At 38.1% G+C, this 122500-nt stretch overlaps 5 protein-coding genes across 5 annotated transcripts; 2 read left to right on the forward strand and 3 right to left on the reverse strand.

Annotated features, from left to right (window-relative positions):
- Nucleotides 1–12073: 12073 nt before the first annotated feature.
- faah (fatty acid amide hydrolase) lies at nucleotides 12074–38506 on the reverse strand. Its single transcript, XM_079841128.1, has 15 exons — nucleotides 37394–38506; nucleotides 36367–36480; nucleotides 33286–33426; nucleotides 33063–33196; nucleotides 24741–24947; nucleotides 23267–23307; nucleotides 23058–23182; nucleotides 22842–22967; nucleotides 20837–20934; nucleotides 20596–20695; nucleotides 20448–20491; nucleotides 19991–20030; nucleotides 17636–17744; nucleotides 15697–15842; nucleotides 12074–13589 (listed from the first exon to the last, which is right to left on the reverse strand). Exons 1-15 carry the CDS (start codon nucleotides 37604–37606, stop codon nucleotides 13464–13466), a joined length of 1764 nt encoding a protein of 587 aa, XP_079697254.1. The 5' UTR covers nucleotides 37607–38506; the 3' UTR covers nucleotides 12074–13463.
- Nucleotides 38507–41320: 2814 nt separating this feature from the next.
- On the forward strand, nucleotides 41321–47432 carry uqcrh (ubiquinol-cytochrome c reductase hinge protein). Its single transcript, XM_079840078.1, has 4 exons — nucleotides 41321–41446; nucleotides 41739–41774; nucleotides 42518–42679; nucleotides 46735–47432. The coding sequence occupies exons 1-4, from the start codon at nucleotides 41402–41404 to the stop codon at nucleotides 46765–46767; spliced, it is 276 nt and encodes a 91-aa protein (XP_079696204.1). The 5' UTR covers nucleotides 41321–41401; the 3' UTR covers nucleotides 46768–47432.
- A 1257-nt stretch (nucleotides 47433–48689) lies between these two features.
- lrrc41 (leucine rich repeat containing 41) lies at nucleotides 48690–60968 on the forward strand. Its single transcript, XM_079841130.1, has 10 exons — nucleotides 48690–49328; nucleotides 49450–49536; nucleotides 50093–50163; nucleotides 50643–51345; nucleotides 51918–52145; nucleotides 56552–56698; nucleotides 59188–59286; nucleotides 59369–59497; nucleotides 59886–59958; nucleotides 60035–60968. The coding sequence occupies exons 1-10, from the start codon at nucleotides 49241–49243 to the stop codon at nucleotides 60252–60254; spliced, it is 1845 nt and encodes a 614-aa protein (XP_079697256.1). The 5' UTR covers nucleotides 48690–49240; the 3' UTR covers nucleotides 60255–60968.
- On the reverse strand, nucleotides 59557–77173 carry rad54l (RAD54 like). Its single transcript, XM_079841129.1, has 18 exons — nucleotides 76858–77173; nucleotides 76620–76703; nucleotides 75810–75914; nucleotides 73356–73416; nucleotides 73117–73252; nucleotides 72958–73027; nucleotides 72524–72812; nucleotides 68881–69005; nucleotides 67982–68132; nucleotides 67743–67869; nucleotides 67584–67658; nucleotides 67288–67418; nucleotides 67053–67163; nucleotides 65719–65842; nucleotides 65455–65533; nucleotides 64308–64487; nucleotides 64029–64192; nucleotides 59557–60787 (listed from the first exon to the last, which is right to left on the reverse strand). Exons 1-18 carry the CDS (start codon nucleotides 76858–76860, stop codon nucleotides 60586–60588), a joined length of 2217 nt encoding a protein of 738 aa, XP_079697255.1. The 5' UTR covers nucleotides 76861–77173; the 3' UTR covers nucleotides 59557–60585.
- A 5352-nt stretch (nucleotides 77174–82525) lies between these two features.
- On the reverse strand, nucleotides 82526–105033 carry artn (artemin). The gene is made up of 4 exons (XM_079840019.1): nucleotides 104929–105033; nucleotides 91392–91462; nucleotides 90613–90790; nucleotides 82526–82994 (listed from the first exon to the last, which is right to left on the reverse strand). Exons 1-4 carry the CDS (start codon nucleotides 104957–104959, stop codon nucleotides 82570–82572), a joined length of 705 nt encoding a protein of 234 aa, XP_079696145.1. The 5' UTR covers nucleotides 104960–105033; the 3' UTR covers nucleotides 82526–82569.
- Nucleotides 105034–122500: the final 17467 nt, after the last annotated feature.

The raw sequence follows: 122500 nt of genomic DNA on the forward strand, positions 1-122500 counted from the left end.
CAGGGCCTAAGTCACATTAGTGTGCTGAAATCACTAGACAGCTGGCTGAGCTGGAGCTGTTTCATTATCATATAGCATGGCGGAATAGAGAAGTTTGGCCGACATTGAAATGTTTAGGTCTGGCTGCATGGCAGAGGTTTTAAACTTTTCCAAACACCCCTTGCTTTGCACTTTGAAATGCAAAAAAATTAAGCACATCGATTCATTTGTCTCTGTAAATAAGCTTATTCAGGTCCACAGCCTTAGTAGAAGGTTAGTGAAGCCTCCCGTTTGTATATTTGAAGAGATGTTTAAATGTCTTCACTGTCTGTGGATGTTATAAAGGGACATAAACGTATGGATGGAGCTTCTGCAAACATCAGAAAGACTTCAGCATCACCTGGACTGATGTTTCTGATGTCACGCCATGTGATTTGTCATTTTAGAGTCTATTGGATATCTCTGAATTGTTTAAATAAATGTGAATAATTTATCAGTGAAATGAAAGGGAATAAACCACATATATGAACTGAATCTGTAACAGATGTTTGTTGAGTCTATATTTCAGATTTTTACGTTTTTTCTTTTCTGTTCCACCTTTATTTGACGATATTTAATGCACACACCTTCTCTGCCACTGAGTCACATTCATTTCCTCCTGCTATTTTAAAAGTTATTGTAATAATCATGCATTTCTTAAAGTTCAATAATCTAAAGAATATTCTTTAAATATCTGTAATTGCAACAGAAGGTAAATTGATAATGAATTAGTAAAAAAAAAAAAAGGTAACTAACATAAGCTATAAGGTCTAAAACTGCAAAAATTATAATTAGAGTTTTATATATATATAAAAAGAAAAATTAAATCAATGAGCTAAAATTAATTTAAAAAAAAATTTTTGTTCATGTTTATTCTCTAAAATTATCTTTTTTATAATCCATATGCACATTACCTGTACACCATTAGTAAATTATTGGCAAACCTAACCTGGTTAACACACATGAAATGTTTTCAACATGCGTGCCCTTTCTCTGTCTGTTTTTACCCCCTCTTTCGCATACATGTTCATCTTGATAACAGATCCAGTGAAAAGCTTAAAACACAGAGGCAGAAAATGAGTCCATCAGCCACATCACCCTGGCGAGACCGTCGCCACCCACCTGTCAGAGGTTTGGCAGCTCTGGAGCAGAACTCTCTGCAGTAAGGAGATTAGCACGGGTCAGGATACCAGTGGATTAAGTTGAGGAAGAACATAGGAATGGAGTGAGAAGACACATCGTGTTCAGACACCTGTTAACAGCCCATACTTTATATGCTGGCACTCCAGTGAATTTTAGATGGATTTCATTCTCATTCCGGGCAGAAAGGGGGGAGAGAAAAGACAAGATCTTTAACAAAAGCAAAATAATGGTTAACATCTCTAATGCATTGGTTCTCAAGTGGTGTGTCACAGACAGCATTGAAAAAAAAAAAGATAAATACAAACAATAAAATGTAATTAACTATATAATCATAAATAGGACAAAATTAGTATAGGCTTATTAACTTTGGAGTTCCTGCAACCCCTTCAGCCGTGACTTATTCACGATATAGCACTAGCCTTGCTACCTTATTGCTTTTATAAAACGGTTACCATGCAATACAAATATTAAAGGGTTAGTTCACCCAAAAATGAAAATTCTGTCATTAATTACTTACCCTCATGTCGTTCGACACCCGTCAGACCTCCGTTCATCTTCGGAACACAAATGAAAATATATTTTAGTTGAAATCTGATGGCTCTGAAAGGCCTCCATTGGCTCAATGCACGGTTCACTCTCAAGACCCTTAAAAGGTACTAAAGACGTCAATACAATAATAAAGTCCATCTCACTACAGTGGTTCTAAAATAACTTTATGAATCGGCGACAATAGTTTTTGTGCGCAAAAAAACCCCTAAATAACGACTTGTATAGTGATGACGATTTCAAAACACGGCCTCATGAAGCTTCGAAGCGTTATGAATCATTGAGTCGAATGATGATTTGGATCGCGTGTCAAACCGCCAAACTGCTGAAATTTGGCGAATCAAACCGCTGATTCGACTCACTGATTCATAACGCTTAGAAGCTTCATGAGGCCGTGTTTTGAAATCGTCATCACTATGTAAGTCGTTATTTAGGGGTTTTTTTGCGCACAAAAACTATTGTCGCCGATTCATAAAGTTATTTTACAACCACTGTAGTGAGATGGACTTTGTAACAACATCTTTAGTACCTTTTAAGGGTCTTGAGAGTGTAACGTGCCATTGAGCCAATGGAGGCCTTTGAGAGCCATCAGATTTCAACTAAAATATCTTCATTTCTGTTCCGAAGATGAACGGAGGTCTGACGGGTGTCGAACGACATGAGGGTAAGTAATTAATGACAGAATTTTCATTTTTGGGTGAACTAACCCTTTAAAGCCAAAAAATATGTATCAATGCAACTTTCATGAAGTAAAATCACTAAAAGCCTAAAAATTGACCCGGACCATGAACAGCAACATAAATTTGACACATTGTCAATGTCAGGGCACGGAAAACCGCTTTAATGTTAAAAAGACAAGATATCACAGCGGACATTCACATTTTTTATTGAATGGACTAACCTGAAGGAAAATGCTATATCTAAATGCAGGTAATACTCGCTCACTTGATCTCTCTCTCTCTCTCTCTCTCTCTCTCTCTCTCTCTCTCTCTCTCTCTCTCTCAATGAACAATATCAACTGCAAACAAACCTGTTTACAATGCTAAGAGTGGTTGCTAATGGTGTTTTGTGTAGTGATACACAGAACTGTAGGGGTGAAGCAGTCATAAAGCTTTATCTTGAAAAAACAGCTATTGACCAGTCAGAATCAAGGACTGGAGCAAAACATTTTTTAACGTAAAAGGTACACCATGTAACTTTTTCGTTCATAATTAACAAAATTTTAATAATGAGTCAATACCATAGACTGTTAAAAAAATATGGACGTAGTGTCTGTGACGTCACCCATAGGGTTCTGAAGAGCAGTTTTGAAGCCTCAAAGTTGGCTGTTGCCATCTTGTCAGCGCGTCGTCGTGTGTCACTCCCAGATAACAGAAAATGGGCAAAGAGGCGGAACGTAGCTGGAGTTGAGGTGACATGATGACTAAGGTCGCGTGTCCACCAAATGCGCTCTGCTGAAAACGTCTTGCTGTGAGTGTTTGAGAGCATTTTGGCAGTGCAGCGTTTTTTTCAGTTGAGACTCTTTGCTTGTTATGATACGGAAGATCCACGGAAGTGTTACTAGTATCTTATTTCACAGATAGTTTGTTTCTGTATTGATTCTATATAAAAATGCTGATACAATGTAAAGTATTTGCTCTGTCTCGTTTTAAATTATTTTGTGCTCGCTGTTTTCATCTGTTGTACATGGAAAATGTGGTGGTTGGTCTGTGTTGTATTTGTCCCGCCCCTCCTCCACTCTGATTGGATGGCTTGGTGAAAAGTGACAGTGATGAGCGCTGCGTTTTACTCAAAGTTGAACATTCTTCAACTCTTGGCGACCAGTAAAAAACGCTGAGCGCTCAGCGCTTGAGTGTGAAATACTCGCTCAGCGCCTCGTTACGCTCATGACGTTCTAAAACGCGGTGCTCCCATTGAAAACAATTGAATACGCCAGCACGTGGAAAAACGCTTTGGTGGACACACGGCCTAACAGACAGCAGACAAACGGCAATAGACCTGTCACTCAAAGTGGCCACGCCCTTAATTATGCAGAACTTATATAATGTAAACGAATGAGTTATAAAAAAATTCTCCCCCCTCACAGTTTTCATGAAGGGCAAAATTAGCCGTATAAACCAAAACCACAATTTGTACCAGGCTGTAAACACGTTTTTTTCTGCTGTAAAGTTGGGCATTTTAACATGGGGCTCAATGACATTCTGCTCCCTTCTGGAGCCTGTCTCTAGCGGCCAGTCGATGAATTGCAGTTTTAAAGGGATAGTTCACCCAAAAATGAAAATTAGCCCATAATTTACTCATCCTCAAGTCATCCTAGGTGTATGCCTTAAGTGTAAAGTAAACTTTCGGTCGACCGCCTTCCCTGTTCAATATATGGAAAAATTGTTGAAAGTTCCCCTGCCGATCGAAAGACTAACGCGACCAGGTACGCTCGTCATGACGTCACGTACACATCTGGAGTTTCACTTTCAACATTCAACACTTTTCCACAGAAGGCGGAATTCTGTGGAAAAGTGTTGAATGTACTTGATAAAGTTTCAAATATGGATATTTTTCTTACACAGACGCGTCGATTCGCTTCAGAAGGCCTTTATTAACACCCCAGAGCCGCGTGGAGCAGTTATTTGACGGACAGATGCACTTTTTATGGACTTCAAAAACAGAGCAAATATAAATCAAATTCTAATGCTTGGATTAGCCTGGACTTTTGTAATATAACTCAGATTTTATTCGTCTGAAAGAAGAATGTCATACACACTTATGACTTGAGGGTTGAGAGTAAATTATGGGCTAATTTTCATTTTTGGGTGAACTATCTCTTTAAGTCACTTCCGTATTGGCTTCAAGAGAAACTGGGGGAGGCTGCTGCTTGGTCAATAAATCAGCAATCATTCCAAAATGTGTTTTTGTCTAAGGCCTATCACTATGGCAAGTAATAGGCAAATTATAAGTGTTTATATTTTTGACTTGTCGGGATGGTTTTCGCGTTAAATTGTGTACATGCATCACTCGCCCGCGCCTGTCTCGTCATATCCGTAAATAGAGAAAAGTTACTCCGGTTAATTTGAAATTGTCACAGTTTTTTACAGTCTATGGTCACAACGGGCAAGAAAGGTTGAAATGGAGCGCCATCTCAGAGGAATCACATGTTTTAAACAAACGTCGAACAGAGAGGAGTCTGCTGGCAAAAAAAAATTGTGATAGAGCTGGTAATAAAACAAGAATCATTACTCAACAGGTGAGTAAGGTATTTTATTGAAAAGATTAATTGCTATATGTAGCTAAACAGAGTTCGATGTAAAGCTTAATCTATTGCTAAGGCTCGTTTAATTTAGGTTGTTGTAGTGCTGTGCTGGATGTTTTTTTAAGGAAGTGTCTATTAATAGGTAAAACAACAGTAACATCTTCAGCTAGTCAGCTTGAGATCCTTTCTAAACTGGTTGTTTCTCTTAGGCCTAGTAGTGAAAGTTTTATGAGCAGTATCTCAATCTCTCTCTCTCTCTCTCTCTCTCTCTCTCTCTGAACCATATTCATACACACAGTCACACAGAACCGAAATACAACCAAAACAAAGTTATTCCGCAAAATACATGTTTTGTATTTTAACCGCTAGACGGACAAAAGATACATTTAAACGGATATTTTTAGCTAGTTGCCAAGGCAACACTTCTCATTTTCACTCTATTTAATAAAATACCAAAAATAAAAATGAATAAAAACTACGTAGACGTATTTAAAAAAAAATTATAATAATATTAAAACTAAAAACTAAAATAAAACCGGAAAAATAAAAACGAATTAAAAATATTAATAAAAACTAGTACCTCAGTGATAATAAATACTTCCTAAACTTTTTGTTGTTAAAGGCCATGAACAAAACAAAAAGGAAAATACTTTTCAAACTACATGAATTAAGGCTTCACTATTTTTTTTTCACAATAAAGATAAACAGGGTTTGAATGATTGGCTAAAATCATTTAAAAAATGCATATCTATAATTATATTTATAATGTACATTTTCTTATTCAGTCTATGCCATGTTAATCATTTCACATTTATGGGTTCTATGCAGGTCAGGATTAATAAACGGCAACATTCAAATTGATTTAGTTACTAAATCTCTGAGATACAATCTGAGTCCTGAAGCAAAACCAGTTGAGAACTTTAGTGATGATCATTAATGTAATTAATAACAAAGAAATTAATTTCATGCCAAGTACAAAATGTCAAATGTCTTCTTACACAGTTGCAACTTTAGTGCATGCTGGTAAGTGTAAAAATGTGTGAGTGCAGTTTTTGGTTTTTTTTTTTTTTTGTCTCTCTCAGTGTGTGTGTGTGTGTGTGTGTGTGTGTGTGTGTGTGTGTTAAGCTGTTGAGGTCCTCTTGAGCTCTTTGATGTGTATCAGGGTTGTGCTCTGTTATAGGGATTTTCTGAGTTGACAGCTGCTTGAATATGTGGTGGTACTGCGATGGCAGTGGGTTAAAGAATGCTGGGAACAGGATTAGGATCATATTCTGGCAGTGGCTGTCAGTTCATCAATGGGCTCAGGTTCCCCAGTGACAGCTCTCCTTTGCTGCACGGCTAAGACCTTTAGAGGAACCATAAAGGAGTGTGAAAAAGGGCTGTTTCAATGGCATGGTATGAGTTTTGTTCTAACCTTGCTGGCTGTGCATAAAGTAGAGGAGTCAGGAAATATCAGTGGGGTGCGTCTGAATTTAACACTCAGGACAGGAGGGTTAGAGACTTTGCAAGAACAAGCATTTATTTTGAAGTATTTATAAAGTTTAAAAGAAGGATCTGCAGAGCGGAAGGTGCTACAGTCTTTAAGAAAAAAAGGATCAGTGGGATTTGTTGTATATATAACCCTAGGGATCTTGACTCAATTTTACATTTACATTTATGCATTTGGCAGACGCTTTTATCCAAAGCGACTTACATTGCATTCAAGGTACACATTTTACATTTTTGTCAGTTCTTGCTTACCCTGGGAATCGAACCCATGACCTTGGCGTTGCTATAGCGGCACGCTCTACAGTTTTTTTTATAAAATGTTTAATTTTAAAAGGTGGGGTACGTGGCATTTCATAAATGCTCTAGAAAAGTGTCTCGGGCCGAGTACCAAAACAGACTTGTAGCCAATCAGCAGTAAGGGCCGTGTCTACTAATGACGCATAGAAGAGAGCGCTCAGTGCACGCCATTATTCAAAAAACACGACACAGGACGGACATTAGGCGAGCAGTGACAGAAAGAGAGATGGCAGATAAAAAGCAAATGTGGAAGATGTCTGTGGAACAAAAGAAGGCTTACGATCAGGCAAGAAGTATCAGCTTTCCAGCGCTGGAGAGAACTGAAGGAGCGAAGGCGATGTTGCTTTATTTCTTCTCGATAGGCGAGTAACATTGATTTTGTTTTGTTTCACAGAACTAATATATGCTGGCTTTTGCTTGAATGTGCTCGTGTGTCATGTTCGCTTGTTTGTCCATTTGCGATCGTATTGTCGTTCACTTCAGCGATGATAAAGACCCATTCATTTCCACATCCTTTAAAGGAACACTCCACTTTTTTGGAAAATAGGCTCATTTTACAAGTCCCCTAGAGTTAAATAGTTGAGTTATACCGTTTTTGAATCCATTCAGCCGATCTTCGTGTCTGGCGGTAGCACTTTTAGCATAGCTTAGCATACATCATTGATTCTGATCAGTAAATTAGCATCTCATTAAAAAAATGACCAAAGACACTTTCAATATTTTTCCTATTTAAAACTTGACTCTTCTACAGTTACATCGTGTGCTAAGACCAACTGAAAATGAAAAGTTGCGATTTTCTACACCTATATGGCTAGGAACTACTTTCTCATTCCTGCGTAATAGTCGCGGATCTTCGCGGCCGTATGGCTGCAGCGGCGCAACGATTCGTTGGTATTCTGTGAAACATGGTGGTAGTATACACCTTCGACTTACTATCACAGCCCTTTACAACACACAGAACCATGGCTAATCACACAGGTAAATCCACAACACAATTTGTCGGCTGCAAGCCTGAAACTTTCTCTGCAACTACACGAACTTAGTGTCGGTCACATTGAAAGTTACCTAGCTGGGGGCTACTTTCAGGCGCTGCGTAATATCATTGCGCTGCTGCAGCCATGGTACGGCCGCGAAGATTCGCGACTATTACGCAGGAATGAGAAAGTAGTTCCTAGCCATATAGGTGTAGAAAATCGCAACTTTTCATTTTCCTTTAATGTTAAACCACTGTCTGTTTCAAGCGTCAGCTCGCAAAGTGTGTGCGAAAAGTACAACACGATCTCATGACAATGCGTATCAATAGTACGAGTGTGCAATCTCGTGGAATGTCTACGCCAAAATGAGTTTTGGCGTGCATATGCTACGCAGTTTTTCGCGTGCATATGATACGCACTTTATGGTGTGTATATGAAACGCTTTTGGGTAGGATGGGGGTGGGGGTTCGTACGTATAATACGCCATAAAATGCGTATCATATTCACGCGAAAAACGGTGTACCAGATGCACGCCAAAACTCATTTTGACGTATACACTCCACAAGATTGCACACTCATATTATTTATACGCATTTTCGTGAGATCGGGCTCGAAAAGTTAGACAATAAACTCCTAAGTTTCCTTTGGTTCCTCTTTTAGTTGTAAAAATGTCTCACTTCAGGTCATGGTACACCTCTTTTTGCTGTGAAATATTTACAGATTTTTATGAAGTAAACCTTAAAATAAATTTTAGATTAGCATTTCAAAATTAACACTTACAGGACTGAAGCAGCTTAGGTGTTCTTGGTTATCCATACATTTTTTTTTTATATTCAAATGTTTGAATCAAATATGATACAACATGCTTTAGAGGAACTTTTATTTGTTCATCTCTCAATCATCATTGTATTGCATTGCAGTATATGTTTTGAGGCAACCCGTTCCATGTAAATAAACCATTTATTAGACTCCCGATATGACAGAATGCACCTTTAAATTCAGCCAAAAAAACAGTGTACTTGACTAAGAAAGTACTGGGTAATATAAGGTAACTACATGGGTAGGTTCAGGGTTATTAGTTATTACCCAGTTATTGCAATTACAATAACAAGTACATAGTATGTACATGGGGAACAGGACTGTAAAATAAAGTGCTACCGAAAATAGTTGAACTGAATTCAGTGACTCTTTAGTCACTTTAGCAACGTGAAGCATCAAACTCCTTCACGCTCTCGGAGTTAAGACAACAGAAGAAGCCGCTCAGCAGAAATTCATTCCTCACTTCAGAAGGTTTAAAGCAGATTTCCCATAATTCCACTCGACATGATTCTCACTTGAAAACTCTGCAGTCTTACCCCTTCCATCTGACCCGCCCGACGACTCACTCTGCCAGCCCTGCAAAACAATACTTTCACAATACCGCCGGACTTTTATTCTTGCCATGGCGTTATATAATTCCAGGAATTACTGACAGGCAAGGATATGCTAAATCCTCTTCTGCTCTTCCTGAAAGTGGATGAGACCGACTCGGCGAGCAGCGGCTCTCTTTTCCGCCTCCTGACTTGGTCGGTAATCCCGATACGCACTGTCTGCATTTTTACTGTATGTGTTTAAGCGCATTTGCAGAGCATTTATCTCCCCAATGTAAACCAATTTGGCTATAAGGGCTTCGGGGCGAGCTCACCGCGGAAGGAAAGAAAGGAAAACTCAAACGTAGCAGAAGCACTGTGGGGGGTGGTGTGACGTAGAGCAAGAAAAAGGAGACGGCGAAAGAAAAGAAGAAAAGAAGCAGAACGGCGCAGGAGAAAAGAGAATCTTGTCCAGAGGCAATGCTTCCCATTTGTGCAATAAGAACCCCAAAGCCGCCAAAACCTGAATCACTGGACTGTTGAATCTCAGAAATCTTTACAATCATCGTTATCCTCTAATCCAGCGGTGCGTCCCTGGCCAGACGTACTTTTCAAGTTTCAGTGAGGTGTCTGTACTGTACATGCCGGAAACATCTGCACATACAGTTCATTTCTCCACTGCTTGTAATCTAAAAACGTCATGTTCTCTTCAGAAACCCTCGCCATCATGATGCAATTAAATTACAATCTATTAAGCTAGTATAGGATATTCTAAGATATTTGGATTTTGGACAAGTATTTAGAGTGGTGAAATTATAATAATCGGTTTCGATAACTACAATTAGTATTCATTCTATATCAATATTCTTCATCTTTGCCCACAACTTAAAGGGTTAGTTCTCCCAAAAATTATCCCATAATTTACTCACCCTCAAGCTATCCTAGGTGTATATGACTTTCTTCTTTCAGCAAAACACTATCAGAGATATATATATATATAAAAAAAATTACTCTTCCGAGCTTTACAATGGGAGTGAATGGTCCCTTAGATTTTGAAGCCCAAAACAGTGCATCTATCCATCATAAAAGTAATCCATTCGGCTCCAGGGTGTTAATGAAGGCCTTCTGAAGCGAAGCCATGGATTTTTGTAAGAAAAATATCCATATTTATAACTTTATAAACTATAATCACTGGCTTCCAGTAACGGCTGTACACAAGTCTAGCTCCGGCGGAAGAGTGACCGTCTGACCCGACGCATGATTTAGGAGTAGCGTAAGCTTAGGTGAGAGTAGACGCCTCTCGCGGTTCAAACAAATAGAGCTGGCCAACAAACTCAAGCTCCTCCCACAATCCTCGTTTTAGACTTCTGCGTTCGTCAATACATCATGCGTCGGGTCAGAGGTCACTCTTCCGCCGGAACTAGACTCGTGTACGGCCGTTACTGGAAGCCAGTGATTATGGTTTATTAAGTAATAAATATGGACATTTTCTTACAAAAACGCATGGCTTCGCTTCAGAAGGCCTTTATGAACCCCCTGGAGCAGTATGGATTACTTTTATGATGGATGGATGCCCATTTTTGTGTTTCAAAATCTAAAGTACCATACACTCCCATTATAAAGCTCGGAAGAGCCAGGATATTTATATTTTTACCATAACTCTGATTGTGTTTGGTTGATCGGACTTGTAACGTTATGGGCCAGGCGTGAGTGTGTGTGTCTCTGTGCGAGTGAGTGTGTGTGTGTCTCCGAGTGAGTGAGTGAGTGAGTGAGTGAGTGTGTGTCCGCGCGAGTGAGTGAGTGAGAGTGTGTGTGTGTGTGTCTCCGCGCGAGCGTGCGTGCGTGTCCGCGCGAGTGAGTGAGTCCGCACGAGTGAGCGTGTCCGCGCGAGTGAGTGAGCGTGTGTGTCCGCCTGCGCAAGTGAGTGTGTGTGTGTCTCCGCGTGAGTGAGTGTGTGTGTGTGTGTGTGTGTGTGTCCGCGGGAGTGATTGAGTGAGTGTGTGTGTGTGTGTGTGTGTGTGTGTGTGTGTGTGTGTCCGCGCGAGTGATTGAGTGAGTGTGTGTGTGTGTGTCTACGCGAGTGAGTGAGTGTGTGTGTGTGTGTGTGTGTGTGTGTGTGTGTCCGCGCGAGTGATTGTGTGAGTGTGTGTGTGTGTCTACGCGAGGAGTGAGTGTGTGTGTGTGTGTGTGTGTTTGTGTGATAATCATTGTGTTTGTTTGATATTTTGCGAGTCCTCTGAGTATTTCCCCCAGACAATTCCTGGGACAGACGGTAGCTGAAGCTAGTTAAATATGCAAATCTTAACCAATCCTAGCTGTGGGCGTTTACTTCTAAGTGTTCAGTGCGGCACACCCATCGAAACCGAGTGTTTTTCAGAGAGCCTCAAAACCAAGGCAGAAAATAGCCTATCACTTATTCATTATGATGTTTTTGAATGTAAAAACCACACAAACTTCATAAGTTGACCTCAGACAACAGTATACATTTTTTTTAAAAAACAGTTCATGACCCCTTTAAGAAATTGAGAAAGTTGGAAATAATTAACAATTTCAAACAAAGAGGGAAATCTGATTTTCCCACCAAACTGAGTAATGTTTTTTACTTTCAGAGTGCTAAAGGCCGTGAGTGGCTTGTTCAGAGGTGTTTGATTAGAGTTGGAGCTAAACTCTATAGTTCAGAAATCCTGTGCTACAGTGTTATGGGTTACTGCAAAGGTGGTCACCCACAAAAGAGGACATTTTAAATATGTTCTAGTCCTTTGTAATTACAATCAATGTGGTCTGAAGCTTTCAATGTTGAAATTGAAAGATTAAAACTACAAAATCATCTTAAAATAGTCAATATGACTTGTTTCTCTCTTTCTATGAACGGATCATTCTTTGGTTTTGAAATGCTGATTTAGTCAGACTGGGTTAATTGTTATGCTGTAGGTGTCTGATTACTCTCCCAACTGCTGAGAGCTTTGAAAACTAAAAAAGCAAGGGCAGGTTTTCAGAAAAAAGAAGTCTCTTATGCTCACCAAGGCTGCATTTAATGATCAAAAATAAATGAAACAAAAGATACAGTTTAAAATACCCGTTTTGTATTATAATATATTGTAAAATGTAATTTATTCCTGTGATTAAAGCTGAATTTTCAGCATCATTACTCCAGTCTTCAGTGTCACATGACCTTCAGAAATCCTTCTCATATGATGATTTGATACACAGTTATTATTAATGTTGGAAACAGCTGTGCTGCTTCATTTTTTGCCAAAACCGGGATACATTTTTTCTTAATGAATAGAAAGTTCAAAAGAACAGCATTTATTTGAAATCTTTTGTAACATTATAAATATGTCTTTACTGACACTTTTCATCAATTTAAAGCACCCTTGTTGAATAAAAAATATTTTTTTAAATCGTACTGATCCCAAACTTTTGAACATAGTGTATGTGTCCATGTTACATTATTAAATCAGTGTTTTTTTTAAATACATTACATTATTCAGGCCAGAATTAGAGTTAGGATCCATTTCAGCAGTGGAACCGGAAAGAGAACAATAAAATGAGAAGAAATCAAAATGTCCCTAATGAGTTTCCATCCTTGATGACTCATGCAAATGAAGAATGTAAAATGTGCGCAAAACCCAGAACAGACAAATATTTACATTACATTGGAGCTGATGGCGTCATGTGTCATTAAGTCCAGTTAAAGCCTTTCCAACCAAAGTCATCATTCAGGGCACAGAAAACGAGCACCGCTCATCTCATAACGACAGCCAAGCAAGGAAGACGGTTTCCCAGTGAACCTTTGATGTACTGATTCATTTTAGTTTAATGAATTTGTCAGGCATTAAATTATACAAAATGATACAGATATGAAGAGATGCATTCAAATCCTCATTCAGGCTTGATGAAGTTGCATTGCTTCTTGTGCAAATATTCATGCTTCATTAAAACATAGTGAAGAATGATTGAAAGTTATTTGCTACTTATTAAAGGCCAAGTGTGTAATTTCAGCGCCACAATCTTCATCAAAAGTTATTGCACAAAAATCAAGCCCTATTTCAAATAGTTCTCACTGTGTGCCACTGGTTGGACTAACAGATCATTCAGTGGATCTTTTTACACATTAATCTGATATAGGAGTATTTAAACATCCAAAAATACACATTAACTCAACACACAATCAGATTTAGTAATTAATGAAAAGTCATATGGTAAAAAATAAATTATTCAAGTTAGTTTTGTTATTAGTAGAAAGCATCATCATATCAGCTAAAACATCTGATGAGCAATAGGTTTAAATTCTATGGATGTTTCTGTGGTTACAGATTCTGTGTAGGCCTGTACATAACTCACCTACGACTGAACTGTTAGCAGCCCAAAAACATACGCAGCAGAATTTCAGTTATTATGTTTCTAGGTGAGTTTGCTTTTGGCTGTGAGCTGTTCCACCTCTCTCATAAGGCGCAGACACATCTCATCCTGCCACGGCAGAGAAACACACTGTACTGACACAGGGAGACCTACGCCACCCTTCACTGCCTGAAAACACACAGACACACACACACACACATACATTGGGTTTTCATGTTTGATGGAGACATTACATAGACATAATGATTTTAATACTATACAAACTATTCTATCCCCTAACCCGACCCCTACCCCTAAACCTAGCCAAACTTTCTGTATTTTTACATTTTCAAAAGTTCTATATGATTTAGAAGTAGTTTTCCTCATAGGGAACAAACAAATGTCCCCACAAGGACAAGGATTTCTGATACTGAACATTTTGCCCCCATAACGTAGGGTTTACCAGGACCACGCAAATACACACACAGAGGCACACCCAAAAAAATATAATCATATAACACACATTTTCTAAAAAATTCTTTGTGGCACAAAATACAAAATTGTTGACATTTTTTTTGCTAAGGTTGTTTCTACATTGACCATTCAACCTCCATACGTTTTAAATTAATTATTAATGTTTTCCATGTTATTATGTGTGATTTATTTCAAGGCATACCAAGACTAATGTAAATCTACCAGAGTTGTCTCGTTTATTTATTCAAATGTATTAAAATTAAATGAATCCGAAAACATACTGTGACCAGGTTGAATTAATGGAGTGTATTAGAGTTATAGAGTTAGTAAGAAAACAGTCACCACATATTTGGGATACTGGGGGTAATAGTTTAAAATAGGCTTATTTTTGTAATAAAATAAAAATACAAGTTAAAAAAAACTTACAGTCTAAATAGTCTCATTTATGGCTTTACTGTTCTTTACTGGAGTTAGGTAGAGCCCAAGACAGGCCTGTTTAACAAAAGTACATCCCAGTCTGTCACTTGCTGGGATTCTTTCTTCGTAATCGTGACTATGCTGCCTCCTTGTGGTTGTCAGGCTTACAACTCACGATCAAAACATTTTAAGGTTGACAATAACATCCTATGGATTTAATGCCACTTAAAGAGCACCTATTATGGCATTTAAAATGTTCCAAATATGGTTTTAGAAGTCCCCAACAACAGTTTTGTATGCATGCAATGACAAAAAAGACTTAAGTTTTCTTATAATATGCATTTATTTTTACCTGTTTTGACAGCAATTCTCAAATGATTCCTTTAGTGATTCACTTTTCAAAACCCTGCCTTTACGTGACGCTAATCTGCGGTGATTGGTCCGATGACCCAGTCAGTTGTGATTGGTATAGTCTGTGCAGATATTTTCGGAAACGGAACGCCCATAAAAGTCTTATAGTGACAGTAATTTGTTAATGTGTCAGGAGTTATGAATATGAAAACCGCGTCGGTACCGTTTGAATGTAATATGAGCCTCAGCTGATCTCATTCATAAAAAAACTCCTCTATTCTCCTCACGAAGACTCGCGACATATCAACATCCCTCAGGGCTTTTAGTTCAAAAGTGTGCAGATGAGGAGACATATTGATAGATTCTCATATGTCTGTGTCAAATTTCTAAACAGAGGAGTATTTTTTATTCAATACTTCCTCAAAATGCGCAGATATAGCCTAATCATGAGCGATTGAGTCTCTTATGTGCTGTTTTCAATTCATACTGGCAGCCGGAGGGCTGTGCACATGTAGTCCATATATGGTACAGACAGACGAAGAAGAGACCATGTGCCATAATAGAAGTCCATAATAAAAGCTTCCTGAGATCGCGAAACATGCAAATAGAGACATTTGAAGTCTGATAAACACACAATCGCGACGATGTATGGTTTGTCTTCAAGCCACTTAGCCTTCAAATGCTCATCCTTGGGCAGATGAAAAAAGTTTGCTTTTGAGTCGCACTTCAGGACACAGCGTCTCGTCGCCATGATGTTTTCTAGTTTTCACTGGCGTCTTGGAGCGCAATAAGTGGGCGTATCGTATTCAAATAACTTGACAAGTTGACGTCATCTAGTCAGAGAAAAAGCTTCGGTCTTCTAACGATTCTTAAAAATGACTCAGAGTCGACTCTTACTTTTGAAAGAAAATAACTATATATACGGTCATATTTCAAACTTTGCAGGATGTTTTTGTTCACTTAGATCTATGTTACACACTACATGAAAGGTAAATTTCAAAATTCCATGACAGGTGCTCTTTAACTTCAGTGGTCTTGCACTGTGTAAACTTACCTTAACGAAGAGTTTGTCCCACGGGTCACCATGGGCACCCTTATACTGACTGAGCTGTTCCTCGTCCTCTTCCGTCACTGTAGACACGGTGACAGACCCGGCAGGAAAGTTCAGCAGGTTGTACAGGCTGGTGTAAGTGAGAGCACCTTCAGGGAAGAAGTGGAGAAAATTGACTGCATCTAGGTGTCTATTGCTGGCCTTATGTAATGCTGCTATCATTACTGTCGAGTAAATAAGGAACATTAACCTACTGCATGATTTCAAACAGACATTGGATCACAATCTACATCAGGGAATACCGCAGTATTTATTATAAATGATTTTCATTATTGTTTTAAATTCATGTGCCTCGTAATCTTGAATCAGAATAACTTCCCCTCCTCTTGCAGTGACATCTCTCCTCTTCTTTGTTGACAAGGGCGGGGCAACCTGTCACTCACATGAGATCCACCAATAGCAAACCTCAGCCATCCAATCAATTCCCCACGGACAAAATCAAGGCCCGCCCTACATTCGCTCAGATATATGTCACAATAGGGAAGAAAGGTCTATCAAAACTTCTGACTTGCTGACTTTAAAGGGATCGTTTACCCAAAACTGAAAATTAGCCCATGATTTACTCACCCTCAAGTCATCCTAGGTGTATATGACATTCTTTCAGACATACAATCAAAGCTATATTAAAAAAATGTCCTTTATAATAGCAGTGAATGGCTGTTTCTGTTTTTAAGTCCATAAAAGTGCATCTATCCATCATAAAAGATATCCAAACGGCTCCGGGGGGTTAATAAAGGCCTTCTGAAGTTTGTGTAAGAAAAATATCCATATTTAAAACCTTACAAACTGTAATCTCTAACTTCCGCTAACTGTCGTAAGCACATTCCTGAGAGACGTTTATTAACCGGAGCCGTGTGGAGCACATTTATGATGGATAGATGCACTTTTATGGACTTCAAAACAGAAACATTTGTTAATATAAACATATATATATGAACATTTGTTAATATAATTCCGGTTGTATTTGTCTGAAAGAAGAATGTCATATACACCTAGGATGATTAGAGGGTGAGTAAATCATGGGCTAATTTCAATTTTGGGTAAACTATCCCTTTAAAGCTGCAGTCCGTAACTTTTTGCGCTTTAGCGGTTAATAAACAGAACTGCATGTGTCTTGCGGAAGAACATTGCAGCCGGAGCTACTTCTCTCTGTTTATGTCTATGGCCTCCACAGCGGTTCTTACCAGACCGGGCTGAAAAAGTCCCAATATAAACACTTATTATATAAGCATACCATAATGATTCAGGGTAAGACAAAAACACGGTTTGGAAAATGGATTCATGTTGTACATTCTCATTATATCATCTTTGTAAATCTTACGGACAGCAGCTTTAAGTAAATCATGAAACAGGATGTATAAGGTTGGCACATTTTTGCTACAATTAAACTATAACGTTGTCTGGCTTTCACCAGACCAAGCTCAATCTTTTAAGTCTGGGGAGTCTGCTCTGTATTTTCTACTGCACAAGAGGTGTGATCAACGGGCATAGTTTAAATGACTCTGTATGCAATTGGATAGTCCTTCAACCAATCAGACCAACGATCCATCGCTTCTCTATCCGTCATTGTGTTAAACCCGCCATTAGTGCGCCAGGTGGATAAGCTGGTTTGAGATTGGTCCCTGCAAATTTGTAACTGAAGCAGGATAGAAAAATGTACAGGTTTCCAGCCTGAGCTGCAGGGCGAAATCAAATCGGGCTGGCTTTACCCAGTCTAACTATAACTAGTAATGAGGGAATCAAAAGCAATGAGACATGGGATGTGGTGCAGTGATTAACAAAACGATTTGAAAGAAATTCCACTTCATGACAAAAAGGTTGCTGACCCCAGATCTACAGGCAGAAAGATAATGTAATAGTAATGTAAATTTGAGGTAAGTACTGTTAAGACGGCCGCAGTAATAGAAATTGTAGGCTGGTCCAAGCATAGGGCATAACAACACGTCCACATTCAGTCTCCTCCACTCTGCTATCACCTCATCGATGTATTCCTATAGATGAGAAAACCAAAAACCTTTTACACATTCTCAAAATACATACAATCGTGTCAGAATAAGAATCGCTTTTATATACAGAATGTGCCAGGAAAGTCATTTGCTCAGCTGCAGGGAGGCACTGTCACAATCAGTGTTGGGGGTAATGCATTACAAGTAACGCGAGTTACATAATCAGATTACTTTTTTCAAGTAACAAGTAGCGCATTACTTTAATTTTACAACAAAATATCTGTTACTTTTTCAAATAAGTAAAGCAAGTTACTTTGTTTTCCCATGTATTGACTGACAGCTCTCCTGTCCCCATGTTGAGGGAAATCGTGAGTAAGTGCAGAGGTGTTGTGTGCGCTGTGAACATGATGCTTATTGTAGACTGAATGTGAACATGCATGCAGATTCAGTATTCATCGAAATGCAAACTCAGAATATTACGCAAATATGCAATAATTAAATGTTAAATTACACAAATATACTTTATGTATTTAAAGGGTTAGTTCACCCAAAAATGAAAATTCTGTCATTAATTACTTACCCTCATGTCGTTCGACACTCGTAAGACCTCCGTTGATCTTCGGAACACAAATTAAGATATTTTAGTTGAAATCTGATGGCTCTGAAAGGCCTCCATTGGCACAATGCACGGTTCACTCTCAAGACCCTTAAAAGGTACTAAAGACGTCGTTACAAAGTCCATCTCACTACAGTGGTTGTAAAATAACTTTATGAATCGGCGAGAATAATTTTTGTGCGCAAAAAAACCCTAAATAACGACTTATATAGTGATGACGATTTCAAAACACGGCCTCATGAAGCTTCGAAGCGTTATGAATCAGTGAGTCGAATCAGCAGTTCGGATCACTAAATTTCAGCAGTTTGGTGGTTTGACACGCGATCCGAACTGCTGATTCAACTCACTGATTCATAACGCTTCGAAGCTTCATGAGGCCGTGTTTTGAAATCGTCATCACTATATAAGTCGTTATTTAGGGTTTTTTGCGCACAAAAACTATTCTCGCCGATTCATAAAGTTATTTTAGAACCACTGAAGTGAGATGGACTTTGTAACAACCTCTTTAGTACCTTTTATGGGTCTTGAGAGTGTAAAGTGCATTGTGCCAATGGAGGCCTTTCAGAGCCATCAGATTTCAACTAAAATATCTTCATTTGTGTTCCGAAGATCAACGGAGGTCTTACGGGTGTCGAACGACATGAGGGTAAGTAATTAATGACAGAATTTTCATTTTTGGGTGAACTAACCCTTTAATCTCACTTTATTAACCAATGTCTTTGCAGCTGACCTTCGATGATCTAATTCAGCCATACTAATAAGAAAAAATGAATGACTTTAGAGAAACATATTTGCGTTTTTTTTGTTTTTGTTTTCTGATGAGGCTGCATCGGAAAACACATACTTGTAGTATGTCCTAATTCACAGAACTTATAAAAGAGTTGGCAATAATTACCCGGATTACCTACTTCTTCCGGCAGAATATTGGTAGGTTACATAATAACAACATGGTGGATGTAGTATGTCCAGATTACATTTATACTATACACACTCATACTATATTAGAGAACATGCTTTTTTAGTGGTCGTGAAGTAATTACTTATTAAAAAACAAGTACCTACTCAAGAGAGCATGCGATTTTGGACGCAGCCAGAGTGTTGAACTTTCATCTTCAGTGAATGGCAGCACAGCTTAAAGGTTTGTTTGAGTTGCCACATCTACTTTACAGGTGTGAATTTGCATTTCCTTCAGCCTGAGGCTTATTCATTTCACTTTTGGTGTGACAGGTTCTTTATAAAAAAACAAACACGCAAACCCAGCCCAATTGAGAAACCGCGAAACACATTGCTGTCTTTAAAATCTAACTTTTTAGGGAGTAACGCAATGTTGTATCACATTACTTTTAAAAGTAACTTTCCCCAACACTGGTCACAATAATACACATAACCATTTTTGTCAGGATGGCATTTAAGTGTTTCCTAGCAGGGATTAGAAAGTGTTCCAGTAATGAAAATTGTGCATGATGCAACGCTTCACATGGTTTAATGTGCTACAGCAATGACCAGTGAGAACCAAAGGCCTCTATTACACTGTCCAGTTTCATCAACATTTTAGTGCATTTGTGCCTTCAGCACTTCATAAAGTTGATAATCATTTCTACAATCTCAGTGGTGTTAATGAAAGTTGTAGAAGACCACTTAATATTAATAATAAATCAATATAATAAAATACTACCTCAATCTTTGCATGTAGTCTCCATAATTCTGCTATAGACCTTTCAAAAGAAAAAGAAAAATGCTATTAAAGGAATAGTCTAATTTCAATACTGTTCAGTTATATTATGAAATGATTACAGTTTAAAATAACTTTTCTATTTGAATACATTATCAATGTTGAAAACAGTTGCATAGAAAGTTCAAAAGTTTGTAATAATGTAGAGGTCTTCACTGCCACTTTATCGATTTCATTCATCCTTTCTGAATAAAAGTATTCATTTAGTTCAAATAAATCTTCCTGGCAACCATTTTGAATGGTAACATATATTTGTTTTTTAATTCTAAAAAACTTTAACTAATAAAACTTGTTGTAACCAACTTCAATTACACTCTAGAAAATAAGATTTATCAGCATAATTATATTCAAAATGCAAATGAAAACAAACAAAAAAAAACTAAAAATATGTATAGCTTACCCAACTCCAACAATTGTATGCATGCTTGCAGATAACCGTGGATACTGGAGAAAGTAATCCAAACATACATCAGTTTAAAAACATAAACATATCAGCTTGAATATAACATATTGCTTAATTAGATGCAAATGAGAAGCAGGAAACTCACAAAAGGCTTTAGAACAACACAAATTAACTTCTTTACGAAGCCTGGAACGCTCAACCACTTTGCCTGTTCCCAAAGACACGGGTCAACGGGGCCTACATTCCTGAAATCACACACATAAGAATGTAATGTGTGTTTACTATGAATCAGAGTTGACTGCAGCATCTTTAATGGGGCCAGAAACATGGGAATCGTTCTAATGGATATCAATCATGAAATGTGAATGTGCTGATACCAGACGTACAGATTACTGAAGAGGGTACCACCTCCATCAGCGAAGACCCCTCTAACAGCAAGGTCAAGGAAGGCGTCGTAGAGCCGCAGAGGTTGGAAAGGAACAAGCTGAAATGTGAACAACACACCAGAACATCAGACCAGCTTTTCAAGTTTGCAGATCTCAACTGATCACACCAGTTCTGTATAATGCGTCGACACAGCGTTTAAACCTCAGATGTGTTGGGTCCACTGGGGCAGCAACTAATGAGTCATTTGATCAATCAATTAATCTGATGATTATTTCTTTGATTAATCGGATGAAAAATCCAAAATAAAAATGTATTTATTAAAATTTATTAACATTTGTTATTTACTAAAAAAAAAATATTTAAATGTTTTTTATTCCACATCATGCCCAATGTTGACTTAAAGGGATAGTTCACGCAAAAATGAAGATTTGATGTTTATCTGCTTACCACCAGGGCATCCAATATATAAGTGACTGTTTCTTCAGTAGAACACAAATGAAGATTTTTAACTCCAACCGTTGCAGTCTGTCAGTCGTCTAATGCATGTGAACGGTAACATGCATCTATGAGTGTAAAAACACATGGACAGACAAATCCAAATTAAACCCTGCGGCTCGTGACGACACATTGATGTCGTAAGACATGAAACGATCGGTTTGTGCGAGAAACCGAACAGTATCTATATCCTTTTTTACCTCAAATACACCACTATGTCCAACAGCCTTCAGCGCACGATCACTTCCCGGTAAGTGAGGTCAATGTACACGATATGGAGTAGAGATACACGCGAGAGATCCCTTCCGGCGCTCGCATAAACTACGCCATATAACGTGTACAGACCTCACTTCCCGTATTATAAATACTGTTTGGTTTCTCGCACAAGCCGATCGTTTTGTGTCTTAAGACATCAATGTGTCGCCACAAGCCGCAGGGTTTAATTTGCATTTGTCTGTGCATGTTTTTTTACTCTCATAGATTTTGTTACCGTTCACATGCATTATACGACTGACAGACTACAACGGTTGGAGTTAAAAATATGAATTCATGTTCTACTGAAGAAACAAAGTCACCTACATCTTGGATGCCCTGGGGGTAAGCAGATAAACATCACATTTTCATTTTGGGGTGAACTATCCCTTTAAAAACCCATTTAAGCAGAAGTTAAATTACTAAATTAAAAATGATAAAAGAAAAAAAGCTAACTTGTACAAGGTATGAGGAATTTAGAAAAAATTGTGTTAAATGTTTAAAATTTATTTTTCTAAAAAGTTATTTCACATCCTGCCCAATGTTGACGTCCAAACAATGAGCGGTTTAAAGGATATGAAAACAAATACAGTGAATTTATGTAGGCTGTGCTATACATTATGTGCAAATGGTTCATAAATAAAATTACAATTAAAGCCAAAAAACAATTGATTGCTTACCATTTTAAAGCAGTAGATAAAATCACTGAATTCATTATGATAAACAAAAGCACAAAATGTACGAGGTATGAGGACAACACATTTTCTCATCTTTAATATTCATATTTATATATGACACTAGACACACTAGAATATCACACTTTAATATTCATCTTTAATATTAATATATACATCTTTAACATTCTATTCATTTTTCTGTCTGTCTAATTTATTTATATATAAAAAAAAAAAAAAAAAAAATCCTGTGTGTTCTGTGTTAGATTAACTGAGACTTGTTACAGCACTTGCATACTGTAGCCTCTGACTGTTGTAGTTGCTTCTATTGCTCTCATTTGTAAGTCGCTTTGGATAAAAGCGTCTGCTAAATGACTAAATGTAAATGTAAATGTAATATCTAACATGATTTATTTATTCAAGATCTCAAAAAGCCTTTCAGACTGTGTTGTTACATAATGGGTGATCTGTATTTCACAAATACATAACCATTTATTAATGGTTTGAAAAGGGCATGTCCTTTGCTTACCTATAAACTACCACTGGCTTACTTAACAACTATCAATGTAGTATAGCTGTGTACCGTGTGGCCTGCTCTCTCCAGCAGGTCCTTAGTCTCCCTGAAGGCCCTGGCCATGCTTGGAGACGGCTGCAGGTAACCGTCATTCTCATAATAACCAATCCTCATTGGCTCTGAGCTCTCATACACCTGTTTAATAAGAGGAAAGTATCATAGATTCTGCTTTCACCTATAACTGACCAATAAACAAGCATTTGATGTGTAACATTTATACAGGACCTTTTGGTTGAATGGTATGGGAGGAACAGTGGGATCCAATGTGAACATATCCTGGCAGAGCAGTGCCCGCATACACAGAGCCAAGCTCTCGACGTCCCTTGCCATAGGGCCCAGAGAGGACAACACTGCAAACCAGCACATACATGACGTCTTCTATTTCAGTTTGTTTACAGCTCAAAACTAAACCAGCATGATAAACCTGATCTTACCTGACTTCTGGCCTTTAACACAAGAGCTGATTCCTTGAAGACTAAACAAGAATGAATAAAAAATAAAGCAAATAAAAGAACAAGAAAAAACAAATAGATTAAATATACAAATAGAAAGAGCTACAGGTGCATCTAACAAAATTACATGTTTCACTCCATAATCAAAAGAATGAAGAAGTTATATTATGATTAAAGAAACGTTTGTGCATTATGCGCTAATTTTAATTATGAAAAAACATATGCAAGCAAAATGCTAGTCTTTTTTCTCTCTTTTTGTGTTCTTTTAGATATTAATTGATATAATGCATTATTCAAAATACTTTCCTATGTTATGCATCCACCCTGTTACCATCAAAACTATCCCTTAAAGCTACACTATGTAACTTTTCCGTCCACTAGAGGTCGCCTGTTCAAAACAAAGGCGTAGTTTGATGACGCCACATTTGAGCGCAGAATCTCGGGACATGTGGTCTTCACCTCACAGCCGGTGGAAAACAGTCAGGAAAGGACTCGGGCAGAAATCATGTTTTTGGATGCGATTATTAACATTACTGTAGTGAAGCAGAGCAGGAGCGAGTGTTGTGGAGCTGAGCAAGGCCGCAGGAGCGATTGAAGAGCGGGACTGTTATTATGGCATAGTCGCTGGCGGGACTTTTATTATGACACGGTTGCCGGCGGCACTTCCTCTTCTCCAGTGCTGAGTGTGAGGTAACGCAACTCTGTTTATCGTATTAGATATATCTGAGTGTGTTGAAAAGGAAGTTATGACGTTCACTCGGCGGCTGCTATGACACTTGTTCACAATGCAGTGAGAGTAAAGTGTTTCACTGAATAAAACCGGAGACCGAGGGTGACGCAGATATGACGCAATCGACAGGCGACTCCCTCACACGCATAGCTCACACGTCCCGGCTCCTTGGTTAAAATAGCAATTTTCTCACGATTTACAAATAGTTGAAAACATTTGGGATATTCTAAGTACTCAACTGAACAAAATATATAACACTGGCCTAGTGGTTTCTGGATGTTTTACTGCAAAAATCCTACATAGTTCACCTTTAATAACCACAATCAAGCATAATCTACACACACAAACATATTACATCAGCAGCAGCATGAAGTGACCTCTGCAAGCTGTAAATGTGTTAACATGTTATTTTATATTTTGTTAGATTTGTCGGCTTTGTCCTTTATAAACTGTTACCTTGATTTTCATCTGACTATTGAAAAACTATTGTGCTCATTACCTTGAGCATAATGCTAGACATCTTTAGGCTAAAAATCATGAATCATCAACCCGGTTACTGTTTAAACATATTTACCCTGAGATGGCACAATGCATTTTATAAACCACTTCAAGGTGTTATTTGTCTGACAGAATCTTTCAAATCTTTGTTGTCACTTACTGTAGTAGGAACTACTGTGAACCGTTTACTTTGGAATATGAAACTTTTCCTCAAAGACGCATACGAACCTTAGCCTCCTCGATGTGGGCTTAAATCCACAAATTCCACAGAAGGATGCTGGGATACGAATGCTCCCTCCAATGTCAGTGCCTAGGCCCAGGATGGAGCCGCCTCCTCCGATCAGAGCCCCCTCCCCTCCAGACGAACCACCAGGGGTCTTCTGGAGGTTGCAGGGGTTCAATGTTTGCCCATAAATGGGGTTACTGCAGTCATAACTACAGTAGATACAAATACAGAGGGTTTGAGTTGGTTACAATTGAACTAATTGAAGTCGCTTTCCAGAATCTTCACTCTCTCAGTTCCTCTGTGGTAGAACGAGCTGTCAACCTTCAAGAAACGTCTGAAGACACACCTTTATCGCATTATCACTTCTGCTATAGCTTCTGTACTACTCTAGCTGACCCTTGAAACTTGGCATGTGTGATCAAGATTATTGAAATCAACTTTCAACTCTCATAAAATGTTTAATTATTGTGGAGCTGCAGGTGTTTATGACTGAAGTTCAACCACTCTTAAATTTGTTTTTCAGTACAGGGGTTTTATCTTGAAAATCATAATTCAGCATAAGTTACAAGTTAAAGGGGTCATGAACTGGCTTCAAAAAAAAAAAGTATCCTGTTGTCTGAGGTCAACTTATGACGTGCGCATGGTTATTACATTGGAAAAGCATCATAATGAATGGGCTATTTTCTACCCTGGTTTTGAGCCTAGCTCTTGAAACGCTCGGTTTTGGAAGTAAACGCCCTCTGCTAGGATTGGATAACAGTTTTGCATATTATAATGAGCTTCGGCTCCTATGTCAGTACACGCGGTGAATTGTTTTGAAAACGTGGAAAAACGGACAGTGGAATGATTCGCCCACAGGGCTCACAATATGTCTTAATCAAACAAACACAATGATTTATCTCTCATCCACCCGCAATTAATTGGAATGTTATTTTTTTTATTACTTGGCCGGCCTGATCGGTGGATATAACCGTGAACCGTGTATCACTAACACACACACACACACACACAAGCATCTGCAAAACTTCACTGCAGACAAATCAGCATGTTCAAAACTTCTGCGATTGTATTTTTCCTTCAAATATCAAGTCGAGAGTGAACAACGCACATCAAGTTATGTTCAGTTAGACACGTACACATAATCGGTAGATATCAAATGATCTGTAACAATGCAATACTATCACATATAAAAAAAACTTTTTTACTCACATATGTGTGTTGCACCATTCCTGTCAGATCCTATATAGAAGGCACGGCATCGTTTTTTAATCTCATTCTGTCTGCAAAGCCAGTATCTTGTTTACAAATGAATCCAGTGAAATGAAGCGAACAAACGCGCAATTTGTTACCCATGTGAGCTGAATCGTCATTAAAAATAAAGTTCAACCGCATTCCTAATATTGGAATCTGAATGAAGCTTATGCGACATGTTTATTGCTTGGAAGTTTGATCTGGTTTAGCTCCACGTGGGCCTATGTTATTTATCTATAACATGTCATGCGCAAGTCGGTGGCCGGTGGGTGGGACTACTGAATTAGGCGTTCGTCTTCTTCTGTTAAGGCGGCGTTTCACTGCACTCTAACGTCACACGGAAGCACTGTGTGTGAATAAAATCTTTTCTTTGACTAACAAGGAAGTTTTCAGCTCCGAAACAGGATATTCTTATATTACGATGACCTTTTATATATCAAAAGCTCAAGGGAAAGTTGATTTTTCAATTCATGACCTCTTTTTATACAATATATTTATTAAATTTTCAGTTCACATATTACATCCGATTACACAATGAATAACAATCATGTAAGACACAGCGAACATTTTCACCCTGTTCTCCCTCCCATCACCCCATCCCAGACGAAAAAAAAAAAAAAAAAAAAAAAAAAAAAAAAAAAACAAACAAGAAAAAAAAAAAAAAAAAGAAAAAGAAAAAAAAAAAAAGAAAGAAAAAAAAAGAAAAGGGGGGTGGATTTTAAAGATGATTAAATCAGATAGAGATTGTTTCATAGGTCTATGTGAGGATCATTATTCCCTCAAAGCTTCTTCTTGTAACAAGTTGCCAACATTAACATTGTGCCTTAGGAAGTTAGTAAAGGGTCTCCAGACATCTTCAAAAGCTTTTTGTTTATTTCTGACAATGTATGTTATTTTTTCTATTGACATATTTGATGACATTTCTTTGATCCACATTCCAATTCTTGGCTCGTTGATGTTTTTCCAATTAAGAGCAATTATACGTTTAGCTTGTAAGATACACATATCTATAAATCGGACCTCTTTGATCTGTAGGTGGGGGCTGATAGGATATATACCCAGGATAAAAATCTTAGGATCCAGTGGAAGTTTCTTTAATAGAATTTGGTCAATCATATCAATAATACCCTGCCAAAAGTGTTTCACTTTCACACATTCCCATATACAGTGGTACAATGTACCTCTTGCCTCACTGCACTTTATGCAAGTATCAGGGATGTTATCATTGAACTTGTGCAACTTAACAGGAGTTATGTATGTACGCATCAGCCATTTGAACTGTATGAGTTTCAAGCTACTGTTGACTGTTTGCATCTGAGCCTTCTTACATGCCTCATTCCAATCTTCGCGAGATATTTCCTCATCTATATCTTCTTTCCATAATCTTAGTTTTGATTCTGAGGATTCATCAGACCCAGACACAAACAAGTCATTCAAAGATGAAATCAAACCTTTATCATAGCAGTGTCCTATAATTACTGCCTCTAATGGGGAAATGTCAGGAATATCTAATGAATGATTCTGAGATGAATATATAAAGCTTCTAAGCTGAAGATATTTGAAAAAGTGGGTCTTTGGTATGTCATATTTGGTTGATATTAATGCAAAGGACATAAATACTTCGTCTTTATCATACATATCTTGCACTTTCCTTAATCCCTTTTCAGCCCACATCCGAAATCCGGCATCACATTTCCCTGGTTTAAAATTAACATTACCCCAAATAGGACTAAAACGTGACCAGGAGGGGTTTAATTTCAAATATTTACATGAATCAAACCAAATATTGATCATATTCAATACAATAGGGTTATCTGTGTTTTTTTTCAGGTATTTGAGGTCTGCTGAATAAAGGTATAAGTGCAATGGTAATCTTGGTGTAATAGAACAAGATTCCAAATCCATCCAAGCAGGGATACTTTCAGATGAAAAATAAAACATGATTGTACGCAGCTGAGCTGCCCAATAATACCACTGGATGTTTGGACATCCAAGGCCTCCCCGGTCAAATGGTAGGTATAATAAAGATAGACGTAATCTGGGACGTTTATTTTGCCAAATAAAGTTGGTAAACAATTTCTTAATTCTTGTGAACAAGTATGAGGGAGGGGGTAGGGGTATATTCTGGAACAAGTAGAGAAATTTAGGGAGAATATTCATTTTTAGAATATTTATTCTGCCGATCATTGAGATGGGTAAAGATGTCCAACGTTCTACTAATGAAGTAGTAGTTTCCAGAATTGGGTCATAATTTATCTGAGCAATCTTATCAACCTCAGGGACAATTTTTATACCCAGATATGTAAAATTATCTGTTGGGTTGAAGGTAGAAGCATAACCCTGACTATTTTTCCTTTCTGATTCGTTAAGTAACATTATAGATGATTTTGAGTGGTTAACTTTATATCCAGAAATTTTTCCAAAAGTTTCGATGAGATCTAGAAGTGCTGGGATAGAAATACTCAATTTTTTCAGGAGCAAAATTACGTCATCTGCAAATAGTGCTATTTTATGTTCCAGGTGACCTTCTTGGATTCCATAAATGTTACTATGCATCCTCACCGCTATGGCGAAAGGTTCTATTGCAAGGATAAATAATAAAGGTGATAGAGGACTTCCTTGCGGGCAACTCCTAGAGATGTTAAAAGGTTTGGAGACCACGTTATTGGTCAAAACTTCTGCAGTGAGCCCAGTACAGAGCAATCTAACCCATTTACAAAATTTATCCCCAAAGCCAAAGCGTGTGAGCACCTCAAATAGGTAGCACCATTCGACACGGTCAAAGGCCTTCTCTGCATCAAGAGAGAGTAAAGCCGTGTCTTCCGCATCTCTCTGGCTATGTAAAATATTGAGCACTCTTCTGACATTATGAAAGCCCTGTCTACCTTTAATAAATCCATTTTGGTCCTCTCCCACCACCTGAGGAAGCAGGCCTTCCAATCTTCTTGAAAGAACTTTGCATAGTATTTTGGTATCTGAGTTTAAAAGGCTGATTGGACGCATGTTTTCACATTTCGTATTTGGTTTCCCCGGTTTTGGGAGTAAAGTTATTAGGGCATTCCTCATGGATGGGGGGAGAAGACCATTCCTGAAAGACTCCCGGAACATCTCCAAAAGGGGCGAGATCAATTTAGACTGAAATTTTTTATAAATATCTATAGGTATACCATCTGGACCGGATGCTTTTCCAGCCTGCATACAGCTAATTGCTTCTGCGATTTCTACTTTTGTTAATTCTCCATCTAAAGCTCTACTTTCATTTTCTGAAATTCTAGGAATATGAAGGTCATTTAGGAATGGTGTCTGCTTATCGTGACTGGTAGTACCCTCAGAACTATACAGTTTCTCATAAAATACCCTAAAGGCCTCATTAATTTCTGTAGGGTCTACTATAGTTCTACCATTTGGATCTTCAATACAGTTAATAGCTCTTTCTGCTTGTTGTTGTTTAATGCGCCATGCTAAAAGTTTCCCAGGTTTTTCTCCCTGGTCATAGTAGGATTGTTTTAGTCTCATTAAATGAATAGCTGCTTTGTTAGCTGACAATTCATTGTACTGTGATCTAAGTAGGAGTAATTGTGCATGTGCATCTATTGAATTAGGTTTGTTATTGTAGAGATCTATTTCAAGTTTTTTTATTTTCTTATCTAGTGTTTTTATTTCCAATTGTGTACTCTTTTTTTTTGAGCTGGTAAAGCTAATTATTTGACCCCTAATAAATGCCTTAAATGCTTCCCATCTTATGCTAGCAGATGTTTGAGAAGTATTACATACAAAATACATGTCAATTTGTTTATCTAAGAAATCTATAAATGTGGGGTCTGTAAGCCATCCTGGTTGAAGGCGCCATTTCTGGGGATCACTCACTAATTTAGTATCTGTATAAATAAGTGATATAGCTGCATGGTCTGATATTACTATACTACTATACTGACATTCATCCATTTTTGGAACAAGTTGAGCTGAAACTAAAAAATAGTCTATACGTGAGTGAGTTTTATAAGTGCTGGAGTAACAGGAGTATTCTACTACATTGGGTTTACCCTGTCTCCATATATCCAACAGATTTAATTCTTTTATAAAATAGTTTATTGTCTTCCTCGATCTAGTGTGAGTATTATCGCAACCTGATGATCTATCTTTTACTGGATCTAACGTACAATTAAAGTCGCCAGCTATTATGTATTGGCCAGGGAGATTGGAGACAGTCAGAAACAGATTATTATAGAATTTGGGGTCATCTTCATTTGGGCCATACACATTAATCAGATTTATATTTTCAAATAATAGCATACCCTGAATTATGATGTATCTACCAGCAGGGTCCTTAATTATATTTTTGATTTGTAGTGGAACAGATTTATGAATTAATATCATTACCCCTCTAGCATGGGTGGTATAGGGAGCAGACAACACCTGACCCTGCCATCTTTTTCTTATTTTAGAAATATCCCCACTCATTAGATGTGTTTCTTGTAAGAAAACTATTTTTGATTGCAAGAATTTTATCCTGTTCATCACTTGTTTAACCTTTGTGATTTTGTTTAAACCCCTACAATTCCAAGAAGTAAATTTCTCCTTCAAATTACTAGACATTAGTTATATAATATAACCTTAAGATTCGTTTTGATAAAGAACATTGATGGAAACACCCCTGTGTATGAAAAAAAAAAAACAACAACAACAAAAAACAAACAAACAAACAAACAAACAAAAAAAAAAAAAAAAAAAAAAAAAAAACCCGCACACCTTATACCAACCGCTTATTTCCGAGATGTGTATACGCAATGCAAAGAGCCGTCTGCCTCTCGTTTTTAGCTATTCCTTTCTCTTTAGCCCTCTGTTATTACCGAATACTAACCAACCAATAATCTTTAATTGTTATAATGAACTATGCAACATTTGTAACCATAACCATTAAAGAGTTATTTGAATTTAAACGTTTGAGCACATAACAACCCATGTCTGAAGGGTGGACAAAACATATATAAAAAATAAAATAGTATAACTATTAGTCATCATGTGCGTAATGGGTCGAACGTCCATTGTGAGTGTCATTTAAATTGTCCAGAATAAAAACAAAAATATGAATCATGGCCATGTATTTCCCTTCCTCCCAAGTCCGTATTTAAGTGTTTGTAATAAAAATAAAAATAAATAAAACATAGTACAGCCATGTATCATAGAAAACGAGACATGAATCTAGCTGAAAATGGTAACGTTAAGCAAAAAGACTTGTCACATTCTCTTGTGTGAAAATTGTATAAAAATAATTAACCAATATTGCCGTTACATCTTCCTGATGAGGTAGCCTCTTCCATCTATAGGTTCCCTTTGATCATTCAAAGAGACTGGACAAATTTGTCTACTTCAGCAGGAGTTTGGAAAGTGTAAGATCTCTCCCCATGTGTCAGCAGGAGTCGTGCTGGAAAGATGATTCTGTGCTTATGAATCCCCTTGTCTCGCAGCTTCCTTCGCACGTCATCGTAATCGCGCTGCAACTTGTGTATCCCAGCTGAGAGGTCTGGATGGAAGCGGACTTGTTCATTGTTGTAGAGAACATTCCCTTTAATTCTGGCTGCCTTTAATACTCGCTCCTTGTCTTTGAAGTTTAAGAACTTCATAATCAGCGTCCTCGGGCGTGCCATGCGCGAGTCATTATTCGTAAGTGTGCCGATTCGGTGAGCCCGCTCAATTACCAATGTTTCCCGCGATTCCATTTCTAAAGCCTCTGGTATCCATTTCTCCAGAAAAGTAACCGTGTCCAGGCCTTCTGCTTCCTCCGGTAGTCCCACCAATCTCACGTTGTTCCGCCGGCTTCTGCATTCCAGATCTTCCACTTTGTTTGAAAGAGATTTAACGGTGCTTTCCAATGTGTTCACTTTGGATATCAGCCCATTCACGTTGTCTTCAGCATCAGAGATCCGTTGTTCTGCGTGCGCTATGCGCCCCGTGCATTCCTGTATTTCCTTTCTAACCTCCGTAATTGCTGTTTGCACACCATCAATTTTCTTATAAAGGCCACTTTTCAAGGACATTATGGCTTTCATGATATCCTGATTGTTGTTTTCGCCCGAAGTTACCACTTCTTCACCATCTCCTTCGTCAATGACGTCTTCCACAGATGCCATGGCGTCGCTAATTTCTTCACCCTCGGAGTGTTCGTCTTCGTTTCGGGCTTTCTTCTTGTCTTTTTTTCCACCTTTACGTGACATTTTAACTCACTGTGCTCTTATATACGTGTTGCTTGACTTTGAATAAAATTCTGGCTGGTATTGTAGGATTAATTACGTTCTAGCAGTAGAGCTAAAAAGTTGCGACCTCTTAGCACCTCGGCATAACCGGAAGTTTCATGACCTCTTTAACTAACGCATAATAGCAGCCCATAATGTCCTAATACCATAATTTTAACAGATGCAAATAATACCTGTGAATTGAAGAGCCTTTTTGTGAGTTCTGCAGGAGAGAATTTAAAGGGATAGTTCACCCAAAAATGAAAGTTCTGTCTTCATTTACTCACCCTCAAGTTGTTCCAAACCTGTATGAGTTTCTTTGTTCTGCTGAACACAAAAGAAGATATTTTGAAGAATGTTTGTAATAGAGCAGATAGAGCAACCATTGACTACCATAGTATTTTTTGTTTTGCAATGCTTTGCTTTGTTACAAACATTCTTCAAAATATCATCTTTTGTGTTCAGCAGAACAAAGAAACAATTACAGGTTTGGAACAGTGTGAGGGTGAGTAAATGATGACATTTTTGGGTGAACTATCCCTTTAAGTACTAATATATTAGACTAGTACTTTTAGAAACAGCATACTAGCTTCATGAATGTTTGCCCTTGGCTTATGTCTCTGTTGTATAGAAAATAGTACCAAACAAATTGCTTTGCGAGGTGAAAAGACTTAAAATTAACATTAATGGCTAAGCTCCTGTAAATGAGCTGCTAACTGCACAGTCTCTGCACACTTTCTCATTGGCTTAAGATTCATTTCCATAGTTCGTCTTGGCCTGCAAAATGTGCAAATATATTTCCAGGTTTTCCCATTTTCATGATTTGCAATGTTTACTCACTTGAGAAGGCCTTGTGGTATGTTGGTCTTGACGAACGGGATCGCGCCCTGTTTCTTTAGCACTGCAACCAGCACACTGTCCATGACCGCAGGCTGATCCAACTTACCCACCACACCACATGAAGAATCATGACCCTGCACACACCAACAGGAAGTTATGTATACACCACAAACAGGAAGCCACCTCTCTTCGGCTGTGTAATCGTCTGTTCTCTTATACATACCTTATATGCAACGTTGTCTTTGATGCTGATTGGCACTCCATACAGAAGACCTTTCTTTTGAGTGTGGATATCTTTCAGTTGCGCCACAGAATCCATTAAGATCTCAGTGTTGCAGTTCAGATTCATGTTCACCTCCAGAGCCTTTGAAGTATGACATTTCACATCTCAGTTTGTGAAAGTGGTTTCACTCAAACAGACCTCAACAATACAGTTTGCTTATTTTTTCTTCTTCTGTATTTATATGGTTGGGAGGGAGCATGAAGAATCCTTTGTACACATGAATTGTCACCTCAATTGGTCCAGACCTTTTGATTCCCCTCTTGATGGAAATATCACAACATTTATTTCCATCAAGAGCTGCATCAGTTTTTGGTCAAGATCTTGTATTGACAATGCAAGAGTCCAGCACTCTGTAAAGTCTCCTCCAGCACATCCCAAAGACTTTTTAAATGATTTTAAGGTCTGGACTCAGAGGTGAAAATTATTCTTCATGCTCCCTCACAACCATTCTTTCACAGTTTGAGCCTGATGAATCTCGACATTGTCATTAGGGATGCACTGAATTTTCGGCAACTGAGATTATTCGGCCGAAAATAGCAAAAATTGCACTTTCGATGTTCAGCCGAATAAGTGAAAAGGCAGAATAAATGTAACCAAACAATGACGTTTTTGATGAGTCGATCAAAGAGCAACCAGCGCGTGTGAGAGAGAGGCGTGCACTTCTAAATGCAGCAAACATGTCGAAAGTGTGGAAGCATTAGTGTCCGAGATAGACGCAAAAATGGCCGTTTGCAGACTCTGTCTTAAGCACCCTCAAATGCAAGTAACAGCACTCTCAGCTGATACTTTAATAATATATTGGCAAATGCTCCAGTGCATATTTGTGTATGTAGAACGTCAAATGTATCCATTTACAACGTGTTTCTGCAGCGGTGACAGGCTCGCAAAGCCTCTCATGAACAAACAAACAGTGTAGACACGAATTGACTAAGTAAGATATTTAATGTGCATTGTTAGCAGCTTCCTTGAACTTTGTGAGATCGAGATGAACTGAGATTTCGACAGAGTTTAGTGATCGTAAAAGGAGCGGTCTTGGCTCGCTTTTGAGTCTGCAGTCTATATAATCCATTGAATAAAACTATTGTTTTTCATGTTGCAAAAAGGATGGCCCATTGCACGCTGCAAAGTTTCGGAAGTGACATAGTGAAATAGTAACGCATTAAAGCAATGTAAAGGCAGACTAATAGATTAATAGAAAAATATTCGTTGCAAAATATTTTTGAAATTCAAAATAATCTTAAATGTCTCACTGTACACTCACTGCTGTGGTGGATCCGTTGCTTTGCCTACATCTGCACTTTAATAGCACAACCTCAGTGATTTGATTATGATACCTGTAGGCATAATAGGCCTAAGATAAGATAAGATCAGTGTTGGTTGTAACTAGTTACTAAGTAATTAGTTACTGTAATTGCATTACTTTCCCCTTGAAAATGTAAAGTAAGGGATTACTTTCTGTAATTTAATTACAGTTACTTCTGATGTAATTGAACTAAATACTGTGTATAGACTGTTGAACAATTATATATATATATAATACAATACTGGAATTAACATCACAATTTAAAGTCTAACTTTAAAAAACATGTTTTTAAGTATCCTTCTCACATTTGTAATACTTTGGTCAGTTAATAAGAATAATGTATGTAGTTTTATATTATTTATTTGAATGAGTTAAAAGAGCCGTTTCATGTCTATCCTTGAGTCGATTAACTAGTCGAGGTTGATATAGGATTTAGAAAGTAATTAGTAATAAGTTATTAAATACTTTTAGGAGAGAGTAATTTACCCAACACTGGATAAGATGGCCAAATAAAAATATATATTTTTTTAAAACATTTATTTTAATTTATATTGTGCTTTGTTTGATTAATGTCTGCTGGAATGCTAAAAAATGTTCAGTGTTAAATAAATATTTTTTAATTGTAGTTTTGTAAATTATTTTTCTTTAAAAAAAACCAATACAAAATAGTAAAAAGCTAATTTTTACTATTTTTTTATGCAATGGTGAAAAAATTGGCAAAATAAATGATTTTTTTTTTTTTAAACCACGTTCGGTATTCGGCCAAGTGTTTTATTATTATTTGGCTTCGGCCAAGAATTTTCATTTCGGTGCATCCCTAATTGTCATCCTGGAATATGGCCATGATGTGTCTTCCTACATGGTTGTTTAAGAAATGAATCACTCCATCAGTCAGGGTAAGAAGAACTGTTTCCAAACATATAACATGACAGAAACAATAATCACTGCAATAATGATCAAATCATAGACTCTTAAGCATTTGCATATTTAAATCCAAAAAGCAACTTGTTTTTTCGATAGGACAGTTTACATACAGGAAACTTCTATGGAAGCTTGTTTCTGCCACAGAATAAAACATTTTAAAAGATAATTGTGCAATTCTGACTTCTTTTCTCAGAATTGTGAGATATAAACTCGCAATTGGGAATTATAAAGTCCCATTCTGAGGAAAAAAAGACAAAATTGCGTTTATATCTTGCAATTCTGTCTGTATAGCACGCAATTGCAACTTTATAACACACAATTCTGACTTAATAACACGCAATTAAGAGTTTATATCACGCAATTCTGAGATACTGTAAAAATGATTGTGAGAAGTAAACACAACTGCGAGGAAAAAAAAGTCAGAATTGTAAAATAAAAAGTCGCAATTACCGTTTGAATTTTTTATTCTGTGGCGGAAACAAGCTTCCATAGATTTCCCACATTATGTCCAAATCAATTCAAATACATTAACTGCCAAATACTATAAATGCTTTGTTATAGTCTTTTTAGAAATTAGAACATAATTCTCTTTATTGAAGAAGAGATATTTATTTACTTATTTAATGTCATTTATAATACGAGTACAAATTTAAACTATTAGTAAATGGTGTTTAGAAAAGACAGCAAAAGATGGCTCAATATCTCAAAAGATTTACTCTAAAACCGTTCACTGTAAACCTCTGAAGCTGGCAATAAACTCATAAATCTCAAAGATTTATCGACAGGTAAACTACCTTTTCCATAAAAGCATGAAGAACAGCATCTGGCTGAAGGGAGCCTTCCTCGAGTTTCCCAGTGAGCTCAGACAAAGACAGAGACACTATTGAACTGCCCTCAAAGTCTGGGTTCTGGAAAGATGCAAGAAAGAAACATCAGATATTTATACATTCACATAGGGGAGACTGGGGCTAGTTGTCACAATTGCTTGATCTCAGTAACTATAATTGCACAAATGCTTATTTTCTCTAGCAGTGGTTTTCTATGTTGGTTTCCAAGCATAGTTTTGTACTATAATATCTGTTGAGATCATAGACCGTAAAAATATCATGACGTCACACCCCTCGTTTTTATAGCATCAAATAACTCACTAAAACTAAACTTATTTAAAAAAACGAACACTTGAAATAAAATTATTGTAATAAAAACTGCCTAAAATGACAGAAACCATCTTTAGGAAACAATTATTTGAAGTGTAATTAAATTGTTTAGTGTGTCTCGCGCCCATTCTAATACATGGAGAGGCGGGGTTTAGGAGCTATACTGGGACCGGCCACCGGGGGGCGATCGAGGCGCGAAAGCTTCAATTTCTGACTGAAGCACTACAGGCTTGGTTGAGATGAACACAATAACACCACACACACATAAAGGTCAAAAGTCAACAATATAGTGAAGATAAACCGAGGGTTGTTCACCATAAAAGTCAGATTGGGGCAAGTTGACACATTTTGTTGGAGCAATTTGTCCTTATGGATTGATTAATGTAATAATTATTTTAAATGTATTCATTTGACATGTAATTTGTTTTAAATGTATTCATTATCATATTTTTTAGCCACAATAATAGAAAAAACGATGGATTTTTGTTACCGCTTCCACTTTTACAGTTTCATAAATTCAGTGTGACAACATGATAATTTCAGGTTTTCTTGCACTATGACTTCCCTTGATCTAAATACATGACATGCGTATTCATAAACACTTATACACTATGGATATTCCGTGCATATTGCATTAATAATTGATGCATGTTAGATTGTATACCTGTATTTTAAATTGTTGCACCGCTTGTTCAGCCTGCTGGAGTGATTTTTCACGTCTTTTCTGTGCGTTTAGTATTTTCTTCTGAATCTTCAGGTTTTTTCTCCATTTCCAGAAGAGAAATAAGGCACCTGTACCGCAAACTGTTGCTGCAAACATCGGCGTCCAGTTGATATTCATATCTGAAGCAAGTTGTTGCAAATTAAAACTATCCATAGCTGTTGCTCAATGTGTTGCGATAGAGGGTAGCCCGGACACTTATGTCAACGCGTGAGCTGCCACTGGGTAAGTTCCTCCAGAAGTCCTCCTTCACATTGGTATCGGAAATTTCCAACTTCCCACTTCTGAAGTTGTGATTACGAGTTCATCGTATTCAAATTTTGACTTGAGGGGGCGTTCATGTACGATTTTGAGAAGGAACTAGTATTTACGAAAATCCTAGGCGGTAGCCCGTGAAGGCAGCAGACAACACAATTCCATTTCCTGTGCGAATGGATTTCAGAGCCCCTCGTCTTAAGACTTATAGTTGCCAGGGTCACGGTTTTCCCGCACAATTGGGCTATTTTAAAATTGGGCTATTTCGCTGGAAAAATTACGGAGCCGCGGGTTGCGGGCCGCAACAAAAATTTGGCAAATCAGGTAAAGAAATAGGCTATGAAAATGGAACCGTTTATTAGTTTGTATTGAGCCCCCGGGAAGCGATATTTTTTTCCCCAGGATGGTAGGGGAAGGTACTGCCTTTTTCGTCTATTCTCCAATAATAACCAACTGCAGAACAGCAGAACCCATATACGTCACTCACAACAGGCTCTCCTCCGATTGGTTATATATCTCACGTTCATGGCAGGCTGTCAGCTAGTCTGTTTTGATCGTCGTTAAACGAAGTCAATCCAACATAGCCTACTAAGAAAAGCGCTATATGTGCGTGTCTTCAGATTTATATTTCAAGTTCACAATTTCATAGCCTGTTTAGATTAGTGTTAGCTGTTTCCTAACCCTAACTCTCAATACCTGCGCCAAAACCATTTATTACTGGAGCTGTTCTCCCTGTCCGTTGAATTATACCTAATCCTAACCTCAAGATGATCCGGTATGATGTTCTCCAAGTTCTGGGACAAGACCCACCCACTTTTTACGATCAATGATATTGGACCCACTCTCTTTTATCGTCTCTAACATTCAGCACATGTCTGTTTACCTACCCCTAATCGATAAACACTTATTATTAAACACATATTAGACGCTTTATTTCCACTTTTCTAATATTTTCTTAATTTGTATTGAAAACAAATGCCTTTCCGATTTGATATGTGATGGGAAAACGGAGAAGATTGATTTCGGCGAAAGCCGGACTCGAACCGCGGGTCGATTTGTGTCAAAACTAGATGCCGTACGTCTTACCCCTACACTACTGTCACTCTCAATGATATGAAGATTTACGTAATTTTGTCTTTCCGACCTATACGTTTACCTAGTAAAGCAGTATAGCATCTACTCCAGTAAAAAAATTCTGAGGACCCACCCACATTTTTTTTGCTTCCGACGCCCATACACACACACACACACACACACACACACACACACACACACACACACACACACACACACACACACACACACACTAATTACTAGTAATGTTTAACATACAGTTAATGTTGATGCACTAATATTGTGTAATCCTTACCTTGAAATGGCTAACAAATGTTATTTGTTTTGGAAAGAGATTGTTTCTATAGAAGATGGGACGAATCAGTACATTAGCATGACACAGTGGCCCTTAACCACCACATTTCTGTGTGGCTTTAAAGTTACTGTACAGTCAATTTACCCATAGTGTTTGCCTCAACTAGATACACCATGTGAACTTGGAATATTAATCTTATGGCACGCACACGACAGCCTGGCCTGCCATGAACGTGAGATGACGTTTCACGGCCAAATCAAATAACCAATCGGAGGAGAGCCCTTCTAGCCAATCATTGACGAAAAAGGCGGTACCTTCCCCTACCATCCTGGGAAAAAAAATATCGCCCCCGGCGGGAATGAATACTTGGCAACAAACGCTGCTGCACGTGTGCATTTGACGTAACATCACATGAGTTATGGTTGTAGTAGAAGATGAACAAGCAGCATTATAACATCAGGTAAATGGAGAAAAACCTTCACTGCAAATGCTTTATCTCTTAAAGAATGCAGTAAAGAGAGAGTCTCTTTACTGCTGAAATCTATTCAGAAAGGGGGGGAAGAGAGCACAAATGACTAAAAGAAAACAGCCCTAAGATTGTATATAGTTCTTCTGTTTTATATATATATATATATATATATATATATATATATATATATATATATATATATATATATATATATATATATATATATATATATATATATACAGGGAGTGCAGAATTATTAGGCACATTGATTTTCTTATCATATTTTTTTTCCAGGCACATTTGACCAATTCCAAACCACAGTAATCCTAATAACTACTATTGATTTAGTATTTAATAATGTATAAGTGATATATAATTGTTCATGAAGGCTGGAAATGAAAATCACCTTATATTCAGGTGTGCAGAATTATTAGGCATGTTTTCTTTTACAGATAAATTGAGCCAAAAAAGAGTTTTAACTCAGACTGAAAAGTCAAAAAGTATTAAATGCCCATGAGAAGGATGCAATACTAATGCAATACTAGACATTGCAGTTAAGGCATGACCATTGGACAGTGAAATGCTCGTTGGGTCAGCAGGATCTGACAAAAACAGGTGGTGAAGAAAAGACACCTGTTAACTGCAAAAGAATTAAGAATTAAGGTGAAGAATTAAGGGTGAAACCATCAGGAACCCTTTAGTCTCCAGCGCCACCATTTTCCAAAGCTGCAACCTACCTGGAGTCTCCAGAAGTGCAAGGTGTCAGGATCTCAGAGACTTCAGTTAGGTAAAGAATCCTAAAAAATGACCCCCACTAGATAAGAATCACAAGCTGAAGTGTTGTAAAATACATGAAGAAGGTTTTTTTATAGGCTTTATAGGTTTTATAGGTTGAGAGTGACTCTTGAAGGACCAGCACCACATCCTCTAGTACCACTGTTTGAAGAATTCATCTTCCAGAATCTGGCAGTACGTTTTGGGAGTTCATTTTTAGTCCATCTCTGCAAAAACGGACTTCAGGATGGACTAAAATGAACTCCCAAAACGTACTGCCAGATTCTGGAAGATGAATTCTTCAAACAGTGGTACTTCGTCCAACAGTTAGACCTTCGTCCTTCTTTTGATGAAGAGCTCTCTGCCCCCTCCATAGAACAAAATTGTTGAATAAAGTCGCTATTTTTGTTTGTTTTTGCTCACAAAAAGTATGCTCATCGCTTCATAAAATTAAGGTTGAACCACTGTAGTCACATGGACTATTTTAACGATGTCTTTACTACATTTCTGGACCTTGAAAGTGTTAATTAAACAGCTGTCTATGGACAGAATGCTCTCAGATTTCATAAAAAATATCTTAATTTGTGTTCCGAAGATGAACAAAGGTATCACGGGTTTGGCACGACATGAGTGATTATTGACAGAATTGTAATGTTGGGTGAACTAACCCTTTGGGTTAAATTTGGGTGAACTAACCCTTGTTTTTATTTATTTGTTTCAACTGACGTTCATTCTCCAAGCCAATAGATGGCAGCAAAGCATTTAAAATGTAACGCATATCAACGCTAGCAGTATTTAAATGTGGAAATATATCATATATTACTTACTACTCTCGCCAAAACTACTCTATATTCAATAATAGTGTAGAATACACAATTATACAGAAATATTGGTGGCTGCGGGACAATAATGGCGCTTATTTACAGCGGATAAACACGGTGAACCGGAAGTTGTCAGAGGTGGACGTCTCTCTTTGGCCAAACGTCTTTAAGCACTTACAACTTCCGGAAAGTGTCACGCTGTCCTCCATCGGCGCTTATCCCAGTCTGCCGAGGGTCACTTCAGGGAAAACTTAGCTCAAAACATGGTTTTCGAAGACAAAATGATCATGAACGGAGAGCCAGAGGAGGTATATTAGCATTTAGTGTTTTGCTGAGCATTTTAAATGTCATTTAGGAGGGTAAAGAAGCCGCTTTATGTCGAAATGGTCTGGTTTATGTGACCGAGCCTGATTCGGATGTAACGTTACATATATTATTATTATTGTATACTTCTGCTGTCTAAACTGTTATGTGAGATTTTACTTTGGTTTTGTATGTGTAAACACTCATCCTGGGTTTCATATGTATTGTTTTTGTTTTCATATTATTCGTGCATATATGCACGTATATGTAACCATTACTATACTTTGTTGTGTTCAGGAGGAGGAAGAAGAAGAGGAGGAGGAGGACATGGTGGTATGTCTCTTGTGTATTGTCATAATTTTATGAGCAATCTTGCATTCATCATTATGTCCAACTCAATCCAAATGAATTAAAAATGATTTACCAATCGCTGTATAGTATATGAAGTGGTTAATGGATACAATTCCATAAACTTTCACTATTGTGCCCTTGATCAAGACCTCGGGTTATCTCAGTAATCAGTGTACTGTGAGCCACTTTTGAGAAATACATTGAATTATTACTGTAATTTAACTAGTCATTTAAAAATGAGAAATTATTATTTGCATGATATAAAAATGACTATTTAGGTGAATCTCATGAAAACTGTCCACGTTTCACGTTATTTCACCCCCAAATCAAAAGAAAATGCAGTTGTACACAGAAGTTATGAGTGTCCATAGTGTGTGAAGAACATGGCTAAAATATTCACATTTGAAAAAGTAGATGCTGTGGATCCTTTCGATTTTGTGTGAACTTTGATCACAGCTGTGCAGTTTTTAAGGATGTTGAGGTTATAGCGCCCTCTATCATAACTTGGAGAAATCTGACATGTCGCCTTACATTTTTCTTGTGTCCTTGTGTACCAAATCTGATTCACTTTAGATATTGCAGTCCCAAGACACAGAATCTTATATCAGTTAACCCTTTGGCTTGTGTCTTGATGATATGCACAATTTGGTGTGCATCTTCATAATGTCTGGAAGTCTATGCATACCAAGTTAGAATAAGAATATTGTTTTGTATTTGCTCTGCAGGATCCCCTAGAGACCATTAGGGAGAAGTGTGAGCAGACGGAGCATTGCGTTCACACACGCGAGCGGCTGGAGTCGTGTGAGTCCCGGGTGGGCTCCCGCTCAGAGACGACAGAAGACTGCACGGAGGAGCTCTTCGACTTCCTCCATGCTCGTGACCACTGTGTAAGAGTGCTTGTGTCTGTTAGATGCCATTAGCTATGTTTTCATCCACCTATTTTTATGCGCTTTTTGAGTTATTGCATAAAAAAATGCTGATTGGAACCACCAAGATGAGCATAAATTCTAAAAACGCTCATAAAAAGATGTGCTCAATTGAGGTGCATATAAACTACAATGGAAACACATTTGCCAAATAAATAACTCTTTGCCCCAGCAAAGAATGTAATTGGATAACTGGACTAACTAGCGGACCAATCGCATCACAGCATCTCAAATGTTGGTTTGGTGGTTCTGAAACGCCTGCGCCAAAGTCTAACATCAGAATGATTTGGTTTAATTCCCTTCCTGAAGCGTCTCACATAATTGTGTTCCCAAACACCAGCATCCGAATGCAAGAGAGCATGACAGCGTTTATTGCGTTTCGTCTGCCGCTCTGAGACGTAACTCATTTATGATGGAGGAAAAAATATATTTTGCGCCAATTTCCCAGGAAGCGACAATTTTGTTCTTTTGAATGCATAGGATGGAAATGCGGATTTATTCGTAAAAGTTTTGTGCGCTATTTAATTATTTAAAATTGACTCTCCCTCAAGCCATTCTAGGTGTATAAGACTTTCTTTCTTCATTCAAACATAATCAGAGTTATATTAAAAATATCCTGAGCCTTTGAAGCTTTGTAAGGGGAGTGAATAGCATCCAATCATCATAAAAGTAATCCATACAGGTCCAGGGGGTTAAGAAAAGCATTCTGAAGCAAAGCGATGCTTTTTTGTTGGAAAATATCCATATTTATAACTTTATAAACTATAATCACTGGCTTCCGGTAATGGCCTCTGACCTGACGCATGACGTATTGATGAACGCAGAAGTGCAGAGGATAAAGCAAAGCAAAACAAAGGTCATGAGTTAGAGTCTGAAACAAGAATTTTTAAAGAGAAATGTGGGAGGAGCTTGAGTTTGTTGGCCAGCTCTATTTGTTTGAACCGCGAGAGGCGTCTACTGTCACCTCAGCTTACGCTACTCCTACATCATACGTCATGCGTCGGGTCAGAGGTCACTCATCTGCCGGAACTCAAGTTGTGGACGGCCGTTACTGGAAGCCAGTGATTATAGTTTAAGTTATAAATATAGATATTTTTCTAACAAAAATGGATGGCTTTTAGGGCTGGGCGATATATCGCATGACATTGTTAGGCGCATCTCGTCAGTAAAGCCGGTTCCTTGATTAGTAGTAAATCGCCATCACCTGCTTTCAGATAGAGCGGCATTTACTACACAGCCGTAGTTCACTGACAAGCTGAGCCATATCGCATTAATTATCGCAGGCGATACACCCGTGATAATTAATGCGATATGGCTCAGCTTGTCAGTGAACTACTGCTCTGTGTAGTAAATGCCGCTCTATCTGAAAGCAGGTGATGGCGATTTACTACTAATCAAGGAACCGGCTTTACTGACGAGATGCGCCTAACAATGTCATGCGATATATCGCCCAGCCCTAATGGCTTTACTAACCCGTATGGATTACTTTTATGATGGCTGGATGCACTTTTTTGGCTTTCAAAATCTAAGGGACCATTCACTCCCATTATAAAGCTCGGAAGAGCCAGGATATTTTTTTAATATAACTCTGATTGTGTTTGGCTGAAAGAAGAAAGTAATATACCCCTAGGATGGCTTGAGGATGAGTAAATTATGGGGTCATTTTTGGAAGAACTAACCCTTTTAAATCCGCAACTTTGTGTGGAAACCGCTAATGATTGGGAGAGAGGTTTATAGGGGTGTAACGAGACACTTGTCATGATTCGATATAAATCGTGATCCTGAACTCACGATAGCCAAAATAGTGTTTTTTTTTTATTATTATTAAAATATTATCAGGGCCCTCAAATATTCCCCCATTGCATTATTATACATTATATTCAACATTATACACTCACCTAAAGGATTATTAGGAACACCATACTAATACTGTGTTTGACCCCCTTTCGCCTTCAGAACTGCCTTAATTCTACGTGGCATTGATTCAACAAGGTGCTGAAAGCATTCTTTAGAAATGTTGGCCCATATTGATAGGAGAGCATCTTGCAGTTGATGGAGATTTGTGGGATGCACATCCAGGGCACGAAGCTCCCGTTCCACCACATCCCAAAGATGCTCTATTGGGTTGAGATCTGGTGACTGTGGGGGCCATTTTAGTACAGGGAACTCATTGTCATGTTCAAGAAACCAATTTGAAATGATTTGAGCTTTGTGACATGGTGCATTATCCTGCTGGAAGTAGCCATCAGAGGATGGGTACATGGTGGTCATAAAGGGATGGACATGGTCAGAAACAATGCTCAGGTAGGCCGTGGCATTTAAACGATGCCCAATTGGCACTAAGGGGCCTAAAGTGTGCCAAGAAAACATCCCCCACACCATTACACCACCATCACCAGCCTGCACAGTGGTAACAAGGCATGATGGATCTATGTTCTCATTCTGTTTACGCCAAATTCTGACTCGTCTCAACAGAAATCGACTCATCAGACCAGGCAACATTTTTCCAGTCTTCAACTGTCCAATTTTTGGTGAGCTTGTGCAAATTGTAGCCTCTTTTTCCTATTCGTAGTGGAGATGAGTGGTACCCGGAGGGGTCTTCTGCTGTTGTAGCCCATCCGCCTCAAGGTTGTGCGTGTTGTGGCTTCACAAATGCTTTGCTGCAAACCTCGGTTGTAACGAGTGGTTATTTCAGTCAAAGTTGCTCTTCTATCAGCTTGAATCAGTCGGCCCATTCTCCTCTGACCTCTAGCATCAACAAGGCATTTTCACCCACAGGACTGCCGCATACTGAATGTTTTTCCCTTTTCACACCATTCTTTGTAAACCCTAAAAATGGTTGTGCGTGAAAATCCCAGTAACTGAACAGATTGTGAAATACTCAGACCGGCCCGTCTAGCACCAACACCCATGCCATGCTCAAAATTGCTTAAATCACCTTTCTTTCCCATTCTGACATTCAGTTTGGAGTTCAGGAGATTGTCTTGACCAGGACCACACCCCTAAATGCATTGAAGCAACTGCCATGTGATTGGTTGATTAGATAATTGCATTATGAGAAATTGAACAGTGTTCCTAATAATCCTTTAGGTGAGTGTATATAGTCGTTTAATGTAATGATGTCACTGAGACTCCGTAAACGTAAAACATTTTTTCCCTTACGCTTTACTCACGCTTTCAATTCAGGCAGCATTCCCTCTCTCACGGTGCTCGCTATGTCCCGCCTCGGCCGCTATAAATGCACTATACATATAAGAATAAACCATCTAAAATGCTTTGAATAATCATACTACTAAAACTAAATGTGATCTGGTGATTTAAATGATGTTTGCGCTTTTCATTTGAGAAGTGTGTGCGCTTCAGATGATCAGTGCAATCAATCACAGTTCTAATCGCAAGGAAGTGTGTCAAAATGACCACTCAAACTGTAAATGTTTTGCTCGTCCAAGAATTTTCATTCTGCATTTACTTACTCTCATGTTGTTTTCCGCGCGTCATGCAATCATTTGAACATCTGTGTTTAGTACAGTACGTGCGTCGTTGTAACAGAAGACTTGGATTTGGATTTTGAGAGAAATGGACTTAAAATGGAGGGGCAGAAATCGATCAGGTTTCATAAAGAATATCTTAATTTTTGTTTGGAAGTTATACGACATGAGGGTCAGTATATGATGACAGAATTAAAATTTTTGGGTGAATTACACCTATAAATACAGCAAGTTGAGCCTTGAATAAAACAACTCCATATCACAAATCACATCGGCGCATTTTTATATTGCGATATATCGTTTAACGGTTTAGATGATGCATTAAGCATTTCAGGAAGAATCTTTGACTTTGCCAAGCTGCTGGGGAAAGCAAATTAGAGTCTTACACCTACATTCAAGGAGTAGTTTTACCAAATATGCTCAATCCATCATTACTTACTCTCAGAAGTTTTGTTCTTGAATGAACCGTTTCATATAATTTGTGAACATCATTTGTTATATTAGTTGTTCTGTTTTTGTTTTCTACAGGTGGCCCACAAGGTCTTCCAGTCAGTCAAATAAATGGAGCCGTTTACAGATGGATGTCTGCTTCTAGAAATACAGTGCTCGGTTATTTATACAAGATGTGATTTTCGTCCCAGATTCAACAATTCCCTGTAACAATAGGTTCTTCAAATGGTCCATTTAGCCGAATTGTGACTGTGTTAATAACTGTGCTCTGTTTTCATTACTCGTATGAAATAATGTGTCCATTGTTGTTAAGATCAGTAAAGAGGTGATGTTGACACAGAATTTGGGTTTGTTGCTAATGTCAAATAACAGAAAACAATAAAGAACAAAAGACAACTGCTGTATGCAATACTTTGTTCACTTAACTTGGTTGTTGGTCATTTGTTTCAGTGTAAGAAGCATCAACACACAATAGATCTGATAAAAATGAAAACCGTAAAGCATTAGGGAACATAATAAATGAATTGGTGTATTCATAGATTGTTCATACTGTGCTGGTGCTTAAATGGAGAGGGAACATTCAGCATTGTATAATCTTGCAGTATGTTTAATTTAGACCATTTTTTATAATGGTGCACCACAAGCTCTGCTTTCCCCTTTTAAAAATCTTTGCATTCTTGCTTGTGCTTTTGAAGAATCGTACTATTTTATTTTGCAAAACAAATAGTGCTGTCAAATTCATTAATTGCGTCTAATATAAAGGTTTGTGTTTATGCAATATATGTGTGTGTCCATGTATACACTGATCAGACATAACATTATGACCACTGACGGGTGAAGTGAATAACACTTATCTATTCATCACTGCACCTGTTAGTGGATGGGATATATTAGGCAGCAAGTGAACATTTTGTCCTCAAAGTTGATGTGTTAGAAGCAGGAAAAATGGGCAAGCGTAAGGATTTGAGTTTGACAAGGGCCAAAGCATTTCCAAAACGGCAGCTCTTGTGGGGTGTTCCTGGTCTGCAGTGGTCAGTATCTATCAAAAGTGGTCCAAGGAAGGAACAGTTGTGAACCAATGGCAGGGTCATGGGGGTGGCCAAGGCTCATTGATGCACGTGGGGAGTGAAGGCTGGCCCGTGTGGTCCGATCAAACAGACGAGCTACTGTAGCTCCAATTGCTCAAGAAGTTAATGCTGGTTCTGATAGAAAGGTGTCAGAATACACAGAGCATCACAGTTTGTTGTGTATGGGGCTGCATAGCCGCAGACCAGTCAGGGTGCTCATGCTGACCCCTGTCCACCACCGAAAGCACCAACCTCCGCCGGAGGCAGTGTCATACTTTGGGCAATGTTCTGCTGGGAAACCTTGGGTCCTGCCATCCATGTGGATGTTACTTTGACACGTACCAACTACCTAAGCATTGTTGCAGACCATGTACACCCTTTCATGGAAACGGTATTCTCTGGTTGCTGTGGCTCTTTCAGCAGATAATGCGCCGCCACAAAGCAAAAACTGTTCAGGAATGGTTTGAGGAGCACAACAACAAGTTTGAGGCGTTGACTTGGCCTCCAGATTCCCCAGATCTCAATCCAATTGAGCATCTGTGGGATGGCTTGAACAAACAACTCCGATCCAGGAGGCCCCACCTCGCAACTTACCGGACTTAAAAGATCTGCTGCTAACATCTTGGTGCCAGATACCACAGCACACCTTCAGTGTGTATCACATATATAAATATATGTGCATGTATATAGTGGATCGTTTACAATCAAATGCAACTCTTCAAAAAGGAATAAAATAATAGAGAAGTCTGCTATGTTTACATAGATATTTGTTTCTCGTTAATTCAAATAAATATTTTTGTTTTGTTTTATGTAATTAATCAGTGATTTTTGAAGAACATTGCAGGAATTCTTCATCACTCCACCACAACTGTCATGAGCTGATGCGCTATACTAGACCTGTGGGCAGGACCTGTACCACGTGTTTCATATGGCGTGTTTCATTGGCTACACAAGCACCCGGAAGTTGAGAGTCGATGACGTTGAGCCAACTGGTGCGGACTTTGCATAGAATTTGAGAAGCTAGAATGGAATTTAACATTAAATAAAGTCGTTTTAACTGGCGGGACTTTACTGAGAGTTTTTAGTTTGATGGATATAAAGTTAATATTCATATATAGTTGGAAATGTAAATGATAAAAAGAAATGTTGTCACGTGGTTACGGTTTCTTTTCTCTGCGCTAGGCAAAACAAAAAAAAAATGGTTAAATTACATACATATATAGAGCTTTATGTCAGCGACTTTACATTTGCATATCAGCTATTAAATATTTCGATTTATAAATGTAAAAGATTATACTTTGTATAATATTACAAATAAGCGGGGGAAAGGACACGATTAAATGCAGTTCAATGGAAAATTCTTCTGTCTGGGCCGCCGAGCGCCCCCTGAAGGAATCACTACTTTCAGTCCGATATTTCCTTCCATTTTTTATTTCTGAAACACATGATGACGGAAGCACAACAGTTGAAATGTATCGAGCACGCGCTCCGTTGTGAGAAAACACTCTTGTGCAAAAATGGGACTTTCAGATGGAAGCTCGTTGGTGCAAATGTGCATCGTCAAAGTTGCTCAAAACATTGATCTGTTAGAAAGAAAAGTTTTGAGTGAGTTTTACTTGTAGCAAACGTTATTTTCTTGTCAATCCATAATCAAGACTTAATATATAATTTAAAGGACGTGAACAGTTTGACATTTACAATGTTCTTTCTATTTTTCTTGGGCTAGACCTGCCTGTCTCTCTCCTGAAAGACTTACTGCCACATCTAAACATTTACTATCTGGACAGGATTGAAACTGCTGCTGCCACTAAAGGTACAAATTGTGTTCATTCATTCATACATATGATTATAGAGAGAGAGAGTGTGTGTGTGTGTGTGTGTGTGTGTGTGTGTGTGTGTGTGTGTGTGTGTGTGTGTGTGTGTGTGTGTGTGTGTGTGTGTGTGTGTGTGTGTACCTGTTTTATCTATCACGTTGGGGACTTCAACCTGAATGCACTGACTCATGGGGACTTGTGTCACCGTGGGGACCTAAATTGAGTAAACAAGCTTATAAATCATACATAATTGGGGTTTTTTAAATATAAAAATGCAGAAAGTGTTGTGTGATGGGTAGGTTTAGGGGTAGGGTGAGTGTAAGGGGAGAGAATATACAGTTTGTTCAGAAAAAGTCTATAGAGAGTCCATAAAAAAGATAGTGAACCAGACGTCCGTGTGTGTGTGTGTGTGTGTGTGTGTGTGTGTGTGTGTGTGTGTGTGTGTGTGTGTGTGTGTGTGTGTGTGTGTGTATATATATATATATAATGTAGAAAATGGAGGTTAATGATATAATAAAGTTTGAGTGTTGGGTTTAATCCTGAGGCTCATTTCAGGAATCTCCACCTCTGTAATTTGGGCAACAATATGGAGAGATCTGGATCAGACGTGGCGCTGGAGAGTGAAGGTTTGTTCTTCAAATGATCATAACATTATGTGTGATGTCAAATTCCTTATACGTATAACTTGCATGACCATTAAACCTTTATTATTAGTTTTTCTGAGTTTTTTTTGCAAACTACCAAGTCAAATTCCTTATGTAGACCTTTTTTATTTTATTTATTGTGTATTATTTGTATTATTATTTTTTCTGAGTTTTTAGAGAAACTACCAAGTCAAATACATTATAAGTGCAACTTACGTGGCCAATAAACCTTTTGTTTTATTTAATTTCATTACTTGTTTGTGTGTATTTTATTTTTATTTAATTTTAATATTTTTTTGTGTATTTCATTTGAATTTTATTCTGGATTTTTAGAGCAAACTAGAGTCAAATTCCTTATATAGACCTTTTTATTTAATTTTGTTCAAACCTTGGTCCCCATGAGACCCATGTTGTGAGCAAGTGCACTAAACCTGAAATCTGATTCACTGTTTTTTTTTCAGTCAGCACCGCCCAATCAGGACTGGAAGCAGCGATGTTTGGAAAGGCTCTTTCACCTGGTCATGTTCACCCAGGTCAGACGAGGAGGATCGTACCTTTCCAACCTCAGCGATTCTTCCATTCTCTCCATGACCGTAAAGCACGTCAGAGTCCTCTCTCTCCACAGGTCAACCAAAAACATCTGCAGGCTCGCATCCGGAGACCTGCGGCCCATCCTGAGCACCCTAGAAAAGGGAGTGACGTCCCTCAGATTACTGGATGCGAATGCTCTATTCAAACACGGACGGAAATATGTCTTGTTCATTCTCCACCGGCTCCTGGACCACGGGTCTGTCAGAGAAGTGGTTCTGAGAAGAAATCCAGATTCATCTTTTCTGAGCTGGCTCATGTCCAGGCGCAGGGGTCCTCAGGGTGGGTTATCAGTGTCCACCGCACCAGAGACATCCCGCGCTGATGGCCATTGTTCAGTAGTAGATGATGGAGAGCTGGAGGAACCCGCAGCCAAACGTCTCGCTTTAGACGTGGAGGACAATCCAGAGGTTTTGTGCAGCGAGTTTTCGTCCTTTAGCAGCCCTGCTGACCACTGCCCTGAAGGTCAGATCCACTCGCTTGATTTTGAAGTGTCCAAATGTGAAATCCTGACCACGGTGTCACATATCCTGCCTACGTGGCTGTGTCTACGCACACTACATCTTCATAGTGACTGTAAGTACATGCTGACAGCTAAATATGATCTCTAGTTTTTCCTAAAATGACTATATGTGCTATAGTGTCAGTTGGAAATATTTGCAGATATATATACACATTTCTGTAAGGTTTTTTCTTTATGAAAATAATATTTTATTCAGAAAGGATGCATTAACTTTATCAAAAGTTACAGTAAAGACAAAATATTTCAAATTCAAATAAATGCTGTTTTTACTTTCTTTTCATCAAAGAATCTTGGGGGGGGGGGATGTGCAAAAAATATATATTTTCAATATTGGTAGAGATAATAAATGTTTCTTGAGCAGCAAATCAGCATATTAGAATGATTTCTGAAGGATTGTGTGACACTGAAGACTGGAGTAATAATGCTGACAATTCAGATTTGATTACAGGAATAAATTACATTTTAAAATATATTGCAACAGAACTGGTACTGTGTACACACACACAAAGACACGCACAGACAGTTTTTTTTTTTGGCACTTAAGCCCTAGTCCAGCCCTAATACGGACACCTCTGAATGCAGGATGGTGTGAAGTAAAGCAGTGGATGTGTGTTTGTGTGTGCAGGGCTCATTCATGAGGAGGAGATGTCCGTGTTGGTGGAGTCTCTCAGACGGTTGTTTCTGACCCCCGGCTGCTCTCTCACAGATCTCAGTCTAAGTCACATTTGCGGTCACACACACTTGATCAGCGTGCTGAGAGCATGTCCGACCCTACTGAGCCTTTCTCTGGAGATCTGCCCACCCGCCGACAGAAACACACAGAGGCAGCAACCGCACTCCACTCAAAACAAAGGTGATGATTTCCTGACTCAAACAAAGCCACTTCTGCAGATGGATGAGATGTTGATATGCTCCAGTGTTCATGCATAGATAGATAGATTGAACATCACTTGCTGATGCTAAGTCTCAGTCAACAACCTAGAGGTGGAGTAAATTATATAAAATCAATGGCATCAAAATATTGGACAGCTGAAGGAAGAAATTGGACATCCAAAACAACATCAACAAAAAACTCAGATTTGGCCACATTTGTATGCTTTTCAAAATTGCAATCCTGCTGGGGAGATCTTTTTTTTATTTACATTTTTTTTAATCTATTCAAAGCCATATATATATACAGTGAGGAAAATAAGTATTTGAACACCCTGCTATTTTGCAAGTTCTCCCACTTAGAAATCATGGAGGGGTCTGAAATTGTCATCGTAGGTGCATGTCCACTGTGAGAGACATAATCTAAAAAAAAAATCCAGAAATCACAATGTATGATTTTTTTACTATGTTATTTTAACTATTTATTTGTATGATACAGCTGCAAATAAGTATTTGAACACCTGTCTATCAGCAAGAATTCTGACCCTCAAAGACCTGTTAGTCTGCCTTTAAAATGTCCACCTCCACTCCATTTATTATCCTAAAGTAGATGCACCTGTTTGAGGTCGTTAGCTGCATAAAGACACCTGTCCACCCCATACAATCAGTAAGAATCCAACTACTAACATGGCCAAGACCAAAGAGCTGTCCAAAGACACTAGAGACAAAATTGTACACCTCCACAAGGCTGGAAAGGGCTACGGGGAAATTGTCAAGCAGCTTGGTGAAAAAAGGTCCACTGTTGGAGCAATCATTAGAAAATGGAAGAAGCTAAACATGACTGTCAATCTCCCTCGGACTGGGGCTCCATGCAAGATCTCACCTCGTGGGGTCTCAATGATCCTAAGAAAGGTGAGAAATCAGCCCAGAATTACACGAGAGGAGCTGGTCAATGACCTGAAAAGAGCTGGGACCACCGTTTCCAAGGTTACTGTTGGTAATACACTAAGACGTCATGGTTTGAAATCATGCATGGCACGGAAGGTTCCCCTGCTTAAACCAGCACATGTCCAGGCCCGTCTTAAGTTTGCCAATGACCATTTGGATGATCCAGAGGAGTCATGGGAGAAAGTCATGTGGTCAGATGAGACCAAAATATAACTTTTTGGTCATAATTCCACTAAACGTGTTTGGAGGAAGAAGAATGATGAGTACCATCCCAAGAACACCATCCCTACTGTGAAGCATGGGGGTGGTAGCATCATGCTTTGGGGGTGTTTTTCTGCACATGTGACAGGGCGACTGCACTGTATTAAGGAGAGGATGACCGGGGCCATGTTTTGCAAGATTTTGGGGAACAACCTCCTTCCCTCAGTTAGAGCATTGAAGATGGGTCGAGGCTGGGTCTGCCAACATGACAATGACCCGAATCAAATAGCCAGGATAACCAAGGAGTGGCTCTGTAAGAAGCAAATCAAGGTTCTGCCGTGGCCTAGCCAGTCTCCAGACCTAAACCCAATAGAGAATCTTTGGAGGGAGCTCAAACTCCGTGTTTCTCAGCGACAGGCCAGAAACCTGACTGATCTAGAGAAGATCTGTGTGGAGGAGCCAAAATCCCTCCTGCAGTGTGTGCAAACCTGCTGAAAAACTACAGGAAACGTTTGACCTCTGTAATTGCAAACAAAGGCTACTGTACCAAATATTAACATTGATTTTCTCAGGTGTTCAAATACTTATTTGCAACTGTATCATACAAATAAATAGTTAAAAAATCATACATTGTGATTTCTGGATTTTTTTTTTAGATTATGTCTCTCACAGTGGACATGCACCTACGATGACAATTTCAGACCCCTCCGTGATTTCTAAGTGGGAGAACTTGCAAAATAGCAGGGTGTTCAAATACTTCATTTATATATATATATTATATTATTATATTATATATATTATATATTTTATTTATATATATATATATATATACACTAAACAAAATTATAAACGCAACACTTGTTTTTGCCCCCATTTTGTTTGTTTTTTAACTCAAAGACCTAAGACTTTTTCTATGTACACAAAAGGCCTATTTCTCTCAATTATTGTTCGCAAACCTGTCTAAATCTGTGTTAGTGAGCACTTCTCCTTTGCCGACATAATCCATTCACCTCACAGGTGTGGCATATCAAGATGCTGATTAGACAGCATGATTATTGCACAGGTCGTGTGCCTTAGGCTGGCCACAATAAAAGGCCACTCTAAAATGTGAAGTTTTACTGTACTGGGGGGGGGGTCAAAAAAAAAGTGTGTTGCACTGCGTGAGCCAAATGGTGGTCGCACCAGGGGCCTCATTTATAAAACTTTGCGTAGAATTTGCGTCAGAAGTGGCGTACGGATGAAACATAGGACATGCGTACGCACAGAAATATACGGATTTATAAAACCGTGCGCACGCACATCCTACGCAGTTTTCCCTTAATAAATCACAATCAATTCTAAATGTAGCGCAGCTTTTGCGGCTTCATGTCACGCCCATAGTTGCCCATAAATAGTCCACAAGTTAATATTTATCGATTGCGAAATCATGGCAAATACAGAGAGGAAATAAAAAAAAAACGTAACTTCATTCAATGTGAAGTAGAAATTATTGTTGGCGAGGTGGAAAAGAGGAGAAAAATATTTTTTGGAGGGCACAGTGTGGGCATTACTAATGCCAAAAAGGCACTTGAGTGGCAAAAGGTTGCAGACGCCGTAAATGCTGTAGCATCACAACCTCGGACCGCGGCCGAAAAAAAAGAAGAAATGATCGGACATCAAAGTCGAGGCAAAAAAGCGTCTAGCGCTCCATCGCCAGAGTGTGTCTGCCACGGGTGGGGGAAAGGGGACACCGGAGCTGACCCCTCTTGATGAGAGACTGGCGGCAATTATTGGGGAATCCCTATTAATCCCTATCCCTATTATCTACGTGGAAATGGGAAATAGTTCAGTGCAAATGTAATTTCTTGCAGCTTTCTGAATGGTTGAGACATACTTCATATGTTATTTTATCGAAAATAAAACAAATAAAGGCATTTGCATGAATACCATGATTCCGTAGCTGATGAAGACATTTTTACTATGAAAACAACTTTCCCCAGTGGACAATTAATACATCTATCTATCTATTTATCTATATATCTCCCTAATTATCTATCTATCTATCTGTCTATCTAATTGCATCTATATCTGCTCCGCCAGACGGACACATTGACGAGAATATCAGTTTTGTACATTATTTCGTTCTGTTTACCATATTATTTATGAGGATGAATTGCATAACATGCCAATATTGTTGCAGAACATATTTCACTTTTTTTTTTTTGCATTTCTGTTGTAATTTTCGTTTGATTTTGTTTGTTTTACACTGCAGATCGATCAAACGGGTGTTTGTGTTGGCTGTTAATTGTAATACTTGCTTTGTGAAGTCATCAAGTTATTTATGAGAGGCAGTATTGCCATTTCTTTTACACAACGGTCTGCAGTTTCACACACTTTCACGTGTTTCTTCCATCTGCCGACAGTGTCGCCATTTCTCATTTCACCCGTTTTTGTGCGTACGCCTGGGTCAGAGCTTGCGTGAAGGACCGCACATTTTCCCCTCAAGTTTGCTTTTTATAAATACCAATTATTGCGTAGAGAGTGGCGTACGCCTTCTTTTGTGCGTACGCAACGTTTATAAATGAGGCCCCAGATATTGACTTTTTATTGGACCCCCCGGGACCCTCCCAATACAGTAAAACTGCACATTTTAGAGTGGCCTTTTACTGTGGCCATCTAAGGCACACCTGTGCAATAATCATGCTGTCTAATCAGCATCTCGATATTCCACACCTGTGTGGTGGATGGATTATCTCGACTATGGATTAGGAGAAGTGCTCACTAACACAGATTTAGACAGATTTGTGAACAATATTTGTTATAAAGGATCTCAGATAGTTTTTTTTACTGAGCATGTGCTGGATCAGTGCAGGGTTATTATACAGTTTTGTTACTTAAAATAAACACTAACTGAAATAAAATTAAATAGAACCTTTAACTTATTTTATTTCAATTAGTTGTCAAGGCACCATTTTCATTTTTTTTTTGTTTAACTTGTACTGAAATAATTAAAACTGAAAAAACCAAACAAACTAACAACTATACAGACATTTTAAAAATGACAAAAAACAACAAAACGACTAAAACTTAAAATATATATAAAATAAAAACTGATTCAAAATATTAATAAATCTATATAAATATCTAAATTATACTAAAATAACACTGACAGCGTCATCACTCTTAACTGATTGTAATCATTCATTAATAATTCTATAGGTTTTGGATTGATAATATTATTTTTGCCTCTGTTATTGACAGTGCTCTGCCTGGAAAAGCTGTCAATCAAATCCACTGGTCCAATGACAGTCAAGTGTTTCCTGCCGGCGCTGACGTGGGCTCCCAAACTCAGCAGCCTTCATATGACAGGAATCCATCTGTCACCACAGTTTTTTCACACATTAACAGGTACTTCTGCTTTAGCCAGACATTTACACAAGACCGCAATGTCCTTTTTTCACTCTTGTGAACTTACTTTAAAAAAGACTACCCCATTACAGAAACAACATGTTAAAAGAATATACTTAATTGTGAACTGACTGTAAATGATCAAACACTAATGCATGTTAACTGCAATGAAATGCAAATGTGTTATAGTTTAAATAACACTTTACAAATAGGTATTATTAGTTAACAGTAGATAATGCATTAACTAACCATGAGCAATACATTTGTTACAGTATTTATTCATCTTTGTGAACATTCGTTAATAACAATCGTTCATTGTTAGTTCATGTCAGCACAGGTCCATTAAATAATATTAAGATACAACTTTTGATTTAAAATTGTTAAGATTAATCTGACTTTAGAAGTATTTTCACTGTTAGTTCATGCTAACTAATGTAGTTAACTCATAACCTTACTGTAAAGTGTTACAGTTTAAATTCATATTAAATGCAATCAGTTGGTCAAAAAAAAAACACTCATAAGATCAACTAAAGTAGGATTTAAGTAACATTTTTTTAGTTTTTTCCTAATTATTTGTTGTTTTTGAAATATGGTACTGCATGTAAGCATTTATGGTAAACTAAAATATACTTTAATATCATTTCTATTGAAACTTGTATGTTATATCGTATAACACTATTTAAAATTATAATCAAGTACTTTTCATGTGCTTTAGTATGTTACAGGGTTCCTACTCTTTCATGAACACCAGATTCAGGGACTTTTTAAAGCACCTTTTTATTTCATATCAAGCACCTATCAAATTCACATCCCAGCATATGGAGTCATGAAAGACCTCTTGCAGTACATTTTAACCCTCTTATTGCATTTGCATCCATTTTAACCCGGAAGAGGTACAGAATCATTTGCACATAAATACATAGTTTACAAAAATGAAATTTTGGAAACGTATTAAAAGCGAAACCGCAGTCGACTTCTCCCAATTCTGACTATTTTCACAGAATTGTAAGATATAAAGTGTTTTTTTTTCCTTCTTCTTGCAATTGTTTGTTCTTTATGCAATTCTGACTTTTGTCGTGTTTTTTTTTTTCTTCGATATTGAGTTTATATGAGAAAAGTAGTCCGAATCGTGAGAAATAAACTGGCAATTGCATGATATAAAGTCTGAGGAAATTGAGTTCTCACAATTCTGACTTTATAAATTATAATTGTGGCTTATAAAGTCAGAATATATATAATATACATATAAACTCGCCCTTGCTCGTGTCTCAAAAGAGGACTTACAAAGATACATAACAGCTACAAGTGTATGCACTATTTGCTTTATGCAAGCACTATATAGGATAAATCACAATACTGGATTTACCCTATTATACTTCATCGACACACAAATTGATAATTCAGATGAATTATATTTTTGCAATTTTACACATAATAATCCACGATGATCACATTACACAAAACTAAATTGCACTTCAAAATAACACATTGTCAATATTTTTTGAGACCCCCCCCCCCCCCCCCTCAATTTTTTTTTCACAAATCACATTAAAGACCATGTCTTATTAAAGGGATAGTTCACCAGGGATAGGCGGTCGGTCGAAAGTTTACTTGATAAAGTTATAAAAATGAATATTTTTCTTACACAAACGCGTCAATTTGCTTCAGAAGGCCTTTATTAACACCCCAGAGCCGCGTGGAGCACGTTATTTGACGGACAGATGCACTTTTTATGGACTTCAAAAACAGAGCAACTATGAATCAAATTCTAATGCTTGGATTAGCCTGGACTTTTGTAATATAACTCAGATTTTATTCGTCTGAAAGAAGAATGTCATATACACCTAGGATGACTTGGGGGTGAGTAAATGATGGGCTAATTTACATTTTTGGGTTAACTATCCCTTTAAGGAGAGCCGAGCTCCCCCTAGCTCACACCCTGCAGTGTTCTGTGAGTGTAACTCTACCTCTGTTAACGTGATGTGAATGCATGTCACTCTGTACTACTCAGTATGTTGAGACCGAGGTGCCAGGACTGCAACTGACAGAGAGCACTATACAACATTTCTTCAAAAGCAGATCATGGAGACCTTTAATCGTCCTCGATCAAAATCGCACCCCCTATAAGTGTTCATTTCGGACAAAGCAAGTGTCATCCTTTCAAATAAAGCAAGGGGAAGTACAGCAATGGAAAACTCTCAGACACTGATTGTAAAATAATGTTATAATTTTCGCTAAACAAATGGCCAAACAAATGTAGTTGTGAGGTAATGAAGAGAATGTCATAGCGGTTCGATAAAGGAGAAATGCTTCCCTTACCTGATACAATCCACTTCTTTTGTTTGGATGTAATGTTTGAATATGAATTATTTCAGTTGTATTACAAAATGTTTTTCCCCTAAATGCTATTAAGCTACAAACTAGTCTTTGTTTTTACACAGTTGATTCATATGTTAGCATGATACATGTCTCCCCCCCCCCCCCCATAGGATCTAATCCATTACTCAAGGTATTAAAGCTGGAAGACATAACCCTAGCTGACTATCACCAGGAGATTCTTCATTTTCTGGAAAACTCTGTGTTAGAAGGTACAGCGTAATACGTGTAAAAAAAAAAAGCTAACCTAGTCCTGAAATGAATGACTGATGTTTGTACTGTTGTTCATCTCAGAGCTGTCCTTGAAAGACTGTAGGCTGCTGGATAAGTGTACAGTAAAGGAAGACTTCCTGGTGCCATTTGTAGAAGCACTGAAAGGGATCTCAGCCCTCCAGAGCCTGATGCTGGCCCAGAATCGACTGGGTAAGACTGAACTCGCTCCGTACAATAACTCTTGTTTGGGGTCAGTCATATAATTTTTTAATGAATACTTTTATTCAACAAGGATGCATTGAGTTGGTCAAAAGTGACAGTTCAAATAAATGCTGTTCCTTTGAACTTTATATTCATCAGAATCCTGAAAAAAAGTATCACGGTTTCCACAAAAATATGAAGCAGCACAACTGATTTCAACATTGATGATAAATGATGATAAATGTTTCTTGAGCAGATAATCAGCATTTTAGAATGATTGCAGCTTTGTGTGAGCAGTAGACTGAAATATGTTGATTGTCTAAGAAAAGTTAATAATTTTGTGTTCTGTGAAATAATGGGGGACAAAATATGACCAAACTTGTTTTTCTTCTTCCAGCAACGGGTGCCATAGAGATCGCCAAATTATTCTCAGGATGCAGTCCCAGCAAAATCACAAAGTTAGACCTTAGGTAATACTGGTTTTGTTGCATGCATCTTTCATACGTGTTTGTTTACACAATAAACGTAATGTCTCCTTTCATACAGCTCAAATTTCATTCTTCCTGCTGAACTTCTGGAGTTTGCGCAGCTGCTGGAAACATACAGGCCAGTTCAGCGACTAACCCTGGACCTGCGCTTTAATCCACTGGATCGTGACCCTGAGGTCAAAGGTCAAGCTCTGCGAAAGCTCATCCCGTACTGTAACATAATAACGGATGACTGGGACTCCAGGTCCACTATGGCAGATCACATCAGTGTGATGTGAAACTCTTTAGCCAGACATTTGCATTTCCGTGTGGGGAAAAAGACCATGCAGCTGTGACCGTAAGAAACGACTGGCATAAACACCTCGGATATAGTTCACATTTAATGACGCTGATAGGGATAACCATTGAATATATGAATTTGTTTATAAATGCACAGAATAAATAAAACAAAAGTAACAGTAAAATAATTCAATTACAGTGTATTAACGAATGAACAGTGGAAAGTTTCTCTTCATGCTATTCAAGTTCCAGAAGCTCTCCTACTGTTCCCAGATCAGCTCTGATATCAGTTCATCAGCCTTTATGATCTGGTGCGTTCATTCATGATGCTCAGACGACTCCTCTCTGGTCCTCATGCGAGCACTGGTGAAAGACGAAAGAGACGGCAGCGTCCCAGGACGCCTGCAGCACCGGGTCCCTCAGGCCTCTTTTATCTGCACAGTGCTGCCAGTTGGACAGATCGCTGGTGCAGTCTGAATCCTCTGGAGGAGGACGCACCTGCCGATTGTTTATGCAGCGCCTACAGCGAAACCTGAAACAAAAAAAGGGACTTGTATACAAATGCCTCTTTTGATAATCTTTGTACATGAAATGCATTTTGAAATGTCCTCATCCATGAATGAAATTAGTCAAAAAACAATGCGTGAAGCTTGTCTTAACAGGTACATGCTGGCCAATTTCAATAAAAGGTCCACTATATTAGGAATACTCTTAGCTGTGTTGCTGTGTCATGAGTAAGCAATTGAGTAGACTAACATTGTCTAGAGTGATGTAATAAACCCATCCAGCATATCTGCACCGGGCGCATTTGACACGTGTCAACTGTTTGAGGCTGATTACACGGGACATATTAATGTGAACAGGGACATTTTTCTTTCTGAACAGGTGCATTATGCTGTATGGCAGTGGTTCCCAAACTTTTTAGAGTGCCGTACCCCCTGAGGCATTAAACATCCTTCTACATTAATCCGGATAGATTTGAAAACGGAGTATTTGTTTCAAAACGCTCTTCAGGCATACACACTAACGTTTTCCAAAATGTTCTCATTCACACTGAAACGTCAGTAAACGCCAAATTCAACTTACTGCACATGCGTAAAACCTCATATAAGCTCAGAGATGATACAGACATTATAAAGTTCACACAATTCTTCTGGCTGGATCATTTTATTTAGCAAAATATCTCACCATTCACTGATGCGTCGCGTCCAGGTCGCACTTGGTCAACCATTATTATGGTTGGTCTAAAACGCAACTGTTCTCCCAATGCGAGTGTTTTCTGTCATCCTTGCAGGACTGTGATATGAAGTGTGCAAAGTAACTTATTTTAGCAACTGTGTGAAAGTGAATAGCACATAACTGGCACAATAGCGGTATAAACATATCTATTGGTACAATATGCGTCACATGACTAAACATGCATCATCGTTTTCTAATACCAGTCTTCACAGTCTACACTACAACGCGAAAATGGCGGTTTCGTTGACTTAAAGGGTTAGTTCACCCAAAAATGAAAATTAGCCCATAATTTACACACCGTCAAGTCATCCTAGGTGTATATGACATTCTTCTTTCAGACGAATAAAATCGGAGTTACATTACAAAAGTCCAGGCTAATCCAAGCATTAAAATACCAGTAATAGTTGCTCTGTTTTTGAAGTCCATAAAAAAATCCACCTGTCCGTCGAATAACGTGCTCCACGCGGCTCTGGGGTGTTAATAAAGGCCTTCTGAAGCGAATCGACGCATTTGTGTAAGAAAAATATCCATATTTAAAACTTTATCAAGTAAAGTTCCAGCCGATCACCTTCCGTGGAAAAGTGTTGAAAGCGAAACTCAAGATGTGTACGTGACATCATGACGAGCGGACCTGGTCACGTTAGTCTTTCGATCGGCAGGGGAACTTTCAACAATTTTTCCATAAATTGAACAGGGAAGGCGGTCGGTCGAAACTTTACTTTATAAAGTTTTAAATATGGATATTTTTCTTACACAAACGCATCGATTTGCTTCAGAAGGCCTTTATTAACACCCCACAGCTGCGTGGAGCAGTTATTTGACGGACAGACTTCAAAAACAGAGCAACTTTTACTGCCATTATAAAGCTTGGATTAGCCTGGACTTCTGTAATATAACTCTGATTGTGTTTGTCTGAAAGAAGAATGTCATATACACATAGGATGACTTGAGGGTAAGTAACTCATGGGCTTTTTTGGGTGAACTATCCCTTTAAAACGACGTCTCAGTGTGGACGGAAGGCCAAAGCGGAGAGAAAAAGATGCGTTTTCAAATGAAAACATAGTGTGGACATGGCCTTAGACTGCAGTCACACCTTTTCCATTAAGGGACAATATTTGCCCCCTTAAATTAATTATTTGGACCTTTATGAAATAAAAAATGTTTTAAGAAATGCTCAATAGAGATATATGCAAATTATGATACTTTTAAATATTGGGTGGCAGTAAGTCAGTCATGTAGTCATTCATTCATTCAGTAATGAAGCAGGTAGCTGTATTTATAAATGGGTCATTGAATCGATCCGTTTAAAAGTGGCAGATTTGTTACGAAACACCGCTGTATTACAGTTCTGATGTGGCTTTCGTTGGAACTATTATTTTGTCGCAAAATAGAACAAACAATACTGAGTTTAAAATGTACATCGCCTAATATTTTGTTTGTTGAACTATTGTATAACATCAATGTCATATTTATTTACACAAATATTTGCATATCAACATTAAAAACAACAACTCGCACAGGGAATGTTTTTGTATCGAAGAGAGTTTGAGTCTAGAATCGATCTCTATGCACAGTCTGTGTCTGTTTGTTCTTAATGAGTGCTAAAACCCCACTTTTACAAAGGTAACGTTACATTGTCGAGAACGGCAGTAATGTAGCGCCATTTGCTAAGGCAGAATACTGTGCATGCCACTGGTAATGAAGTCATTTGATTGGATGTCATGTATTTGATCTTTTACAGCATTGTGCCAGTTAGAAATACATGCTCGGTTTTAATGCTATTTTAAGGTGGGGTATAATTAAATGAACAGCAAAACTCAGCATTTTGTTCACATACCCCCTCTATCACCTCATGTGAGAACCACAGCTGTATGATATTGATACGTTCATTGCAGTGCGTAGCACCACAATGGCCTGTTCACTTTGACGTGATCATGATCTGTTTAATCTTTGAAGGTCTAAATGCAGCAAATTTTGTCCTGCACTTCAGTAACCGAAGCTGAATGTTACTCGTCAGTCATGGTCCCACATCGGTTAAACTACAGAAGCCATGCCCCAAACTCACTATAGGTTGAGCTAGAGAGTGATTGACAGATCGGAGCAGACCGCTCTCAGGCCCAATCCCAATTCTATTCCCAGTTTTTATACCCCTTCACCATCACTACACGCATTCTAGTAGTACGGTAATCAGTGTATGCAGGGAAATTCCTCATACCCCTTAGTTCGAAGTGTGGTCCCGAAAAATCTTTGTTCGAAGGGTTATCTGGCCCTTGCCCTTACCCCTCCCACTCCAGCCAAAAGAGAATCAAGACACCCCTACCCCTTCACGTGAACGCACAAAACGAAGGGGTAGGGGAAAGGGAGAGGTTAAGGGGTAGAAATGGGATTGGGCCCCTGTTTTGATGGTGCTCAATATTTACACGTTTGGGGGAGATAAAGCCATGAATGGCATGCTAATGAACAATTAACTGGCTTAAGACAATCTATTTTATCATAAAAAAAAAAATCTTAAGTCACCTTTAAAGCATTTTTACCTGTCATGTGTGTCGCTGACTGTTTTCTCGTTGAGTGAGAAGAGTTCTCGTAGCTCTCCAAGAGAGAAATGTCTTTCCACATCCTGTTCCTCATCCACTACACAGCTACTCAAAGCTTTCTTATGAGCCTGTCTCTGCAAGATCTTTTCCTCTATCGTTCCCGTCTAACAGAGAGGGGAAAAGAAACGAGCTGACTCATGATCCACTTTTAAATGAGCATCTTGTACAATAAGAGACATCTTTAGACATTTCATTTGGAAAATCTCTCTCCCAACACACCGACAGCAGTCTGTAGATGTAGCAGGTCTTCTTCTGTCCATCTCGCCACACTCTGGCCATCGCCTGCTCGTCATTGGCTGGATTCCAGTCAGGGTCGAACATCACCAGGCGATTTGCACCAATCAGATTTAGCCCACAGCCTCCAGCTTTACTGCTCAGCATGAAGATGAACTCTGGATTCTGAAAGAGAGGAATTAAAGTGCTAAATTTGAAATAAGTTTGCTTTTCACCTAATATTTATAGTTTATTTCAGCTAGCTCACAAAGAAACATTTCTATTTTAAGCAGAAGGACTAAAATGTATACCTGAAATTTTAAATTGACCTAAAATCTAAAACTTAAGCTGAAATAAAAAAAGAAACCTAAAAAAGATAAAAGCAAATAAAATGAAAACTGAATATATAAAAAGAAGAGGGAATTCCAAAATTTAAAACCTATAATAATATACAAACAGTACTAAAATAACACTAATAAGATTTCATATGACAGATTGAACACAGAGGGCCCCTATCCAAGCGCATGGTCTAAAGAGCGGGTGTAGGTGCACTTAGAATCCACTTTTGGTAGTTTAAATGACGGGAAAAATGGTCGGCGCGCCAGGTGCATGGTCCAAAAGGGTTGTACCTATTCTCTTAAGTCCTGGGTGTGTTTTTGACGTAACGTGCAATAAACCAATCTATTTACACAGTGGAATTTGTAAGCGGACAGACTGAACGCTTCTCCAAAGAGGAATCCTTTTATTTTTAATATTTAAAAATGTTTGTGTGCTGCTGTGTGTGTGTGTGTAGTAAGCAGAGTATATGTGCGTTGTGAACCCACCTATAGGCGCATATTACTAACGTGCTCTTTAAATAACACAAAAATACTGACTTTAGAACAGGTTTTTGTTGGTCAATGGCACAGTCCTTTTCAGTTGCCTCAAAATAGCAGCGCACCAACAATGTGCCTGAACAGATCTCGTTTTCAGACCAGCACGCCCATGGGTGCAAATTAATTTGCCATTTAAACAACGTGGCGCAGGACGTGAAAATGATAACTGCGTAGGGCTGAAACTAGCAACAACAAAAAAAAAAAACTTGCGTCGCGCCTGCCGCCGAATTGCTTCAGGTGTATGATAGGGCCCAGAGTATGAAAGGAAACAGACTTACAGATGGGCTGTTGAATCTCTCCACAACCTTTGCTCTCTTCTTGATGGACATTGTCCCGTCCAGTCTGACGTAAAGGTATCTATTCATGAAGAAAAAATTATTAAACCATCATAAGGCTGAATGGTAATACTTTGTTTCATGGCTAAATATCGTATATAACATTTTGTGAACCTCATATAGGGAGGTAGATGGGATAAATACTTCCAGATCAAGGCCACTTGCGCTCTACACTGATGTTAGATTTATATTATCTTAATCCCTCACCTTCGGGTTCGACACAGCTTTTCAAAAAGGTCCAAAGTCTGTGTGTAGTTAGAGACCAGAACCACTTTGTCACTCGTTGTTGTTCTGGTCATCGCCAGGATATAGTCCAGTACCAGCATCTTCCCTGAAAACAAGGCAGTTATATAGACATTAATGAAACTGGGCTTAAATGCCACACATTATGGGTTTTGGCCAATTAAAAATGTAAGGCTTGTACCATGTTTTATCATTTCTTATTTGATGTTGATGTAATCATATAGGTCCAGATTTCTAGCCTAGAAATCTAGACGCACCCTAGCGGCAGAACATTTATTTTGCCGCGAGTGTTAGTCTAGCTCTCGGTAGACCTGAGAGCCGGAAAAACCAAACTCTGGTCAGGCCAATCACAGCGTGTGTAGAGTCGGTGGGCTGTCTTAACATAATGACAGCACGTCACGGCAGAGTTGCGGAGGTTCTGCGTGCTACTCGTAAACAAAGCTGACGAACAGCGGTCTTTTGAATCGGCTTTGGCCGCGACTCTGGAAGACTTGGAGTTCAGCTTTTCTTTGAGAAAAGCACAAAGAACGGCACTGAAGTCATTCTTAAGAAAAGAAAATATGTTCGAAGTTTTATCTACCGGATACGGCGAAAGTCTATCAACTAACGTTAGCTCGGCTTCGCCTCCTTCTTCGCTCTGGTTGGTTGTGGTGCTCATGGCGCTGTCCAATTGCGTGCAGAGGGAATTTGAAGGACAACTGTTTATCCCGCCCCTCGGATTGAGCCCTGTCAATGGTGAGTTTCCAGACCCAACATTTTGATGTGGGTCTGGCTTGTCAGGCTACCAGATTTCTTCAAAAATAGATTAAATTGAAGTGTTACACATAAAATGGATTTGATTTTTTGTGGTTCAGGAAAATGCAGTCATGAAAGTAAAAAAATGCCACTGAAAATTAGTTGCTGAGCACAAATACTGTCAACTAATTTCAAAAATGCATTCCTGACAACGTTTATGGTCGGTAACATTGTTTGAAGTCTCTTCTGCTAACCAATGTTGCATTTATTTGATCAAAAACACAGTAACAACAGTAAAAATCCATTTGAATATATTGTAAAATTTAATTTATTTCAGCACCAGTCTTCAGTGTCACAAGATCCTTCAGAAATCATTCTAATATGATGATTTGCTGCTCAAGAAACATTTATCATCATTATTATTATCAATGTTGTAAACAGTTGTGCTGCTTCATATTTTTGTTGAAACTTTTTTCAGGATTCTTAAAAAAAAAAAAAAAAAAAAAAAAAAAAAAAAAACAGCATTAATTTGAATTATACCTTTTTAGTTTGTCAGAACTGACCTGAGAGCTGAGGTTCCACTGCTTTAGTTGAATAATTATGTGGGAAGATGTCCATTGCTCCATCAAAGCCCTCTTCTCCTGCCAGACACTTCTCATAAATCAAGGCAGGATCTAACACAGAGAGAGAAACATTTTTTTGTTTTGTTGCAGTTTTCATGTAACAATAACTTTAGCAGAAAAAAAAATGGTTGATTATGTTGATGAAGAGGTCAAAGGTAAAGAGGTCCACACTCACGGTTGCAGAGCTTCTTAAGCGAGGTGATGGACGACAGAGAAGACACTGTGATCTTGCCAGTCTGCAGACTCTCTACAGGTTTGGACTGCTTCAGGAATAACTTGTACAGCTCTTTCTGGAGAGGAGTCAGACTGACAAAAACACACATATTGTTCATTAATGCTTCCTTTAAGGCCAAATGATAAGTCACATTCAAATAAAGCCATTTCATCTAATTTACTGCTCAAGTGATAATGAAGGCACACATACATGAGGTTATTGAAAGTAGGGAATATGAACATCAACTGATCTCTTACTTGCAGCAGACAACTTGTTCAATCTTCACAGGCAGATACTTGGAAAGAATATCTGAGGTTCTTCGAATCAAACACCTTAGCAAAACAAACACAGTGTTTAATTGAAATGATTTGAATAGTGAGATTTTCAAAAAGTGACAATTGTTCTCTCATGCTCACCTGTTTACAATGCTGATGAGTTCCTTGAGTTTCTCCTCTCCGGCAGTCCTGTCTTTATCACTGGCGTCAGCGTCACGACCCTTTAGGATTGGAATCTCAAATCGTTTCTTAAACTCCTGAGCTGTGCCTAAGAGAAGAGACAGATGGACGAATGATTACCAAATCAACATTCATAGCGTGCGCTTCAGTGAAGTTCTCCACAGGGTCATGTACAACTGGAATGATCAAAAGTCTCTTACCAAGGATACCAGCGTTTACAAAGTGCACCAAACTGAAATATTCCAGCAAGTCGTTCTGAATGGGTGTTCCAGATATCAGCACTCTCCTCTGGGCGTTCATAGAGTTCAGCGCCTGGTACGTCTGATTGTCCGAGTTTTTCAGCCTGTGACCCTAAACAAACAACAGATACGGACATACGGAATGGAAACCCAAGATACACTACCGTTCCAAAAGTTTGGGGTCAGCAAGACTTTTTTATTTTAAAAAAAAAGTCTCAAAGACTGTTTAACTAAGATTTATAACTTTAAAGACAATTATTTTAGCATCCACACTGGTGCTTTCTGTTAATTAGAAGTGCTGCAATTTTATTGCCAGCCACTTTAAATGCTCGAGTTTGTTACAGCAGGGTGCATTCTGATTGGCTGCCAATGTTTCTATGGTTCATCAGTAAAATATTGTTCTGAAAGCGATCCCAATGACATTGTTACTCTGTGCCATTATAGTTATAGTTGTGGTATGGATATCTTTAAACTTATATTTATTGCCCTTGGTGTGAACAGGCTTTATTCTCAAAGCTGCATTTATCTGAACAAAAATACAGTAAAACAGTAATACAATAAAATAAATGCTTTCTGTGAATCTCTCCACAACCTTTTTTTCAAGATTCTACAGCATTTATTTGAAAATTTAAATAGAACCTTTTGTAACTAACATTATAAATGTCTTTACTTGCACTTTTGCTCAATTTAGTGCATCTTTGCTGAATCAATGTATTATGTTTTAAAATGGTATTCACTTGAGAAATTTCCAATGTTATACATTTCTCTTACTTTTCCAGGTCTGAAAATAACTATTTTAAAGTTGCAGGCTTTCTATGAATCGTTTTATTATTATTATGTACTTATTATTGTTCACTTACCTCATCACAGATAACCAGTCCAACTCTGCCTTTGTGCAGGACGTCAGTGTGGAGGCGGAATGTTTCATAGGATATTATCAAAATTGGAGTTGGCACTCTCATGCCATGCTGCGAGATGAAGTTCTCTGAAAGAACACATGACCTGAACATGTAGTGAAGCTGAATGACAAAATTCAAAACAGAAGATGAAGTATAGTGACCAGACAATTACTAAAATTAAACATTTATTTAACACACATACATATTATTTAAAATATATTATATACATATAATTTAATATACATTATAAATATAAACACACACACACACACACACACACACACACACACACACACACACACACACACACACACACACACACACACACACACACACACACACACACACACACACACACACACACACACACACACACACACACACACACACACACACACACACACACACACACCTTTACTGGCAAATATATGTTTTTTCTTGTTTTAAGTGCAAATTTAACATTTTAGTGAGGCTTATGCATAAAATAATAAAACAACGGGGTAAAGCCTGGGACACATCAAGCCAACATCAAAAAACTAGCTGCAACAAAAGCTGACTGTGATGTCGCCTCTCGTCAGCTGCGTCTCAGCCAAAAACCTGCGCTTGAACACACCAAAAGCACTAGAGGTCGACCGATTCATCGGTTTTTTAATCGGCACCGATAGCTGATTGGTGAAACAATCGGTTATCGGCAAAAATCCACACCGATAGTTTTTCCGGTTGCGTCCGTTGCTGAAGCGGCTGAGATGGATGCGCTGTCATTACACAGTGCAAGAGCTTTGAGAAGGGTCTGTTAGCCATTTATATAGCACGAGAGCGGCCGCTAGACGCGAAATAAAAACTATCACTGACGCCTTGTGTTTACATTCACACGTGAGGCTTCATGCTCGCTGCACGGAGAGCGCTGGCACATCATATGCACATTTAAAACACGACAGCGAAACGGTAAACTACAGTACTTGTTGCCAAATCATTATAAAGTAATACATTTTTTGACAAGATGCTGCATTTAACAAGTAAATAACAGCAGTGTGTATGTTTGTCAACGAGGCTGAGAGGACGCTAATAGCAGTACCTCAAGCAGTTAAATCAATGTGATAACACACACAAGTCCGACCTAAATGTTGCATATATAAAATTTGTGATGTGAGAAAGCAAACTGTATCGTCATACTGCCGACAGAAATATAAACAAAGCAGAAACGCATTCACTTTTTTATTATTAGATAATCTCCTTCTAAAAAAGCTGATTGTTTGGATATGAAATGGTAACATTAAATAAATGCTGTGGAAGTATTGTTCATCGTTAGTATGTTAATTTCAAACTAAATTGAGTTTGAATTTTTATTTGTATCTGTTTACCTTGGTTAATGCACTATGAACTAACATGAATGATCAAGGTACAATTGTATTGCTCATATTAATACATACAATATTCAATGTATATTGCATAATGCATATAGTTCATGTGAGCTAATACATCCTTGCTTGCTTAGCGTTACCTATGAAATGTACATGCATGTTTCTAGGTTATAGGTAAAGAAACAAATTTGACCGGTAATATTTTAATGTTTAAATTATTTTCTGAAGAATTTGTTCTGTTAGAACTTCTCATTTTAATATTCATATTTAGGTTTTTAATTTAGCACATTTTCATGGATCAGTACAGTTTTTTTTTATTTATTTTTATAAAGTTCAGCACTGTTTTACTTATGTTTTTTTGTCAAGTATCCATTTTAAAAACTATTGGTCGATTAATCGGTTATCGGCAAGTGTGGTCCAACCTAGTTATCGGTATCGGTAAAATCCACTATCGGTCGACCTCTAAAAAGGACTAAAGGTGAATGTCAACTAGCATGTGCCTTCTATGCCTGCATGTAAGTAAATATCTGTCTGTATCAGCAGGTATTAATAGTAGGGTTGTAACGATACATTGTATATAGAGATATCGCGATATAAAAATGTGACAATATATATCGTTTATTTAAACGATATGACTCGCGATTCAGAGTTAGTTTTATCCAAGACTCAGCTTGATGTATTTATAAAGTATAAATCACCAAAACATTTAAATTCTGTCATCTACTCACTCACCCTCATGTTGTTTCAAACCTATGAGATTTTCATTGACCTTTCAAATACAAATTAAGATATTTTTTATGAGAGATTTCGGTCCCTCCAATTAAAGTCAATTCCCCTAAAACTTAAAAGATCTAAAAAAAATGTCATAAGGCATGGTAAAAATAATCAATCGAGCGGCCTAATCCAAGTCTTCTGAAGAGACATGATGGTTTTATATGATGAACAGATTTACAACGACGCACATACTGTAGTAAACACGGACATTTAAACGATTGTGTGACATGCGAAAACAACATGAGACGGAGTAAATGAAGAGAGAATTTAAATTTTTGCATGAACTAACCATTTACAGTTTGAGAATGGGAATAGTCATTTTGACACGCTTTCTTGTGATTAGAACTGTCATTTGCACAGCGCATATGCACTGAAGTAGCTCTCCTCAAAGTGAAAGCGCTAAAATAATTTAAAGCGGCACTCCTCGAAGTGAAGGCAGAATTATTGCGTTTTTAGTTTTGGTAGAATGATGATTAAAAGCATTTTAGATGTTTATTCTTATGTACGTGCATTAATCTGCGCAGGTGGCTTGTCTGTGTAAAAGAGATTCAACGAATGCTTGCAGTGAAAGCGCGAGTGTACTGCATTAGAAAAAAAAGTTTACAGAGTTTCAGTAAAAGTACTAGATTAAACGTCTATTTAAATGTTAAATATAATGTATAATAATGCAGTGGGCCAAATGTCTGATTTTACCAGTCAAATTCTAAAATTTTGTTTAAAATATCGTGATGCGTATCGGACCTAAATCTATTGTTTAATTAACACTTGTGCCACTTTTTTCCTCAAGTCTTCATTTGTCTTTTTTTAAATAAATATTGCACCGTGGACTTTATACCGAGTTCTTATCGTACTGTGAGATTTTGATATTGTTACATCCCTAATCAATAGTCTATTTTTGTCATTCAAAAAGGGAAACTGAAACTAGGACTGCAGATACACAAACCGTAAACAAAGCAGCGCTTGCTAACATTTTGAATATCAATCACGCTGGTCACTTCCTTCATTCCACTCAGCTCATGTTATGAAAATATTTGTGCATTCGAATGCTCAGGTAAGATTATTTAAAATGATAACATGCCATCTTGACTTCTTTGCTCGCTTTCATCACTTTTGCTTTTATTCTTCTATAGACTCGTTTGCTAAGCTGAACATCCAATCAGAGTTCTCTCTCTCACAGACGGCCCAACGCCAATTCAACATGCTGAATCGGCCCAAAAAACCCTGATAGTGTCCGACTAGAGCCGGTGAGGAACACACCAGAAAAACTAAGCTGACCAACACAAAAAAAAACGGCCCGACATTGCCCATTGGCCAACAGTTGGCTTGGTGTGTCCCAGTTTTAAGAGAAACAATAAAATCAAGATATATTCTCTGGAAAGTCTTCTTTATCAGTTTTGCATCCCCAAGTGAAATTATCTTGAAGCCTATAAATAACTCCTGTTGTAACAAAAGAACAAGAAGAAGAATACCAAGTTTGCGATCTATCTCTTCTTTGGAGCCGCCATCAATAGCGACAGGCTGCAAGCGTCCACCGAGCCATTTGCCCACTTCATTGTACCAGTTTCGCACGAGGCTGGAAGGGGACACCACAATGGCCTTGTCGATCTCAGGTTTGAAATCAGGACTCTGTTTCAGTAAAGTCCACATGAGAGTGATGCACTGCAGCGTCTTGCCCAGCCCCATCTCATCCGCCATAATACAGCCGTACGAGTTTTCAATCCGCCTTCCTGTCACACAGTCCCACAGGAACTTTACACCCTACGGAAGAAAATTGTGTAGATTACCTGAAAGGTCTTTCCCAAAAAAGGGTTATAATTATAGTGAAAATATCCATCATTTCGGACGTTATTGTGGGATAATCCACTCTCTACACCCCTGATTCCTCTATATGGCAAGATCATACCTCTCGTTGATGGGGCCGAAGCACTTTAGTGAGCACTGGATCTACAACCACATGCACTGGTAACTTCTCCCTGCAAAAGAATAAATCACAAAGTCAATTGTGTCATTGGTGAGGAGCTGCAATATAAGACCCATCGGATAATCAACAGATATGACTGACTTTTCTGCTTTGATGAGCTCATGAGCGCTGATGGCAGGCGGCTCATACAGAACCAGAGCTCCATCTTCATCCGGGTCATGCAGGGCCTTCCTCACACCGGCCCGCTTCAGTCCCAGAGCCCGCAGACCCAACGAGCCTGATCGGAGCAACACAAGACCCTCTGAACCTCTACAACTCCTTCATTATCACACTAATTACTTCATAAAAAATATGTAAATGAGCTCTGAGTACAGACTGACCTGTATAATTTTGAATGGGAACTTTAAACGGCTTAGATAAGATCTTGCGAATGAAGACTTCCTGTGAAAAAAGAAGAAAATAATCAGTTAATTAAAGTAATAGCTCATATCTAAATGTTACCTCCCTTGTGTATGTTCAAGAATTTACCAACAGCCTTGTAAATGAATAATGCACATTTATAAAATATAAATTATCCTTTTTGACCGCACTGACACTATTGAATGAGAACAAAACTTGAGCTGGACGATGACATCGTTTTCTGCAGCGCTGCTCTAAAACTGAGCGTCAAAATTCGCAAAATCCTGCCAACAACTCTGTAGAAAGATTTGTGGACGCTCTGACGTAGATTGAATGCTTTGTCTTGTAAACTTTATTTAGAAGGGACACAAAGCAAACAAGCATGTTCATCGGTATTTGTGCAGACTGACCACAAGTAGGGTATAGGTTAACCTCATGAAATCTTTTCGATGGTTCGATGGGAAGAACTTAATAATAGTTACATGTTTGCTAACAAAATAAACCAATTAAAAGCCATCTGTGTGGTGTGGCTTTTGTGTTCATGGTTAAGTGCTAGTCTAATTTCAACATGCAGTTTATAGGAGACGTTTGCTAGCCTTGGTCTTTAACATTAAAGGGGGGGTGAAATGCTGTTTCATGCATACTGATCTTTTTGCACTGTTAAAGACTTGGATTCCCATGCTAAACATGGACACAGTTTCAAAAGCTAAGGTGGACGTTTGATGGGAGTATTTCTTTGCCAAAATTAGTACTTCCTGTTAGTCATAAGTTTCGGAAAGTTTTTTTCGATCATGGGTCCGCTTGACGTCAACAGGGCGGAATTTCCTTGTATGGGCCGTACGGACAATTCTACCGGAAGAGCGTGCGCGCGAGAGAGAGAGAGAGAGCGCGTGAAAGCAATAGGCTACGCCCATCAAAGCGCTGGCTCGTAGCCAAATAACCCCACGTTAAGGCAAAAGTGGATGGAATTTGCTTTTCCGGATTTTCAAATCGCCTAATACTGAAGGATGGAGCGGTCCCAACGATAAAGGTCCCAACGTTGGAACCGCAGGCAGTGAGTAAGACTGCTTCGAATGTCTGTTTTTGCCTATGCCCATCAAGTAACAGTTAGCCCAAACATGACCACGTATTGATCAATGGAGCATGCGATGTATAGTGTGTACATTTGTTTAGCTGGCCACTATATGTGTATGTTTGTGTATTGTAAAAGCACTCCAAACAACAATACACAAAGAGTGGGGAAATATGTTGAACTAAATAAGCGCGGTTCTTCATTCAAATGCGCTACTATTCCATTTCTTTCTATGTAAACACTAGCCTGACGCGCAAAACCAGTCCGCTTACTACAAATCATGTCTACACAAACCACGCGTAAACACACACACACACACACACACACACACACACGATATAATTAAAGTATAAATGTGTAAATAACACAAGCCGCTAAGCATATTATATAGTTAGTGTAACTTATACCACATAGAGATGTCCTGCTCTAGTCGTTTTTGCTGCTGCTCCTGTTCAACTTCAGCCTCTGGGTCTGATTCCGGATCATAGATGTATGGCTGTATCTGATTAAAAGCCAATTTTATGTTGAATAAAGTTTTCCCGCTTTTAGGGATGACGCAGCTTTCAGACTCACTCAACACAGTAACAGCGGCGCGCGCTCGACATTCTTTAGCTCCGCCCACACGATACGCCCCCAGCCGCACGGCTTTTTCCGGAAAGACTCGGAAGAGCGCATCTTCCTTTTATAATTATAATAAAAATAAAGACTTTTCGGAGATATGCAGGATGCAATGCTACTCTATAGGTACTCAAGATTGACATGAGACTGACTGAAACTGAGTGTTTCCCCCCCCCTTTAACATTAATTTGTGTGTAGCCAACATTACAATAACTGTCCTGTTAGGCTACAAGTAACGTAAAGACTTTTCAATTGTAAGCGCAGGTTAATTCTGAAAAGCCACAAACACGCCATCAGTGTCTGTCAGTCGTGATGGTGAAGAAGTAAGGTGCGTGGCACTAAGTTTTGACGCAATTTGACCTGAGGTTTGAATCCGCCTTTTGCCGAACTCGTTGTACTTCCATTTCCCATCACATATCAGATCGGAAAGGCGTTTATTTTCAATTAAAAATTAAGAAAATATTCGAAAAGTGGAAATAAAGTGTCTAAAGTTTGTTGTAACCGCTGCTTGTGTTTTGAATGTGGACAGGTTGTAGCTACAGTTTTGGTTTATTTTGACCCCTCCGCCAGAAAATGCTCGCTCACTTTTGCCCAGGCCCGACCAAAAATAAAATTCTGCCTACGCCACTGCACTACTGACAAACATTTATGTTCAAACACCATGTAAAAGTGATTTTTGCATATTAGGTCCCCTTTAAATGAATGTACCTCTCTGGATTTTATTAAAAAAATGTAAACAACTCACATGCTCATTGCCATCGGTGCAGACGGGCCTGTTGGTGAGCGGCGTCAGGGCTTTCCTGAAGGGAGAGATGTAGTTTTCTCGACAGTCTCTCTTACTCTGTGATGCCTGTAGGAGTGACAACAGTCAATTCAATTAAAAGGGTGCTTATAGGCATGACAATTGTTACAATGTATTGCCAAAGCATTTGACATGTTTACAGTGAATCTAAAACACACACATATATACACATCACGTCAGACCAAAATGTATTCAGACACCTTCAACATTTTCTCACATTATCACAGTTTATTCGCTATAGTTTAGAATATTGTATTAAAATTAGGGCTGTCAAAAGATTAATCGCGATTAATCGCATCCAAAATAAAAGTTTGTGTTTATATAACATATATAACACTCATGTATATATTTAAGAAATATTTGCATGTATATTCTGTATATACATTTATATAATCTATAATATATATAAATATAAATGTTTTATATATAAAAATAATATTTTTTCTTAAATACATACATGCTTGTGTGTGTATTTATATATAAATAATAATTAACAGAGTACACACACATATATTATGTAAACACAAACTTTTATTTTGGATGCGATTAATCGAGATTAATCCTTTGACAGCCCTAATTAAAATATGACAATATAAACGTACATATACATGCATTAAAAAGGGTACCTATAACAATCAACATTTTAGAACAATGTATAATTCTATGAACAATTTATAATTCTGTGTGTGTCTGTGTCAATCACATCCTCACTGATGATCACTCAATCAAGAGCTTTAATTGTGTCCAACTCACGATGTCAGGCTCCCAGTCCTCCTCATCATCTGAATCCGGCCCTTGCTTCCGTTTGGCCACCTGACTGGGTGCTAGACTTCTCCTCTAAGGTTATTAAAAATTGAGGTAGATTTTACTGAATTACCAGAACACGATTCAATAACAACAAACAGAACATACACTAAATATGTATAAAGACCAAAGGTATCTAGACATTCATGAATCGACATCAAGTTAAAAGATTAATATCGCAACCTACCATTCTGGATCAGGAATTTATTCCAACTTAAATAAATACAATCAAATAAATAAGCATTTTCTTTTATCTAGTATTTATTTCCTGAGGCGCTGCGCCTCATGCACTAAATAAACAACTGATCCGTTTAACGAAATTTCCAAACCAACACTGTCGATTTAAACTACAACGAATATTGTATTTAACAACATATTAACCGTGACATATTAATCCACATGAATTAAAACAGAAAATAAACTCGTTGTTGTTGTTAAACACTAACAGCAGCATTTGAGAGTCCCGCGCGTAGCTCACACAAATCTACGGCAAACGCGAAGGAACAAACTTCGACATCCGTTTCGAAAATAAATGCTGCTAAGTGCTAACCGGTGCTAACAGTAAGAGAACGAAAATATCGTCAATAATGATATGATATGATACATACAAATATAAAATGTATATTAATATAAACAGTTCATTTAAATAAATAGATATAATATAAATGCAAACGTTTTATATTTATATGAACAATAGTTGTCATTACTTATCAGGGTAAGTAATATAGAGAGTTATAATGTCTTGGTGACTGTATTTTACTCAATATTAAGGTTTGTTTGTTAATTAAAAAAATAATATGTAGGTTTATGCACTGTAGGTTGTATCCCTCAGTAAGGGAAGAGGCGTTCCCTGTTATATGGCACACCCAGTTGCTCCAAAGGTCAAGGAGACTCTTTACAAAATGATGTTTAAGATTTACCCAGTAAGTGACTTTATACAGAAACAATTTCATTTCGAGGTGGATCCTTGTGGATTTTGTTCTTCTTTTCCTGAAACACTTTATCTTTTACTATGAGGTTACTTCTACATTTTTATAGTCAATTCCTCCTATAATCCAACAAGATGTCATCTTTTTTAAGTGTGATGTAAAGTCACCCTTCTCTGATGTTGTACATTTTGTTTTTATATCCATACTTGTAAACCAAAAATGTAAACCCCCTAATATATATTCTATGTGAGTTTGTTACAATGTTTCAGAGCGTGAAATGCCTCAAAAAACATAATAGAAAGTCTGAAACTTTATGTTTCTCTTTGTCAAAATATGTATTATTTTAGTAGGCTATGTTTTTCTTTGATGTCTATATTGGCTACCTGTTAGTTCTCACCCTTGCTTCTTGTTTTTTAATTTTTATATTCCTTCTCAAATTCAAACTCTGTGTGTTTGTCCCAATGGAAGTGTCTTACATTGTTAGTTGTCAACTTGTCGAGGTTGATATTGAATTTAGTAATGAATTAGTAATAAGTAAAGCACTATTTAGAGAGAGCAGTAATCTAATTACACTGTTGAAGAAGTAATTAGTAGCTAGTAATTCATTACTTTTTTAGGGTAACTTACCCAAACCTGCTTCTAACCCTAACCCGCTGTGACTGTCCACTTGATGGCGCAGTCGGGTTATTTATATAGGGGTCAGAACAGAAGTCAAACTGACACCGACTGAGGAAAAGTTACACAGAACTCTACGGGAAAGCACAGAGAAACTGGAATGTAAATGTTGGTGCAAAGCGAAACACAAAATGAAGCACATGGCACACAAAGGTCAAATGTATTTCTCTTTAAATGCATCATCTGTATAAAAATCTGAGCAATAAATTCCAGGTATATACACTTTATAAATAATAAAAAATATAATTATGATAACATGTACACAAAAAACTACAATAAATACATCAAACAATAGCAGTAATTTCCCTTAAATAAAGCAAGGGATGCATAGCATCCAAAGGGTAAGATGATGTTATCCTTAAGGAAAAGAGTTCACTGCGCTGCTGGGAAACAAGAGGAGCAGTTCAAGACTACAAACACATACAATAAAACCTGGCTTTCCTCAGATCTCAGAGGAGAACTACTCAAGACTGACCAAAACGTCCCAGATTAGCACGACAACATTATTGTGAAGAACATGACATGATGAAGAAAGCTTTTCCCAATCTGACAACTTTCAAATGTTGGGAAAAATAGTAGATAATCTATTAGATCAATGATCTATGAGTCAAAAACAGAAATGCAAAAACACTGCAAGTCATCTAACAAAACATAAGGAGGTTAAACTAATGTCTATTGTATGAGGTTTTCTATGAATCGATTACTTAATATCAATACAAAACAGTTGATAAAATCCCTGTTACATTCAAAGGCAGTAACAAACGGAATTTATGATTTTGTAATTTCCTTATAGTAATAAAATGTTTTCAGTATAACTGGGCGAAGCTCACGACGACACGTCCTGGTCACATTTAACCGCAAAATCAAACAGAATAGAAAAGAAGAGAAGAAATCATGCGGAAATTAAAAATCGAAATGTATGAATACCAGTGTTCTTTTATTATAACTGATCGTTTTTAATTAATATTTATTTTGAATTAGACTTTATTTTTATATCTTCAGTTTTCATTTTAATTTCAGTTAAAAGTTTTAACATTCTAATTTCAGTTAAAGTAATTTTGTTGTGTGTTTTTGTAATTTTTATTAGTTTTGTCCCTATAGTTCTTATTAATGTTTTTTTCTCTCATTTTTTTAGTTCAAGTTAAACTACATAAATATATATTTTTTAATTTCAGTTAATGTTTATTTTATTTTGTATTGTATTGTATTATATTATATTTTATTATTTATTTGGTTTTAGTTTCTACGTTACATAATTGAGAATGTACATTTTTTGAGAGATGATGGAATGAAAATACTGTCGTAAATATTGGCAACATTTCCAGAAAACCAAATCAAATTCCTGTATATTTCTGTTGAATTTCGGGTGAAAGATGATCCAGACGTGTTCTTGAGCGGTTTTGTGAGATTCCCCCATGAGTTCACAGGTAGTTATAGTGTCTTTGAGAGCGATACAAGTGATATACAAATAAAAGTTAAAATAAACCATGAGATTAATACAGTAACTGTGAGAAGAGGAGTAGAAGCGTGTGACTGTCGATTATAGAGCTCTATCTATCTATCTATCTATCTATCTATCTATCTATCTATCTATCTATCTATCTATCTATCTATCTATCTATCTATCTATCTATCTATCTATCTATCTATCTATCTATCTATCTATCTATCTATCTATCTATCTATCTATCTATCTATCTATCTGTCTGTCTGTCTGTCTGTCTATCTGTCTGTCTGTCTGTCTGTCTGTCTGTCTGTCTGTCTGTCTGTCTATCTATCACTTTGGTAGATCATTCACTTTGCATACAATAAGTCAACACCCAAAAACATAGAACAAAATTGTGAAATGTCTCAAAGTAAATACAATTTGGTAAACCGGTATAGTGCTGCGTGCGATGAAGCTCAGACTGTATGTCTATCCAGTGAAATATGGCATCCACCCTGACAAAGATCCAGTCCATAAGACACTCACTTGAGCAGTGAAACAAAAATAACAATGCTGATCAATGTGTTGAAAAAGTTTTTAAATTAAAGAGGTATTTCTTGAAATCTCACTAGTAGAGGTTTCTGAATGTGGCATCAGGATAACTGGTTAGCTGTCTGTGTGGTTGGTTGTGTTTGTGCGAGTGTGTAACGCCAAGGGCACATTACAAGACAACCTGAGCAATTGAAACCGGTGAATTCACTGCACAATTTTGTTTGCAAAAACATGCATCTTATTCACTAACCACCCGCGATCCAGTTTGATCTGTGCTGGTTACACTACAGTGCTCAAAAGTTTGGGGTCGGTGAGATCTTTAAATGTTTTTGAAAGAAGTCTCTTCTGCTCACCAAGACTGCATTTGTTTGAGCAAAAATACTGTAAAACAGTAGTATTGAGAAATACAATTTTAAATGACTGGTTTCTAAAAAGGTTTTATATATGTATTTATAGTTAATATCACGCAATTCTGAGTTAAAAAGCAATTACCTTTTTTTTAAATATTCTGTAGGAGAAATGAGTTTCCATCGTTTTCTATGAGAAAATATTGTAAAATGTAATTTATTCCTGTGATCAAAGCTGAATTTTCAGCATCATTACTCCAGTCTTCAGTGTCACGTGATCCTCCAGAAATCATTCTAATGTGCTGATTTGCTGCTCAATAAACATTTCTGATAATCATCCAGTGTTGGGAGTAATGCATTACAAGTAACTCGAGTTACGTAATCAGATTACTTTTTTCAAGTAACTAGTAAAGTTAGTTCTAGACTGAATGTGAGCATGCATTTACTCATCTCACTTGCACGAAAAAAGATTCAGTATTCCTCTAAGTCAGTGAAATGCAAAACCAGAATACTACGCTAACCTCCAATAATAAAAAATGTTAAATAAACCAAATATTAATGCATTTAATCTCACTTTATTGACCAATGTACTTGCGGCTGCCCTCCAATGATATAGTTAAACCATAAGCAAAAACGATTAAAACATTTTATTGGCGCAAGTGTTAAATAATTTAAGTTTAATTATTATTTCAATTTTGGTGTGAAAGGGCCTTTACATTTGCCCCCAAAACCCCCAGCCCAGGTTAGAAAGAGTTATGTAAAAGTAACGTAACACCTTACTTAAAAAAGAGTAACTAACGCAATTGGTTACTTTTTAAGGGAGTAACGCAATATTTGAATGCATTACTTTTCAAAGTAACTTTTCCCCAACACTGTTATTATCAATGTTGAAATGTTGTCGAAACCAAACTTATTTTTATCAGGATTCTTTAAAAAAAATGGAAAGTTCAAAAGAACAGCATTTATTTGAAACAGAAATCTTTTGTAACATTATAAATGCCTTTACTGTCACTTCTGATCAATTTAACACATCCTTGCTGAGTAAAAGTATACATTTCTTACTGAACCCAAACTTTTGAACAGTATTGCAAATTTGGTCATTGTCATTCTTATAAATGCCAGCATAGTTCATTTCTAATGTAAAACAAGCTTATTTTAGAATAAAACATTATTCTCAAAATTCAACGCTTGAGCTTGTACTGCATATGGAACGCAGGCGGAATTTTGTTTAAAAGAGAAAAGAGTTGAAAAGAGTTAAAAATAGTTTGTGTACATTTCCTAGCGATCATGGCAGCAGTAATTCATCTAATGATGATCAGATGATGAAGGGGAGCATTATGACCGGGCGTACATCCAGACATGCAGTGTAATCGAGCACGATTTCATCAATCTAAAGAGCCGATTCAGACGCAGAAATGCACGACTAGCATTCAGAACCGGGGAATTGCTGCATGCCATGTTTGGAACATTTTATCATAAACGATGCGCAAATGCGATGTGCTTCAGTCTTGCAGTGTGCTCTTGGCTTAAGGAAAGTGTGTATAATAAACACACATGCTAAGCTGATAGGTGAATTAAAGCACCTTCTGTTCTGTTAAAAATGAACCTTCATGGTATTCATGTCATTCTTAAAACATACGGAATACTCCATCTCATGACGCCTAGAGGCAGATAATGTGAAATGTAGGCCTTCAAGTTACTTTTCACGAACTTTCCATGTAGAACAGGCGCAGATACTGTATCTGAGGACTCGCTTTTAGCTCTCCGAGGTCCGCTTTACTCTGACCGTTACCCTGCAGGACGTCCTTTATTCCTGGGGTTCCTGTGCTCACGGTGGCAGATCCACTGCACCGCTGAAGCTCTCAGGAGCGCTGTACGATGCATCACCGATTCCTTGCACTGGAATTCCCTCTCTTTCTTCACCGGAGCTTTGGATTGACTTTACCGGCTGTGTGTTTCCTCGGCTTCTCTCATCCCACACAGCTGCAGTTGGCTGCTGAAAGCCATTTGATGGTTTGCCAGCTTGTCTGGGCGTCCATGAAAGAGACGGTCTCGAAGCGCGTCGGTCTGCAGCAGGGGTGGGTGCTCACTTTACGGCTTGGAACGCTGCCGTTATCTGTTAGCACTTTCAGGGCCAGGTCGTAGTTCTTCCGGGCGCTCATGCACGTCCCCACACAGTACTTAAACAGCACGATCTCGTCCGAGTCGTAACCGAGGCCGAGATCACGCACCTTCATCTCCTTCTTCTCCAAACGACAGTCCTGGCTGCTCCGGCCTCGTGCATGGTTGCGGCGTTCCTTGCGGTTCTTAGGAGATTTCCTCAAACTGGAGGTGTTTGTAGAGGAGCGCTGCCACCGGATTCGATGACCCTCACCTTCTTCGGCCAGCGACGGGTCTAAGGAGACAGAAAGCATAGCTGATAGTAGAACTGACCACAGAATGTGTGAACAAACATGAATGAATCTTTCATCATTACTTATTTTGTTACAAACTTGTATTTCTTTCTTCTGGGTGACACAAATTGACCATTTCTGAAGAATATTTTGGCCGCTCTTTTCTATATAATGTAGGTAAATTGGGTCAATTCCATGGGCGTCGGAACCATTGCATAAGACCCACCCACTTTTTACGATCAAGGATATTGGACCCACTCACTTTTATCGTGTCTAACATTCAGCACATGTCTGTTTACCTACCCCTAATCGATAAACACTTATTATTAAACACGTTAGATGCTTTATTTCCACTTTTCTAATATTTTCTTAATTTTTATTGAAAATAAATGCCTTTATGATCTGATAATTGATGGGAAAAGGGAGAAGATTGAGATTGGCGAAAGTCGGACTCGAACCGCGGGTCGATTTGTGTCAAAACTAGATGCCGTGCGTCTTACCCCTACACTACCATCACTCTCAATGATATGGCGATTTCCGTAATTTTGTCTTTGCAAACTATACGTTTAGCAAGCAAAGCGGTATATTTGTACTTAATGTAATTAGCATCTACTCCAGTAAAATATTTCTGAGGACCCACCCACATTTGTTTTGCTTCAGACGCCCATGGTCTATTCCGTTCCAAAATGACAAAAAAAGCACCATTAAAAATAAAATAAATTACGCAAGATTTAGTTCTGGCCCTTGAATCTGATTGGTCGAGCAGCATGAGTTCAACATCACTTGGAATTTTGACGTCACGTCTAATTTAAAGGTTTACTGAACTATCAAATGTAGAAAAAGTTGGCATTACATCAAGAATTAAATAAAATACAAGTTCACTCAAAAATGGTCAACTCAATTCTTTGAGTTTTCTCAACTTAAACACAGCGCAATAGGTGGCGACAAGTGATTTTCAATGAATGACGAATCATTCATTCAATCACATTCAAAAACCGAAAAACTAAAAAAGTGACTGTTTTTATGAATGAGTAATTGAATCATTCATTCAACCAGTTTAATGCAAGTAACATTTCGTGACAAGAAGAAGCCAATGATGTTTAATGTAATTTACATAAAGCCTAATGCTACATATCTAATGGCAACATAATGGATTTGACATACAGTGGGGAGCAATATTTTCAATGCATTTCTGCTCCTGTTCTATTATTACTTGCAAATGCGAAGTTTGCATTGACTACTTACGTATCACACCATTATGATACTTTGATGGTGTTTTTTTGTCATCTTGACAGCACCTGTCCCTCATCATATGGACCACAGTGGACATGATCCTTTTTTTACACACAAAAAATATCACCTTTTGTGTTCCACACAAGATAGAAAGCCATCCAGGTTTGGAATGACACTGGCATGAGTAAATGATTTTCAGGTGAACTATTTTCCCAGAGAATACAGCTTCTGGCACGTGGCTCTGATGCATTAAAATAGTCTCCATTCCTGACAGCACAAGGCACATCCGCCCACTGTAATTTAACACTGGCATTTAAAAAGGTGATAACACTAGTGGCCCTGGTTCACACCTCAACAGCTGATTGTGTAACGGTGCATGTCTCTCCGACGAGATCACCACGGTGTGAAATTCCTCCTGCTGTTGCTGCCACTGCTCTGGACTATTGTTGTACTGTAACTCATGCAACTGCAGCATGCAGCATTGAAAACATCCCACAACATGCCACATCATGTTTACAGAGTTTTGTTTAAAGTCACAAGGTAAGAAGAACCTTAGAATATGATTCAAACTTTCTCCAGGCGAAGATTGCGGTAATTAGCTTCCAAGGGAGCAATTTGCTGTGTCAAAACCTGCAGAGGAGCTTTGGATTATTTGAAGTGGAACACAAAATTGATAAAACAGAGAATGCTGAGATTATTCTATCGCATGCATGAGCTGGGGAAAACATGTCAAATGTACTGGGTGTGAAAACTAAAATACTGTACATCTGTGTGCCTCTTAAAGGTGAAGTGTGTCATTGTTTGCAATACTGAAAAACTTTCTCTAATCCCAAGTAAACCACACAGAAAATGTCTCTAGTACTTGATTTATACTACCAGAAAGGGTTTTCTTAGGTCCTGTTTACACCTGGTATTAAGATGCGTTTTGATCGATCGGATAACAAGTGGATGACGCTAAATACAAGTGTAAACGGGGTCTAAAATGTTTTGAGCTTGTCCACTTTAGACCACTTCCAGAGGTAGTCGAAAACACATTCGACTGCATTGCTTTCGTAGTGTAGACGCTCATGTGGTCAAATACGGTCGAACAGCCACAAAAGACTGCCTACTCTCCACCTACTGACCTAATGCGTAAACATTATGGGAAGCGCGCAAGACAGACTGGATTTCAATTGGCTGGAGACCCTAGTTTGGTTTGAAGATGAAAAACGCACCAAGCACAATGTTCTCTCACCATTCCTGATTCCATGATTTCTGAAGGATCATGTGACACTGAAGACTGGAGTAATAATGCTGAAAATTCAGCTTTGATCACAGGAATAAATTACCTTTTAACATACACTATGTTGCCAAAAGTTTTGTGACGCCTGTCTTTACATGCGCATAAACATTAATGACATCCCATTCTTAATCCGTAGGGTTTAATATGGAGTTGGCTCACCCTTTGCAGCTATAACAGCTCTTCTGGGAAGGCTTTCCACAAGGTTTAGGAGTGTGTTTATGGGAATTTTTTTACCATTCTGCTAGAAGCGCATTTGTGAGGTCAGGCGCTGATTTTGGACGAGAAGGCCTGGCTCACAGTCTCCGCTCTAATTCATCCCAAAGGTGTTCTATCCGGTTGAGGTCAGGACTCTGTGCAGGCCAGTCAAGTTCCTCCACACCAAACTCACTCATCCATGTCTTTATGGACCTTGCTTTGTGCACTGGTGCACAGTCATGTTGGAACAGGAAGGGGCCATCCCAAAACTGTTCTCACAAAGTTGGGAGCATGAAATTGTCCAAAATGTTTTGGTATGCTGAAGTATTAAGAGTTCCTTTCCCTGGAACTAAGGGGCCAAGCCCAATCCCTGAAAAACAACCCCATACCATAATCCCCCATTCACCAAACTTTACACATGGCACAATGCAGTCAGGCAAGTGCCAGACTTTGGGAAACCCAGACTCGTTCATCGGATTGTCAGACAGAGAAGTGTGATTTGTCACTCCAGAGAACACGTCTCCACTGCTCTAGAGTCCAGTGGTGGTGTGCTTTACACCCCTGCATCCGGCGCTTTGCATTGCACTTGGTGATGTAAGGTCTGGTTGCAGCTGCTCGGCCATGTTACCCCAACACTACGCACTGTTCTTGAGCTAACCTGAAGGCCACACGAAGTTTGGAGGTCTGTAGCTATTGACTCTGCAGAAAGTTTGGCGACTTTTGTGCACTGTGCACCCTCATCATGTGCTGACCCCACTCTGTGATTTTATGTGGCCTACCACTTTGTGGCTGAGTTGCTGTTGTTCCCAATTGCTTCCAATTTGTTATAATACCACTAACAGTTGACCGTGGAATATTTAGTAGTGATGAAATTTCCTGAAGGGACTTATTGCACAGGTGGCAACCTATCACGGTACCTCCTGAAGCTCCTGAGAGCGACCCATTCTTTCACAAATGTGTGTAGAAGGGTGTCCCAATACTTTTGGCAATATAGTGTATATTTACATAGAAAACAGATATTTTAAATTGTAAAAACATTTCACAATATTACTGTTTTTACTGTATTCTTGATCAAATAAATGCAGTCTTGGCGAGCAGAAGAGACAATTTGAGCTGTTTTGTGTATTTTAGTGGCCATTCAGCATCCATCTAGAGCAGGGTTTTGGAGAATAGGGTCTAAATCCGTGGCTGCGAAATGGACAACATCACGGTTGACTTCCTGAACAGTGTAAACACTGTGATCCTGTAAGTCTATAAAAACATTGCTCTGTTTGTTTGCCCAACATGTCAACTTGTGGCTCAACCCATGTTGATCATGTTTATCATATTGCACCAAGCAATGTCTTCATGTTAGCATGGACATGTCAGCATCAAACGTCAGAAGATCATTAGAATTTATTAAAGAGAAAACATAGGCCTGTATGTGTAGTGCATGTCCTCACAAGAGACACTCATGGTAAGTTTGCATTCCACTCGTGTTTCCATATTATTATGTGCACAGATAGCTATTTTATATTCACTGAACATAAGGAAATAAACAAAAATACAATAATTTGTAAGGAATTTGCCTTTAAGCAAGGCGTGAGCCGTCATTGTGGCATAACACAGAATCACAGGATTAGAAAAACATTGTCTTACAATTCAAAAAAGTGTACATGTTTACACTTTATTTTGATGGTCCCCTTTTGACATTCTTACTAACTATAAGTAACATGTCAGCTCAGGTTGGGGTTAGGGTTAGTAGAATAAGTTGACATGTACTTAAGTTACTTATAGTCAGTAGAATGTCTGGGGAGCATCAGAATAAAGAGTTAGTAAGCAGACAGTCTACTAATGCTCTAATGAGAGTTAGTTGACATGTAGCAAATTTACTCATAGGTAGTCGAATCTCTAAAGTGGACCATTGAAATAAAGTGTTACCGTGTACATAAACATTTCCAGGTCACATTTCACCCATAAAATCAAAATAAAAGAAGAAATCATATTTTGCACAAAGAAAATGAACCCTCACTCTAAAAAGTAATTCAGGGGACCTGTTACCCCAACTTCAATAAATGCATGGTTGCAAGTTAGAAATTCTAATTTATTGTTTTAATTAAACCTTTTAAAGATGCAAATAGTATTTTGTAGAGTTCTGTTGACATAATAATGTTGATCAAGTTAATATCGTCTGTAGTTTAAACTCAAATTTCTGCTTTAATTGGCTTTTTTTTTTATTACGTTGTAGTAACTTAACGTAATTGTCTTGATAACTTTGGAAATTAGGCAGTGGATTTCTAGTTCCCAGCATTAATGCTGTTATGTTTGATATTTAAAAGAGTTTCTGTAATGTTGAAGTTTTTGGGGTTACCATTGTGCTGAAGACTAGATAAATGAAGACCTTCATGTACCAACATGGACTCCATAAGCAATGACTGCGCTAATGCCATTGACATGTAATATCTAATTTGGTCATAAAATATACATGATAAGTTATGCTAGCACGTGCTATGATAGTTGGTAATTTGAACTGAAATAGATAAGATAAATTGGTTCCAGCCAGGGCTACAACTCTGGTGGATGGAGAGACATAATTTTTTTGAGTAATCAAATCACAAAAAAATCTGTGTTTATGCTACAAATTATTAAGTTCCTCTAACTCAATGTAGCTTGTTGGTTGAACGTAAATTCACTCATCGTTATTATAACAAAAAAAAATGGATACAACCTGTTGTGTACATTTTTTTTTTGTTGAGCCAACACATTATTTTTTACAGTGTATGACCATAAAAATATTACCCATTGTGACATTATTATCACATTTAAGCTTATTTAATCTCCAAATTCTCATTACAGTAATGCCGGAATGAGATTTATTAATTTCCTTCTTGTGTTCAAAACATTAAAATGTTTATTTTTATTAGTTTATAAAACACAATGGAGTTAAATAAACCAGGAGTTTTCAGCAAAAAATAAAAATAATTTGGTCTGAAGTATGACCTGGACATGACCGGTTTCGTGAGATTCACCCATTAAAGCTTTGTGAAGTGTTTGAGATAACAGAAAGTGTAAACCAGACTTCCCAAAGGACTCAAACCTCTGACAGGTTAGACAGAAACTGTAATAGTAACTTAGTAAGAAGCCTGAGAAGTAATGAAACAGAACAAGTCTTCTTAGACTGAACTGGTTTCCCCTTTCATTCCTCTGACCTAATCGAGACGGCTTCCCATACGCCAGAAAAAGCACAAAAGAAATTCAGATCTCAATATGAACAAACATTTCTCATCAAATGCTAAATTATCAGCTGTTTGTTTTATAGCTCTATAGACTTACTGCAGGTCAACTCTTGACTCATTTGTGACTTCTATTTCTCCCAAGGACTTTTAAGAGAAATATCTGAGACAAAGTTGGTAGTAAAATGAGACCTTTATTAAGATTGAGCTATGTTCAGTGCAACATCTACGAGCTTCTGTCTGCTATAGAGAATCAGTTACATTATATAGCTTGCAACACAGCCTCCATACTTCGTGACAACGTATAATTTTGAAATTGCTCACATCTATCACCAAGTGTTTGTTGATGGCTTAATTTTTACTGTGGGTAGGGACGTAAAGTCTCCAATTGTAATAACAGGCTTTGCAACAACGTCAAAGTTGGATGAGGCTTGTAAATTGAAGTAGTTAAAATGGGGAGGATGTCACAAGAGTTATATCCGTTAATTACACATGATTTTGTTTTGTATGTTAAATTCAGTCCCTTAAAATTGTCCTAAATTTGGATCATATTTGTGAATTCTGTCCTTTGGTTTAAAAGACAATGTTAAGTAATATTATTGATTTAACTGCACTCACACTATCGCAAAAGAACAAAATTTGAACTGAGTTGAGTGGAATAATGACACTAACTTTGCAACATCAATGCTGTTGAACTGAACTCAATCAACATTGAACTAACCTGAACTGAATCATGATATCATGCTGCTTTACAGCTGAAATTAAGGTGTTCCCCAGGTAAGTGACGCACACGCACCCAGCCATCCACGTGATGTAAAAGAAAACGTGATTCATCAGGCCACCTTTTTCCATTGCTCCGTGGTCCAGTTCTGATGCTCAAGTGCCCACTGTTGACGCTTTCGGCGGTGGACAGGGGTCAGCATGGGCACCCTGACTGGTCTGCGGCTATGCAGCTCCTTACGCAACAAACTGTGATGCACTGTGTATTCTGACACCTTTCTATCAAAACCAGCATTAACTTCCTGAGCAATTGAAGCTCGTCTGTTTGACCGGACCACACGGGCCAGCCTTCGCTCCCCACGATGCATTAATGAGCCTCAGCCGCCCATGACCCTGTCTCTGGTTCACCACTGTTCCTTCCTTCGACCACTTTTGATAGATACTGACCACTGCAGACCGGGAACACCACACAGGAGCTGCAGTTTTGGAGATTCTCTGACCCAGTCGTCTAGCCATCGCAATTTGGCCCTTGTCAAACTCGCTCAAATCCTTACGCTTGCCCATTTTTCCTGTTTCTAACACATCAACTTTGAGGACAAAATGTTCACTTGTTAATATATCCCACCCACTAACAGGTGCCGTGATGAAGAGATAATCAGTGTCATTCACTTCACCTGGTCATAATGTTATGACTGATCGATGTATATTAACACATATATAAACACAAACTATGTTAGATGCGAATAATCGTGATTAATCGATTTGACATAATAATGTCTGTATATTATTGTTATTATATGAACTTTTCCAGGGCAATAACAATAATAATAGAAATGTTAAGCAGCTTTGGACTTTTGTAGCCAATACATGATTTAATAACAAAAGAAAACGCTTTGAGAGTTCATTCACTCATTCACTTAAGTGAAAATAATGACAACTAGCCCTGGGTTTCCCATACACTGTCAATAGTGTACTGACCATGCAGTCCTGCCCATGGTGCTCTGCTCTGCCTCTCATCTAGGTCTTTCTGCGATCCTGGACGTTCTGGATGGTTTGAAGAGGTTCTCAGCTTGCTAGGACGGGGTTCTTCTGTCTCCTTCTGCAGGAAATGTCCATCAACCAGACTCAGAAAGCAAACAAACACCAGCAGCATCACCTACAGGGAGAACAAATGATGTCAGCATAAAAACTGGTACAGTGCATATGAACTGAAAGAAAGCCAATAACACATACAAAAACAAGAAATAATCACTAGCAGGTAATATAATGACATGAATCCCCAGGCTTAATCTCCCCGGGCTGTCGTAACCTGCCCATTACTCCTCTGTGTTATATAAACCCTGAGTAAACTGATCCGTGATGTCCGAACGGCCCATTCACATGGATACACCCCCCCTCCTCCCCAAACCTGAACTACAGCAGACCTCCACCCTGCCGCAAATGATCTTACACAGCCAACACTTCAGCCTCTTTAATTACTTAAGTAACACCCAACACCGCCGTAGCTCCCGACGAGTAAATATTTCAGGATGACTTTAATGAATGAGTGTCTGTGGAGTGTCTGGCTGAAAAGATCCGATGAGCCGGAGTGAAAATCGACCGCGCTTGACACACAAACAAGTCCAAACCGACACGCTTCTGACACGCTTTGTAATGTAGTACAGGAAAGCCAAGATCAAACAGGGATTGAGATGTTATGTCAGACAGCGTGTGGTTATTTATTAGGCGATATCCCAAATGATATGAGGAATGCTCACCTTCCAGTTTCTCAGGTGACATCGGGCAGGTGCGGCCATGCAATTCTCCGGACTTCTCCACCCTTTGCCATCTAGAAAAGAAAAGATATTTAATTTGATATGCATGCAAATACAGTGGCACTAAAGAAGTCGTCTGCATTTCTGAATATGATTTCATTGGAGGAAGGATCACTGTAAACACATAAAAAAGAGCTGTGTACGAGCTATCCAAATTTTCATCTTTTGCATTTTACAGGGAAAAAAACAGCAATATATTTGATAGACATGATGGTGATCAGTGCTGGGTGTAACTAAGTAATTAGTTACTGTAATTTAATTACTTTTCCCTTGAAATAGTAAAGTAAGGGATTACTCTTATTTTTTCTGTAATTTAATGAGTTATTTCTGATGTAATTGAACTAAATACTGTGTATAGACTGTAGAATATTTATATAATACAATAGTGGGATAAACATCACAATTCAAACATCAAAGTCTAACTTTAAAATGCATGTTTTTATGTATCCTCACATTTGTAATACTTTGGTCAGTTAATAAAAATGATTTATTTGATTAAAATGATATGATTTCTTTAGTTTTATATTATTTATTTGAATGAATTAAAAGAGCCGTTTCATGTCTATCCCTAGTCGAGGTTGATATAGGATTTAGAAAGTAATTAGTATTAAGTAATTAAATACTTTTTGGAGAGAGTAATTTGGATAGTAATGTAAATACACTATTGAAGATGTAACTAGTAACTTACCCAACACTGATGGTGATGAATGAATGATGAGAATTAAAATTTTGGGGTGAACAATTGCTTTAATATGCCACAAAATGTAAGTAATTTAGCCATTTTCTAACTTGTTAAATTTCCTCTGCTAAAGGCATAGATACACTTATATATATGCACAAATAATATTCAATTCACATTTATTTATATAGCGCTTTTGACAATACATATAATTTCAAAGCAGCTTTACAGGAAATGCATGTGTCTACATTACAATTTAGAGTGATCTGCTATATTATCAATCAGATTATATTTTAAATAGATGTATATGCTCATTTGTGCTATGGACATTTATCAAATAAAGTAGTTTAATGTGGAGACTTTACTTTTCTAATCCCCTTTTAAACCTTTTAAAAATATGATGATCCCTTTGCAAATGACAGCCTTCCTATAATCTAAAGATTATATATTTTAATACATATTTTTGGTTACACTTTATTTTAAGGTGACGTAGTTACATTGTACTTACTAGTTACGATTACGGGTTTGGTTTAGGGTTAGTTACTTGCAGTTATGCATAATTTACTGTTATTACTATAGTAAGTACATGTAGAAATGCGTAACATGTCACCTTAAAATAAAGTGTTACCAATATATTCACATTTATACCTTTTAAAAACATAGTGTGTACAACAAAGGAAACATAATAACTCAATTAAATAATTAAATACATTTATTTAGTCGTTTTACTAAAGTAAGAAAACAACTTAAATATTATATGGAAATTCTAAATAATTATTAATATGCTTGTCACAATAAACCTTGGTCCAAAGCAACCATTGTTCTTCATTTTTTACACTTTCTTTTGCCTGAAATGTTCCGCAGACGCTCCTGCACCCCCTTGGGATTCCTGAAAACTCCTTAACTAAGTGATAAGAAGATTTTCACACAGAACCACACAGAACACCTTAGCAATGGTCTAGCTGCAACTACCCAGTACACGTGGCAATGCCGTGGAAACCACAGAATGTGTGGCACTATGTCTATTGTAATAAATAATGCATTTAACCTAAATTCACATTATGTCATCATTAATCACATCGCTTAGAGGGTTTCCTTGACAACATGTATAAACATGCAGACAGCGAATTGCTCTCTCGTGCTGCACGGAAACTGCAAACATTTAAAAGTGGCTGCTATAAAACTAAACGATTAAACAACAGGATGTGATGAAAGTAGCAAAACAATTCAGAGCTGACCTAGAGAGATGTTTTTATCTGCAACCTTAAATATCTGTTTTTCAGCACTCAGTAACCCGCCATCGCCGAAGGCTTCAAGCTGTTGTGTGCACTGACTCAGTCTGCAGAGTTTAGCAGGTTCAATGAGTGACATTAAAGCACTCGCCGCAGCTGACACTCGGTTACTGATCACACTCTTTAATTATAAACTACAAGCATTTACAACAATTAAGATGAAGTTTGGGTTAGGGTTAGGCTAGAAGAATATTAAGATATCTTGAATACTTTTAGAGTTACAGGCATGCCAACTTTAGAAAAAGAGTATTTATGGCACTCAGACAGGAATGTTATATGATAGAAAAACACAAGATACATTTCTAGTTTCATCATTATTTGTTTTTCTGATATTCCTCTTTAAAAGTAAAAAGTATCAGCTGTATGCAAAGTGACCCACACTGTTTTGTGACCACTGACAAATGTGTACAATTGACCAATGGAGCCACATTAAGATCTCCATTTCTCTGGGATTTCCTCATATGGGGCCTTTAAAATGAAGATACCAAAATAAAAGTGTATTAAGAACCAAAATCTAAAAGGATTTTAAGATATCTTTAATACTTCTTGAGTTACAGGCATGCGAACTTGAGGCCAAACAACACAAGAAGTGCTTTTTTCTGTTTTTGACCGATCACAATTGGCATATAATGCAACAAAGATAGCTAAAGTCATTAGATTTTACTAATAGACCTATCAATCTCTGTAAAAATGAAACAATGATGCTGCCATCGTTCTAAAGTCATTTTTACAGCCCTCTAATTTGGCTCCAAATCTCAGGTGAAAATGGTCATTTTGACCCTCCTCTACAAAATAGTGGATTACTCAGTATTTACACATCATATACAAATTTCAGCCGGAGTCCTCTGGTTGAGTTGACACGTAATGACCCTATTGTGTCACATTGAGTTTGTGAAGCGTTACTAAAACATGTCCATGGTTAATGTGATTCTCTACACCTTCTGAGGACTGACTTCGTACATCCACTAAAATGCATAAAAACACACCAGCTGAACCTATGGAATGTCCTCACATTTCACAAAAACAATCATGTGTGTGTGTATGTGTGTGTGTGTGTGTGTGTGTGTGTGTGTGTGTGTGCATCTATGTATGTATGTATGTATGTATGTATGTACAGTATCTATCTATCTATCTATCTATCTATCTATCTATCTATCTATCTATCTATCTATCTATCTATCTATCTATCTATCTATCTATCTATCTATCTATCTATCTATCTATCTATCTTTCTATCTATCTATCTATCTATCTATCTATCTATCTATCTATCTATCTATCTATCTATCTATCTATCTATCTATCTATCTATCTATCTATCTATCTATCTATCTATCTATCTATCTATCTATCTATCTATCTATCTATCTATCTATCTATCTATCATGACCCGAGGAGAGAAAAACAAGGTCCACAACTAAACATTTGTGACAAAGCCGCAAATCACAAACACGCCCACCCGATCAAAAGAAGTAAATAAGTGTGAGATGATTCACCGTTGAGCAACTTCCTTTAACTTCAAATTAAAAAAGAGCAGCGGACGGTTGTCAAAACATGCAGTAAGCCAATGAGGGGTTTGATGTGGCAAAATGGTGATGGCACACCATTTTTTTTTTTTTTTTAAACAAATATTCTGTGAAAATCAAATGATAAAAAACCTGAGTCAACATCCTGCTGGCATTCATCAGAGAGAACATGTATAAAGACAGACAGTGAAACTGATATGATCGTGTCTGGTTTCAAACAGTCACATTGAGATGCTAATGCTGAGCTGCACGTGCCAACCAATCAGACTTCACTCATCAGACTGACTTGACTCCATTTAAAAGTTCCTACTCAGAACTAGGAATTCCCCACTTCCGAGGACAAATGGAACGCACCATAAATTAGCCACTTAACATATTACATGACATTAAAGTAAAGGAACAAGTGTAACATGTACATGGAACAAATACACTGCTTTTTTTCTTTGTAAAGAAATTAATACTTTTTTTCAGCAAGTATACATTAAATTGATCAAAAGGTGACAGTAAAGACATTTATAATGTCACAAAAGATGCAAAAGATTTCAAATAAATGCTGTTCTTTTGAACATTCTATTAATCAAATCACGACTGTTTTACATTGATAATAATCAGAAATGTTTCTTGAGCAGCAAATCATCATATTAGAAAGATTTCTGAAGGATCATGTGACACTGTGGAGTAATGATACTGAAAATTCAGCTTTGATCACAGGAATAAATTACATTTTACAATATAAAGTAAGGAATTTCTCTTATTTTTTCTCTAATTTAATTACAGTTATTTCTGATGTAATTTAACTAAATACTGTGTATAGACTGTAGAACATTTATTTATCATACAATAGTGGGATTAACATCACAATTCAAACATCAAAGTCTAACTTTAAAATGCATGTTTTTATGTATCCTCACATTTGTAATACTTTGGTCAGTTAATACAAATTATTTATTTGATTAAAATTATATAATTTTTTTAGTTTTATATTATTTATTTGAATTAATTAAAAGAGCCGTTTCATGTCTATCCCTAGTCGAGGTTGATATAGGATTTAGAAGGTAATTACTAATAAGTAATTAAATACTTTTTGGAGAGAGTAATTTGGATAGTAATGTAATTAATTACACTATTGAAAATAATTAGTAACTAGTAACTAATTACTTTTTTGGAGTAACTTACCCAATACTGTATTTCACAAAATTTTTGTAATTTCCACAATATTACTGTTACAATTTTTACTCCTTCTATTTAAACTTGTTGAGAGGCCGTGTTATTTAAAAAAAAATAAAAAAAATCTAAATAAGTGATTTTTGCCTTAAAGTAAACATTTAAAAAATGCTAAAGAAAAAATCCCACACATTTACTGTGGCTTGGAGGAGAGGCATATAGAGACCAGAATATCACAGAGACTTGAGGATAAACTCTTTTCATTTGCACCAACCACCTAGCAACTGCCCAGAACACCCTAACAACCACCCCAGAATCTACTGCATAGCAATGGCCTTGCATCATGGCAGGGAGATTTTTTACAGTCAACTGTCTTCAGAAGTACCTACTATTGTGAATAAGACAGACAGAGAGATGATCAGACATGTATACATTTTATCCAAGCCCGTCTGTGGACTAAGAGAGATGAGCTGCTCTGGGAGGACAATTTTGACAGAATTTAAACACGTTTCAGTTTCTGTAAATGAAGAGGCGTCTGTTTGGATTCTCTACTGAGAAACTTCTGTGTGAGCGTGACAGTGGAGAACCAGATGTCCAGTTATGAGCTTTCCTCAAACACACACACACAATCTAGTTCTCATCTCCTTGTTTCTCTGTGGTGTATACAGATACACACATCTGTCCGCTCCATTAAGATAAATGAACCTGCTCGCTGACATGATGAATCAATAACATTTTGCAAATAATACAATCCAGCATGTGTGTGTGTGTGTGTGAAACAAATCAGATACACTTTTCAGCAGTGTGTGTTCATTCTCTGTGGGGTCTAAGCTGTCATTTGGAGAAATGCGAGCCAAAGGAGAAAACTGGGGTGGGTAACGTGTGTTATTGGGAATAACGAAGACTGATATTGAGAGCTCAAGTGAAGTGACAGAACAGACAGAGAAGGGGAGAAAGAGATGTATTCTGACAAGTGTTTGTATTTGTTTACCCAGATGACATTACAGAACATTCCACATGTCTGAGTTTGCTGAGTGAACCCAATGTATTTTCACTCCTTTAGTCTCAAACTATCCTGCACACAAGCACAAAACGTGGCACTGTTCAATGCTACTCAAAAAATACAACATATTGGTTCAAAGCCTTACCCAGAGGAACATTTAATTTGCAATAAAATGTTGCTCCTTCATAGTAGACGTGAAGACACCATTAAATCAAAATCGACAAATCTTGTTTTTTTATGCATTATTGAAGTATTTATTATAAATGTGTTATCAGTGCACGTCATTATTGTTTTAAATTTACGTGCCACGTAATCTTGAATCAGAATAACTTCCCCTCCAGCCTGACAAGCCAGACCCTCATAAAGATGTTGGGTCTGGGAACACACCATTGGCAGGGCTCAATCCGAGGGGCGGGATAAACGGTTGTCTTTCAAACTCCCTCTGCAAGCAATTTGCGCTACAACCAACCAGAGCAACGAAGAAGGTGAAGTGGAGCTAGTTGATAGATTAAACTTTCGCCCGTATCCGGTCGGCAAAACTCTGAATACATCTTCCTTTCTTACGAATGACTTCAGTGCCGTTCTTTGTTCTTAACTAAGTCTTCCAGAGTCACATCCAAAGCCGATTCGAAAGACCGCTGTTCGCCAGCTTCTTTGTTAACGAGTAGCACGCGGAACCGCCGCAACTCTGCCGTTGAAGGAATTGAAAATAATCAAAGATATTTGATATTTGAAATCCAACAAAGAAATTTGCTTTACTGTTGTCAACCCCCATTTCCTTATCAGAAGGGCCATCTGGAAGACAATAGAGAGGCCTGTAGGCCACATGGGGGTCACACCTTTACAGTGGGGGAAGTTTGGTCTGATTGGTCATTTTAAATGAATACATTTGGTTTCAGTCACATGGTCAAGGAATAGATAAAAGAAGATTAGAACTGTTGCTCTTTCTCTCTTTTTCTCTGGCTCTTGAGGTCATTGGGGCTTCTCTTCTTTGCTCTCTTCTTCTCTCTCTCCCCCACTCTCTCTCTTTTTATATCCCTCAGGTAACCTTTTATTCATGCTGTGTACGATTAATGGTATAAGTTTATCATCTCATACATCCTTTTTGAAACTATTTTAAGTGTAACCATAACCAGATTTTGTCATTAAATCCTTCCTATTACCAATACTGTGCTAACTAGTTTTGATTTGGAATTTACTTTGAATTGCTCCCTATTGCAATAAAATATATTCACATATATAGCAACGCTCTCCCACATATTTTGCTATTAAAACTGCACTTATCTTATATCGTTGGTATAAGTTGCAGTGGGTGGAAATAGACGAGAAATGTACAGTTTTCTTCCATCTTTCTGATAACGTTTCTTTAGTCTTCTGGCAACCCTGCAGATTGAACCATCTGCAGGAGTCCACTCTTACACCGTCATTATGCTAAGCCCGCCCACCGACTCTATACACGATGTGATTGGCCTGACCAGAGTTTGGTTTTTCCAGCTCGCACGCCAATGGAGAGTTGCTAGACTATCCTGGCTGCAAATTAGATAAGCCGCTGCTAGGGTGCGTCTAGATTTCTAGGCTACTTCCCCTCCCTCACATGAGATCCACCAGTAACAAACTACAACCATCCAATCAATTCCCCATGGACAAAATGTCCCATCCTACTGGTATATGTGACTCAGGTATATGTCAGGTATATGTCACAATAGGGAAGAAAATCACTCTGCAGCACTCGCCTGGTCACCCACTGAAGCTAAGCAGGGTTAAACCTGGATGAGAGACCTTCCCATCCTAACAGCCCAGTATAGTGATGGGGACTTGTCTGGCTATCATCAGACCAAGCTCAATTTAAGATTGAACATTGGTCTGGTAGAGGTGGGCAGATCGATACTAATATCGATAATATCGATACCAACGTTGGTATCGGTATTGATTGATACCAACGTGAAAATATCGATACTTAAGTTTCAGTTTCTCTCGTTTTGCGACCTGGCCGTGTTTGTCAAAATGCTGCTGCTGTCACAGAGCAGAGCAAGCTCTCAAGAGTGCTGCTCGTGCTCGACACTGCTCTCCTCCCCGTCTCCTGTGTTGTACCGTCACGTGACTCACCACTAGCGCTACCACCAGCAGTCAGGAGCGCGCGCCGCACAGCCGCGCATTTCTAACAGCAGTCAGTCAGAGGCGGAGAATGGCAGCAGAGAGAAAGAGGAGCGTTGTATGTAAAACTTTGTGACTTTGTTTATTTAAGAAAAAAATCCTGAAAAGAAGTGCACTAAAGAGGAGAAACATTTTTTGTTAACATGCTACTTGAAAAGAGAATTTGTTTTTACATTTTTTATATTTGTGAAGTAATCATTTTGTAACTTTGTTTATTTAAATAAAACAGAAGTAACCAAAAGTTGTTTCTGAACAAAAGCTTTTGTAGTACTGATTAATAACCCAAAATGCAAATCACAAAAACAAATTAAAAGTCATGAAAATTCATTTAGATTTAGGTTGAATACGCATCCACCTTAATTATTAAAAAGTATCGATATTGGTATCGTATCGGCGATACTGGCCCTGTATTTACTTGGTATCGGATCGATACCAAATCTAGCGGTATCGCACACCTCTATGTTCTGGGGAGTCCGCTAGGTATTTTCTACTGCACAAGAGGTGTGATAAACAAGCATAATTAACTGTACGCAATTGGATAGTCCTTCAACCAATCAGACCACAAGAGGCAGGATCAACAGGCATCGACCCATCGCTTCTCTATCCGTCATCGTGTTAAACCCGCCAATAGCGCACAAGGTGGATAAGCCGATTTGTGATTGGTTCCCGCAAAAGTGTAACAGAAGCAGGATAGAAATATGTACAGGTTTCCAGCCTGAGCTGCAGGGCGAAATCAAATCGCCGGCAGATCAGGCTGGGTTTACCTAGTCTAGATGTGGACACTATACTGTCAAAAAGCACCGTCCTTTGGATGAGACGTTAAACTGAGGTCTTGACTCTCTGTGGTCATAAAAAATCCCAGGATGTTCTTTGAAAAAGAGTAGGGGGTCCCAGAATCCTGACCAAAATTTCCCATTGGCCTCTGTCCATCGTCATGGCCTCCTAATAATCCCCATATATACGGACTGGCTTCATCAACAAGCTGGTGTGTGGTGGGTGTTCTGGCGCAGTCGTATCATCCAGGTGGATGCTGCACATTGGTGGTGGTTCAGGAGATTCCCTCCTTCTGTATTTAAAGCGCTTTGAGTGCCGAGAAAAGCACTATATAAATGTGACAAATTAAATAATTATTAATTCATGTCGACTTTAATGAAAGCATCCATTTTTATTTTTCAAGTTAGGAGAAATACATCAATAAAAATAGACAAAAAGAGTCAAAAGACCTATTATGCAAAGATTTTGTACATGGTGTTTACACATAAATGTGTGTACAAAACCACCCTTTAATGGTAAAAATCCACCACTCCTTTTTTTTTTAGATAACCAAAAATCATAAGCAGTGTCTCAGAATAAGTTGTTTTCAGTTTCTTTGCAATGTGATGTCACATTGAACAGGCCCCGCCCACGACTGCTGACTGACTCCGCCCTATTAGCATAGACCCCGCCCTGAGGGAGCTGTACACAGACCGCCATGTTTTTGTCCTTGGCAGAGCATTTAACAGCAGCATTCAGGTAAGAAATGTGTTCTTATTAAAGCTACTAAAGTTATTCAGTCAAGTGAGTGATTTTCAGTTTTTCTTTTGTTGTTTGATTCATATTAACATCACATAGATACACACAGATCTAATATATACATCAGATTTCTTTCTTTGCTGTTTTTGTTCACAGGCATAACTGTGTTTATGTGAACTTTGTGTGTTTTTGACATAACCTTGTGTGTATTTGACAGTTCAAGTTTAATATTCACGGGACGCTCCGTCTGACATCCAGCTCTCTGTGCGCGTGCGCCCAGAATACCATATATCAGACGTTTAGACAGATATGGCTGTAAAGCGCATGCAATTAATAAACTTTCATGATGATGAAGAACTGTAATGTCACGTGAGCGTGACGCGATAGAGATGATAATGAAAACCAAACAGGTGTTTGGCAGAGTATCCGAGGCACGAGCTGTACAGGCTCCGCCCTCTTCTGGAAGAGCAGCTCATTTGCATTTAAAGATACATGCACGGAAACAGAATGTTTTTCCTTCCAAAAATGGGCATTTACAACACTGCATTTTGAGCTGAAACTTCAGACACATTCGGGGGACACCTGAGACTTATAGTACATCTTATAAAAAGGGGCATAATAGGTCCCCTTTAAAAAGTATAGAAAATATTTTTAAATATATATTATTTGTAATATTATTTGTAATATTGTGTAAGCAGCTCGGATAATTAATCATAGAAGAATTTGATGACAAATGTTTCAGATCTTTTGACTGGTATTATGTTAAAATCCGAGCATCTGAGCTCCCGTCTGAAAACCTACATATAATGGAGGTATTTTTCTCAGGAAAAGGCAAATCTGTTTTCATTGTTGTCCAAAACAAACAATAATTGCATTAAAGTGGTCTCATTTGGTTTTTTTAGACTCTTTTAGAAAGAAAGAAATGACAGAGAAAGCAAATTCAAAGCAGTTAAGAATCCATTGAATATTAATACAACCAATTCAAGTTCTGAAAAGAAAAAAAAAATCATGAAGATGCTTCAAATAAAATGTGATGCGTTTTTTGTGCAAGAAATAGATGTTTATAAGTCAGAATGCATATTGCGTTCACATTGGTCTCTACAGTACCCCCTCCAAACAGTTCGTGTTTAACTAGTTTTAGGCTCACACAGCTCAGAGTCTGTTGGATATCCCAAACCTGGAAAGCTCTCACTTTACTTTATCTGACTTCTGGGAGGAAGGACACACAAGTCCTCCTGGAAACCAAGTCATGTTTACAAGGAGGAATTAATCACCGAATTGCCAAAGTTTTCCAGGTTAGAAGCATCAAATCTTGATGGGTTCTGTTTGAGGCGATTAGTAGCAGCAGTAAAATGATAATGAGCAAAACTTTTGATGGAGACTATATGGAATTTTGATCACTATAAACATTTTCTGCCACGTTTTCTTCTGCTGTGCAATTAAGTGTTCATTTCTCCATCATGATGGTCTATTACTGCGGTGTATTTTATTTCACATAACCCTAAACAAATGTCCCTAAGTTAGATGGTCTCTTCCTGTCTAAGTGGGCTGTTCTTGTCCAAAACAATCTGTATTGTGTGCGGCAGACTTTATATCAAAAACCTGGCTCACAAAACTAGTATTTAACTTTATGTAAGAATCTGACCCTCTCTCCGTGGGCTCTAGTGTCCCTCTGCCCTGCTCTGACCCTGGATAAGGTGTTTCTCATTATTGCACAACTAGGCGGTTCATTAGTGGAGCCTGTAATAAATTATCCAGCGGTGGACTGCCACACGGTGACTGCGGCCCATAATTCTTACTAACACCACTGCGCTCCTGTGTCCCGTGTGATCGCCTGACACTTATGTTCTGCCCCGTTTCCATGCACTCAGAGTCATGAAACCTACACTTGCTATAGTCGCTTCATCAAAATTAAATGGACACTGAAAACACCAACAGTTTACATGGAAATATCCGTGGTTCTGAACTGGGTCAAAAATAGATGCAACTAAAATGCATCTAAACATATAATTGTATATCACTCTTAGAACAAAAAAATCTGTGAGGTTCTATATAATAATATTTCTATAAAATAATAATATGCATAATATTTTCATGTTTAATTTTTTTTTCAATTTGTCAAGTGATAAAGTATGATTACAAGCTGTTTCATTCATAAAATGTATTTAAAATAAAAAATGAACAACAAATTGAATCCATAAAATTCCCAATGATTCCCAATTCTATATGGAACCTTTTCTTTGAGTGTAGTTACTTATTTTTGAATGTGTCCAATAAAACACTGTATTTAGCACATTATTAATATTGACAGATTTTAAATATATAATATTTAAATATATTTTTTAATAAATTATAATGATTTTTTATTATTATTTTATAATATTAACTATTTTATATTTAAAGCTATTTTATACAAATTCTAAAATAATGAACTATGTTAATTATTATAACATTGGTTCAATTATTATTATTATTTTTTTAATATGTAAAATCTGGTTCCTGGAGCAAAAGCAGTTGAGAAGCACTATATGACCCACTAAGACAGTATTAGAGTAAACTGTCTAGGTGGAAACTCCATTGCTGGTGAGAAAGTCTCCAAAAATAGAGAGTTATGATAAAGATATGATTAAATGGTATTACAGCTTTCAGCAGACAGTAAAACTGAGAAGGGCTGGGTGCTTGCATTAGTGTCTCTTAAAGCAGGTGTGATTCAGGCACTTGAGCGTTAAGTGCCAGCACACCCAATTTATCAACGCAGCACATTAAAGACATTTCATCAGGAATACATGGCAGGTCATAAAATAAAGAGACCCACCTAAGATAATACAGTGGTTCCACAAAACTCCATCAAACTCCGTAAAGCACATCATGATATACTGACTCAGCAAGCATTACTCAATCTTTCACCATGACATAACAAAAAACCTAACAGAAAGGAATTGCCTGAGTCACATAAAACCATGCCAACAGACAAATAATTGAATAATTTTTGATCCGAGGATTACAGGATACCAGGGAGTAGCCTGCAGTCAATTTAGAAGTGTTTGCGATCTGATACTGAAATGCAATATTACCTGCTCAACAAATACACCAACCAATCCATCCAGATGGGTGGAATATAAGTAAGCTACATATGGGACTGGTTCTGTGTAAGAATCTCTGCACATTCCAATCAAAATCTTTTAAAAAGATACTTACAAGGAGGAACGGCTGTGGTTTGGTGTTCATTTGTTCCAGCATAGAACATAATGCGATGAAAAACAATGCACCTGGACCAGAAGTGAGATCAAATTCATATAGATTTTCGAACTGAGAATTTGTAATTACCACTAAGTTCAACTAAGAAGATGATCTCGTAGCAGATCATATAGACTTCATAGCCAGATATAAGACTTGTAAAATCACGAATGGCCATAATAAGACCACAGACTGGAGAAAACTGTCCTGGGATTCTCTTCTAACTGTATCCAGATTTCATCCCTTCCAGACAGGAAAACAGCTCTTTTACTGTCAGTCCCATAATCAATCATCAGCTCAGTCAGCAGAGAAAAAGCTTGTCAAATAAGCAAAGGAATACACTTAATTAAGTTTTCAACATGTTTGTATGAGATTGTGTAGTTAAGCAGCTTTTATTTTGCTTTAATTTTCTGGGATCAACCACCTTTCAACAGATCCAAGAATAACTGATGCATGGCTTTATAAAGGAAATATTAAAGGAAAAAGACAATTTAATTTGACTCCTTTCAAGAAGTTAATAGGTTGTACTTACAGTGAAAAATGAGACAAAAAAATATAATTTCAATCGAATATTCTGTGATGATAAATTATTTCTGAAACTTATGCTTTGGGGCACCAACACTTAAACCAAGAACATTACATACATTAAATGAACATAATTTATATCTGATATGTCAAAAATGACATGCATTTTTTCTAAGGGTCACAATTAGGTAGTAAGAAAGGTTTTGCAACATAAATATATATAATATAAATTACTATTTAAATATAATTTATGTAAATATAATATAAATGTAGTCATTAGGCTATTCTAATGAAATGGCTCACAAACGCGAACTTTATACCAATGCCTAACAAGATTCAAATTAAATAAGAACAGAAAAAAAGAGAGAAAAGAAATAGATAAACCTACCTTTTGTGTCCTGATCGACCTCTCCTGTCATGGACTTGAGTGAAATAAATTAAGAAACTGACAAGTGAAAATAATCCACAGATAACGAAACAATATTCCTTAAAATGTTTCCTCTCGACCTCTCCTTGTAGTGATGATGCATAATTCTGAACATCCACGTTTTTCACATAAAATTGTCCAGAGCGACCAGAAACTAGGGTTGTCTTGACTGTCCCAGATGCGTCTGAAACGCAAGATCAGACGCGTTGGTCCAGGACAGCCCGCGCGCGGTAGTTCCTCAGGAGACGCTCTCTACTCTAAACGCTGGAGCCTGTGCCAAAATCAAGTCCCATAAACACATGAGAGTTTTCAACCCCTGAGGTGTCAAATTCCAGCCCCTATCACATGATACACTACAAGCGAGCGACGCGACGCGACAAACTCCAGCGATCCCATGATAATCCACGGAGGAGCGAGCGCGTCGCGCGCCGCGGTATATAATGAGAGCGTTCTGATTGGTCGATTGGATGCCCACGTCAGAAGTCCATCTCTTGCACTGGAGACCGCTTCGTTGATTAGAATGAGTAGCCTACTAGAGGAGAGAAAGAGGCAAGATCAGGTAACGCGCTCACCTGGTCGAGACACTGCAGTATTGGAGCTCAGCGTTTCTCTTGCCTCAGCCTCCATTATCACATTTTCTAGTTTACTCTATTTCTACGAATTTACCTAACAATATAAATAGACTTTTAGAAGAAAATGTGTGGCTCCCACAAAGTTGGATTCCCAGTACACTCTTAAAAAAAATCAAGGTTCTTTATTAACTTAAGATCCATGAAAACATCAAAAGGTTCTTCATAGTGAACATATTCTTTAGATTTTTAGAACGTTCTTCACAATAAAAGAAAGATTCTTTTTTAGAACGGTTCACTGAAAGGTTCTTTGTGGAACTAAAAATATCTTCTGGAACCTTTATTTTTAAGAGTGTATGTTTATCGAGTTACTGATCTAGGTAAAACAACCAACCCACAATTCTGATATCAAATCCTAGAAAACCCTTTTTTTGTAAGTCTATTGTGTCCTTATATGCTAAAGCATTTTAATACTTAGTTTTAGAGTTTGTTCAAAACACTAACCCCAAATATGTGAAATACTAATAATGATGCTTTAGCTAAACACTAATAAACTTCATTCACAGAGCCCATTTCACTCTATTGTGGCTCAACATGATTTACAAACAAGGGGAAGTTAATTAAAATATATATAATAAAATAAATAAGTAATAGTAATCGGTGCAAGTAATAGTTATAATAGTCTTTAAAGGGGTGATGAATTGAGAAATCAACTTTCCTTTGAGCCTTTGGTATATAAAAGTTCATCGTGATAGAATATCCTGTAAGTTTCAGAGCTGAAAACTTCCTTGTTAGTCAAAGAAAACCTTTTATAGACACCAGGCCCAGAAAACGAGAGCTCTCACAATATTTCAACCATTGACGTAATAGGACGCAGAAGCACCGCCTCAAGCCCGCCCACCGACTCGTGGAGCTAAACGGGTCGCTACGGGTCCGGTTTTTTCACAGCGGAATCGTTGTAAACAAGATACTGAATTTGCAGACATATTGAGATTAAAACACAATGCTGTGCCTTCTATATTGGATCCGACAGAAACGGTGCAACACACACTTATGTGAGTAAAACATGTTTTTTATTTGTGTTAGTATTGCATTGTTACAGATCGTTTGAAATCTATTGATTACATACCTTAGCACGCTGTCACAGGCTGGAAAAGGTGTTATTGGTTCATTCGTGATCAGACTCGGACTTGTAACGGCAGCTCGCAAAGCCCAAAGTCCCGGGGCTATGTGTTTTTCAGACGGGCTACCACCTGACGGCGGGCTATAGTGAAATAACATTCCTTTCTTGCGCGTTCGCGGTTATATTTACGGATGATTGGGCGAAATGATAACATTCCAATCAATCGCACGTGGATGAGAGATAAATCATTGTGTTAGTTTGATAAAGATATTTTTCGAGCACTGTGAACGTTTCTCCAGACGCTTTCAAAACAATTCCTCACGTGTACTGACAGAGGAGCGGAAACTCATTAAATATGCAAATCTTATCCAATCCTAGCCGTGGGCGTTTACTTCCAAGTCTTCAGTGCGGCACGCCCATCAAAACTGAGCGTTTCTTCAGAGAGCCTCAAAACCAAGGCAGAAAATAGCCTATTACTTATTCATTATGATGTTTCTGAAAGTAAAAACCACGTGAACGCCATAAGTTGACCTCAGACAACAGTATAAAAAAATTAAAAAAGCCAGTTCATGACACCTTTAAAAGGCACAATATGTACGATTTTTGGATTAAAACCACTAGAACAGTGTTATATATTGTGTTGACTTGTGTACTTACATTATCCCAAATGTTTCCATGAACTTTTTGGATACATTCATTGACAGAAAATTCATCATTGTTATACAGCTCAACACAGTTAGTCTTAAATCAGGTTTTCTTGATTTACCATGAGTACCATGTTTTACCATGTCTAATATCGATCTCTTACTGCAGTGTGAACAGTAGAAAATGTTTCATAGTAGCCGCCGAGCAAATGCACAGAGTAGCATTATAACATAACTTTTCAACACACTCAAATGTATCTAATATGATAAAACAGCGCCGCATTATCACACATACACATGAGCGAAAGAAGCGGAAGCGCTCGTCTGTGGCATAATAAAAGCTCTGCGAAATCAAGGGCTAAATCCGAAATCGCCCCCCCTATACCCTCAAATAGGGCATTATTTGAGGGGACAGCATTTGTAGTGGTGTCCGAAACCATAGTGGACGTTATTGAGTGCACTCATTCAATCCCACATTGCACCGCGATAATGAGTCTACAACTGATGTACACACAACGGCTGTCCGAATTCACTCACTCGTTTTCTTTCATGCTTTCAAGTGAACTATATTAGTGGACTAACGTAGGGAATAGTGAACGAGGGTTTAGGGGGTGATATCGGATTCAGCCAAGCTACGCCTTTGTATTGAATAAGCGACCTCTAGCGGTGAAAAATTACATATTGTGTCTTTAACAGACCTATAAGGAGTAAGTTCACCTCCATTCATTTTCAATAAATAAAGAAAGTATATTTTAATGTGGCACGTTGTCATAGCAAAGATACGCAGCCAATGAGCAGTGCTCTATTTAAGGACCAAGAAAATGAAAGAGAAAAGGTCAAATACCAAACACTGTGCGACTTTCTGGCTCAATCAGAAACTGCATTCTTGTGTGTGATAGCGTCACTTCGCGGCTCTAATAGAAATCAGCACGCTAGATATCAACACCAGATTTCTGACTAATAGAATAACTGACAGGTTAGCAAACAACACACTTTCCCACAATACAGAGGTGGCCGAGTTTATCAAGATTGGCGCAGCTCAAGCTCTTCTGCGCTGGATTTTGAGCAAATGCCCATGCCATCTGAAACAGACGGAGAAAGAGGATTAAAATACCTTCCTCGGGCAGTGCAGGTGGAGCTTGACCTGATGTCTCACTGGAAAACCTGTGTCAGGGAGTAAACCAGGGGCTGTGGCTTAGTGCTTACAGATCTGGGCGGCCGCTAATCCAAAGGTTGCAGGCTCAAATCTTTGAAGAGGTGATTTATGAACTACAGCTGGCACAAAGGGGCTTCAACTCTAATCTGGGCAAATGTATAATAAATTGCTTTGGATGACAAAGTCTTTGCTATGAATAACAAGAATTAAATGTGTGATGTCTGCCCATGCAAAACTCCCACCATGATGCAGGATGATCCTTGTTATTGTCTTCTGAGTGGTTGCTAACACATATATTAGATGTATCCAGAAAGTAACATGCAAATCTCCATGACTGAACCGTCGCAACTATTTTTTACAAGAAGAGAACGTCGTCAGCAACAATTTCAAACTAGGAGACAGTCCTAGAGAAGACAGACACAGACACGTTCTTAAGATGGACACATTGTGTCCTGCGCTGTATGACACACAGTAGGGATTTTTGTTTTTCACACAAACACACACACGCGTGCACACACACACACAAAATGAGGGGACATTCCATTGGCATAATGGTTTTTATACCGTACAAACTGTATTTTCTATCCCCCTATTGCCCCTACCCCTAAACCTATTCATCACAGGAAACTGCACAGTTTACTTTCTGTGAAAAAAAAAACTCATTGTGTATGATTTATGGACATGGGTAACATCCTCATATTTCACCCTCTTTTTGTAATACCTATGTCATACCCATGTCATTATACACATTTTTGTCCTGATATTTCACAAAAACATGCCCACACACACACACACACACACACACACACACACACACACACACACACACACACACACACACACACACACACACACACACACACACACACACACACACACACACACACACACACACACACACACACACACACACACACACACACACACACACACACACATGTTTGTTTTTGTGAAATGTGAGGACATTCCATAGGCGTAATGGTTTTTATACCGTACAAACCGTATTTTCTATCCCCTTACACTGCCCCTGTCCCTAAACCTAACCCTCACAGGAGACTGTGCAGTTCCCTTTCTGTGAAAAAAAACTTGTTCTGTATGATTTATAAGCATTTTGAAAAGTGAGGACATGGGGAACGTCCTCATATTTCACCCTCTTTTTGTAATACCTATGTCATACCCATGTCATTATACACATTTGTGTCCTGATATTTCACGAAAACATGCCCACACACACACACACACACACACACACACACACACACACACACACACACACACACACACACACACACACACACACACACACACACACACACACACACACACACACACACACACACACACACACACACACACACACACACACACACACACACACACACACACACACACACACACACACACACTTTACTTAGCTATCTAAACGGGAAAATTGCATAGACTTCTATTGTTTTTATATACAGTTAATTGTACATTTTATATAGTAACCCTAACCCTAAACCCATCATAGAAAACTTTATGCATTAAAAAAACAAAATAAAAAACATTATTTTTATCCAGGTTTTACAATTGAGGACGTCCACAAAGGGAAGTTTTTAGAGATTTTGTCAGGTTTTGCTCACTTCTGGGTACAAACTTGTTCCCAAAATATGGTTAAGTAGGTACACACACACACACACACACACACACACACACACACACACACACACACACACACACACACACACACACACACACACACACACACACACACACACACACACACACACACACACACACACACACACACACACACACACACACACACACACACACACACACACACACACACACACACACACACACACACACACACACACACACACACACACACACACACACACACACACACACACACACACACACACACACACAGCTTATAGAAAACAAGAAAGAGCCCACCTGCTCGGACTAAAGCGACAAACCCTGCCCTGCACCCCCTCCACCCACACACACTATTATATCTGCACTTTTTTGTTTTGTTACAGTACATGTGCAGTACATAGTTTTTCACTGTGCATATTATGTAAATTGTCATTTAACAATGTTAATTCACTCATGTATTATACTTCCTCTCTAATTCGGTTGGTTTATTGTATTATACTGTGTATTTTATGTAAACTGTCTTGTTTATAATATATATTTAATTGTATAATACAAGTATAATATATATTGTTTTTAATAATATATCTTTCTAAAGTCTTTCTAAGAAAATAAAATGGAACCTTTTTGAACACACTTAAATATGTCACTGCATTCGCAAGAAAATATCAGTGTTATTTGCGCTTATATGCTTTTTAAATAATTTTTAATTGACGTATGAAGACATTTCTCTTCAAGTTCATTCAGAATCACACAATGTCTCAATACATACAAATCTACATCTGTTGATCTGATCATGTCAAAGCTAACAAACTTCTTTTCTAGAAATGATTTGTGGGAAAAGTTTTATGCTATTAACTTGGTTTGATACTGATATGTAATGCAAAGACATTTATCCGTTGTTAATTAAAGCATAACTCTAGTGATAATCTAGCGCAGTAACTCAAGTCGCTTTGAATGAAAAGCAGCTGCTAAAATGCAACCAAGTACATGCATTTTTTCCCAAGCGCTGTCTCTAACAATAAAGCAGGCCGTGAAAACCGGCTAATGACGAATACGATTTTATTTCGATTCTTATTTACTCCAGTCGGCTTCTGTCAAAGTGATATATATTCAAGGATACGTTCTTCAGCTGCGAAAACAAAGCACTTTGCTTGTAACATCTTCCAGTGTGAGGGAAATTCGGTCCCCGTAGTGTGATCACAGGGCCGAAGCTGACCTGCGTTCAGACAGATGTGATGGAGTTCGCTCAGGAAGCCAGACTGCATGTTTTCACGATTCCGGGTACACAAAGTTCTCCTAAAAAAGTCTAGTCTGGATAACATCAAACTAATTAAAACAAAAAGCATGCTGTTTTTCCACAAGAAAGCCCTTAGATTTGGTATATTTTGACAAAGTGTGCCAACATTAGGAGCCAGAATTTTACACTCTTTTTACTCTTGTGACCTGATATTTAATCAGGGCAATGAAAGAATAATTTACATTAATAAATGGCTGGGGAAATAAATAACCTATGAAATATGCAGCATCTGAGCCAGTATAAAATTGCATTTGTTGACCATTGCCATCAATCTAATGCACACTGCACTCTTAGAAGAAAAGGTTCCATATAGAATCTTTAAGGGTTCCATCAAGCGCTTCATATAGAACCTTTTACACAAATTTGAGTTTAAACAACCCAGCATTACATTCTAAAAAATGCTGACCCAAATTTGGGTCAAATATGGACGAACCAAACTGGTGGGTCAAATATGGACGAACCAAACCGTTGGGTCAAATATGGACGAACCAAACCGTTGGGTCAAATATGGACAAACCAAACCGTTGGGTCAAATATGGACAAACCAAACCGTTGGGTCAAATATGGACAAACCAAACCATTGGGTCAAATATGGACGAACCAAACCGTTGGGTCAAATATGGACAAACCAAACCGTTGGGTCAAATATGGACAAACCAAACCGTTGGGTCAAATATGGACAAACCAAACCATTGGGTCAAATATGGACGAACCAAACCGTTGGGTCAAATATGGACAAACCAAACCGTTGGGTCAAATATGGACAAACCAAACCGTTGGGTCAAATATGGACAAACCAAACCATTGGGTCAAATATGGACGAACCAAACCGTTGGGTCAAATATGGACAAACCAAACCGTTGGGTCAAATATGGACAAACCAAACCGTTGGGTCAAATATGGACAAACCAAACCATTAGGTCAAATATGGACAAACCAAACCATTAGGTCAAATATGGACGAACCAAACTGGTGGGTCAAATATGGACAAACCAAACCATTGGGTCAAATATGGACAAACCAAACCATTGGGTCAAATATGGACGAACCAAACTGGTGGGTCAAATATGGACGAACCAAACCGTTGGGTCAAATATGGACAAACCAAACCATTGGGTCAAATATGGACAAACCAAACCGTTGGGTCAAATATGGACAAACCAAACCGTTGGGTCAAATATGGACAAACCAAACCATTAGGTCAAATATGGACGAACCAAACCGTTGGGTCAAATATGGACGAACCAAACCGTTGGGTCAAATATGGACGAACCAAACCATTGGGTCAAATATGGACAAACCAAACCGTTGGGTCAAATATGGACAAACCAAACCGTTGGGTCAAATATGGACAAACCAAACCATTAGGTCAAATATGGACGAACCAAACAGTTGGGTCAAATATGGACGAACCAAACCGTTGGGTCAAATATGGACAAACCAAATCATTGGGTCAAATATGGACAAACCAAACCGTTGGGTCAAATATGGACGAACCAAACCCGTTGGGTCAAATATGGATGAACCAAACCATTGGGTCAAATATGGACGAACCAAACCCGTTGGGTCAAATATGGACGAACCAAACCGTTGGGTTGTCCATATTTGACCCAATGGTTTGGTTTGTCCATATTTGACCCAAATTTGGGTTGAAACAACCCAGCATTTTTTAGAATGTAATGCTGGGTTGTTTAAACTCAAATTTGGGTAAAATATGGACAAACCCAAACATTGTGTTTAACCCAATGGTTTGGTTTGTCCATATTTGACCCAAATTTGGGTTGAAACAACCCAGCATTTTTTAGAGTGTAATGCTGGGCTGTTTAAACTCAAATTTGGGTCAAATATGGACAAACTCAAACATTGGGTTAGATTTTTTATAATTGTTTTTAACCCAACGGTTGGGTTTGTCCATATTTGACCCAAATTTTGGTTTAAACAACCCAGCTTTTTTTTTTTTTAGAATGGGATCATTTTATGGATTTAGTTAAACCCATTAAACATGAAAGTATTATATAGTCTCCAATGCATTTCTCCTTATACACTCAAAAAAAAGCTGTGAGTTTTTTTTAACCGAAATGCTGGGTTAGTTATACTGTAACTCAGCTGCTGGGTCATTTTTAATGTGAATACAAATGATGAACCCCCTCAAATACCTACCCAGTGCTGGGTCATTGTAACCCAATGTTGGGTAGTCTATGCCAAAAAGGTTAAAACTGGATACATTTATCAGCTGTTTTAATGAAACTTTTCAAACATGAATATATAACAATCGTATAATAAGACTGCCATTTAGTGAACTGGAACAGCCACTGATACCAGTTTTCTTTCCACAGATTCCCATCGGCTGCTCTTGTAACATCCTTAAACGTTTACTAAATGTTTTTTTGAGTATTTTATGATTGTAAAAGACTGACTTGCCATTGAAAAAAATATATTGCATATGAACCGCTCCTGTCCTATTTTATTTGTATTATTTAAAATGCAAAACCTTCAATATCAGGTTGACTGACCTTGCACTGTCAAAAAACAAATATCCCCGATAGACTGGGTCAAATTAACCCAGCATGTGTTCTGTCCAATATTTACCCAGTGTTGGGTTGCCAAATAACAGATTTTTTTTTGATTGTATAGAACCTTTCTGGTAAAAATGTGTACTTTACAATTGAGTCAAGAACCCTAGGGTTCTATATAAAAGTCTGCTTTAGCCCAAACAGTGGATCGAAGAGGTTTACTACCTGGAAAGAGCTCTCCGCTCCCGTTCCCACTGATGGCGCAGGACCTGTCGGAAGACATCAGAATGCAAAATTAAGTTTGAGGGTGGCATTTAAGACAGAGTCTATGTTGGTGACCCCAGAGCTTGACCTTTGCCCCGAGTCCCTCTCTCCTTCATGTGTGTCTAGATGTCCCACTGAGATCGGCTCTGATGTCTATTGTGAGGAAGTTCTTGAGCAGAACGAGAAAACAATGGTTTCGAACGGGACTGTGATCATCCCACGGTGACCTCTTGGACTCTGGATGCAGAAGAGCTCTGAAGGTGCCTGGGTGGTCACTGCAGGTCCATGACTTCAGGATCAGACTCATGCGGTTCAGGTCAAGCTGGTAAATAATTCAAAGGCTTACCATTTAGTCAGCCAAAAAAAAAGCACTTTTGTTCTGGCTGGTAAAGCAACAGCACACATCTCCTCAATAAGACTCATGACTTGAGGAATCATCTCAAATGCTGCAGGACGAATTACGTGTGTTTAAGTTTAATAGTTAGGCTTATGAGTTTGATCCAGTGTTGTTTTAGTATCATCGAAATATATATATATTTTCATTTTAATTTCAGGTACATTTTTAGTCATTTTGTTGTACATTTTCTATATAGATTTTGAATGATTTCTGAAGGATCATGTGACTGAAGACTGGAGTAATGATGCTGAAAATTCAGCTTTGATCACAGGAATAAATTACATTTTAATAGTTATTTGAAATATTTCACAATATTACTGTTTTTACTGTATTTTTGATCAAATAAATGCAACATCGGTGAGCATAAAAGACTAAATATTACCGACCCAAACTATTGAACGTTAGTGCGTCAAAATATGAGGAACGGTCCGAGCAAGCACCACAACGTGAATAAAACCACACATCAAACATATCTAGTTCATCACAGGCTGTGAATGAAATGTGAGTGTAACATCGCTACAAAACAATCATTCAAACACAGACCGTAAAACCAGCCACAAGTGAAATATTCAAGGAATAGACATTCATGTTGGAAAACAGCACGCGCTGACCTCTTTAAGACAAAATGTAAACTAACACGATATAGCAAACAACGCTGGAGTTTATATTTAGTGCCTCCAGCCAGAGAATGTACCAGCACATAGAGAGGATGCTTGACGCTGAGGTAAACACACATGCTTGGCTTCCCAGAAGGGCCTCAAACTCTATACCTTTATCTTCTCATATCTTCCAGATCAGATCCTTCCTTCTCTCGAGGTACAAGTTAGTGGCATGGTGTAGTTTTACAGGGAACATTTTGAGACAATTAAACACCATTAAGACCAAACACAAGGACTGGTACAGGATGTGAGCCTGGAAAATGAAATTAAAAGGAACTAGAGTGACATGAGGATTGAGTAAAGGAAAAGCAGACAGATGAATACTATAGGACAGGGGTTTTCAAGCTTTTTGATACCCTGGACCATCTGAGGACTCAATTTAATTACTGGCTTTTGTTTTATATTATGATGTACTAAATTAAACCAAGAAAACATTATCTGGAAAATGTTTGCTTGATTTTTTTTTATTTAACCTTTATTTAACCAGGAAAAGTCCCATTGAGTTACAGTAACTCTTCTCCCAGGGAGTCCTGGCCAAGACTGGCGGCCAAAAGTTTCAATACATAAAAGACAGAACATAAATTACATAATACACCACAAATCTCTATACATACACTATACATACTAGAACACAAACAAATCATTATACTTGACGTTAGCAGATACAAACATACAATTGTAAAAGGCACCGAGTTAAAAACAACTGCGCAGTTCAGTCAGAGTTGACTTTAAAAGGGTTTTAAAAGTATTAATAGATGGAAGTGATACTAGATTTAAGGTGTTTTGGAGTTCATTCCAGACATTTGGTGCATATGATGAGAACGCTTTTTTTTATTACATTTGATCTATTTTCTTTTCACAATTAAAGTAACATCAGGTACACACACACACGATATATATATATATATATTTACACATACACACTCACATACATGTGTAGTAGATATACAGTATGTACGAATAATATATATACACTATATCTTGCCTTTACATGCACATGAACTTTAATGACATCCAATTCTTAATCCTTAGGGTTTAATATGGAGTTGCCCCACCCTTTGCAGCTATAGCAGCTTCAACTCTTCTGGGAAGGCTTTCCACAAGGTTTAGGAGTGTGTTTATGGGAATTCTTGACCATTCTTCTAGAAGCGCATTTGTGAGGTCAGGCACTGATGTTCGCAGTCTCCGCTCTAATTCATCCCAAAGGTGTTCTATCGGGTTGAGGTCAGGACTCAGTGCAGGCCAGTCAAGTTCCTCCACACCAAACTCACTCATCCATGTCTTTATGGACCTTGCTTTGTGCCCTGGTGCACAGTCATGTTGGAACAGGAGGGGCCATCCCAAAACTGTTCCCACAAAGTTGGGAGCATGAAATTGTCCAAAATGTCTTGGTATGCTGAAGCATTAAGAGTTCCTTTCACTGGAACTATGAGGCCAAGCCCAACCCCTGAAAAACAAGCTCACACCATAATCCCCCCTCTGCCAAACTTTACACTTGGCACAATGCAGTCAGGCAAGTCCCGTTCTCCTGGCAACTGCCAAACCCAGACTGGTTCATCAGATTGTCAGACAGAGAAGTGTGATTTGTCACTCCAGAGAACACGTCTCCACTGCTCTAGAGTCCAGTGGTGGTGTGCTTTACACCTGCATCCGACGCTTTGCATTGCACTTGGTGATGTAAGGTTTGGATGCAGCTTCTCGGACATGGAAACCCATTCCACAAAAATCTCTACACACTGTTCTTGAGCTAATCTGAAGGCCACTCAAAGTTTGGAGGTCTGTAGCTATTGACTCTGCAGAAAGTTAAGGACTTCTGTGCACTGTGCACCTCAGCATGTGCTGACCCCGCTCTGTGATTTTATGTGGCCTACCACTTCGTGGCTGAGTTGCTGTTATTCCCAATTGCTTCCAATTTGTTATAATACCACTAACAGTTGACCGTGGAATATTTAGTAATGAGTAAATTTCATGAATGGACTTATTACACAGGTGGCAAACCTATCACAGCACCACACTTGAATTCACTGAGAGCGAGCCATTCTTTCACAAATGTTTGTAGTTCGCAGACAACTTGAGGGTGAGTAAATGAGAGAATTTTAATTTGGGTGAACTATACCTTTAAGTTAAATTAAGTAAATACAAATCTTTTTTTTTTGTCTTGAATTTTCTGCAAACCCCAGTTCCAAAACGAGTGCTATAAACAAAATCCACATCCAAATGCTTTGTGTCGCTTAAACTCTCATCGAGCGCGGGGGCATTAAAATGCTGCATTTGACCCTGTGGAAGATGCCGTAGGTGTGTTTTCTGGTCGAGTCTTAAACGAGAGGGTGCGAGTCGATGACCTGTCGGAAAGAATAAAGCCAAAGCAGAGTGATTCTCCACAGGCAGAGCTCAAAAACACAGCACACACTGGCCTTCAGTCAAACTTCACATGTAAAACACTAGTGTAACCAAAACCTGCTCAACTCTGCTCGGCGGAGTGTGAAGCTGTCAGGATGTGACCTCTCCATCGCAGCCGTGTCACGATGGCCCACCTACATGGACGAACACACCTGTCAGAGCCAATTCCAGCCCTCCATTCACTTCTTCAGCTCTGAAACCTGCCCCCCCCCTCGCTGCACCCTCCGTCCCGTGGCGTATGAGCAGGTCAAGGATTGTCTTTAAATAGGAGACACCTGCCTGTTGTGTCCATAGCTCAACTGTCTGTGATCTCACTCTACTTTCTAAATCTGTGTGCTATTTACTGCAGTGCAAGCACATTAAATGTTTGAGCGCAGCAGAGAGACGCGCCACAGGTTGAAGGCAAGGCCGCGAGGAGCATGGCATCTTACAAGCGCGGCCCTGAACGCCACACAGCCGCAGAATCCATGTTTAAATGCCTGCTCGAAAGATTTACATTCCAGATTTCACTGTTAACACGGCAATTAAAAAAACATCTGGTAACACTTTACAATGTTCATTAATAACATAAACAAACATTAAAAAGTGCTGTTTTTACAGTGGATTTCTGGCTACAGCTACCAGTTCTTTACTGTAAATTTAACAGGATTTTTTCCAGCGAAGTATCCGGTCCTCTGGTCACTGTATCAATCAAAACGTTACAACCTTAAAAGAATCTCAAGGACAGCGTTTGAAAAAGTGACACACTTGGAAGCAGGATAAATGAAGGAGTGTTTAAAAAGCGCTTCAGGATTTTAGGGAGTACTTTGGGTTGCTTCATTTCAAAGACAGTAGACTCAAAACTACAAGTTTCACAAGAATCCTGAATCGGAATGTGCTATTAAAGTCTTTTAACCCAGGATATCATGATCTTTTTTGCATGTTCTACATTGTCTTTACTAAACCAGCAGGAAGATGCCACCAAAAATCACAGTATTGCAGTTAAATTTCAACACAAATGGCTCTAGAATATTTCGTTTCTGACATACACTACCATTCTAAAGTTGTTGTTTTTTTTAAAGAAAATAATACATTTAAACAGCAAGGACACATTACTTTGGCGATAAAGACTTTTATAATGTTTCTATTTCAAAGAAATGCTGTTCTTTTGCACTTTTCTATTCATCAAAGAATCCTGAAAATATGTGTCCACAAAAATATGAAGCAGCACGACTGTTTTGATACGACGACATTAATAATGATAATACATGTTTCTTGAGCATAAAATCAGCATATTAGAATGATTTCTGAAGGATCATGTGACACTGAAGACTGGAGTAATGATGCTAAAAGTGGTTATTGGCTCGTAATCAAAGGGGAACCTCTTTAAAGGTGCACTATGTAAAAAAATGTTCAGTAAAATATCCAAAAACCACTGGGCCAGTGTTATATATTTTGTTCAGTTGAGTACAATATCCCAAATGTTCCCAATTATTTGTAAATCGTGAGAAAATTGCTATTTTAACCATGGAACCGGGACGTGTGAGGGAGTCGCCTGTCGATGGCGTCATATCTGCGTTACCCTTGGCTTTATTTTGCAGAAACGCTTTACTCTCACTGCAGTGTGAACACGTTTCATAGCAGCCGCCGAGTGAACGCACAGAGTAACGTCATAACATAATTTTCAACACACTCAGATGTATCTAATATGATAAACAGAGCTGCGTTACCTCATACTCATGACCGGAAAAGCGGAAGTCCCGCCGGCGACTATGCCATAATAAAGGTCCCACTGCTCGTGAGGCATGTGTTTTGCGCTCTTCTTAATAACAATTGCTCCAGCGGCCTTGCTCAGCTCCACAACACTCGGCCCTGATTTACTTCATACTACAATAACGCTAATAACCCGAGTCCTATCCCGATTCTTTTCCACCGGCTGTGAGGTGAAGACCACATGTCCCAAGATTCTGCGCTCAAACGTGGCGTCATCAAACTACGCCTTTGTTTAGAATAGGCGACCTCTAGTGGACAAAAACAAAGTTACATAGTGCAGCTTTAAGTGCTGTATAGCGTCAATCTTGGTTCTTCAACAGTTATTTGGCTGAGGTGCTATATAGCACCGCTACCATATACAGAACATGTTAAGATATGGTATAGCACCAAAAGTGGTTCCCCTATGATTACAACCAAGAACCACTTTTAGTGCCACATAGCACCGTTTTTTTCATATAGAAAAAGTTATTCTAAGCTTGAATAATATTTCACAATATTACTGTTTTACTGTATTTTGTAATCAAATAAATGCAGCCTTGGTGAGCAGAAGAGACTTCTTTAAAAAACAAAACAAAAATCTAGGCAACACCAAATTTATGATTGGTAGATTATTCATAAAACATTGATGTTGGTTCAAAATGAATACATTCTAATAATGTAATTATTCATATACTGAATTTATATAAATTAACAGATTAAAAAAATACTCTACATGAAAGGATGACCTTTTGTGTTAGTTAGAAAATAAATATACCCTTTAAAAAAATGTAAAGACAAAATTTGAAAATTAAATCCAGGTGGCCAATGCTGCCTCTAAACATAAAAGCTCATTTCTGCCACTGACCTAAAGTAATCTTCTGTCTGGTAACTAACTAGAAGGTTGCTGTTTCAACCCTGGCTGTATTACATAAACTTCCTATCATTTTTTGAAAAGTTATATTTCCTAAGTGAAGTTATGGAGTTAGGAGGTGTGTGTCATACAGCCGTGCTGAAGTGTCTTTAGATTTAAAACGACTACAGCCTGACAGAAGCCATTACCCACCAGACACACATCTGATGAACCACACACAAATAACTATAATCAAATTCTGATATGTCGCTACATGATTCTCAATAGCCTTGAGCAGAACTTCATGCCAGAGGAAGACTGAAACAAAAAAAAGGAAAGAAGTGGATTCTGCTCTTAGATCTTCTGGATGGGTGTCGGGAACGGTACTGATCTTGGAAACCAAACAGAAGGATTTCCAGGAACTGCTTCTGACAGAAAGGACTCTTAAGAAATTCCTAATACATCCATTAACCTTTTGGCACAAGGACCCTGAAAACCCCCTCCGCCCGTTGTGAGTCATGAGACAAGCAGCCAGAGTGTTTGCTTCCGCTGCGCACACGTAAACATCCAACTGTTTGTTTGAAAGAAAAAAAAAAAAAAGAGAGGCAGGTTGATCAGGTGGAAGTTTAAATGTTAAACATGAGCTGTCCATAAACATGTGCTGATGTTTCCCAATCATGCAACAGTAGAATGAACACTCAGTCAATAACAAATGTGTTTAGATGAGTTCTGCTTCCCCAATCTGATTGGTCGAGGAACGTACAAGATATATCTTAGCTAACAGGGATTCTCCCAAAGTAATGAACAAACGTTCTTCCAGTAACATTAATATAATGTCTGTTTGTTCAAAATGACCTAGTCTTTAATAATGGTCTCAAAACATTATTTATACATCATTTATGGAATGCTTTTACCTGAAATATTTTAGTTGGCCGTTTAACATTTTTTACGTTAGCCTCATAGCATAATTGCCCAGATCAGATTGGCCAAAAAACGACTTAGGCAATTATTCTATGAGGCTAACGAAAAGTATTATTTCCATGTTTGCAGAATGATAAAGTGGAAAGTTCCCTTAAAGTTTGCATATCCAAGAAATGTTTTTAAACATTTAAAAAACTGGATGTTTTGAACGTTCAGAGAACATTCAGAAATAACATTCTTAGATCATATTTTTGTTCGCTGGGATATTGCAATAAATGGCAGAGCTTGCCTTTTCAATTTGTTAAATATGACTAGAGTGCAGAAAAAATGATGATAAAAAATTAATATGCACAAAAACAAAGGTACAAGACTGTGAACATAACCGCTTAAATGAGGGAAAGAACAATTCCACGACAAAGCAATGCAAATTATATTATTAAACTGATTTTTGAACTGAATTGAGCTGGACAATGAAACTAACTTTTTCAACATTTCTAAACTATATTTAATCAACACCAAACTGTCTTAATGACAGTTATAATGACTAATGACACTAATGTCTTCTACAGAGCCACTTTATAGCCGAAATTAAATTTATCTTATAATTGATACATTTTACAACGTTAACTGTCATTTTCTCGTTTATTAATGTGAAGCTGCTTTGATACAATTTGTATTAAGCGCTATATAAATAAATGCAAAAATAATAAAATATGCATATACTGTATATATAAACAGATCAGGCATAACATTATGACCATTGACAGGTGAAGTGAATAACACTGATTATCTCTTCATCACAGCACCTTTTAGTGGGTGGGATATATTAAGCAGCAAGTGAACATTTTGTCCTCAAAGTTGATGTGTTAGAAGCAGGAAAAATGGGCAAGTGTAAGGATTTGAGCGAGTTTGACAAGGGCCAAATTGTGATGGCTAGATGACTGGGTCAGAGCATCTCCAAAACTGCAGCTTTTGTGGGGTGTTCCCGGTCTGCAGTGGTCAGTATCCATATAAGTGCTCCAAGAAAGGAACAGTGGTGAACCGGCGACAAGGCTCACAAGTAGTCCGACAGTGCCAACAGTGGGCATGTGAGCATCAGAACTGGACCACGGAGCAATGGAAGAAGGTGGCCTGGTCTGATGAATCACGTTTTTTTTTACATCATGTGGATGGCCGGGTGCGTGTGCGTCGCTTACCCAGGGAACACATGGCTCCAGGATGCACTATGTGAAAAAAGCAAGCCGGCAGAGGCAGTGTGATGCTTTGGCCAATGTTCTGCTGGGAAACCTTGGGTCCTGCCATCCATGTGGATGTTACTTTGACACGTACCAACTACCTAAGCATTGTTGCAGACCATGTACACCC

The sequence above is a fragment of the Gobio gobio genome, assembly GCF_949357685.1.
Source record: "Gobio gobio genome assembly, chromosome: 17".
Lineage (NCBI taxonomy): Eukaryota > Metazoa > Chordata > Actinopteri > Cypriniformes > Gobionidae > Gobio > Gobio gobio.

What these genes read in the sequence shown, in the direction of transcription:
- faah (XM_079841128.1), bottom strand. Translation starts at nt 37,606, where the DNA reads ATGGATAGTTTTAATTTGCAACAACTTGCTTCAGATATGAATATCAAC. An exon ending in TTCATGCTTTTATGGAAAAG is followed by an intron (nt 33,427 to 36,366) that starts GTAGTTTACCTG and finishes CATACTTCAAAG; the next exon opens with GCTCTGGAGGTGAACATGAA. An exon ending in GTGTTGTTCTAAAGCCTTTT is followed by an intron (nt 20,492 to 20,595) that starts GTGAGTTTCCTG and finishes TACTTTCTCCAG; the next exon opens with TATCCACGGTTATCTGCAAG.
- uqcrh (XM_079840078.1), top strand. Translation starts at nt 41,402, where the DNA reads ATGGTTTTCGAAGACAAAATGATCATGAACGGAGAGCCAGAGGAG. An exon ending in TGAACGGAGAGCCAGAGGAG is followed by an intron (nt 41,447 to 41,738) that starts GTATATTAGCAT and finishes TGTTGTGTTCAG; the next exon opens with GAGGAGGAAGAAGAAGAGGA. An exon ending in AGGAGGAGGAGGACATGGTG is followed by an intron (nt 41,775 to 42,517) that starts GTATGTCTCTTG and finishes TTTGCTCTGCAG; the next exon opens with GATCCCCTAGAGACCATTAG.
- lrrc41 (XM_079841130.1), top strand. Translation starts at nt 49,241, where the DNA reads ATGGGACTTTCAGATGGAAGCTCGTTGGTGCAAATGTGCATCGTCAAA. An exon ending in GGAAAACTCTGTGTTAGAAG is followed by an intron (nt 59,287 to 59,368) that starts GTACAGCGTAAT and finishes TGTTCATCTCAG; the next exon opens with AGCTGTCCTTGAAAGACTGT. An exon ending in GCTGGCCCAGAATCGACTGG is followed by an intron (nt 59,498 to 59,885) that starts GTAAGACTGAAC and finishes TTCTTCTTCCAG; the next exon opens with CAACGGGTGCCATAGAGATC.
- rad54l (XM_079841129.1), bottom strand. An exon ending in GCACCGATGGCAATGAGCAT is followed by an intron (nt 73,417 to 75,809) that starts GTGAGTTGTTTA and finishes CTTTTTTCACAG; the next exon opens with GAAGTCTTCATTCGCAAGAT. An exon ending in AGTGGAACCTCAGCTCTCAG is followed by an intron (nt 65,843 to 67,052) that starts GTCAGTTCTGAC and finishes CCTTGTTTTCAG; the next exon opens with GGAAGATGCTGGTACTGGAC.
- artn (XM_079840019.1), bottom strand. Translation starts at nt 104,959, where the DNA reads ATGACAGGAGAGGTCGATCAGGACACAAAAG. An exon ending in GTCACCTGAGAAACTGGAAG is followed by an intron (nt 90,791 to 91,391) that starts GTGAGCATTCCT and finishes TTCTCCCTGTAG; the next exon opens with GTGATGCTGCTGGTGTTTGT. An exon ending in ACCATGGGCAGGACTGCATG is followed by an intron (nt 82,995 to 90,612) that starts GTCAGTACACTA and finishes CTGTCTCCTTAG; the next exon opens with ACCCGTCGCTGGCCGAAGAA.